General features: G+C 36.8%; 2 protein-coding genes across 2 annotated transcripts; both read right to left on the reverse strand.

Moving 5' to 3' along the window:
* Window positions 1-16,157: 16,157 nt before the first annotated feature.
* Window positions 16,158-69,929, reverse strand: LOC123511109 (basic salivary proline-rich protein 2-like). Its single transcript, XM_045266731.1, has 3 exons — window positions 69,848-69,929; window positions 16,399-17,363; window positions 16,158-16,247 (listed from the first exon to the last, which is right to left on the reverse strand). Exons 1-3 carry the CDS (start codon window positions 69,927-69,929, stop codon window positions 16,158-16,160), a joined length of 1,137 nt encoding a protein of 378 aa, XP_045122666.1.
* A 24,246-nt stretch (window positions 69,930-94,175) lies between these two features.
* On the reverse strand, window positions 94,176-112,156 carry LOC123511110 (E3 ubiquitin-protein ligase UHRF1-like). The gene is made up of 5 exons (XM_045266732.1): window positions 112,142-112,156; window positions 98,128-98,262; window positions 97,800-97,943; window positions 97,631-97,675; window positions 94,176-94,421 (listed from the first exon to the last, which is right to left on the reverse strand). The coding sequence occupies exons 1-5, from the start codon at window positions 112,154-112,156 to the stop codon at window positions 94,176-94,178; spliced, it is 585 nt and encodes a 194-aa protein (XP_045122667.1).
* Between the last annotated feature and the right edge of the window lie 32,023 nt (window positions 112,157-144,179).

A 144,179-nucleotide genomic window follows, 5' to 3' on the forward strand; every position in this document is an offset into this window, starting at 1 on the left:
GAGAAACCAAAGTAAAAGTATCAAAAACGTGTTATTTTAGTAGTTTCCAGTTTTTTTTCACCAAAACAAAGAAATGCAGGCAAAAGACACTATTTGTTTAAAGAACTGAAATATGTCAAAAATGGGTTATTTGATGAACCAAAACACAGAAATACAGGCAAAACACTATATTTGTTAAAACGTCTTATTTATGTGTTTTATGAAAGAAAACTAACTCGATTTTAAATTTTGTATATTCAAGTCATTTTACATTGGTATGCTTCAAAAGCATAAAATTGATGAAAACAAGCCAATATAGGGAAACCAAAGTAAAAGTAATTTTCAGCTTATTTTGCACAAAAACACAAAAATGCAGGCGAAACACACTATTTGTTTAAGGCAAAAAATGGATTATTTTGGTGTTTTCCAGCATTTTATCCACCAAAATAAAGAAATGCAAGCAAAACACTATGGTTGCTAAAACGTCTTACTTATGTGTTTTTATGCTGTTTTATGAAAAAAAAAGTTAACTCCATTGAAAATTTTGTATATTAAAGTCATTTTATATTGTTATGCTTCAAAACGATAAAATTGATGAAAACAAAACAAGCGAATATAGAGAAACCAAGGTAAAATTTACAAAAACCAGGTTTTTTAGTAGTTTTCAGGTTTTTATGCACTAAAACACAGATATGCAAGCAAAACATACCATTTGTTTAAGGAAGGGAAATATATTTTGTTATTTTCCAGCATTTCATGCACCAAAACAAAGAAATACAGGCAAAACACTATATTTGTTAAAACGTCTTAATTTATGTGTTTATAAGCTGTTTTATGAGAGAAAACTGTCTCGATTTAAAATTTTGTATATGCAAATAATTTTACAGTAGTATGCTTTAAAACGATAAATTTGATGAAAACAAGCTAATATAGAGAAACCAAAGTAAAAGTAACAAAAACGTGTTATTTAAGTAGTTTTCAGCTTATTTTGCATCAATACACAAAAATGCAGGCAAAACACGCCATTTGTTTAAGGAACTGAAATGTCAAAAAAGGGTTATTTTGTTGTTTTCCAGCATTTTATGCACCAAAACACAGAAATGCGTGGAAAACACTATATTTGTTAAAACGTATTATTTGTGTTTTTAAGGTATTTTTTGAAAGAACACTATGTCGATTTTAAATTTTGTATATTCAAGTCATGTTTCATTGTTATGCTTCAAAACGATAAAATTGATGAAAACAAGCCAATATAGAGAAACCAAAGTAAAAGTAACAAAAACGTGTTATTTTAGTAGTTTTCAGCTTATTTTGCACCAAAACACAGAAATGCATGCAAAACACTCTATTTGTTTAAGGTACTGAAATAAGGCAAAAAATGGGTTATTTTGGTATTTTCCAGCATATTACCCAACAAAACATAGATATGCAAGCAAAACACTATGGTTGCTAAAACGACTTACTTATGTGTTATTTATGATATTTTATGAAAAATGTTACCTCGATTGAAAATTTTGTATATTCAAGTCATTTGACATTATTATGCTTCAAAACGATAATATTGATGAAAACAAGCCAATATAGAGAAACCAAAGTAAAAGTACCAAAAATGTATTTTTTTTTTAGTAGTTTAGTAGAAATGCATGTAAAACACACCATTTGTTTAAGGAACTGAAATATGTCAAAAATGGGCTATTTTATTGTTATCTAGCATTTAATGCACGAAAACACAGAAATGTATGCAAAACACTATATTAAATTTTGTTAAAACGTATTATTTATGTGTTTTTAAGGTGTTTTTGAAAGAAAACTATGTCGTTTGAAAATTTTGTATATTCAAGTAATTTTTCTTTGTTATGCTTCAAAATTATAAAATTCATGAAAACAAGCCAATATAGAGAAAGCAAAGTAAAAGTAACAAAAACGTGTAATTTTAGTAGTTTTATTTTGCACCAAAACACAGAAAAATAGGCAAATCACACTATTTATTTAAGGAACTGAAATATGTCAAAAAATGGGTTATTTTGGTGTTTCCCAGAAATTTATCCAAAACATAGAAATGCAAGCAAAACACTATGGTTGCTAAAACGTCTTACTTATGTGTTTTCATGATGTTTTATGAAAAAAGTTAACTCGATTGAAAACGATAAAATTGATGAAAACAAGCCAAAGTCAAAGTAACAGTAACAAAAGTTTCTTTTTTTTTTTTTTAGTTTTCAGGTTTATTTGCACCAAAATACAGAAATGCAGGTAAAAAATACTATTTGTTTAATTAACTGATATATAGCACAAAACGGGTTATTTTGGTGTTTTCCAGCATTTTATGCACCAAAATTCAGAGATGCAGGCAAAACACTGTATTTGTTAAAACGTTTTATTTATGGTTTTTTTTTTTAAGGTGTTTTATGAAATAAAACCATCTCGATTTAAAATTTTGTATATTCAAGTCATTTTACGTTGTTACGCTTGTCCTGGTGTGGTTGAAAAAGAAACACGGGGGTCTGTTCCCGGTGTTTATTGTGATATACAAGGCTTACTGTAGCTTGGAAGCTTGGTAGTGGGCGTGATGAGGCTTGTTGCCGGGCTGCCGATGAAACTTGGTAGCCGGTAGCGGCCGTGGTGAGGCTTGTGGCGAGTGGCCGCGATGAGAATTACAGTCTAGATAACTGGAGTCTTACAGTGTAGAGGTAGACTGGCGGTGCTGGACAGGATAACCAGTCAGACAAAGAGGCAAGCGGGATTGCCAAGCAGAGCGCGAGTCTCTATCCCAAAGCTGTGTTGGGACCAGACTGCGTGCGGCGCGTGCGTTGTCTGCGTAACACTACCCCACGGTCGTAATATAAAAAGGGTAAACATTACCGCGCATCAAAGTAGTACCCATCATATTGCTCGACCACGCTAACGAAGGTGTCCTCACCGAGCACTCTAGTCAATACATAAACACTTCAAATGACAATAATGATAATAAGATATCTTATACAATGCAAAGAGAAAATAAACATCACATAAGTGTTGGAAAAATTAAGAAAATATAGTTAGCTTGCAGATAAACAGCAATAACATGATATTGTAAGTATAACACGGCTAAATAAATTAATTTGATGCAATTTCAAAAGTAAGACACATTATTAATCAAAGATTTACACAGTTATGGTAATGACTAGTAAATATAACATACAAAATTTTGTGTAAAGACATAGAAATGTTACATGATCATGTATAATTAAATCACTGAAACATAAGGAACAATGTTACATACATATGTGTAAAAATGTGTTACATATGGTGAATAAAATGTATATGTCAAATGTATTGTTTCTTACATATAATACATATGATAATTGTTTATATATATATATATATATATATATATATATATATATATATATATATATATATATATATATATATATATATATATATATATATATATATATATATATATATATATATATATATATATATATATATATATATATATATATATATATATATATATATATATATATAGTATAATTGAGCATAAGTGAAAATCATGAAATGATGAAAATGTAAACAAAAAACAGTAAACGAACACCAACTACAAATATCATAAATCACCTACATACCACGAATTACAGATAACAATGCGTAACAGAAGAGGTGCTGCTAAAACAAATGCAATGAATGTGACATTAATATTAAAGTTACATACATAGGTATAATAAATATAAGTGACACTAGCAAAAAAAGAATATTATGTAGGTAGGGAGAATGCCAAAATGTTATGGTAAATTTAGTGATAAAAAAGTAAATTGGAATGTAAAAAAAAATAAGACTGCAAATGGAACCCCCCATTAAACACACGATATACCCTAGGGGCCACGCGTGTGTGTTAAAGCTTGAGAAGCATGAATATGTCTTCTGATAAATCAAGAAATTTACAGTCAAAAAGAAATATTACCTACATTACATTAATCCCTCCCCATGTGTCATCTGGGGACAGCACATAAGAATATAATATAATATAATGCAATATATATAACATAATATAAGAGGTACACTTCACACACCTGTACGTGTCCGCAAATTGTAAGAACATGAGGGTACAACAGGTGAAGATTCAGAAGTGTATGTTGTGGAAGACTGTGTAGTCTGTACAGGCATGTGTGTAGAAGTAGAAGAAGAAGGTGACAGTGGAACATTACTCTTCTTCAGACGATCAACATGTACTATCTCTGAAATATTAGATTCTGGGTCAAGAATTTTAAATTTGTTGCCATGCAAACGTTCAACTATACGGTAAGGACCTGTAAATTTTGGATTAAGCTTTGATTGACGCTCAGGAGTAGATTTATACACAATGTCATTAACTTTAACAGTGACAGGTGTAGCGCTCATGTGTTGACGCTGGATCATTTCAGTACGAGACGCTTGAAGATTACGTCGTACAGACTCATGAATAATTTGAAAAGCTTTTAGTTGATTTTTTGCATAATCATCTAAAGAGTAAACAGGTATACGAGGCTGAAGCAATAAATCATATGGCAAACGTTTCTCTGATCCATAAATGATATAATGAGGTGTTTTCCTGTGGAAGCATTAATTGATCCATTAATAGAAGCAGCAACATGTGGAAGCCAATCCTGCCAGGAATCATTAAGTTGACTTACTACATGGCGAAGGACACCTAGAATTTTTTTTGTTAGCTCGTTACACTATACCATTAGAGGCTGGATGCTGTACAGAAACAAAAGTCTGTGTTATGTTATACTGTTTACAAATATTTTGCAAAATTTCATTTTTGAATTCTGTCCGATTATCGCTGAGCAAAACAGTTGGTGTAGTATATGGACATAAAAGATGTGTTACTAAAGCATGGGCAACAGCATTAGAAGACTTGTTCTGCAAAGGAGCTAACACTAGAAAGCGGCTGAAGTAATCTACACAGACAAGGACATAAGAAGAACCTTGCCGACTGCATGGTAGCTGCAATAAGTCAATAACGACAGTCTCAAAAGGACCTGGTGGTGTAGGGTACTCTAGAATAGGCGCTGTACTAGTGTTACCTTTGTGCTGTGCGCAAGAAACACATTGATATACATGAGTAGTTATGTCTAGACGCATTTTTGGCCAATAATATTTGAGACGAGCCATAACAAGAGTTTTTTTTGTCTCTACCTGGATGACCTGCTTGTGGCGTGTCATGAACAAAATGCAAGACTATAGGGACAAGAGATTCTGGAATGACAATTTGTTTTACATCACGGTCGTAGACTTGTACTGTATGCGTGAGAATATCATTATGAATATCAAATTCTTTTAATGCAATAGGTAATTTAGGCAAATTTGTTTCATCACCAGATTTTAGTGTGTAGATGACTTTACTCCAAATGGGATCATTACGTTGAGCTAACGTTAAGTCCTGGTGAGAAAAATTTTGAACTTGTGTTACTACGGCAATAGCAATGTTACGTGAAAGAGATTCTGCAACTAGATTAGCACGTCCAGGGAGATACTTAATCTCTGCTTGAAACTGCTCAACTGTTAGGAACCATCTAGCGAGTCGACCTGTAAGGTTCTTTCCTGAGAAAAGTTGAGTTACAGCAGAATGATCAGTATAGACAGTGACTGGATAGTTGTAAATAATATCACGAAAATGTTTGAGAGCCCACACTACAGCGAGTGCTTCCATGTGAGTTACAGAATAGTGAGACTCTGTTGTGTTAAGAACACGACTAGCAAAAGCAATTACATGTGGATGTTGACCTTTAACTTGTTGCATCAAGACAGCTCCTAAGGCAATTAATGACGAGTCGCTGCAAATCGTGAACGGCAAGGAATAATCTGGAAATGCTAGAACAGGAGGCTGTGTTAAAAAGTCTTAAGTTGATCAAAGCTTTGCTGTTGTTCTAAAGTCCATTGAAAAGGTACATCTTTCTTTTTAAGCTTGTTTAAAGGATGAGCAATGGATGCAAAGTTCTTAATGAATGCACGGTAGTAACCTGCAAGACCTAAAAATGAACTGACTTGTGCTGTTGTACTAGGCACTGGAAAGTTTTGAATAGCTTTAATCTTATTTGAGGTTGTATGAATTCCTTGGCAATCCACAACATGTACCAAAAATTCAATGCGGGATCTAGAAAAATGACATTTAGGCAAATTGAGCTTAAGGCCAGCTGTTGTGAATTTTTGAAAGATTTGAGATAATTTCTGCAAGTGTGTCAGTATCTTTAGAGACGAGAATAAGATCATCCATGTATACAAATAAACCATTACCAATGAGACCATGGAACATAAAATTTACTAGTCTTTGGCAAGTTAGAGGAGAATTTCGTAAACCCATTGGACAGCGTAACCATTCATAGTGGCCTGTAGGACTAGAGAAAGCTGTTACTGGACGACTTTCTTCTGATAATGGAATTTGCCAAAATGCTGATTTAATATCAAGGGTTGAAAATACTGTATTTCCACTGCCAATGTTTTGTAAAAGCCCAGAAAGTACTGGTAAAGGATAGTGATCTGGTTCTGTGACTGTGTTAACTTTTCTAAAGTCAATGACAACACGATAAGAGTTGTCTTTTTTCTTTACTAGTAGTAAAGGTGAGTTCCGAGGAGAATAAGACTCCTGTATAATGCCTTCGTGTAGCATGCTTTGGACTAACTCATCAGCAATTTGTCGCTGTGAATGAGGTAACCTATATGACTGCACGTACACTGGATGTGTGTCAGGTTTTAGCTCAATGTGGTGCTGGACTCTATTTGTAACACTAAGAGGTTCACCAGGAAGAGCAAAAGCTTCCCTGTGGGTCACAAGTAAGTTAATAAGACTACACTTCATATCAGTAAAATCCATAACTTGTACTTGAGGCTCAAGCTGAGAAGCAATATCTTCAGAACTTTGAGTAGAGGGCTGTGAAGATACAGCTGCTACACATGTCGTGGAATCCTGCAATGAAGCTGCATCAATAACTGTAACTGAACACAAGTGAACTCCATCTCTAAGGGTGATAGAAGAGCCAGTAAGATTTGTAACTAAAGCAGATGTAACATTATCCTTGCGTATAGACGACAAGGTACCTTCTACTGCTAGACGCTTCACTTTTGAAGTGTCAGCATGCGATATGTTACGGCCCGCCCGTAACATACTCCACTACCATCACCTCCTCCGCTTGCCACCTCGTTCGCCACCTCTCCACCTCCCCTTCCACGTCACCGTCTCATGAACCATCCACGCCACCGTCTCATGAACCCTCCATGTCACCATCTCATGAAGCCGGCTACTTTCCCGAAGTTGGATTCACGCGGCCCCATTCGACTCAAGCGGAAGTGTTATGCGAGTTTCCTGACTTCTGGAAGTCAGTGGAGGTCCAGGCCTCAACCAGTGAACACAACGCCTCTTGGACTACCGTGGGATCTACCTCACCCAGCACTTCACCACTGCGACACCTCATAAGTATCACTTCCCCTCGTCCGTTTTTTCCCCATTGCCTCCATTTAGGATTAGTATTATTGTTAGGTATTAAGTTGGGTTCTTTGTTATGTTTATTTATGTGTTATATGTATATGTGTACGTCATTTTCATGTGTTTCATGTTATATCTCTATGTGTATGTCAGTTTCATTATTGGGTTATTAAAATAGCTTTTTAAGTGCCCCCTTTGCACTTCCTCACCAGTTGAACCTGCAGTGTTTTTTCTTATTGTTATTAATAGTTCACCGGCTGCCCGATGCCAATCTTACCCGTTTAACCGGTGAACGTAACAATTGGCGACCGTGACAGGACCATTATAACCCTTATTCAGTGTTCCATTTTTCCAGTGACTTTTTTTCTGTGATTACATTATATTTTTTTGTGTTTCTGTGGTGTGAATTTGATGGGGGTTTTTTCTCTGACTTACTCTGCGTGTGGTTTGAATTTACCTATGTGCGATCAAATGGCTCCCTTTGGGTTAAAAGTGCTACGTGACTTTCATTGATATCACAGCATTCGCGGTCTTAGATCTAATTTTCAATCTGTGGAACACCACCTCTCCTCTACTAAACCTCATCTTCTTTTCTTCACCCAAACACAGCTGTCCGAGGCAACTGACAGTAGCCCCTTCTCTGTTCCCTCCTACTTTCTCTATTCTCATTTTCATTCCAAAGCTGGATGTTGCGTCTACGTACGCAACGACTTAACTTGCTCTCGTGCCCACGCTCTTGAGTCTTCCGAATTTTCCACCATCTGGCTACTACTTAACAGTCACTCTCAAACTAAATTAATTTGTGCTGTTTATCTCTCCCCTAACTCTTCTGACTATAGTAATTTCTTCGACTATTTAACTTCTAAAGTGGAGCACATTCTGTCCCTCTACCCTTTCGCTGAGATTTCCATTCTTGGAGATTTCAATGTTCACCACCAGCTTTGGCTTTCCTCTCCCTTCACTGACCACCCTGGTGAACTAGCCTTCAACTTTGCTATCCTCCATGACCTAGAGCAACTGATGCAACACCCTACTCGTATTCCTGACCATCTTGGAGACACGCCCAACATTCTTGATCTCTTCCTCACCTCTAACCCTTCTGCTTATGCTGTCACCCTTTCATCTCCGTTGGGCTCCTCTGATCACAATCTCATTTCTGTATCTTGTCCTATTTTTCCAATCTCTCCGCAAGATCCCCCAAAGCGAAGATGCTTCTGGCGTTTTGCCTCTGCCAGTTGGGGGGACCTGAGGAGGTATTATGCTGATTTTCCCTGGAATGATTATTACTTCCGTGTCAGAGACCCATCTCTTTGTGCTGAACGCATAACAGAGGTGTTAGTATCTGGCATGGAGGCGTACATTCCTCATTCTTTTTCTCAACCTAAACCTTCTAAACCTTGGTTTAACTCAGCCTGTTCTCGTGCTATACATGATAGAGAGGTTGCCCACAAAAGGTACTAATTAAGCCTTCCATCTCCTGAATCTCATGCACTTTATATCTCTGCCCGGAATCATGCCAAGTCTGTTCTTCAACTTGCCAAACACTATTTCATAAATAGGAAATGTCAAAATCTTTCAAACTCAAACTCTCCTCGTGACTTCTGGCATCTAGCCAAAATCATCTCAAATAACTTCACTTCTTCATCTTTCCCTCCTTTATTTCATCCTGATGGCACCACTGCCATCTCTTCTGTCTCTAAAGCTGAACTCTTTTCTCAAACCTTTGCTCACAACTCCACCTTGGATGATTCTGGGCTTGTCCCTCCCTCCCCTCCTCCCTCTCACTATTTCATATCTACAATCAAAATTCTTCGTAATGATGTTTTCCATGCCCTTGCTGGCCTAAACCCTCGGAAGGCTTATTGACCTGATGGGGTCCCTCCTATTGTTCTTAAAAACTGTGCTTCTGTACTTGCACCTTGCCTGGCGAAACTCTTCCAACTTTGTCTATCAACTTCTACCTTTCCTTCCTGCTGGAAGTTCGCCTACATTCAGCCTGTTCCTAAAAAGGGCGACCGTTCTAACCCCTCAAACTACAGTCCTATAGCTTTAATCTCTTGCTTGTCTAAAGTTTTTGAATCTATCCTGAATAGGAAGATTCTCAAACATCGGTCACTTCACAATCTTCTGTATGATCGCCAGTATGGCTTCCGTCAAGGTCGCTCTACTGGTGATCTGGCTTTCCTACTGAGTCTTGGTCATCCTCTTTTAGAGATTTCGGTGAAACTTTTGCTGTTGCGTTAGACATATCAAAAGCTTTTGATAGAGTCTGGCATAAAGCTTTGATTTCAAAACTGCCCTCCTACGGCTTCTATTCTTCTCTCTGCAACTTTATCTCAAGTTTCCTTTCCAACCGCTCTATTGCTGTTGTGGTAGACGGCTACTGTTCTTCTCCTAAACCTATTAATAGTGGTGTTCCTCAGGGTTCTGTCCTGTTACCCACTCTCTTTCTATTATTCATTAATGACCTTCTTAACCAAACTTTTTGCCCTATCCACGCCTACGCTGATGATACCACCCTACATCTTTCCACGTTCTTTCAGAGACGTCCACGGAACGCCTGACTTCCGATCTTTCTAAAATCTAGTAGTTTTTAATGCCTCAAAAACTCAATTCCTCCATCTATCAACTCGACACAACCTTCCAGACAACTATCCCCTCTTCTTCAATGACACTCAACTGTCTCCCTCTTCCACAATGAATATCCTCGGTCTGTCCTTTGCTCATAATCTTAACTGGAAACTTCACATCTCATCTCTTGCTAAAACAGCTTCTATGAAATTAGGTGTTCTGAGGCGTCTCCGACAGTTTTTCTCGCCCCTCCAACTGCTTACTCTGTAAAAGGGCCTTATCCATCCCTGTATGGAGTAATCTTCGCATGTTTGGGGGTGTTCCAGTCACACAGATTTGCTTGATAGGGTAGAATCGAAAGCTCTTCATCTCATCAACTCCCCTTCTCTGACTAACTGTCTTCATTCTCTTTCTCACCGCCGTAATGTTGCATCCCTTTCTATATTTTATCGCTATTTTCATGGTAGCTGTTCTACTGATCTTGCTAACTGCATGCCTCCCCTCCTCCTGCGGCCACGCTGCACAAGGCTTTCTTCTTCCTCTCATCCCTATTCTGTCCAACTCTCTAATGCAAGAGTTAACCAGTACGCTCAATCATTCATCCCTTTCACTGGTAAACTCTGGAACTCCCTCCCTGCATCTGTATTTCCGAATTCCTACAACTTGTCTTCTTTTAAGAGGGAGGTATCGAGGCATTTGCACCCCTAATTCTGGCTGATGGTTTTGGCACTTTGTGAACTCTTTGGAGACCCAGCGCTCACTCCTCATCTTCTCAAGTCTCGTAACTAGAGTAATCCGGATCCCTTTTAATGCCGTAATTATCTAGTTTATCCCCAATTAGTGATTGTACTCATAAGTGTTTACTTAAGTATAATCTAGGTAATTTCAAAGGTTGCCTTTATTATCCCTCTGCCAAGTTCCTCACTTAAGTAATTCACTTATAATTTTTTTGTTGTTGTTTGCTTAACATCTACTTCTGTATCATATTTAATATGGCTTCCGCTCAGTTCAACGTTGAAGATTTTTGTGCTGACCCTTCTCTGGAACAACTTAAAGATGCTAACATAAAAAAAGACCAATGGAAAGCCATCGCTAAACATTTTGATGTTCCCATCATGTCTCAGATGACTAAAGAGGTCGGAAAGAGTGTAGTTGTTGAACATCTAGTGCAAGAAGGTCAATTGCTAAGAAATGCCATAGAAGAGTTAACTCCCATGTCAGCAGTCTCTACGAGGACTATAATACACAGTCCCCAGGAAAAACAGGATAAGAATAGGAAAAGTCAGTGGTAAATTGAGAAGCTTAGACTAGAATACCGAATGCAAGAAAAACAAATGCAACTACAGGCAGAAAAAGAAGAGAAAGAGATGCAACTACAGGCAAAAAGAGAGGAGAGAGAACTACAGGCAAAAAAAAGAAGAGAGAGAATTTCAGTTACAACTTAAAAGGCAGGAGAAAGAGTTAGAAATTCAGGAGTGAACCCTACGAAATGAAGCTAAGTTTAGAAGGGAAGAAATAGATTTAAAGAAAAAAATTGGCAAGCTTTAATCCTGCTATAGCTGCTCCTCTAGTTCCCCCTTCTGATGAATCTGATGTTTGACGGGTCATTTCTCGCCTTTGAGAGCATTATTGCTAATAGGAATAAATGGCCCAAGGATCAGTGGGTGTCTCTCCTTGTCCCCAAGCTAGTAGGAAAATCTTTCAGGGTATACAACGGCCTTAGTGACGGATACAGACAACAGTTCCGAAAGTATATGAAACCAGACTCTCACACCGATGTTGAATTTGCTAGTGAGAAACTAAGACAATTTAAGAAATGGTTAGCCGCCCTTAACATTACCACCTTTTCGGAGTTGCTCAATCTAATGGTCCTGGAAGAATGGAAGAACAAGATGCCCTTTAATATTCTGAGACATGTGGAAGAACGGGGAGAGAGTGAGCTTATGTCTGCCGCTAAAGTGGCTGATGCCTTTGCTTTGTTGATGGGATCCCTGGGTTGTAGAGGTCGTGGTTCACCATCTAATGTTAGGTCCTCCTTTGGGAAAGGTTTTAGGGGCGCGGGTGGTAAGCCGACCGGATTCTCGCCAAATGCGTATAATTCCCACTGGTGTACATACTATAAGAAACCAGGTCACATGATCCAAAAATGTAGACACCCAAATTGCAAGGCCTCTCAACGTCAACCTCCTTTTGTGGCCCCTAAACCTAACACCTTTGAGAACAAGAAACCAGTGGCCCTAGCTAACCCTGTCAACTCTCCTCTAGAACTTTATGACTCATACACGTATCAAGGTAAAGTGTCCCTGACTGATGATAAAGACAAGGCAATATATGTCAAGGTTCTGCGTGATACAGGTGCTGCCCAATCCATCTTAAGGGAAGATGTCATCCCTAACATCAAACAGGCTTTCACTGGGGAGAAGGTGATCCTTACAGGTCTCGAATCACAGCTTTCCTATCCCTTGGCTAACATTACCTTACAGTGCCTCTTCATTTCAGGAGAGGTTGAGGTAGCCATTAAACCTGGTGAACTGCCAGTACCGGGGGTAAATCTTGTACTGGGTAACGATCTTGCGGGTAACTTGGCTGTTCCAAACTTAATTGTTCTTGAGTCCTCCTTAAAAGAAAGTCCCACTAAGACCCTGGACGAAACCTCCCCTCACTACTTCCCAATGTGTGCAGTCACCAGGTCTCAGTCCAAGTCCCCTGCCCCTTCACCACCTCCTCCACCAATGACTGCCTCTACTGACAACTTGTACAATATCATCATTTCAAAGGAGAATTTGATTAATGCTCAGGAACAGGATCTCACTTTGGCTAAGATCAGACATGTTGCCAGTGAGACAAAGGATATGTCTAAATTGCCTTGTTTTTATTATCAAGAAGGAGTCCTGATGCGTGCCTACAGACCTCCTGAACTGAAACAGCTAGGCACCTGGTCAGAAACACATCAAGTTGTCATCCCCTTGTCTGTAAGACCAGCCATTATAGAACTAGCTCATGATGGATTGTCAGGTCATCTAGGCATCCAAAAAACCTACAAGAAGGCTCTTCAACATTTTTTTTTTGGCCAGGAATGAAAAAAAATGTATCACACTATGTAAAAACATGTCATATATGTCAAATTGTGGGTAAGCCTAACGAACGCCTTGTGCCAGCTCCTCTGACGCCTATTCCAGTTCAGACGGAGCCCTTCGAAAAGATCGTTCTGGACTGCGTAGGGCCCTTACCCAAAACCAAACGAGGGAATCAGTATTTGTTAACCCTCATGGATCCCACTACCAGGTACCCTGAAGCATTCCCTCTTAAAAACATCACATCAAAGACCATTCTTAAACATCTAACTACATTTTTCACCTCGTAGGAATTCCAAAACAAATTCAGTCTGACAAGGGTAGCAATTTCACTTGCAATTTTTTCCAACAGATAGTGAATGAGCTATCAAACATCGACCATGTAACCTCCCTGGCTACCACCCCAATCCCAATGCTGTCTGGAGCGGTTTCACCAAACATTAAAATCCATGAAGTATTGCTTGGAGCATCAAGGAGACTAGAATGGAAGTATCTCTTTTCTTTTCGCATTAAGAGAATCTCCAAGATTCTTTAGGTTACTCCCCTTTTGAATTACTCTATGGTAGACAGATCAGGGGGCCTCTCAAAATATTAAAGGATCAATGGTTTACTCAAAATACTCCTTCAAGCCCCAGTGTGTCTGACTACATCAGTAACCTTAAGAATAAAATCAGTGAAGTCAGATCTTTTGCTAAATCAAACTTCCTCAAATCTCAAACTAAAATGCAACAAAATTCTCTTCCCAAATCTGTCATGAGAAGTTTCAAACCAGGAGACAAGGTTTTACTTTTCTCCCACTCCAGGCAATGCTCTTCACAGTAAGTTCATGGGACCTTATGTTGTGGCTCAAAAACTAAGTCCATTAAACTATGTGGTCCACACTCCTGACCGTCGTAAGGATTCCCAACTAGTTCATATTAATCTAATGAAACCTTACCACTCCAGAGAACCAGAGGACGACTTGTCTCGCACTGTACCTGTATGTCTGGTAAGGAAGGAGTCTGGTCCTGTGCCCCCCGAGGAAGAGTCCGACATCGAATTCCTCTTCTCATCACCTAAAGGACGCCCCTCAAACAGCCAAATCATGTCCAACCTTGATGAGGTGTTTCTTTCCTTAACACATTCACAACAGTCTGATCTTAAAAAGTTATTGCTAGACTTTTCTGAAATCACAGGTGACCTTCCAGGGCTTTGTACTACTATCCAACATGATATAACGTTAATATCTAATGACATCAAGCCTATAAGACAACCAGCCTATCGCATTTCACCCATTTAAAGAGACTTGATGAAAAAAGAGGTAGACTATCTGCTCTGTCATCACCTTGCAGAACCTAGTATATCCCCTTGGGCTTCTCCCTGCCTGTTAACATCTAAGCCAGATGGTAGTAGTCGATTTTGCACCGACTACAGGAAATTAAATAAAGTGACGGTACCAGACTCCTACCCATTGCCCTTGATAGAGGACCTTATAGATAGCATAGGAGTAGCCAAATTTGTAACCACCATAGATTTACTTAAGGGTTACTACCAGATTTTCCTCTTGGAGGAGGCCCGAATAATATCTGCCATCATCACCCCCTTCGGGCTATACCAATACACAGTGATGCCCTTCGGCTTGTCTAATGCTCCCGCCACCTTCCAGAGGGCTATAAATTACATCACCCAGGACTTGGAGGGAACATCTGTCTATCTGGACGATCTGGTTGTGACTTCGGACGACTGGGTGACACATCTGACTCGTCTCCGGAGGCTGATGGGTCGGTTGCAGGAAGCCGGTCTTACGATCAACCTGGCCAAGTCCACCTTCGGGAAGTCCACGGAGGTCTACCTGGGACATGTGGTGGGGACATGTGGTGGGGAACGGCAAGGTTCGCCCCAAGAGAGCAAACACGGAGGCCATCCTTGGCTTCCCTGTCCCTACCACCAGGACAGCTCTCATGAGGTTCTTGGGGATGGCTGGTTTCTACAGACGGTTCTGTAGGAACTTCTCCACCCTGGCCGCCCCCCTGACAGACCTTATCAGCACTTCCGTCCCCTTCCACTGGACCCTGACCTGCGACCAAGCCTTCCAACATCTTAAGGCGTTCCTCTCCTCGGAGCCAGTGGTCTGGACGCCAGATCACTCCCGTCCCTTCCATCTACAAGTGGACGCGAGTGGAGTTGGAGTGAGTGCTGTCCTCCTACAAGCGGACCCCACAAGCGGCATCCTCCATCCCATCACCTATCACTCCGCCAAGCTGAAGAAACACCAACTCAATTACTCCACCATCGAGAAGGAAACTCTGGCACTCGTCCTGGCGCTCCAACGTTTTAAGTGTTACCTTCATCCTGGCCCTCAAACTACGAAGGTCTTCACCGATCACAACCCTTTGGCCTTTCTTCATGCCATGAAGAACCGAAACCAACGTACACTTAGGTGGGCCTTTTTAACTCAACCCTTCAACTTAGAAGTCCACCATATCAAGGGGGTGGACAACATCATCGCTGACGCCTTATCAAGATCTCCCATCTCACCTCCTTCATGAGCCCATTAGAGAGGTCTTAGGGGGGAGAAAATGTTACGGCCCGCCCGTAACATACTCACTCCACTACCCTCACCTCCTCCGCTTGCTACCTCGTTCGCCACCTCTCCACCTCCCCTCCACGTCACCGTCTCATGAAGCCCCGCTACTGTCCCGAAGTTGGATTCATGCGGCCCCAATCGACTCAAGCAGAAGTGTTAAGCGAGCTCCCTGATTTTTGGAAATCAGTCGAGGTCAAGGCCTCAACCAGTGAACACAACGCCTCTTGGAATACCATGAGATCCACATCACCCAGCACTTCACCACTGCGACACCTCGTAAGTATCACTTCCCCTCGTCCCGTTTTTTCCACATTGCCTCCATATAGGATTAGTATTATTGTTAGGTATTGTTAAGTTGGGTTCTTTATTGTTATATGTATTTGTGTGTTATATCTATATGTGTATGGCAGTCCAGGGGCTTAGGTGAGTTCTTCTTAACGCCCTTCAGGAGGTTGTTAAAGGGAGCCAGAAGAGCGGCGGCCTGGGGGATGAACCGGTGGTAGTAGTTAATCATTCCCAGGAATTACCTGAGTTTCCTGACGGTCGTGGGGCGCGGGAAATCCTCAATGGCTGCCACCTTCTGGGGGAGGGGCTCCAGGCCTTCCACACTCACCTTGTGGCCCAGAAAGTCCACGGACGGGCTTGGAGTTTGAGGCCATGATCCTGAAGGCGACTAAGCACCAGCCGCAGGTGAACTGCATGCTGCTGAGGCGAGGAGGAACGCGACGAGAATGTCATCAATGTAAACGACGACGAAGTCCAACCCTCTCAGGACCCTGTTCATGAACGGCTGGAAGGTCTGGGCGACGTTGCGAAGACCGAAGACCGAAGTATCTTTCAGGGCGGGTCATGGCGTTAAGGGCCCTGTAATCCCCGCACGCCCGCCATTCTCCATCCTGGGCCTTGGGCACCATGTGAAGTGGCGACGCCCAGTTGCTGTCAGACGGGCGTACAATGCCTTCTTCCAGCATGAGGTCAAACTCCTTGCGCGCAGCGTGAAGACGTTCCGGGGGCAGCGGCCGGGGCGACCGAAGCACGGAGGACCAGCCGTCACGATGGAGTGCTGTACCCCGTGTTGGACCCGAGATAGGGCGGACTGTAGGGATGTAAGGAGGGGAAATTCCTAGAGGAGGGACTCGAACTGCATCACTTGGCGGAGGGTGGTGAGGGACGGCGTCGGCTGCACGCAGGGCTCTGCGTGGATAATGTTGGCCGAGGGGTGGTGCAGGAGGCATCTGCGGCGTGGATCCACCTGGAGGTCGTGAGCAGCGAGAAAATCCATCCCCAGGATTGCCTGCTCCACGTCCACCACCACAAATGCCCATGGGAAACGGCTGCCGGGCAGGAGTGGGCTGACGGGGCACTGACGGCGGGACCGAGGCAAAGCCCTCCGTGGGCTGCGGAGGAGCGGGCGGCCAGTAGGGGTGCCTGGCGCCGACCGAAGGCTGCGAAGGAGCGCGCCCAGCCGAGACTCGCAGATGAGTGGGCGGCGCGGAGGCCCGGCGAAAAGTAGACTGCAGACGTGATGATGGAGGGAGGCCTTCACCGAAGCAAGGCAGGCCTCGGTGGAGCTGGTCACTGCAGCCAGGGGTGGGTTGCGGCGAGCCCCAGCGGTCACCGCCGCCTGTTGCTGGAGGACGTGGAGAGAGAGAGATTCCGCTGGTGCGGTTGGCTGGTCCGTCGGGGCTGCGGCACTGACGGCGCACAGGCAGGCCGGGGCGGGGGTCTGCTGGGGGGGGGGGATGACCGTTACTGCCGTTTATTATGTACAGACAAGCGAGCGGAGATGAGTTGAGCGGTGTGTGTCACGGAGTTTCGGTGCTGAATGACTCCGCTGAATACCTGGGCAGTGACCTCCCATCGTCCAGCAGGGGTCAGGTCACTGCACCTGGCCCGGCTTAGCGGGGGATCGGCGTGATGCGTGCAATCCCCAGGCCGTGACCTCGCCTAACCCAGCCTTTCTCAGGTAGTTCTACACCCGGGGCGGAGTAACGGCGTAACAGCATGGTGGTAGTAGTAGTGGTGGTGGTGGTAGTAGTAATAGTAGTAGTAGTAGTAGTAGTAATAGTATTAGTAGTGGGGTTCACTACAGAGGAAAAACACACTATTTGTTTAAGAAACTGAAATATGTCAAAAAAGGGTTATTTTGGTGTTTCCAGCATTTTATGCACCAAAACTTAGAAATACTACAATGTTAATGTTACAACGTCTCATTTATGTGTGTTTTGGTAGTATTTCTTTGTTTTGGTGCAAGAAGGCTGAAAACTACTAAAATAACATGTTTTTGTTAATTTTACTTAGATTTCTCTATAATGCCTTTTAATCATAAATTTTATCGTTATGAAATAAAACAATGTAAAATGATGAGTAGGCAAAAAAAAATTTTTTAAACACCTTAAAAACACATAAATAATACGTTTCTAACAAATATCGTGGTTTCTTTGATTTTTCTGACTTTTGGTGCATAAAACGCTGGAATAGTAAAAAACAATCCATTTTTGACATATTTCAATGCCTTAGACAAATAATGTGTTTAGCCTGCATTTCAGAGTTTTCGTGCATAAAACGTTGGAATATACCAAAATAATCCATTTTTGACACATTGCAGTTCTTTAGACAAATAATGTGTTTTACCTGCAATTTTGAGTTTTGTTGCATAAAACATTTGAATACACCAAAATATTCCATTTTTGACATATTTCAGTTCCTTAGACAAATAGTTTGTTTTGCCTGCATTTCTGTGTTTTGGTGCAAAAAAAGCTGAAATCTACTGAAATAAAAACGTTTTTGTTAATTTTACTTTGGTTTTCTATACTAGCTTGTTTTTATTAATATAATCGTTATGAAGCAAAATAATGTAAAATAATGATTAAGAAAAATTTTCATCGAGACACATAAATAAGAAATTTTTACAAATAAACTGTTTTACCAGCATTTTTAAGTTTTAGTGCATAAAAAGCTGGAATACCCCAAAATAACCCACTTGTAACATATTTCAGTTCCTTACACTAATAGTGTGTTTTGATAGATTTTCTGTGTTATGATGCAAAAAAGCTGAAAACTACTAAAATAACACGTTTTTGTTGATTTTACTTTGGTTTCTATAATATATTATCTTGTTTCCATCAATTTTATCGTTTTTGAAATAAAACCATGTAAAATGACGAATAAGCAAAATTTTTAATGGATATAGTTTTTTTTTCATAAAACACCTTAAAAACACATAAATAAGACGTTTTAACAAATATAGTGTTTTGCCTGCATTTCTGAGTTTTGGTGTATAAAACGCTGGAATACACCAAAATAACGCATTTTTGACATATTTCATTCCTTTAGACAAATAGTGTGTTTTGGTACCTTTTTTGTGTTTTGGTGCAAAAAAGCTGAAATCTTCTAAAATAACACGTTTTTGTTAATATTACTTTGGTTTCTTTGTACTATCTTGTTTTCATAAACTTTATCGTTTTGTATCAGTACAATGTAAAATGAAGAATAAGCAAAATTTTCATTCGAGATAGTTTTTTTTTCATAAAACACCTTAAAAACATTAAATAAGACTTAAAAAATATAGTGTATTGCCTGCATTTCTGAGTTTTGGTGCATAAAACGCTGGAATACTCCAAAATATCCCATTTTTGACACATTTCAGTTCATTAGAAAAATAGTGTGTTTTGCTTGCATTTTTGTTGATATTACTTTGGTTTATTTGTACTATCTTGTTTTCATCAACTTTATCGTTTTGGATCAATACAATGTAAAATGACGAGTAAGCAAAATTTTCATTTGAGAAAGTTTTTTTTTTTTTTTTATAAAACACCTTAAAAACACTAAATAAGACTTAACAAATATAGTGTTTTGCCTGCATTTTTGGGTTTTGATGCATAAAACGCTGGAATACTCCAAAATATCCCATTTTTTTTTATATATTCAAGTACCTTAGACAAGAACTGTGTTTTGCCTATATTTTAAAGTTTTGGTGCATAAAACGCTAAAATACACCAATATAACCCTTTTTTGACACTTTTTATTTCCTTAGACAAATTGTGTGTTTTGCCTGCACTTCTGAGTTTTGTTGCATAAAAAAACTGGAATACACTAAAATAACCCCCTTTTTTTTTTACATATTTCATTTCCTTACACAAATAGTGTGTTTTACGTCAGTTTCTGTGTTTTGGTGCAAAAGAAGCTGAAAATTACTAAAATAACACGTTTTGTTACTTTTACTTTGGTTTTTCTATATTGGCTTGTTTTTATCAAATATATGTATATATATAAATGTATGTATATATATATATATATATATATATATATATATATATATATATATATATATATATATATATATATATATATATATATATATATATATATATATATATATATATATATATATATATATATATATATATATATATATATATATATATATATATATATATATATATATATATATATATATATATATATATATGTATGTATATAAATGTAATGGACTTTAATAAACGAAATTTGCAATCGAGATAGATATTTTTTTCATAAAACACCTTAAAAACACATAAATAAGACTTTTTTTTGTGCATAAAACGTTGGAATATACCAAAATAACGTATTTTTCACATATATCATTTCCTTAGAAAAATATTATGTTTTGCCTGCAATTCAGAGTTTTGGTGCTTAATAAAACGCTGGAATACACCAAAATAACCCATTTTTGACACATTTTATTTCTTTAGGCAAATCGTATTTTTTTTCATGCAATTCTAAGTTTTATTGCATAAAACGCTGGAATGCACCAAAATAACCCATTTATGAAATATTTCAGTTCCATACACAAATAGTGTGTTTTGCCTGCATTTCTGCGTTTTGGTGCAAAAATCATGAAAACTACTATAATAACACGTTTTTGTTATTTTTACTGTAGTTTCTTTATAATGGCTTGTTTTTATCAATTATATTGTTTTGAGGCAAAACAAGTTAAATTAATTGAAAAAAAAATTTCAATGGAGTTGTTTTTTTATAAAACACCTTAGAAACACATAAATAACACGTTTTTAAGAATATAGTGTTTTGCCTGCGTTTCTAAGTTTTGGTGTTAGTGCATAAAACGCTGGAATACACCAAAATAACCCATTTTTGACATTATTCAATTCATGAAACAAATAGTGTATTTTACCTGCATTTAAGAGTTTTGATGCATAAAACGCTGGAATACACAAAAATAAACCATTTGTAACATATCAGTTAATTCGAAAAATAGTGTGTTTTGCCTCCATTTCAGAGATTTGGTGCATAAAACGCTGGAAACCTCTAAAATAAACAACTTGTGACATATTTCAGTTCCTTAGAAAAATAGTGTAATTTACTTGCATTCCAGAGTTTTGGTGCTTAAAACGCTGGAATACACGAAAATAATCCATTTTAGACACAATTTAGTTCCTTAGACAAATAATGTGTTTTTCCTGCAATTCAAGTTTTGTTGAATAAAACTCTAGAATACACCAAAATAACCAATATTTGACATATTTCAGTTCCTTCGACAAATAGTGTGTTTTGCTTGCATTTCCGATTGTTGGTGCATAAAACGCTGGATTACACTGAAGTAACCGATTTTTTACATATTTCAGGTCCTTAAACAAATAGTGAGTTTTGCCTGCATTTATGTGTTTTGGTGCATAAAAAACTGAAAACTACTAAATTAACATATTTCTGTTACTTGTACTTTGGTTTTTCTATATTGGCTTGTTTTCAACAATTATATCGTTTCGAAGAAAAATGTAAAATGACTTGAATAAACAAAATTTCTAATCGAAACAGTTTATTTTTTCATAAAACACCTTTAAAATACACAATTAAGACGTTTTTACAAATATAAAGTTTTGCCTGCATTTCTGAGTTTTGGTGCATAAAACGCTGGAATACTAAAAAATAACCCATTTTCTGCATATTTCTTTTCCTGAAACAACTAGTGTTTTTTGCCAGCATTTCAGAGTTTTGGTGCATATAACACTAGAACACATAAAAATAACCCATTTTTGACACATTTTAGTTCCTTAGGCAAATAGTGTGTTTTGCCTGCAATTCTGAGCTTTGTTGCATAAAACGCTGGAATACATTAATATAACCAATTTTTTACATATTTCATTTCTTATGACAAATAGAGTGATTTGCCTGCATTTTTGTGTTTTGGTGCAAAAAAAGCTGAAAACTACTAAAATAACATGTTTTTGTTGCTTTTAATTTGGTTTCTCTATTTTGGCTTGTTTTTATCAATTATATCGTTTTGAAGCAAAAATATGTAAAATGACTTGAATTAACAAAATATTCAATAAAGATAGTTTTTTTTCATAAAAAACACATAAATAAGACGTTTTAACAAATAAAGTGTTTTGCATGCATTTCTAATATTTGGTGCATAAAACTCTGGAATACACCAAAATACCGCATTTTTGACATATATCATTTCCTTAGAAAAATAGTGTGTTTTGCCTGCATTTCAGAGTTTTGTTGCATAAAACGGTGAAATAAACTAAATTAAACCATTTTTGACACATTTTACGCGTAGTTCCTTAGAGAAATAGTGTGTTTTGCCTGCAATTCTGAATTTTGTTGCATAAAACGCTGGAATGCACCAAAATTACCAATTTTTTTTACATATTACAGTTCCATAGGCAAATAGTGTGTTTTGCCTGCATTTCTGTGTTTTGGTGCAAAAACCTGAAAACTACTTAAATAACACGTTTTTGTTACCTTTACTTTGGTTTCTCTATATTAGCTTGTTTTTATATAAACAATTATATCGTTTTGAAGCAAAATAAGTTAATTTACTTGAATAATGAACTTTTTCAATTGAGATGGGTTTATTTTCATAAAACACCTTAAAAATACATAAATAAGACATTTAAAAAAAAATACAGTGTTGTGCCTGCATTTTTAAGTTTTGGTGCATAAAACGCTAGAATACACGAAAATAACGTATTTTTGACATTATTCAGTTCCTTAATTAAACAAACACGTTTTCCCTGTATTTCAGAGTTTTGGTGCATAAAACGCTAGAATACACCATAATAAGCCATTTGTAACACATTTTAGCTCCTTTGACAAATAGTATGTTTTACCTGCATTTCAGAGATTTGGTGAATAGAACTCTTGAACACTCCAAAATAAACTATTTATGACATATTTCAATTCCTTAGACAAATAGTGTTTTGCCTGCATTTCAGACATTTGGTGCAAAAAACGCTGGAATACACCAAAGTAATCCATTTTTGGCACATTTTAGTTCCTTAGACAAATAGTATGTTTTGCTGGCAATTCTGAGTTTTGTTGCATAAAACGCTAGAATACACCAAAATTTCCCATTTTTGACATATTTTAGTTTCTGAGACAAATAGTGTGTTTTGGTAGCATTACTGTTTTTTGGTGCAAAATAGCTTAAAAACTACAATTTGTTTTTTTAATTTTACTTTGGTTTCTCTATATTACCTTGTTTCCATCAATTTTATCGTTTTGAAGGAAAACAATGTAAAAAGACGAATAAGCAAAATTTTCACTCGACATTAAAAAAAAAAAAAAAAAACTTAAAAATACGTCAATATAAGGATCTAACAAATAAGGTATTTTGGCTGTATTTCTAAGTTTTGGTGCATAAAACGCTGAAGTACACTAAATTAATGCATTTTTTACATATTTCAGTTCCTTACAAAAATAGTATGTTTTGCCTACATTTCAGAGTCTTAGTGCATAAAACGCTGGAATACTAAAAAAATAACCCATTTTTGACATATTTCAGTTCCTTAGAGAACTAGTGTGTTTCGCCTGCTTTTTAGAGTTTTGGTGCATAAAACGCTTGAATACACCAAAATAACCGATTTTTGACATATTTAAGTTCCTTAGACAAATAGTGTGTTTTGCTTGCATTTCTGTTTTTGTTAAAAAAAAATCTGAAAATTACTAAAATAACACGTTTTCGGTACTTTTTTTTGTTTTCTCTATATTGGCTTGTTTTTTATCAATTGTATCGTTTTGAGGCTAAACAATGTAATGCACTTCAATAAAAAAAAAAATTTATATCGAAAGTTTTTTTTCATAAAACACCTTAAAAACACATAAATAAGATGTTTTAACAAATATAGTGTTTTGCCTTCATAAAACGCTGAAATACACCAAAATATCGCATTATTGACATATTTCAGTTCCTTAGGCAAATAGTGTGTTTTGGTAACATTTCTTAGTTTTTGGGGAAATAAGCTGAAAACGTACTAAAATAACACGTATTTGTTTATTCTACTTTGGTTTTTCTCTACTAGCTTGTTTTCATAAATTTTATCGTTCTGAAGCAATACAATATAAACTGACGAATAAGTAAAATTTTGAATTTAGATTGTTTTTTTTCATAAAACACCTTAAAAACATTTACTTTGGTTTCTCTATACTAGCTTTTTTTTCATGAATTTTATCGTTTTAAAGCAATACAATGTAAAATGACGAATAAGGAAAATTTTCAATCGAGATAGTTATTTTTAAAACACACATTAAAAAACATAAATAAGTCGTTTTAACAAATATGCATTTTTGAGTTTTGGTGTATAAAACGTTGGATTACACAAAAATAATTTATCTTTGTCACATTTTAGTTCCTAAGACAAAAAGTGTGTTTTGCTTGCAATTTTGAGTTTAGTTGCATAAACCGCTGGAATACACTTAAATAACAAATTTTTACATATTTCAGTTCCTTAGACACATTGTGTGTTTTGCCTGCATTTTTTGTGTTTTGCTGCAAAAAAAACTGAAAATTAGTAAAATAACATGTTTTTGTTATTGTTATCTTGGTTTCTCTATATTGGCTTGTTTTTATTAATTATATCGTTTTGAGGCAAAACAATGTAATGGACTTCAATAAGCAAAATTTTCAATGGAGATAGTTTTTTTTTTTCATAAAACACCTTAAAAACACATAAAAAAGACGTTTTTACAAATATAGTGTTTTGCCTCTATTTATAAGTTTAGGTGCATAAAATGCTGGAATACACCAAAATAACACACTTATGACATATTTAAGTTCCTTAGACAAATATTGTGTTTTGGTAGCATTTCTGTGTTTTGGTGCAAAAACCTTCTAAAATAACACGTTTTTGCTAATTTTACTTTGGTTTATCCATATTACCTTACTTCCATCAATTTTATCGTTTTGAAATACAACAATGTAAAAAGAAGAATAAGCAAAATATTCAATTGAGATAGTTTTTTATTTTCATAAAACACCTTAAAAACAAATAAATAAGACGTTTTAACAATTATAGTGTTTTGCCTGCATTTCTGAGTTTTGCTGCATAAAATGCTGGAATACACCAACATTTTTGACATATTTCTGTTCTTTAGACAAATAGTGTGTTTTGGTACCATTTCTGTGTTTTGGTGCAAAAAAGCTGAAAACTACTAAAATAACACGTTTTTGTTAATTTTACTTTGATTTCTTTATACCAGTTTTTTTTCTATCAATTCTATCGTTTTGAAGCAATATAATGTAAAATAACGAATGAGCAAAATTTTCAATCGAGATGTTTTTTTTTCATAAAACACTTTAAAGACACAAAAATAAGACGTTTTAAAAAAATATAGTGTTTTGCCTGCATAAAACGCTGGAATACTCCAAAATAAGCTATTTTTGACATATTTCAATTCCTTAGATAACTAGTGTGTTTTGCCTGCATTTCAGAATTTTGTGCAAAAAAAATGAAAACTACTAAAATAAACGTTTTTGTTACTTTTACTTTGTTTTTTTCTATATTGGCTTGTTTTTAAGAATATAGTGATTTGCCTGCATTTCTAAGTTTTGGTGCATAAAACGCTAGAATACACCAAAATAACGCATTTTTTACATTATTCAATTCCTTAAACTGTGTTTTGCCTGCATTTCAGAGTTTTGTTGCATAAAACGATGGAATACACCAAAATAACGCATTTTTTGACATTATTCAGATCCTTAAACGAATAGTGTGTTTTGCGTGCATTTCAGAGTTTTTGTGCATGAAACGATGGAATACTCTAAAGTAATTATTTTTTTGACATTTCAGTTCCTCAGATAAATAGCATGTTTCGTCTGCATTTCAGAGTTTTGATGCATAAAACGCTGGAATACACCAAAATAGCCCGTTTTTGACACATTTTATTTCCTTGGACAAATAGTTTGTTTTGCCTGCAATTTTGAGTTTTGTTGCATAAAACGGTGGAATACACCAAAATAATCCATTTTTCACATATTTCGGTTCCTTCGAAAAATAGTGTGTTTTCCCTGCTTTTCAAAGTTTTGGTGCATAAAACGCTGGAATACATCAAAATAACTGATTTGTTTTTACATATTTTTGGTCCTTCGACAAATTGTGTGTTTTGCGTGCATTTCTGTGTTTTGTAGAAAAAAAAAGCTGAAATCTACTAATTTAACACGTTTTTCTTACTTTTACTTTGGTTTCTCTATATTGGCTTGTTTTCATTCATTATATCGTTTTGAAGCATAATATAAAATGACTTGAAAAAACGAAATTTTCAATCGAGATAGTTATTTTTTTCTAAAACACCTTCAAAACACACAAATAAGACGTTTTAACAAATATAATGTTTTGACTGTATTTCTGAGTTTTGGTGCATAAACGCTGGACTTCTCCAAATAACCTATTTTTTTACATATTTCTGTTCCTTAGGCAACTAGTGTGTTTTGCCTGCATTTTAGAGTTTTGGTGCATATATCGCTAGAATATACTAAAATAACCTTAAAAACACAGTGTTTTCCCTGCATTTCTAAGTTTTTATGCAAAAAACGCTTAAATACACCAAAATAACCCATTTTTTACACATTTTAGTTCCTTAGACAAATAGTATGTTTTGCCTGCAATTCTGAGTTTTGTTTTCCCTGCATATCTGTATTTAGGTGCAAAACACCTAAAAACTACTAAAATAATACATTTTTGGTACTTTTACTTTGGTTTCTCTATATTGGCTTGTTTTAACAATTATATCGTTTTGAAGCAAAAGAAAATAAATTACTTGAATAAACAAAATATTCAAAGGAGATGGGTTTTTTTCATAAAACACCTTAAAAACACATAAATAAAGACGCTTTTAAAAAGATAGTGATTTGCCTGCATTTCTAAGTTTTCGTGCATAAAACGCAATACACGAAAATAATGCATTTTTTTATATTATTCAGTTCCTTAAACAAATATGGTGTTTTGCCTGCATTTCAGAGTTTTGGTGCATAAAACGCTGGAATACACCAGAGTAATAAATTTTTGACATATATTAGTTCCTTAGACAAATAGTGTGTTTTCCCTGCAATTATGAGTGCTGTTGCATAAAACGCTGGAATACACCAAAATAACCGATTTTTGACATATTTTATGCCCATAGACAAATAGTGTGTTTTGCCTGCATTTCTGTGTTTTGCTGAAAAAAAAGCTGAAAACAACTAAATTAACACGTTCTTGTTACTTTTACTTTGGTTTCTCTATATTGGCTTGTTTTCATCAATTATATCGTTTTGAAATAAAATGTAAAATGACGTGAATAAACAAAATTTTCCGGCGATAGTCTTTTTTTCATAAAACACTTTCAAACAGACAAATAAGACGTTTTAACATATATAATGTTTTCCCTGCATTTTTTAGTTTAGGTGAATAAAACGCTGAAATACTCCAAAAAAAAAAAAAAAAACATTTTTTTTACATATATCTGTTCCTTAGACAACTAGTGTATTTTGCCTGCGTTTCAGAGTTTTTGTTCATATAACACTGGAATATACCAAAATAACCCTTTTTTCACACATTTTAGTTCCTTCAGCATATAGTGTGTTTTGCCTGCAATTCTAAGTTTTATTGCATAAGACGCTGGAATACTCTATAATAACCCATTTTTGACATATTTCAGTTTTTTCGACAAATAGTGTTATTTGACTGCTTTTCTGTGTTTTGGTGCAAAAAAAACTGAAAACTACTAATATTACACGTTTTTGTTGCTTTTACTTTGGTTTCTCTATATTGGCTTGTTTTTATCAATTATATCGTTTTGAAGCAACATAATGTAAAATAATTTGAATAAACAAATTTTAACTCAAGATATTTTTTTTTCATAAAAAAAAACATTAAAAACACATAAATAAGACGTTTTTACAAATATAGTGTTTTGCCTGCATTTTTAAGTTTTCGTGCATAAAACGCTTCAATACACCAAAATAACCCATTTTTTACATATATCAGTTCTTTAGACAAATAGTGTGTTTTGGTAGCATTTTTGTGTTTTGGTGCAAAAAAGTTGAAAACTACAAAATAACACGTTTTTGTTAATTTTACTTTGGATTCTCTATATTACCTTGTTTCCATCATTTTTTTCGTGTTGAAAAAAAACTAAAATTATGAATAAGCAAAATTTTCAATCGATATAGTTTTTTTTTTCATAAAACACCTTAAAAACACATAAATAAGATGTTCTAACTAATACAGTGTTTTACCTGCATTTCTGAGTTTTTGTGCAAAAAACGCTGAAATTCACCAAAATAACGCATTTTTGACATATTTCAGTTCCTTGGGCAAATAGTGTGTTTTGGTAGCATTTCTGAGTTTTGGAGGAAAAAAGCTGAAAACCACTAAAATAACACGTTTTAGTTAATTTTACTTTGATTTCTCTATATTACCTTGTTTTCATAAATTTTAACGTTATGAAGGACAACAATATAAAACACCTTAAAAACACATAAATAAGACTTTTTAACAAATATAGTAATTTGCCTGCATTTCTGAGTTTTGGTGCATAAAACGCTGAAATACTCCGAAATAACCCATTTTTGACATATTTCAGTTCCTTAGAAAAATAGTGTGTTGTGCCTGCATTTCAGAATAATTGTGGTTCATGAAACGCTGGAATACTCCCAAATAACCCATTTTTTACATACTTCAGTTCCATAGACAAGTAGGGTGTTCTGCCTGTATTTCAGAGTTTTTGTGCATAAAACGCTGAAATACACCAAAATAACCCATTTATGACACATCTTAGTTCCTTAGACAAAAAGTGTTTCTTTTCTGCAATGCTTAGTTTTCTTGCATAAAACGCTGGAATACACTAAAGTAACCCACTTTTTACATATTTCTGTTAATTAGACAAATAGTGTTTTTTGCTTGCACTTGAGTGTTTTGGTGCAAAAAAAGCTGAAAATTACTAAAATAACACGTTTTTGTTACTTTTTCTTTGGTTTCACTATATTGGCTTGTTTTTATCAATTATATTATTTTGAGGAAAACTTCATTAAAGAAATTTTTCAATCGAAATAGTTTTTTTTTCATAAAACACCTTAAAAACACATAAATAAGAGGTTTTTACAAATATAATGTTTTGCCTGCATTTCTAAGTTTTCGTGTTTTAAATTGATTTTTAAGTTTTGGTGCGTAAAACGCTTGAATACACCAAAATAACACTATTTTTGACATATTTCAGTTTCTTAGACAAATAGTGTGTTTTGGTAGCATTTCTGTGTTTTGGTGCAAAAAAGCTGAAAACTTCTAAAATAACACGTTATTCTTAATATTACTTTGGTTTCTTTATATTATAATATCTTGTTTCCATCAATTTTATCGGTTTGAAATAAAACAATGTAAAAGGACGAATAAGCAAAATTTTCAATTGAGAAATTTTTTTTTCATAAAACACCTTAAAAACACATAAATAAAACGTTTTAACAAACATAGGGTTTTTTGCCAGCATTTCTAAGTTTGGGTACATTAAACGCTGGAATACACCAAAATAACGCATTTTTGACATATATCAGTTCTTTAGAAAAATAGTGTGTTTTGCCTGCATTTTAGAGTTTTGGTGCATAAAAAGCTGGAATACACCAAAATAACCCATTTTTGGCACATTTTAGTTCCTTAGGCGTATAGTGATTTTTTCCTGCAATTCTGAGTTTTGTTACATAAAACGCTGAAATACACCAATATAACGCATTTTTGACATATTTCAGTTTCATAGACAAATAGTGTGTTTTGCCTGCATTTCTGTGTTTTGGTGCAAATAACCTGAAAACTACTAAAATAACATGTTTTTATTACTTTTACTTTGGGTGGTCTATATTGGCTTGTTTATATCAATTATATCGCTTTGAATCAATACAATTTAGATTAGTTAAATAAAAAAAATGTGAGATTTGTTTTTTATAAAACACCTTCAAAAAACATATATAAGACATTTTTAAAAATTTAGTGCATTTCTAAGTTTTGGTGCATAAAACGCTGGAATACCCCAAAAATAACGCATTTTTTACATTATTCACTTCCTTAAACAAATAAGGAGTTTTGCCTGCATTTGAGGGTTTTGGTGCATAAAACACTTGAATACACCAAAATAAACCATTTGTAACACATTTTAGTTCCTTCGACAAATAGTGTGTTTTCCCTGCATTTCAGAGTTTTGGTCCATAAAACGCTTGAACCCTCCTAAATACGTAAACTATTTTTGACATATTTTTGTTCTTTAGACAAATAGTGTGTTTTGCCTGTATTTCAAAATTTTTGTGCATAAAACGCTGGAATACACCAAAATAACCCATTTATGACACATTTTAGTTCCTTAGACAAATAGTGTGTTTTCCCTGCAATTTTGAGTTTTGTTGTATAAAACGCTGGAATTCACCAAAATAACCCATTTTTGACATATATCAGTTCCTTCGACAAATAGTGTTTTTTGTCTGCATCTCATAGTTTTGGTGCATAAAACGCTGGAATACACCAAAATAACCGATTTTTTCCATATTTCAAGTCCTTAAACAAATAGTGTGTTTTGCCTGCATTTCTGTGTTTTGGTTGAAAAAAACCTAAAAACTACTAAATTAACACGTTTTTGTTACTTCTACTTTGGTTTCTCTATATGGGCTTGTTTTCAGCATTTATATGGTTTGGAAGAAAAATGTAAAAGAACTTAAATAAACAGAATTTTTAATCGATAGTTTTTTTTTTTATAAAACACCTTAAAAACACACAAATAAAACGTTTTAACTAATATAATGTTTTGCATACTTTTCTGAGTTTTGGTGCATAAAATGCTGGAATACTCCAAAATAACCTGGTTTTTTTTTTATATATATATTTCTGTTCCTTAGACAACTAGTATGTTTTTCCTGCATTTCAGAGTTTTGGTGCATATAACGCTGGAATTCACCAAAATAACCCATTTTTGGCATATTTTAGTTCCTTAGGAAAATATTGTCATTTGCTTGCAATTTTGTGTTTTGTTGCATAAATCGCTGGAATACACTAAAATACCCCATTTTCGACATATTTACGTTCTTTTGACAAATAGTGTGATTTGCCTGTATTTTTGTGTTTTGATGCAGAAAAAATAACACGTTTTTCTTACTTTTACTTTGGTTTTCTATATTGGCTTGTTTTTATCAATAATATCGTTTTCAAACAAACCAATGTAAAATGACTTGAATAAACAAAATTTTTAATCAAATTTTTTTCATAAAACACCTTAAAAACACATAAATAAGACGTTTCTACAAATATAATGTTTTGTCTGCAATTCTAAATTTTCGTGCATAAAACACTTAAATACACCAAAATAACCCATTTTTGACATATTTCAGTTTCTTAGATAAATTCTGGGGCCGCTTTGGGGTCCGAGGGGTCTCCAAGCGCACGGGTTCGAATCCTGTCCACGGTCTGAGTGTAGGTTGGGCTTCCTCACTCGGGATAACGGTTTCTTAGCGGGTGGGCTTTGAGATAGGAGGTATACCAAAAAGTATCCCCATTAGCCCATAAATCCCCGTGAAAAGCCCGCATGGTATAAATGAAAAAATAAAGAATAATGTGTTTTGGTAGCATTTCTGTGTTTTGGTGCAAAAAAAGATTAAAACTACTAAAATTACACGTTATTGTTAATTTTACTATGGATTCTCTATATTACCATAACATAACACAAATAATAGGATAACAAAGGGCAACCAGGGCCCATCTAGGTTATCCTGTATCAGTCGCACAGCGACCTCATCATCAGTACTTAAAGATACACTTACAAGTAAACAATACATTGTATAATAATTCTAAATATTTGGCCCATTAACAGGGCTAAGTCCTGCAGCGAATTCCTCTACAATCTGTGATCCACATACATGGGGATCATGTCTTGTTTAACTATAGTAAATTTCTTATAAAAACTATCATGCAGCGCTATACATAACTAACTATAAATCTAATAAATTTAAGTGCTTATCTAATCTGTTTTTAAACATTGTCAAACTAGTGATATTTACAACCCTCTCTGGCAATGCATTCCAGAAGTCTACCCTATGACAAAAGAAATATTTTCTTATATTTAACCTGCAGCCTTGCTTTCTAATCTTCCTGCCATGATTTCTAGTCCTACTTCCATCCTCTAAGGTACAGAAAGATCTCACATCTATATAGTTTGTATCTGAGAAAATTTTAAATAACTCTATCATATCCCCTCTTATACATCTCCTCTCAAATGAAAATATGTTTAATTCATTTAATCTATCTCGATTCTACAGGCGCTTTAATGCTGGCATCATCCTAGTTGCTCTTCTCTGAACTGTTTCTAACATATTGATATCCTGCCTATAATGGGGTGACCAGGCCTGTATGCAATACTCTAAATGGGGCCTAACATAGGAATTATATAAGCTACGCACCACTTCCTTACTTTTATAACTAACATTTCTATTTATAAAACCCAGGATCCTATTTGCCCTATTTCTTGCTTCTAAACATTGCTTTGAAAATTTCATCAATTTTATCGTTTTGAAATAAAACAATGTAAAATGACGAATAAGCAAAATTTTAAATCGAGATTATTTTTTTTTTCATAAAACACGTTAAAACACATAAAAAAGATGTTTTCACAAATATATTGTTTTACCTTCATTTCTGAATTGTGGTGCAAAAAACGTTGGAATACTTCAAAACATCCCATTTTTGACATATTTCAGTTCCTTAGAAAAATAGTGTGTTTTGCCTGCATTTCAGAGTTTTGGTGCATAAAACGCTGGAATACACCAAAATAACCCATTTTTTACCCATTTTAATTCCTCACACAAAAAGTGTGTTTTGCCTGCAATTCTGAGTTTTGTTGCATAAAACGCTGGAATACACTAAAATAACCCATTTTTTTTTTTTTTTACATATTTCAGTTAATTAGACAAATACTGTGTTTAACCGGTATTTCTGTGTTTTGGTGCAAAAAAAGCTGAAAATTACTAAAATAACACGTTTTTGTTATTTTTTCTTTGGTTTCTCTATATTCCCTTGTTTTTTTTTTTTTTTTTTTATCAATAACATCGTTTTGAGGCAAAATAATGTAATGGACTTCAATAAACAAAATTTTCATCGAGATATTGTTTTGTTTTCATAAAACATCTTAAAAACACATAAATAAGATGTTTTAACAAATATTGTGTTAGGCCTGCATTTTTTAGTTTTGGTGCATAAAACACTAGAATACTCCAAATTAACCCATTTTTGACATAATTATTTTACTTCCTTAAAAATATAATGTGTTTTGCCTGCATTCCATAGTTTTAGTGCATAAAAACGCAGGAATACTCCAAAATAACCCATTTTTAACATGTTTCAGTTCCTTAGACAATTAGAGTGTTTTGGCTGCCTTTCAGAGTTTTGTTGCATAAAACTTTAGAATACACTAAAATAACCACTTTTCTTTTTACATATTTCAGATCGTTACACAAATATTGTGTTTTGCCTGCATTTTTTGTGTTTTGGTTTAAAAAAAAGCTGAAAATTACTAAATAATACGTTTTAGTGAATTTTACTTTGGTTCCTCTACATTGGCTTGTTTTTATCAATTATATCGTTTTTTTTTTCGTTTTTTCATAAAACACCTCAAAAACACCAATAAGTCGTTTTTACAAATATAGTGTTTTGCCTGCACGTCTAAGTTTTGGTTCATAAAACGCTGAAATACACTAAAATAAACCATTTCCAACACATTTTAGTTTATTGGACAAATAATGTGTTTTCCCTGTATTTCAGAGTTTTGGTGCATAAGACGCTGGAATACTCCAAAATAAACCATTTTTGACATATTTCACTTCCTTAGACAAATAGTGTGTTTTGCCTGCATTTCAAAGTTTGCCTGCAATTCTGAATTTTGTTGCATAAAACGCTGGAATACACCAAAATAACCCATTTTTTACATATATCAGTTCCTTTCAAAAAAATTTTTTTTTGCCTGCATTTCACAGTTTTGGTGCATAAAACGCTGGAATACACCAAAATAACAGATTTTGTTTATATATATATATATATATATATATATATATATATATATATATATATATATATATATATATATATATATATATATATATATATATATATATATATATATATATATATATATATATATATATATATATATATATATATATATATATATATATATATATATATATATATATATATATATATATATATATATATATATATATATATATATATATATATATATATATATATATATATATATATATATATATATATATATATATATATATATATATATATATATATATATATATATATATATATATATATATATATATATATATATATATATCAGGTCTTTAAACAAATAGTGTGTTTTGCCTGCATTTTTGTGTTTTGGTGCAAAAACACTGAAAACTACTAAATCAACACGTTTTAGTTACTTCTACTTTGGTTTCTCTATATTGGCTTGTTTTCATCAATTATATCGTTTTGAATAAAAATGTAAAATGACTTGAATACACAAAATTTTCAATCGATAGTTTTTTTTTTCATAAAACAACTTAAAAAAGCACCATTAAAATGTTTTAACAAATATAATGTTTTGCATGGATTTCTGAGTTTTGGTGCATAAAACGCTGGAAAACTCCAAAATAACCCATATTTTACATATTTTTTTCCTTAGGCAACTAGTGTGTTTTCCCTGCATTTCAGAATTTTGGTACATATAACGCTGGAATACACCAATATAACCCATTTTTTATACATTTCAGTTCCTTAGGCAAATAGTGTCTTTTGCCTGCAAGTTTCAGTTTCTTTGCATAAAACGTTGGAATTCACTAAAATAACCAATTATTGACAAATTTAAGTTCTTTTGACAAATCGTGTGATTTGCCTGCATTTCTCTGTGTTAATAATAAAAAAAAGCTGAAAACTACTAAAATAACACGTTTATGTTAGTTTTACTTTGGTTTCTCTATATAGGCTTGTTTTTATCAATTACATCGTTTTGAAGTAAAACAATGTAAAATGACATGAATAAACAAAATTTTTAATCAACATAGTTCTATTTTTCATAAAACACCTTAAAAACACATAAATAATACGTTTTTACAAATATAGTGTTTTGCCTGGATTTCTAAGTTTTCGTGTATAAAACGCTTAAATACACCAAAATAACCCATTTTTGACATATTTCAGTTTCTTACACAAACAGTGTGTTTTTGTAGCTTTTCACTGTTTTGGTGCAAAAAACCTGAAAACTACTAAAATAACACGTTTTTTTTCATTTTACTGTGGTTTCTCTATATTACCTTGTTTCCATCAATTTTATCGTTTTGAAATAAAACAATGTAAAATGACGAATAAGGAAAATTTTCAATCGGGATAGATTTTTTTTTCATAAAACACCCTAAAAACACATAAATAAAATATTTTAACAAATATAATGTTTTAACTGCATTTTTTAAGTTTTGGTGCATAAAACGCTGAAACAAACCAAACTAACGCATCTTTGACATATTTCACTTTCTTTGGCAAATAGTGCGTTTTGCCTGCATTTCAGAATTGTGGTGCATCAAACGCTGGAACACTCCCAAATAACCCATTTTGGATATATTTAAGTTCCTTAGACAAGTAGGGTAATTTCTCTGTTCTTCAGAATTTTGGTGCATGAAACGCTGGAATGCACTAAAATAACCCATTTTTGACACATTTTAGTTCCTTAAACAAAAAGTGTTTTTTTTTCTCCAATTCTGAGTTTTGTTGCATAAAACGCTGCAATACACTAAAATAACCCACTTTTTACATATTTCAGTTAATTACACAAATAATGTTTTTTGCTTGCACTTCTGTGTTTTAGTGAAAAAAAAAAAACTGAAAATTACCAAAATAACACGATTTTGTTACTTTTTCTTTGGTTTCTCTATATTGGCTTGTTTTTATCAATTATATTATTTTAAGGAAAACAATGTAATGGACGTCAATAAACCAAAATTTCAATCGAAATAGTTTTTTTTCATAAAACACCTTAAAAACACATAAATAAGACGTTTTTACAAATATAGTGTTTTTACTTCATTTCTAAGTTTTGGTGCGTAAAACGCTGGAATACACCAAAATAACCCACTTTTGACATATTTCAGTTCTTTAGACAAATAGTGTGTTTTGGTACCATTTCCGTGTTTTGGTGCAAAAAAGCTGAAAACTACTAAAATAACACGTTATTGTTAATTTTACTTTGGTTTCTGTATAATATCTTGTTTCCATCAATTTTATCGTTTTGAAATAAAACAATATAAAATTACGAGTAAGAAACATTTTTAATCGATATGGTTTTCTTTCATATAACACCTTTAAAAACACATAAATAAGACGTTTTAACAAATAAAGTGTTTTGCCAGCTTTTCAAAGTTTTGGTGCATTAAAAGCTGGAATACACCAAAATAACGCATTTTTGACATATCAGTTCCTTAGAAAAATAGTGTGTTTTGCCTGTATTTTGGAGTTTTGTTGCATAACACGCTGGAATACACCAAAATAACCCATTTTTGGGCCAATTATTTCTCTAGGCATATAGTGTTTTTTGCCTGCAATTCTGAGTTTTGTTGCATAAAACGCTGGAATGCACCAAAATAACCCATTTTTGACATATCTTAGTTCCATAGACAAATAGTGTGTTTTGCCTGCATTTCTGTGTTTTGGTGCAAAAAACCTGAAAACTACTAAAATAACACGTTTTTGTTACTTTTACTTTGGTTTCACTACATTGGCTTCTTTATATCAATTAAATCGTTTTGAAGCAATACAATTCAAATCACTTAAGTAAACATAATTTTCAATCAAGATGTTGTTTTTCATAAAACACCTTCAAAAACATAAATAAGACATTTTTTTAGAATATAGTGTTTTGCCTGCATTTCAGGGTTTTGGTGCATAAAAATCTTGAATACACCAAAATAAATCATTTGTAACACATTTCAGTTCCTTTGACAAATAGTGTCTTTTTACTGCATTTCAGAGTTTTGGTGCATAAAACGCTGAAATACTTCCAAATAAACTATTTTTGACATATGTTTGTTCCTTAAACAAATAGTGTGTTTTGACTGCATTTCAAAGTTTTGGTGTATAAAACGCTGGAATACACCAAAATAACACATTTTTGACATATGTGAGTTCCTTCCACAAATAGTGTGTCATCTCTGTATTTCAGTTTTGGTGCATAAAACGCTGAAATACACTAAAATATCCGATTTTTTTACATACTAAAGGTCCTTAAACAAATAGTGTTTTGTGTTTTGGTGCAAAAAAAAACTGAAAACTACTAAATTAACACGTTTTTGTTACTTTTACCTTGGTTTTTCTATATTGGCTTGTTTTCAGCAATTATATGGTTTGGAAGAAAAATGTAAAATAATTTTAAAAAACAAAATTTTCAATCGAGTTTTAAACAAACCGTTTTAACAAATAAAATGTTTTGCATACTTTTCTGAGTTTTGGTGCATGAAATGCTGGAATACTCCATAATAACCCGTTTTTTACTTATTTCTGTTCCTCAGACAAATAGTATGTTTTGCCTGCATTTCAGAGTTTTGGTGCATATAACGCTTGAATACACCAAAATAACCCATTTATGGGAGCATTTAGTTCCTTAGGCAAATAGTGTGTTTTGCCTGCAATTCTGAATTATGTTGCTTAAGACGCTGGAATACACTCAAATAACCCCTTATATATATATATATATATATATATATATATATATATATATATATATATATATATATATATATATATATATATATATATATATATATATATATATATATATATATATATATATATATATATATATATATATATATATATATATATATATATATATATATATATATATATATATATATATATATATATATATATATATATATATATATATATATATATATATATATATATATATATATATATATATATATATATATATATATAGTTCTTTGTCAAATAGTGTGATTTGCCTGTATTTCTTTGTTTTGGGGCAAAAAATATGAAAACTACTAATATAACACGTTTTTGTTACTTTTACTTAGGTTTCTCTATATTGGCTTAATTTGATTTATTATATCGTTTTGAAGGAAAACAATAAAATATGACGAATAAAAAAATTTTCACTAGTTTTTTTTCATAAAACACCTTAAAACGCTTATATACACCAAAATAACCCATTTTTGACATATTTCAGTTCCTTAGACAAATAGTGTGTTTTTGTAGCATTTCACTGTTTTGGTGCAAAAAACCTGAAAACTACTAAAATAACACGTTTTTGTTAATTTAATTTGTTTTTTTCTTTATTACCTTGTTTCCATCAATTTTATCGTTTTGAAATAAAACAATATAAAATCTTTTTGAAGGAAAACAGTATAAAATGACGAATAACCAAAATTTTCAATCGAGATAGATTTGTATTCATAAAACACCTTAGAAACACTTAAATAAAATATTTTAACAAATATAGTGTTTTAACTGCATTTTTAAGTTTTGGTGCATAAAACGCTGGTACACATCAAATTAACGCTTTTTTGACATATTTCAGTTTTCTTGGCAAATAGTGTGTTTTGGTAGCATTTCTGAGTTTGGATGCAAAAAACATGAAAACTTCTAAAATAACATGTTTTTGTTAATTTTACTTTGGTTTCTCTATTTAACATTGCTTCCATCAATTTTATCGTTCTGAAACAATATAATGTAAAATGACGAATAAGCAGAATTTTAAATCGATATTGTTTTTTTTTTTTAAACACCTTAAAAAAACAAAAATAAGACGTTTTGGTGCATAAAACGCTGAATACTCCAAAATAACCCATTTTTGACATATATCAGTTCCTTAAAAAAATAATGTGTTTTGTCTGGATTTCAGAGTTTTGGTGTATAAATCGCTGGGATACACCAAAACAACTTTTTTATTTTTTATACATTTTAGTTCCTTAGACAAATATTGTATTTTGCCTGCAATTCTAAGTTTTGCTGCATAAAACGCTTAAATACAGTAAAATAACTCATTTTTTATATATTTCAGTTCTTTTCAGAAATAGTGTGATTTGCCTGCATTTCTGTGTTTTGGTGGAAAAAAAAGGAGAAAACTTCTAAAATAACACGTTTTTGTTACATTTACTTTGGTTTCTCTATATTGGTTTGTTTTTATCAATTATATCGTTTTTAAGCAAAATTATGAAAAATGACGAATGCAAAAAATTTCCAATGAAGATAGTTTTTTTTTCATAAAACACATTAAAAACACATAAAAAAGACGTTTTTACAAATATAGTGTTTTGCCTGCATTTCTAAGTTTTCTTGTATAAAACGCATGAATACACCAAAATAACCCTTTTTTGACATTTTTCAGTTCCTTAGACAAATAATGTGTTTTGGTAGCATTTATGTGTTTTGGTACAAAAAAGCTGAAAACTACTAAATTGATACTTTTTTTTCTTAATTTTACATTGGTTTCTCTATATTACCTTGTTTTCATCAATTTTATCGTTCTGCAGTAATACAATGTAAAATCACGAATAAGCAAAATTTTAAATCGATATCTTTCTTTCATAAAACACCTTAAAAACACATAAATAAGATGTTTTAACAAATATATTGTATTGCTTACATTTCTGAATTTTGGTGCATAAAACGCTGGAATACTCCAAAATAACCCATTTTTAACATATAGCAGTTAAATAGAAAAAGAGAGCGTTTTGCCTCATTTCAGAGTTTTGATGCATAAAACGCTGCAATACACCAAAATAACATATTTCAGTTCCTTAGACAAATATTATGTTTGGTAGTATTTCTGTGTTTTGGTGCAAAAAAAATGAAAATACTAAAATAACGCGTTTTTGTTAATTTTACTTTTGTTTCTCTATAATACCTTGTTTCCATCAATTTTAACGTTTTGAAGGAAAACAATATAAAATGACGAATAAACAAAATTTCCAATTGAGATAGATTTTTTTTTTCATAAAACACCTTAAAAACACATGGATAAGACGTTTTAACGAATATAGTGTTTTGCCTGCATTTCTGAGTTTGGGTGCATAAAACGCTGGAATATACCAAAATAACGCATTTTTTTACATTTTTCATTTCCATAGACAAATTGTGTGTTTTGGTACCATTTTTATGTTTTTGGTGCAAAAAACTAAAAATTATTATAATAAAAAGTTTTTGTTAATTTTACTAGCTTGTTTTCATCAATTCTATCGTGTTGAAGCAACACAATGTAAATTGACGAATAAGTAAAAATTTCAATCTAGATAGTTTTTTTTTCATAAAATACCTTAAAACACTTAAATAAGACGTTTTAAAAAATATAGTGTTTTGCCTGCATTTCTAAGTTTCTGCATAAAATGTTGGAATACTCCAAAATAACCCATTTCTGACATATTTCAGTTCCATATACAAGTGGTGTGTTTTCCCTGCATTTTAGAGTTTTGGTGCATATAACGCTGGAATAAACCAAAATAACCCATTTTTGACACATTTTAGTTTCTTAGATATACAACGTGTTTTGCCTGTAATTCTGAGTTTTGTTCAATAAAACGCTGGAATACACTAAAATAACCCATTTTTTACATATTTCAGTTCCTTAGACAAATAGTATGTTTTACCTGCATTTCTGTGTTTTGATGCAAAAAATGATGAAAATTACTAAAAATAACACGTTTTTGTTACTTTTACTTTGGTTTCTCTATATTGGGTTGTTTATATCAATTATATTGTTTTGAGGCAAAGCAATGTAATCGACTTCAATAAAAAAAAAATTTGAATCGAGATAGTTTTTTTTTTCATAAAACACTTTAAAATCACATTAATAAGACGCTTTTATAGTGTTTTGCCTGCATTTCAAAGTTTTGGTGCAAAGAACGCTGGAATAAAACAAAATAACCCACTTTTGACATATTATAGTTCCTTACACAAATAGTGTGTTTTGGTAGCATTTCAGTGTTTTAGTGCAAAAAACCTGAAAACTAATAAAATAACACGTTTTTGTTAATTTTAATTTGATTTCTCTATATTACCTTGTTACCATCAATATTATCTTTTTGAAGGAAAACAATATAAAATGAAGAATAACCAAAATTTTCAATCGAGGTAGATTTTTTTTTTCATAAAACACCTTAAAAACACTTAAATAAGACGTTTTTAACAAATACAGTGTTTTCCCTGCTTTTCTGAGTTTTGGTGTATAAAACACTGAAATACACAAAATAACGCATTTTTTACATATATGTGTTCCTTAGAAAAATAGTGTGTTTTGCCTGCATTTCAGAGTTTTGGTGCATAAAACGCTGAAATACACCAAAACAACCCATTTTTGACACATTTTAGCTCCTTAGGCAAATAGTGTGGTTTACCTGGAATTTTGCGTTTTGTTGCATAAAAGGCTGAAATGCATCAAAATAACCCATTTTTGACATATTTGAGTTCCATAGACAAATAGTAAGTTTTACGTGTCTTTCTGTGTTTTGGTGCAAAAAACTAGAAAATTACTAAAATAACACGCTTTTTTTACTTTTACTTTGGTTTCTCTATATTTGCTTGTTTATATCAATTGTATCGTTTTGAAGCAAAACATGTTAAATTACTTATATAAACAAAATTTTCAATAGAGATGGGTTTTTTCATAAAACAGCTTATAAACACATAAATAACATGTTTTGAAAAATATACTTTTTTACCTGCATTTCTAAGTTTTGGTGCATAAAATGCTGGAATACACCAAAATAACGCATTTCTCAAATTATTCAATTCCTTAAACAATAAGTGTTTTTTGCTTGCATTTCAGAGTTTTGGTGCATAAAACGCAGGAATAAACTATAATAATCCATTTGTAACACATTTTTGTTCCTTCGACAAATAGTTTATTTTGCCTGCCTTTTAGAGTTTTTGTTCATAAAACGCTAGAATACAACAAAATTTGTAATTTCATTTTGTTTTTTTCTATATTACCTGGTTTCCATCAATTTTATGGTTTTGAATTAAAAACTGTAAAATGACGAATAAGCAATATTTTCAATCGAGAAAGTTTTTTTTTTTTATAAAACACCATAAAACACTCCAATAAAAACCGGAAATACACCAAAATAACGCATTTTTGACATATTTTAGTTTCTTAAACAAAAAGTGCGTTTTGCCTGCAATTCTGAGTTTTGTTGCATAAAACGCTGGAATACACTAAAATAACCCATTTTTTACACATATTAATTCCTTAGATAAATAGTGTTTTTTGCCTACATTTCTGTGTTTTGGTGGAAAAAAAGATGAAAATTACTAAAATACCACGTTTTTTGGTACGTATACTTTGGTTTCTCTATATTGGCTTGTTGTTATCAATTAAATCGTTTTGAGGCAAAACAATGTAATGGACTTCAATAAACAAAATTTTCAATAAAGATATTTTGTTTTGGTGCAAAAAAGCTGAAAACTAGTAAAATAACACGTTTTTGTTAATTTTAATTTGGTTTCTCTGTATTATCTTGTTTCCATCAATATTATCGTTTTGAAGGAACACAATATAAAATGACGAATAAGCAAAATTATGAATTAATATAGATTGTTTTTCATAAAACACAAACACATAAATAAGACGTTATAACAAATATAGTGTTTTGCCTGCACTTGTAAGATTGGTGCATAAAACGCTGGAATACACCAAAATAACCGACTTTTTACATATTTAAGGTCCTAAGACAAATAGTGTGTTTTGCCTGCATTTCTGTATTTTGGTGCAAAAAAAGCTGAAAACTACTAATTTAACACGTTTTTGTTACTTCTACTTTGGTTTCTTTATATAGGCTTGTTTTCAATAACTATATCCTTTTGAAGCAAAATAAAAAATGAATTGAATAAACAAAATTTTCAATCGAGATAGTTTTTTTTTAATAAAACACCTTAAAAACACAAATAAGACGTTCTGAGTTATAGTGTATAAAATGCTGGAATACTCCAAAATAACCCTTTTTTTTTTTTTTTTTTACATATTTCTGTTCCTTAGACAACTAGTTTGTTTTTTCTGCATTTCAAAGATTTGGTACATATAACGCTGAAATACACCAAAATAACCCATTTTTTACACATTTTAGTTCCATAGGCAAATAGTGTGTTTTGCCTGCAATTCTGAGTTTTATTGCATAAGAGGCTGGAATACACTAAAATAACCTATTATTGACATATTTCTGTTCTTTTGACAAATAGTGTGATTTGCCTGCATTTATGTGTTTTGGTGCAAAAAAAGCAGAAAACTACTAAAATAACACGTTTTTGTTATATTTACTTTGTTTTTTTTTATGAAATATATCGTTTTGAAGCAAAATATTTTAATTTTCCATTTCATAAAATACCATAAAAAGATATAAATAAGAAATTTTACAAATATATTTGCATCCATTTCTCAGTTTTGGTGCATAAAACACTGAAAACCCCCAAAATAACGCAGTTTTTGACATATTTCAGTTCCTTAGGCAAATTGTGTGTTTTGGTAGCATATCTGAGTTTTAGTGCAATAAAGCTGATGACTGCTAAAACAACACGATTTTGTTAATTTTACTTTGGTTTCTCTATAACAGCTTGTTTTCATCAATTTTATCGTTCTGAAACAATACAATGTAAAATGACGAATAGGCAAAATTTCAAATCTAGATTTTTTTTTTTTCATAAAACACCTTAAAGACAAATAAATAAGACGTTTTAACAAATATAGTGTTTTGCCTGCATTTCCGAGTTTTGGTGCATAAAACGCTGGAACACTCCAAAATACCCCATTTTTAACATATATCAGTTCCTTAGAAAAATAGTGTATTTTGCCTACATTTCAGAGTATTCGTGCATAAAACCCTGGAATACACCAAAATAACCCTTTTTTTTTATACATTTTAGATTCTTAGACAAATAGTGTGTTTTGCCTGCAATTCTGAGTTTTGTTACATAAAACGCTGGAATTCACCAAAAAAACCCCATTTTTAACATATTTAATTTCATTAGACAAATAGTGTGTTTTAGTAGTATTTTTGTGTTTTGGTGCAAAAAATCTGAAACCTACTAAAATTTCACGTTTTTGTTAATTTTACTTTGGTTTCTCTATATTCAATCAATTTTATCGTCTTGAAAAAAAATAATATAAATTGATGAGTAAGGAATATTTTCAATCGAGATTTTTCATAAAACTCTTTAAATAAACACAAATAAGACATTTTAACAAATATAGTCTTTTGCCTGCATTTCTGAGTTTTGGTACATAAAACGCTGAAATACACCTAAATAACGCATTTTTTGCATATTTCAGTTTCTTAGACAGATAGTGTGTTTTGGTACCATTTATGTGTTTTGGTGCAAAAAAAAAAATTAAAACTACTAAAATAACACGTTTATTTTATTTTACTTTGATTTCTCTATACTAACTTATTTTCATCAATTTTATCGTTTTCAAACAATATAATGTAAAATAACGAATAAGCAAAATTTTCAATCGATATAGTTTTTTATCATAAAACACCTTAAAAAGACATAAATAAGACGTTTTAACAAATGTGTTTTGTCTGTATTTTTGAGTTTTGATACATAAAACGCTTAAATACTCCAAAATAACCCATTTTTGTCATATTTCAGTTCCATAGAAAAATAGTGTGCCTTACCTGAATTTCAGAGTTTTGGTGCATAAAACGCTGGAATACTCCAAAATAACCCGTTTTTGACATATTTCAGTTTCTTACACAAGTAGTGTGTTTTGCCTGCACTTCAAAGTTTTTGTGCATAAAACGCTGCAAGACACCAAAATAACCCATTTTTGACACATTTTAGTTCCTTAAACAAAAAGTGTGTTTTCCCTGGAATTCTGAGTTTTGTTTAAAAAAAAACACTGGAATACACTAAATTAAGACTTTTTTTTTTTTTTTTACATATTACAGTTCCTTTGAGAAATAGTGTTTTTCCTGCATTTCTGTGTTTTGGTGCAAAAAAAGTGCTGAAAATGACTAAAATAACACGTCTTTCTTACTTTTACTTTGGTTTCCCTATATTCGCTTATTTTCATCAATTATATCGATTTGAGGTAAAACAATGGAATGGACTTCAATAAACAAATTTTTCAATAATTTTGTTTTTATAAAACTTCAAAAACATAAATAAAACGGGTTTTTTTTTACAAATATAGTATTTTGCCTATATTTGTAGGTTTTCGTGCATAAAACGCTGGAATACACCACTGTTGATATATTTCAGTTTCTTAGACAAATAGTGTGTTTTGGTAGCATTTTTGTGTTTCTGTGCAAAAAAGGTGAAATGTATTAAAATAACACGTTTTTGCTAATTTTACTGTTTTTTTTTCTATATTACCTTGTTTCCATCAATTATATCGTTTTGAAATGCAACAATGTAAAATGACGAATAAGTAAATTTTTAATCGATAGTTTTTTTCATAAAACACCTAAAAAACACATAAAAATAAGACGTTTTTACAAATATATTGTTTTGCCTCCATTTCTAAGTTTTGGTGCATAAAACACTGGAATACACCAAAATAACACTCTTTTGACATATTTCAGTTCCTTAGACAAAAAGTGTGTTTTGATAGCATTTCTGAGTTTTAGTGCAAAAAAGCTGAAAACTACTAAAATAACGTTTTTTTTATATATTTAACATAGATTTTTCTAAATTCGCTTCTTTTTATCAATTTTATCGTTCTGAAGGAACACAATGTAAAATGAAGCAGAAAAAAATTTTTAAATAAGATTTTTTTTTCATAAAACTCCTTAAAAACACATAAATAAGATTTTTTTAAACAAATATAGTTTTTTGACTGCATTTTTTAGTTTTGGTGCATAAAACGCTGGAATACTCCAAAATAACACATTTTTGACATATATCAACTCCTTAGAAAAATAGTGTGTTTTGCCTGAATTTCAGAGGTATGGTGCATAAAACGTTCTGAAGGAACACAATGTAAAATGACGCAGAAAAAAATTTTTAAATAAGATTTTTTTTTCATAAAACTCCTTAAAAACACATAAATAAGATTTTTTTTAAACAAATATAGTTTATTGACTGCATTTTTGAGTTTTGGTGCATAAAACGCTGGAATACTCCAAAATAACACATTTTTGACATATATCAGCTCCTTAGAAAAATAGTGTGTTTTGCCTGAATTTCAGAGGTATGGTGCATAAAACGCTGGAATACACAAAAAATAACCCATTTCTGACACAATTTAGTTCCTTTGACAAATAGTATGTTCTCTCTGTAATTCTGAGTTTTGTTGCATAAAACGCGGTAATACACTAAAATAACCGATTCTTTACATATTTCTGGTCCTTACACAAATATTGTGTTTTGCCTGCATTTCTGTGTTTTGCTGCCAAAAAAACGTATAAAACGCTGGAATTCTCCAAAATAACACATTTTTTTACATATTTCTGTTCCTTAGACAACTAGTGTGTTTTGCCTGCATTTCAGAGCTTTTGTGAATATAAAGCTAGAATACACCAAAATAACCTATTTTTGACACATTTTAGTTCCTGAGGCAAATAGTGTGTTTTGCCTGCAATGTTTAGTTTTGTTGCATAAAACGCTGGAATACACTAAAATAACCCTTTTTTTTTATTTCAGTTCTTTTGACAAATAGTGTTATTTGTCTGCATTTCTGTGTTTTGGTGCATAAAACATTGAAAACTACTAAAATAACACGTTTTTGTTACTTTTACTTTGGTTGCTCTATATGTGCTTGTTTATATAGTTTAGAGGCAAAACAATGTAAAATTACTTGAAAAAAAAATTCAATCAAGATAGTATTTTTTGATAAAACACCTTAAAAACACAAATATGACGTTTTTACAAATATAGTGTTTTGACTGCATATTTAAGTTTTCTTGTATAAAACGCTTAAATACACCAAAATATCCGGGTTTTTTTTTACATATTTCAGTTCCTTAGACAAATAGTGTGTATTAGTAGCATTTCTGTGTTTTTTTTTTTTCAAAAAAAGCTGAAAACTACAAAAATAACATATTTTTGTTAATTTTATTCGGTTTCTCTATATTTACTTGTATCAATCAATTTTATAGTTTTGTAATAAAATAATGTAAAATGACGAAGAGTCTAAATTTTCAATCAAAACACATAAATATGGTATTTTAACAAATATAGTGTTTTGCCTGCATTTTTAAGTTTTAATCGTTAAAATGCTGGAATACACAAAAATAACGCATGTTTGACATATAACAGTTCCTTAGGCAAATAGTTTGTTTTGGTAGCATATCTGAGTTTTTGTGCAAAAAAAGTTAAAAAAAATTAAACTTAACAAAATTTTTTAAATTTTTCTTTGGTTTCTCTATAATAGCTTGTTTTCATCAATTTTATCGTTTTGAAGCAATACAATAAAATGACGAATAAGCAAAATTTTAAATCGAGATTTTTTTTTTTCATAAAACACCTTAAAATCACATAAATAAGAAGTTTTAACTAATATTTCTGAGTTTTGGTGCATAAAACGCTGGAATACTCCAAAATAACCCATTTTTGACATTTATCAGTTCTTTAGAAAAATAGTGTGTTTTGCCTGGATTTCAGAGTTTTGATGCAGAGAACTCTGAAATACACCAAAATAACCCATTTTTGACACATTTTTATTCCTTAGACAAGAATTGTGTTTTACATGCAATTCCGAGTTCTATTGCATAAAACGCTGGAATACACCAAAATAATCCATATTTGACATCTTTTAGTTCCTTAGACAAATTGTGTGTTTGGTAGCATTTATGTGTTTTGGTCCAGCTGAAATCTACTAAAATAACACGTTTTGTTAATTTTACTTTGGTTTCTCCATATTACCTTCTTTCCATCAATTTCATCGTTTTGAAATACAATAATGTAAAATGACGAAGAAGCAAAGTTTTTAATCGAGATTTTTTTTCATAAAACATCTAAAAAACACATAAATACGACGTTTTAATGAATATAGTGTTTTGTCTGCATTTCTAAGTTTTGGTGCGTAAAATGCTCTAATACATAATAATAATCCACTTTTGACATATTTCAGATCCTTAGACAATATTGAGTTTTGGTATCATTTCAGTTTTTTTTTTTTTTGCAAAAAAGGTAAAAACAACTAAAATAACTCGTTTTTATTAATTTTACTTTAATTTCTTTATATTACCTTGTTTTCATCAATTTTATCGTTATGAAATAGCAAAAATGTAAAATGACGTATAAGCAAAATTTTTAATCAAAACAGTTTTTTTTCATAAAACACCTTAAAAACATATAAGATGTTTTAACAAATATAGTTTTATGCCTGCATTTTTTAGTTTTGGTTTATAAAAAGCTGGAACACAACAAAATAACGCATTTTTTACATATCAGTTTCTTAAAAAAATAGTGTGTTATGCCTGCATTTTAGAGTTTTGGTGCATAAAACGCTGGAATACACTAAAATATCCTATTTTTGACATATTTTAGTTCCTTAAGCAAATAGTGTTTTTTGCCTGCAATTCTAAGTTTTATTGCATAAAACTTAGGAATGCACCAAAATACCCAATTTTTTATATATTTTAGTTCCATAGAAAAATAGTGTGTTTTGCCTGCATTTTTGTGTTTTGGTGCAAATAACATGAAATCTACAATAATGACACGTTTTAGTTACTTTTACTTTGGTTTCTCTATAATAGCTTTTTTTTTTTTATCAATTATATCGTTTTGAAACAAAACAAGTTAAATTACATGAATAAACAAAATTTTCAATGGAGAAACACATAATTAACACGTTTTTAAAAATATAGTGTTTTGTTTGCGTTTCTAAGTTTTGGTGCATAAAATGCTGGATTGCACAAAAATATCACATTTTTGACATTATTCAATTCCTTAAACAAATAGTTTATTTTGCCTGCATTTCAGAGTTTTGGTACATAAAACGCTGGAATACTCGAAAATAAACCATTTTTGACATATTTCTTTTCCTTAGACAACTAGTGTGTTTTGCCTGCATTTCAGAGTTTTGGTGCACAAAACGCTGGAATACACCAAAATAATCAATTTTTGACATATTTCAGTACCTTATAAAAATAGTGTGCTTGGGTAGCATTTATGTCTTTGGTGGAAAAAAAAAACTGAAAACTACTAAAATAACACGTTTTTGTTAATTTTATTTTGGTTCTCTAGAGATATTACCTTGTTTCCATCAATTTTATCGTTTTGAAGGGAAACAATATAAAATGACGAATAAGCAAAATTTTCAATCGATAGATTTTTTTTCATAAATCACCTTAAAAACACATAAATAAGACGTTTTTAACAAATATGATGTTTTGCCTGCATTTCTGAATTTTGGTCCATAAAACGCTGGAATACACCAAAATAACGCATTTTTGACATATTTCAGTTCATTATACAAATAGTGTGTTCTGGTATCATTTTTGTGTTATGGTGCAAAAAAGCTGAAAATACTAAAATAACACATTTTTTAAAATTTTATTTTAGTTACTCTATACGAGCTTATTTTTATCAATTATATCGTTTTGAGGTTAAACAATGTAATGGATTTGAATAAGTAAATTTTTTAATCGATAGTTTTTTTTTTTTTTAAACGCCTTAAAAACACATAAAAAAAGACGATTTTACAAATATAATGTTTTGCCTCCATTTCTAAGTTTTGGTGCATAAAACGCTGGAATACACGAAAATAACCCTCTTTTGACATATTTCAGTTCCTTATACAAATAATGTGTTTTGGTAGTATTTCTATGTTTTTGAGCAAAAAAGTTGAAAACTACTAAAATAACACGTTTTTCCTAATTTTACTTTGGTTTCTCCATATTACCTTCTTTCCATCAATTTCATCGTTTTGAAATACAACAATGTAAAATGACGAATAAGCAAAGTTTTTAATCGTTTTTTTTTTTCATAAAAACATCTTAAAAACACATAAATAAGACGTTTTAACAAATATAATGTTTTGCTTGTATTTCTGAGTTTTGGTATATAAAACGCTGGAATAAATCAAAATAACGCATTTTTTACATATTTCATTTCCTTAGACAAATAGTGTGTTTTGTTACCATTTCTGTGTTTTAGTGCAAAAAAAGCTGAAGACTGCTATAATAACAAATTTTTTTTAATTTTACTTTGGTTTCTCTATGCTAGCTTGTTTTCATCAATGTTATCGTTTTAAAGCAATATAATGTAAAATCACGAATAAGATAAATTTTCAATCAAGATAAAAAAAATTTTCATAAAAAATCTTATTAACACATGAATAAGATGTTTTAACAAATAGAGAGTTCTTTAGACAACTAGTGTGGTTTGCCTGTATTTCAGAGTTTTGGTGCATAAAACGCTGGAATACACCAAAATAACCAATGTTTGACACATTTTAGATCCTTAGACAAAAAGTTTGTTCTGTCTGAAATTCTGATTTTTGTTTCATAAAATGCTTGAATACACTAAAATAACCGATTTTCTACATATTTTAGTTCTTTAGACAAATAGTGAGTTTTGTATGCCTTTCTGTGCTTTGGTGCAAAAAAAGCTGAAAATTACTAAAATTTTGTTACTTTAACTTTGGTTTCTCTATATTTGCTTATTTTTTATCAATTATATCATTTGAGGCAAAACAATGTAATGGACTTCAATAAACAAAATTTTCAATCGAGTTTTTTTTTCATAAAACAACTTAAAAACATATAAATAAGACGTTTTTACAAATAAAGGGTTTTACCTGCGTTTTTAAGTTTTGGTGCATAAAAAGCTGGAATACACCAAAATAACCTACTTTTGATATATTTCAATTCCCTAGACTAATAATGTGTTTTGCTGGCATTCTGTGTTTTGCTGCAAAAAAAGCTGAAAACTACTAATATAAGACATTTTTGTTAACGTGTTAATGTAAAATGACGAATTAGCAAAATTTTTAATGGATAGTTTTTTTTTTTCATAAAACACCTTAAAAATACATAAATAAGACTTTTTAACAAATATAGTGTTTTGCCTGCATTTCTGAGTTTTGGTGTATAATAACGCATTTTTGACATATATCAGTTTTTTTTTTAGACAAAAAGTGTGTATTGGTACCTTTTCTGTGTTTTGGTGCAAAAAAGCTGAACACTACTAAAATAACACGTTTTTCTTAGTATCACATTTCTTTTTTTTTTTTAATATCTTGTTTTTCATCAACTTTATCGTTTTGAAGCAATACCATGTAAAATGACGAATAAGCAAAATTTTCATTCGAGATAGTTTTTTTTTTATATATATATATAAAACACCTTAAAAACACAAATAAGACGTTTTCTCAAATATAATGTTTTGCCTACATTTTTATGTTTTTGTGCATAAAACGCTAGACTACACCTAAATAAAACTTTTGAAATATTTCAGTTCCTTAGACAAATAGCGTGTTTAGTTAGCATTTCTGTGTTTGGGTGCCTATAAGCTAAAAACTACTAAAATAACACGTTTTTGCAAATTTTACTTTGGTTTTAAAATACAAGAATGTAAAATGACGAATAAGCAAAATTTTTTTCATAAAAGATCTTAAAAAAACAAATAAGACGTTTTAACAAATATAGTGTTTTGCCTCTCAGTTTTGGTGCATAAAATGCTGGAATACACCAAAATAACGCATTTTTGACACATTTTAGTTCCTTAGATAAATAGTGTTTTTCCTGCAATTCTGAGTTTTGTTGCAAAAAACGCTAGAATCAACAAAATAACCTATTTTTGACATATTTCAGTTCGATAGGCAAATAGTGTGATTTGCCTGCATTTTTGTGTTTTAGTGCAAAAAACCTGAAAACTACTAAAATAACACGTTTTTGTTACCTTTACTTTGGTTTATATTTGGTTTATATCGGTCTATATTGGCATAAAACGGTGGAATACACTATCATAAACCATTTGGAACAAATTTTAGTTCCTTCGACAAATAGTGTGTATTCTCATCATTTCAGAGGTTTGGTGCATAGAACGCTTGAATACTCCAAAATAAACCATTTATGACATATTTCATTCCCTTAGACAAGTAGTGTTTTGCCGGCATTTCAGACTTTTGGTGCATAAAACGCTGGAATACACCAAAGTAATCCATTTTTGACATATTTCAGTTCCTTAGACAAATAGTGTGTTTTGCCGGCAATTCTGAGTTTTGTTGTATAAAACGCTTGGGTATAACAAAATAACCATTTTTTGACATATTTCAGTTCCTTAGAAAAATAGTGTGTTTTAGTAGCATTTCTTTGTTTTGATGCAAAAAAGCTTAAAAACTACAAAAATATTTTTTTCTAATTTTCTTTGGTTTCTCTATATTACCTTGTTTCCATCAATTTTATCGTTTTGAAGGAAAACAAGGTAAAAAGACGAATAAGAAAAAATTGCAATCAAGATAGATTTTTTTCATAAAACACCTTAAAATACATAAATATAACGTTTTAACAAATATAGTATTTTGCCTACATTTCTGAGTTATGGTGCATAAAACGCTGAAGTACACCAAAATAACGCATTTTTGACATATTTCAGGTCCTTAGAAAAATAGTGTGTTTTGCCTGCATTTCAGAGTGTTAGTGCATAAAACGCTGGAATACTCCAAAATAACCCATTTTTGACATATTTCAGTTCCTTAGACAACTAGTGTGTTTTGCCTGTATTTCAGAGTTTTAGTGCATAAAACGCTTGAATACAGCAAAATAACTGATTTTTGACATATTTCATTCCTTAGACAAACAGTGTGTTTTGCTTGCATTACTGTGTTTTGGTGCAAAAAAGTCTGAAAATTACTAAAATGACACCTTTTTTTTTTCTTTTTTTCTTTGGTTTCTCTATATTGACTTGTTTTTATCAATTGTATCGTTTTGAGGCAAAACAATGTAATGCATTTCAATAAACAAAATTTTCAATCGAAAGTTTTTTTCATAAAACACCTTAGAAACACATACATGAGACGTTTTTTTTTTAAAAATAGTGTTTTGCCTGCATTTATAAGTTTTAGTATGTAAAACGCTGCAATACCCAAAATAACCTACTTTTGATATACTTTAGTTCCTTAGGCAATAGTGAGTTTTGGTAGCATTTCTGTTTTTATGCAAAAAAAGCTTAAAAAACTACTAAAATAACCCGTTTTTGTTAATTTTACTTAGGTTTCTCTATATTACCTTGTTTTCATCAAATTTATCGTTATTAAATAAAACAATATAAAATGACGATTAAGCAAAATTTTTAAGCGAGATAATTTTTTTCATAAAACACCTTAAAAACACACATATAAGATGTTTAAACAAATATTGTGTTTTCCCTGCATTTCTGAGTTTTTTTTGCATAAAACGCTGGAATGCACCAAAATAACCCATTTTTAACATATTTCAGTTCCATAGATAAATAGTGTGTTTTGCTTGCATTTCTGTGTTGTGGTGCAAAAAACATGAAAAAACTAATAAAAAACGTTTTTTTTTTTTTTTTTTTTTGCTTTGGTTTCTTTATAATGGCTTGTATTTATCAATTATATCGTTTTGAGGAAAAAACAAGTTAAATTACTTGAATAAAAAAAAATTCAATGGAGATGGGTTATTTTCATAAAACACCTTGGAAAACACATAAATAGCATGTTTTTAAGAATATAGTATTTTGCCTGCTTTTCCAAGTTTTGATGCATAAAACGCTGGAATACATTAAAATAACACATTTTTGACATTATTCAATTAATTAAACAAATAATGTATTTTGCCTGCATTTCAGAGTTTTGGTGCATAAAACGCTGGAATAAACCTAAATAAACCATTTGTAACACATTTTAGTTCCTTCGATAAATATTTTGTTTTGTTTGCATTTTAAAGTTTTGGTGCATAAAACGAAGGATTACTTCAAAATAAACCATTTTTGAAATATTTCAATTCTTTAGACAAATAATGTATTTTGCCTGCATTTCAGAGTTTTGAGCCTAAAACGCTGGAATACACTAAAATAACCCATTTTTGACACATTTTAGTTCCTTAGACAAATAGTGTGTTTTTTAACATATTTCAGTTCCTTCAACAAATAGTGTGTTTTGCCTGCATTTCAGATTGTTGGTGTATAAAACGCTAGATTACACTGAAGTAACGATTTTTTTACATATTTCATGTCTTTAGACAAATAGTGAGTTTTGCCTGCATTTTTGTGTTTTGGTGCATAAAAAACTGAAAACTACTAAATTAACACATTTTTGTTACTTCTACTTTGGTTTCTTTATATTGGCTTATTTTCAACAATTGTATCGTTTCGAAGAAAAATGTAAAATTAACCTGAATAAACAAAATTTCTAATCGATAGCTTTTTTTTCATAAAACACCTTAAAAATACACAAGTAAGACGATTTTACATACATAATGTTTTGCCTGCATTTCTGAGTTTTGGTACATAAAACGATGGAACACTCCAAAATAACCCATTTTTACATATTTCTTTTCCTTAGACAAATAGTGTGTTTTGCCAGCATTTTATAGTTTTGGTGCATATAACGCTAGAATACACAAAAATAACCCATTTTTGATACATTTTAGTTCCTTAGGCAATTAGTGTGTTTTGCCTGCAATACTGAGTTTTGTTGCATAAAACGCTGGAATACACTAAAATAACCCATTAAAAACTACTAAATTAACACGTTTTTGTTACTTTTAATTTGTTTTCTCTATTTTAGCTTGTTTTTATCAATTATATCGTTTTGAAGCAAAACAATGTAAAATGACATGAATAAACAAATATTTCAATAAAGATAGTTTTTTTATTTATTCCTAAAATACCTTAAAAACACATAAATAAGACGTTTTAACAAATATAGTTTTGCCTACATTTCTGAATTTTGGTGCATAAAACGCTGGAATACACCAAAATAACCCATTTTTGACATATTTCAGTTCCTTAGACAAATATTGTGATTTGGTAGTATTTATGCGTTTGGTGCAAAAAAGCTGAAAACTACTAAAATAACGTTTTTTTTAATTTTATTTTACTTTGGTTTCTCTAGAAATATTACCTTGTTTCCATCAATTTTATTGTTTTGAAAAAAAAAATATATATAAAATGACATATCGAGATTTTTTTTCATAAAACACCTTAAAACACATAAATAATATGTTTTAACAAATATAGCGTTTTGCTTGCATTTTTGAGTTTTGGTGCATAAAATGCTGGAATACACCAAAATAACGCATTTTTGACACATTTTAGTTCCTTAGACAAATAGTGTGTTTTGGTACAATTTTTGTTTTTTGGTGCAAAAAAGCTGAAAACTACTAAAATAACACGTTTTTGTTCATTTTAATTTGGTTTCTCTATACTAGCTTTTTTCATGAATTTTATTGTTTTAAAGCAATATAATGTAAAATTACGAATAAGCAAAATTTTCAATCATAAAACACATTAAAAAAACAAAAATTAGTCGTTTCAACAAATATGCATTTTGGAGTTTTGGTGCATAAAACGCTGTATTACACAAAAATAACCCATTTTTGACACATTTTAGTTCCTTAGACAAAAAGTGTGTTTTGCTTGCAATTCTAAGTTTTATTGCATAAAACGCTGGAATACACTAAAATAACAAATTTTTACATATTTGAGTTCTTTAGACACATAGTGTGTTTTGCCTGCATTTTTTGTGTTTTCCTGCAAAAAAAGCTGAAAATTACTAAAATAACACGTTTTTGTTAATTTTACTTTGGTTTCTCTATATTGGCTTGTTTGTATCAATTATATTATTTTCAGGCAAAACAATTTAATGGATTTCAATAAGCAAAATTTTCAATCGAGATAGATTTTTTTTATAAAACACCTTAAAAACACATAAAAAAGTGGGGTTTTTTTACAAATATGGTGTTTTAAGTTTAGGTGCATAAAACACTGGAATACACCAAAATAACACACTTTTGACATATTTCAGTTCCTTAAAGAAATATTGTTTTTTGGTAGCATTTTTGTCTTTTGCTGCAAAACAACTGAAAACTAATAAAATAACACGTTTTTGTTCATTTTACTTTGGTTTCTCTATACTACCTTGTTTCCATCAATTTTGTCGTTTTGAAGGAAAACAATATAAAAAGAAAAGTAAGCAAAATTTTTTTCATAAAATACCTTAAAAGCACATGAATAAGTCGTTTTTATCAAATATAGTGTTTTGCTTTCATTTCTGAGTTTTGGTGCATAAAACGCTGGAATACACCGAAATAACGAATTTTTGACATATACCAGTTCCTTAGAAAAATAGTGTGTTTAGCTTGCATTTCAGAGTTTCGGTGCATAACACGCTGAAATACACCAAAATAACCAATTTTTTAAACTATTTTGTTCCCTAGGCAAATAGTGTATTTTGCCTGCAATTCTGAGGGGTTTTTTTTATAAAACGCTGGATTACAAAAAAAAATAGCCCATTTTTTACATATTTAAGTTCTTTAGACAAATAGTGTGTTTTGCCTGCTTTTTTGTGTTTTGGGGCAAAAAACCTCAAAAACCACTAAAATAACACGTTTTTTGTTACTTCTACTTTGGTATCTCTATATTAGCTTGTTTTTATTAATTATATCGCTTTGAAGGAAAACAAGTTAAATTACTTGAATAAGCAAAATTTTCAATCGAGATGGGTTTTTTTCATAAAACACCTTAAAAACAAAACTAAGACGATATAAAAATATAATGTTTTGCCTACATTTCTAAGTTTTGGTGGATAAATCGCTGGAATACACCAAAATAACGCATTTTTAACATTATTCAGTTCCGTAAACAAATAGTGTGTTTCGCATGCATTTCAGAGTTTTAGAGCATAAAACGCTGGAATACACCAAAATAAACCATTTTTAACACATTTTAGTTCCTTTGACAATTAGTGTGTTTTCCCTGCATTTCAGAGTTTTGGTGCCTAAAACGCTGGAATACTAAAAAATAAACCATTTTTTGACATATTTCAGTTCCTTAGACAAATAGTGTTTTGCCTGCATTTCAAAGTTTTGGTGTATACAACGCTAGAATGCACAAAAATAACCCATTTTTGACACATTTTAGTGCCTTAGACAAATAGTGTGTTTTGCCTGCAATTCTGAGTTTTGTCACATAAAACGCTTGATTACACCAAAATAACCCATTTTTGACATATTTCATTTCCTTCGACAAATAGTGTGTTTTGCCTGCATTTCAGATTTTTGGTGCATAAAACGCTGGAATACATCAATATAACCGATTTTTTTACATATTTCAGATCCTTAAACAAATAGTGTGTTTTCCCTGCATTTCTGTGTTTTGTTGCAAAAAAACGTGGAAACTACTAAATTAACATATTTTTGTTACTTCTACTTTGATTTCTCTATATTGGCTTTTTTTCATCAAGTATATGGTTTAGAAGAAAAGAAATGTAAAATGACGAATAAAGAAAATTTTCAATTGAGTTTTTTTTCATAAAACACTTTAAAAATATACAAATAAAACGTTTTAACAAATATAATGTTTTGCATGCTTTTCTGAGTTTTGGTGCATAAAACGCTGGAAGACTCCAAAATATCCCTTTTTTTTTTTACATATTTCTGTTCTTTAGACAACTACAGTGTTTTGCCTGCATTTCAGAGTTTTGATGCGTATAACGCTGGAATACACCAAAATAACCCATTTTTGACATATTTTTGTTCCTTTGGCAAATAGTGTATTTTGCCTGCATTTTTGTGTTTTGGTGCAAAAAACTACTACTACAACTAAAATAACACATTTTTGTTACTTTTAGTTTGGTTTCTATATATTGGCCTGTTTTTATCAATTATATCGTTTTGAAGCAAAACAATGTAAAGAGATTTATATAAACAAAATTTTCAATCAAGATAGTTCTTTTTTTCATAAAATACCTTAAAAACACATAAATAAGACGTTTTTACAAATATAGTGTTTTGCCTGCATTTCTAAGTTTTCGTGCATAAAACGCTTGATTACTCCAAAATAATCCATTTTTGACATATTTCAGTTCCATTGACAAATAGTGTGTTTTGGTAGCATTTTTTGTGTTTTGGTGCAAAAGAGCTGAAAACTACTAAAATAACTAATTTTCGTTAATTTTACTATGGATTCTCTATATTACCTTGTGTCGCTCATTTTTATCGTTTTGAAATAAAATAATGTAAAATGAAGAATAATCAAAATTTTCAATCGATAAAGTTTTTTTCATAAAACACCTTAAAAACACATAAATAAAATGTTTCCACAAATATAGTGTTTTACCTGCATTTCTGAGTTGTGGTGCATAAAACGCTGAATAAACTAAAATAACGCATTTTTGACATATTTCAATTCCTTTGGCAAATAGTGTGCTTTGGTAGCATTTCTGAGTTTTGGTGCAAAAAAGCTGAAAACTACTAAAATAACAAGTTTTTCTTGATTTTACTTTGGTTTCTCTATATTACTTTATTTCCATCAATTTTATCGTTTTGAAAGAAAACAATATAAAATGACGAATAAGCAAAATTTTGAATCGAGATAAATTTTTTTTCATAAAACACCTTAAAAACACATAAATAAGACGTTTTAACAAATATAGTGTTTTGCCTTCATTTCTGACTTTGGTGCATAAAACTCTGCAATACTCCAAAATTACGCATTTTTTACATATTTCAGTCCCCTTGAAAAATAGTGTGTTTTGCCTGCATTTCAGTTTTTTTCATAAAACACCTTAAAAACACATAAATAAAATGTTTCCACAAATATAGTGTTTTACCTGCATTTCTGAGTTGTGGTGCATAAAACGCTGAATAAACTAAAATAACGCATTTTTGACATATTTCAATTCCTTTGGCAAATAGTGTGCTTTGGTAGCATTTCTGAGTTTTGGTGCAAAAAAGCTGAAAACTACTAAAATAACAAGTTTTTCTTGATTTTACTTTGGTTTCTCTATATTACTTTATTTCCATCAATTTTATCGTTTTGAAAGAAAACAATATAAAATGACGAATAAGCAAAATTTTGAATCGATAAATTTTTTTTCATAAAACACCTTAAAAACACATAAATAAGACGTTTTAACAAATATAGTGTTTTGCCTTCATTTCTGACTTTGGTGCATAAAACTCTGCAATACTCCAAAATTACGCATTTTTTACATATTTCAGTCCCCTTGAAAAATAGTGTTTTGCCTGCATTTCAGAGTTTTGGTGCATAAAACGCTGGAATAATTCAAAATAAGCCATTTTTGACATATTTCAGTTCCTAAGACAAGTAGTGTGTTTTGCCAGTATTTCAGAGTTTTGGTGCATAAAACGATGGAATACACCAAAATAACCCATTTTTGACTCATATTAGTTCATTAGACAAAAAGTGTGTTTTTTCTGCAATTCTGAGCTTTGTTCCATAAAACGCTGGAATTCACTAAAATAACCCATTTTTGACATATTTCAATTCTCTTGACAAATAGTGTGACTTGCCTGGCTTTCTGTGTATTGGTGTAAAATAAGCAGAAAACTACTAATATAACACGTTTTCGTTACGTTTACTTTGGTTTCCCTATATTGGCTTGATTTTATCAATTATATCGTTTTGAAGCAAAACAATGTAGATGACATGATTGGTTAAAATTTCAATCAAGATCGTTTTTTATAAAAATAAAAAAAAACAAACTTTAAAACATAAATAAGACGTTTTTACAAATATAGTGTTTTCATGCATAAAACGCTTAAATACACCAAAATAACCCATTTTTGACATATTTCAGTTCCTTAGACAAATAGTGTGTTTTGGAAGCATTTCTGTGTTTTGGTGTAAAAAAGCAGAAAACTATTAAAATAACACGTTTTTGTTAATTTTACTTTGGTTTGTCTATATTACCTTGTTTCTATCAATTTTATCATTATGAAATAAAAGAATGTAAAATGACGAATGACCAAAATTTTCAGTCGAAAATTTTTTTTTCATAAAACAGCTTAAAAACACATAAATAAGAAGTTTTAACAAATATTGTGTTTTGCCTGCAGTTCTGAGTTTTGGTGAATAAAACGCTGGAATACTTCAAAGTAACCCATTTTTTACATATTTCAGTTTCCTAAAAAAATAGAGTGTTTTGCCTGCATTTCTGAGTTTTGGTGCATAAAACGCTGGAATACTCCATAATAACCCATTTTTGACATATTACAGTTCCTTAGGGAAATAGTGTGTTTTGGGAGCATTTCTGAGTTTTGGTGCAAAAAAGCGGAAAACTACAAAAATAACACGTTTTTGTTAATTTTATTTTGGTTTCTCTATATTACCTTGTTTTCATCAATTTTATCGTTTTGATCCAATAGTAAAATGACGAATTAGCAAAATTTTAAATCGACTTTTTTTTTTTCTTTTTTTATGAAACACCTTAAAAATACAGAAGGAATGTGATTTAATAAATATAGTGTTTTGCCTGCATTCCTGTTTTTTGGTACATAAAACTCTGGAATACACCAAAATAACGCATTTTTTACATATATCAGTTCCTTAGGCAAATTGTGTGTTTTGGTAGCATTTCTGAGTTTTGGTGCAAAAAAGCTGAAAACCACTTAAATAACACGTTTTTGGTAATTTTACTTTGGGTACTCTATGCTAGCTTGTTTTCATGAATTTTATCGTTCTGAAGCAATACAATATAAAAATGACGATTAAGCAAAATTTGAAATTGAGATTGTTTTTTTTTCATAAAACACTTTGAAAACACATAAATAAAACGCTGGAATACTCCAAAGTAACACATTTTTTACATATTTCAGTTCCTTAGAAAAATAGTGTGTTTTGCCTGCATTTCTGAGTTTTGGTGCATAAAACGCTGGAATACCCCAAAATAACCCATTTTTTACATATATCATTTCATTAGAAAAATAGTGTGTTTTGCCTGGATTTCAGAGTTTTGCTCTATAGAATTCTGGAATACACGAAAATAACCCATTTCTGACACATTTTAGTTATTTAGACAAATATTGTTTTTTACCTGGAATACACCAAAATAACCCATTTTTTTTACATATTTCAGTTCCTTAGAAAAATAGTGTGTTTTGGTAGCATTTCTGTGTTTTGGTGCAAAAAAGCTAAAATTTACTAAAATAACACGTTTTTGTTAATTTTACTTTGGTTTCTTTATATTACCTTGTCTCCATCAATTTTTTCGTTTTGATATAAAACAATGTAAAATGACGAATAAGCAAAATTTTAAATCGAGATAGTTTTCTTTTTTCATAAAACACTTTAAAAGCACATAAATAAGTCGTTTTAACAAATATAATGTTTTGCCTGCTTTTCTGAGTTTTGGTGCATAAAACGGTGGAATACACCAAAATAACGAATTTTTGACATATACCAGTTCCTTAGAAAAATTGTATTTAGCTTGCATTTCAGTGTTTTGGTGCATAAAACGCTGGAATACACCAAAATAACTCATTTTGACACATTTTAATTCCCTAGGCAAATAGTGTATTTTGACTGCAATTCTGAGTCTTTTTGCATAAAACGCTGGAATACACCAAAATAACCCATTTTTGACATATTTCAGTTACTTAGACAAATCGTGTGTTTTGCCTGCATTTTTGTGTTTTGGTGCAAAAAACCTGAAAACTACTAAAATAACACGTTTTTGTTACTTTTACTTTGGATTTCTATATTGGCTTGTTTTTATCAATTATATCGTTTCGAAGGAAAACAAGTTAACCCCTTCAATACGGTGACGCCTATGTAGGCGTCATGAAATCCCAGAAGCATATACGGTGACGCCTACGTAGGCGTCATATTTCTTTTATGAGATTTCTTCAGTTCAGTTGTCCCGTATAGTGTGTTCGTTACCAATTACACACGCCGTATGCTCTCTTTGAAATCCTAGTGCTTCTCCCACCATCCTTGTCTTCACCAATCACTAAAGATAAGCTACATGCCTCCAGCCTTGTGTCTAAAATTACCCAATGTCATAGACTGTTCCCATCTCTCTCTCTCTCTCTCTCTCTCTCTCTCTCTCTCTCTCTCTCTCTCTCCCATCTCCCTTCCCTCTATCCCCCTCTCCCTCTCGAAAGATAAGTTACATGCCTTGTAACATTCGTGAAAACACACACACACACACACACACACACACACACACACACACACACACACACACACAGATTGGGAGGAGATGTTACAAATCAGAGAAGTGCAAAAAAAATATGAGATTTTTATGAAATATTATAAAGAAGTATAAACCGAGAGAGGAAGGAAGAAAGGATTGGTTTAATGCAACTTGTGTTAAGGCTAAGGAAAAGAGAGATGTGGCTTGGAAAAGATGGAAAAAGAGCAGGAATATACTAAATAAGGAGAATTATAGAGTGGCGAGAAATGAGTATGTGAGGGTAAGGAGGGAGGAAGAAAGAAAATTTGAAAAAGATATTGTAGACAAGAGTAAGGAACATCCAAAATTGTTTTACAGGTTCATAAATGGTAAACTTAAAAAGAGAGAGTCCATTGAAAGATTAAAAGGAGAGCAAGGGATAGTAGATGACCCTAAGAATATAGCGGAATTGCTAAATAATAGGTTTCAGCAAGTATTTACTGAAGAAACAATGTTTGTAAAGCCTCAGAATGTACAAGGAAATGTGCACATGGATGACATTAAGATACCTAAAAAGAGTTATACAAAATGTTGGAGGAACTTAAAGATGATAAAGCAATGGGACCAGATGAAGTTTCAGGAAAATTATTGGAGTGTAGAGAAGAATTGATTGATCCATTAAATGATATTATAAGGTGTTCATTAGAAACAGGGGAAGTACCAGTAGAGTGGAAGAGAGCTGAAGTGGTGCCCATTTATAAGGGAGGCAGTAAGGAAGAGCCTCTTAACTATAGACCTGTGTCTCTAACAAGTGTGGTCGGTAAGATTTGTGAGAGGGTGATAAAGAAATATTGGATACGGTTCCTGGAAGATCATAAGTTATTATCGGATCATCAATTTGGCTTTAGGAAAGGGAGGTCATGTGTAACAAATCTACTGAGCTTTTATTCAAGAGTGGTTGACAAAATACAAGAGAGAGAGGGATGGATGGACTGTGTATATTTGGATTTAAAGAAAGCTTTTGACAAGGTACCTCACTTGAGACTGCTATGGAAATTAGAGATTTATGGAGGACTGAAAGGAAAAGTATTTAAGTGAATGGAAAACTACTTGAGATGGAGGGAGATGAGAACGTTAATAAGGGATGCAAAGTCGGACTGGTTGGTGGTGGAGAGTGGAGTCCCACTAGGCTCAGTGCTGGCACCAATACTTTTCCTTGTATATATTAATGACATGCCAGAGGGGGTAAACAGTTATATCAATTTGTTTGCGGATGATGCGAAGTTGTGTAGGTGTGTGAAGAGTGAAGAAGATTGTGAAATTTTACAGGCAGATCTGGATAAGATTTGAGAGTGGAGCAAGAGGTGGCAAATGGAATTTAATCTGAGCAAAAGTCATGTGATGGAGATGGGGAAGAGTGGAAGACGGCCAAGAGGGTCATATAAGATGGGTGAAGAAGTAGTGTTGAAAAAGGTGGAAAAGGAAAAGGATTTGGGAGTGATAATACAAGACCATGGGCAGTTTGAGGCTCATATTGATAAGATGTTTGGAGAAACGTATAATTTGATAAAAAATATTGGATTAGCCTTCCATTATATGGATAAAGATATGATGAAGAAATTAATTAGTACGGTAATTAGACCAAGATTGGAATATGCTGGAGTGGTTTGGTCCCCTTATAAAAAGAAGCATATAAGGAAGTTGGAGAGATTGCAGAGAATGGCAACAAAAATGGTTCCGGAATTGGCAGAAATGACCTATGAAGAGAAATTAAAAGAAATGAATTTGCTTACCTTGGAACAAAGAAGAGAAAGAGGAGATTTAATACAGGTTTATACACTGTTGAACGGACTGGATGAAGTGGATAATGAGCAAATGATGTTGAGAGAGGAAAACTTAAATAGAACTACAAGATCGCATAATAAAAAGATAGCCAAGGGAATATGCTTGAAGGATGTGAAGAAATATAGTTTCCCACAAAGATGTGTGGAGGTGTGGAATGGTTTGAGTGAGGAGGTGGTGTCAGCGAGGAGTGTGCATAGTTTTAAAGGAAAGTTGGATGTGTGTAGATATGGAGACGGGGCCACACGAGTATGATACCCAGGCCCTGTAAAATTACAACTAGGTGAATACAACTAGGTGAATACACTCACACACACACACACACACACACACACACACACACACACACACACACACACACACACACACACACACACACAAAAACAACAAATTTTCTAATCTCTCTCTCTCTCTCTCTCTCTCTCTCTCTCTCTCTCTCTCTCTCTCTCTCTCCTTCGTTTCCTCTCCTTTCCTCCCTCCCCTCTTCCTCTCGAAAGATAAGCTACATGCGTCCCACTTGTGTCTAAAATATTAACAAATGTCACTCTCTCTCTCTCTCTCTCTCTCTCTCTCTCTCTCTCTCTCTCTCTCTCTCTCTCTCTCTCTCTCTCTCTCTCTCTCTCTCTCTCTCTCTCTCTCTTTTTCTCCAAAGAGAGAAGCGTCCACTTTCCTCTTCGAAGGCGATATAGTGACTAAAAAATAGCAGCATAATACACAAAGACGACAAGTATGACAAGCTTGCACGAGTTTCCTGCGCTCGGGCGCGCGGCACTACCACCCGTATATCATACAGGCGGGCTTTTTTAACATCCGGCGCGAAGGGGTTAAATTACTTGAATAAACAAAATTTTCAATCGAGATGGGTTTTTTTCATAAAACACCTTAAAAACACAAAAATAAGACGATATATATAGTGTTTTGCCTGCAGTTGTAAGTTTTGGTGTATAGAACGCTGGAATATACCAAAATACAGCATTTTTTACATTAATCAGTTCCTTAAACAAATAGTGTGTTTTGCCTGCATTTCAGAGTTTTGGTGCATAAAACTCTGGAATACAGGAAACTAACCCATTTGTAACACATTTTAGTTCCTTCAACAAGTATTGTGTTTTGCCTGCATTTCAGAGTTTTGGTGCATAAAACCCTGGAATACTCCAAAATAAACCATTTTTGACATATTTCATTTCCCTTCGTCCTGTTTTATTTCACATTGCCTCCATATAGGATTAGTATTATTGTTAGGTATTAAGTTGAGTTCTTTATTGTTGCATTTATTTCTGTGATATATATATATATATATATATATATATATATATATATATATATATATATATATATATATATATATATATATATATATATATATGTATATATGTGTGTGTGTGTGAGTGTATGTCAGTTTCATGTGTTTCATGTTATATCTATATGTGTATGTCAGTTTCATTGTTATTGGGTTGATAAATAGCTTCTTAAGTGCACCCTTTGCATATTCTCACCAGTTGAACCTGCAGTGTTTGGTTTATTTATTGTTATTGTTCACCGGCTCCCCGATGCCAATCTTACCCATTTAACCGGTGAACGTAACAATTGGTGACCGTGACAGGATCTTTATAACCCTTGTTCTGTATTCCATTTTTCCAGTGACTTTTTTTTCTGTGATTACATTATTTTTTCTTGTGTGTTTCTGTGGTGTTGTGACTTTGATGTGTTTTTTTTCTGTGACTTACTCTGCGTGTGGTTTAAATTTACATTTGTGCGATCAAGTGGCTCCTTTTGGGTTAAAAGTGCTTTGTGACTTTCATTGGTATCGCATAGCAGTGGTAGAGCAGGAAACCAGGTAGAAAGGCGTGTTCACCGATAGCACTTATTTCTATTTTTTGCACATAGGCAGGTGTGTAATAAGTGTTATCCAAGTGTTGGGATCATCATATGTTCATGCGAACCCTCAATCCCCTCACTTCGCGGATCATTTTTCTCGCTAGTTAGAATCGGCCATTTTAACTAGTCTCTCAGACTAATCCGCCTCCTTATCAATAACAAGTCTCAGTACAATTCGCTCCTCACTCTCAAGTCTCGTAACTAGAGTAATCCGGATCCCTCTTAATGCCGTAACTCTCTAGTTTACCCTCATTAGTGATTGTACTCATAAGTGTTTACTTAAGTATAATCTAGGTAATTTCAAGGTTACCTTTATTATCACTCTGCCAAGTTCCTCACTTAAGTAATTCGCTTATCATTTTTGTTGTTGTGGTTTAACATCTATTTAATATGGCTTCCGCTCAGTTTAACGTTGAAGATTTTGTGCTGACCCTTCTCTGGAACAACTTAAAGGTGCTAATATAAAAAAGGACCAATGGAAAGCTATCGCTAAACATTTTGATGTTCCCATCACGTCTCAGATGACTAAAGAGGTCATTAAGAATGTAGTTGTTGAACATCTAGTGCAAGAAGGTCAGTTGCTAGGAAATGCCATAGAAGAGTTAACTCCCATGTCAGCCTCTACGAGGACTATAATACACAGTCCCCAGGAAGAATAGGATAAGAGTAGGATAAGTCAGTGGGAAATTGAGAAGCTTAAACTAGAATACCGGATGCATGAAAAACAAATGCAACTACAGGCAGAAAAAGAAGCGAAAGAAATGCAACTACAGGCAGAAAAAGAAGATAAAGATAAAGAGAGAGAATTACGGGAAAGACAAATGCAACTACAGGAAAAACAAATGCAACTACAGGTAGAAAAGGAAGAGAGAGAATTTAATTTACAACTTAAAAGGCAGGAGAAAGAGTCAGAAATTCAGGAGGTAGCCCTACGAAATGACGCTAAGTTTAGAGGGGAAGAAATAGATATAAAGAAAAAGTTAGCAAGCTTTAATCCCGCTACAGCTGCTCCGCTAGTTCTCCCTTTTGATGAATCTGATGTTGACGGGTCATTTCGCGATTTTGAGAGCATTGCTAATAGGAATAAATGGCCCAAGGATCAGTGGGTGTCTCTCCTTGTCCCTAAGCTAGTAGGAAAAGCTTATAGGGTATACAACGGCCTTAGTGATGAGGTAGAATATGAGAATATGAAGAGATCAAAGGTAACATTCTAGACGCCTACTCTATTACTTCTGATGGATACAGACAACAGTTTCGAAAGTATGTAAAACCAGACTCTCACACCTATGTTGAATTTGCTAGTGAGAAACTAAGACAATTTAAGAAATGGTTAGCCGCCCTTAACATTACCACCTTTTCGGAGTTGCTCAATCTAATGGTCCTGGAAGAATGGAAGAACAAGTTACCCTTTAATATTCTGAGGCATGTGGAAGAACGGGGAGAGAGTGATCTTATGTCTGCCGCTAAAGTGGCTGATGCGTTTGCTTTGTTGATGGGATCCCTGGGTAGTAGAGGTCGTGGTTCACTATCTAATGTTAGGTCCTCCTTTGGGGAAGGTTTTGGGGCGCGGGTGGTAAGCCAACCGGATTCTCGCCAAATGCATATAATTCCCCCTGGTGTACATACTGTAAGAAGCCAGGTCACACGATCCAAAAATGTAGACACCCAAATTGCAAGGCCTCTCAACGTCAACTTTCTTTTGTGGCCCCTAAACCTAACACATTTGAGAACAAGAAACCAGTGGCCCTAGCTAACCCTGTCAACTCTCCTCTAGAACTTTATGACTCGTACATGTATCAAGGTAAAGTGTCCCTGACTGATGGTAAAGACAAGGCAATAAATATCAAGGTTCTGCGTGATACAGGTGCTGCCCAATCCATCTTAAGGGAAGATGTCATCCCTAACATCAAACAGGCTTTCACTGGGGAGAAGGTGATCCTTACAGGTCTCGAATCACAGCTCTCCTATCCCTTGGCTAAAATTAGCTTACAGTGCCCTTTCATTTCCATTTCAGGAGAGGTTGTGGTAGCCATTAAACCTGGTGAACTGCCAGTACCGGGGGTACATTTTGTACTGGGTAATGATTATTTTACTACCATCTGCTCGTTTAATGAACACCAAATTCGTTTTAACAAAATTTTATCCAGGTAATGTTTACCAAGTTTGAAAGCCCCACCGTATCACGCAAGCAGACAGGCTTTTCAATACACCATCGCCTCTCATGAACAACACGCGCACCACTCACTCCCCCAGTTCAAAACAATACCAGTGTCAGCAGCAGCTCGTCTTCCCTTACTCAACATGCCACCAAAACTCCCTGCAATGTCGCCTAGCATTGCTAAGAAGACCAGGAAGTCTCTTACTCTCGAAGTGAAGCTGGATATTATTCAGACATGAGAGGCGAGAAAACTAATAGCATTGCTCGCCACCATGACTTGACTCCATCTAATATCTCTATTATTTTCAAGTCAGCAGACTCTATTAAGAAGACCGGTGAGACCACATCTTCCTTGCAAGCTAAAAGAACCACCTGAACTCGTGACTGCAATGGATAAAATGGAAAGCCTTGTGGAAATGTAGTCCATAAGTTTTGTATGCGGTACAATGATGTGCCCATTGTTTACATTTCACAGGTTGTCGGTTAGCGTCTTCCCCGTTCCAATCTCTCTCCCTTCATTAATTTAAGATCATCATTATAAAGTTACATACATACATTAGTGCACATTATAATGCCTTACATTAAACTGCCTAAATGTTTAACTTCATAATTTTTACTTTCATTAAACCTTTCACTGTACTATGATGCACTCTCGCTTTGTTTACTCTCAATGGACGTTCAAGTCAGGTCAAACTTGTTGTGATTTGTTTGCTTAACAAAAATTTGCTTAACGAACAGGTTTTTAGGAACGTACCCGTTCGTTAAGCAGGGTTTACCTATATACATATATATATATATATATATATATATATATATATATATATATATATATATATATATATATAAAAAGTCCTCGTTATACGGTATATATGCGTTCCTGAAAACCTTACTGCATATCAAATTTACCGTATACCGAACCCATTATAATATGTAATAGGAAATGCGTTCCAGCACGTCAAAAGTCACCCCTACAGAAATGAAAATACATGAAAATAATCATTGAAAAAAAAAAGTAAAGTACTACGCAAAAGAAGTAAACAAAATGTTTTTATTTACCTTTCAATCGCCATGTATTCTATTAGATGATGTCCTTCCCGAGGCTAAGGGACAGTAGGAATTCCAGCCCTTACTCATCTTCCGCCGAGTGGGCAGACAAGGACAAGACGTCGTCGTCTGCACTGTCAGAAGATGTAGAACTGTAACAGGATCGGCATGTTTCAATGGCTTAAAGAAAGAGGATATTGAGGAAGGACCAGCTGTAGCAGGGTCAGCAGGTGTGATAGGGAGGACATATCTGACTGACTTGAAGAACGAGTAGATGGAGGACTGTTTAGTTTTTCTTGTTTTTTCATCATAGATTTCTTGATAAATCTTGACACTTTTCTCTACATCATGAGCCACTTTGCTACTCCTGCCAGGATTTGGGTCACGTTCCTTCAGAGTTTCCGGAGCTTTTTCGATACCACCGAGACATTCTCTAAGAGTTTTGTTGTCAAGGCCACGCACAGGTTCTTCCTCGTCTCCCTCTTCTGCCTCCTGTGATGCCTTGTCTAGCTCTATAAGTTCATCATTTGAGAGAGATTCAGCATGGCTTTCCAAAAGACCTTGAATATCATCATCATCAACTTCATCAAAGCCATATGGCACAGATTTACTATGTCATTTCTGATCACACCGATGTCGTCTTCAGCGAAGCCTGGGAAGTCATGCGCGCATTCTGGCCATACTTTATTCCATGCCAATTTCACTTCACGATCTTTAAAACTGACGTCACCACTGCATTCAATGAGATACCCGCGGCACCAGTCCCACTTCAGTCCGCTGCTAGTCCTCGCTCAGTCTAGACCTCAGCCGCTCTTCCTCTGCTGCTTCTTCCTGTCTCGACAAGTGGCCTTGCTCCCCGGTCTGCTATTCGTCCTTCTTTGCTAAGCTGACCTACGATGTGTTGTCTGTCTCCTGGTTACTGCTTGTTCCTGATCATCTTTGAGTTGACTGTTGCTGACCGTCTTCTCTAAGGAGTTGACTGGTGTTCTTTCGGTTTTCTCCAAGGAGTTGACTGCTGACTGCTGTTGTAACTTCTGTCATCGCTAAGGAGTGACGATCGTTTGCCCCGCCCCCCCTACACTACATGTCTGCGCGGGACTCATCAATTGGCCCTTCCAGGCGTACTTCCTCCTCGTCCTCTTCTTCTTCAAGTAAGAAACGGCCCCGGAATGAGGACGACAACCGTGATGAGGATTCCAGTACCAAGAAGGACAGGCAGGCTACCGGCGGCGGGCAACAGATGAGTGGGTGCACTTCACCGCCTTCAGTTGCGGACCCGAGTAATGTCAACAGTGCAACAGCTGACCGGCCCGGCTTGGCCACGACCGAGCAATTGGATCACCTTGGTGCTGTTATCAGTGGTTTGATCACCAGACTTGAGAACCCTGGCATAAGTGTCCCACAGGGAGTGCTCTCTGACTTTAGTGGTTTTCACGACTTATCTGCCTCGGAGACAGATGAGGTGCCTGCGCAGTGTCCGCCAGACCCCATGGAGGATCTTGACACGTTCGGCGCCGTTTCCCTGCCCGACCTCGACTCAGCTAGGGACAGTGACTCTGACTTTCTCAAGGCCCTTGATGACCTCTCCCACCACTTTCACGGTGAAGAAGAAAAGGGGAACCCTCTCTCTGCTCGTCTAGCTGCCATTCTCAATGTGAGCTTGCGACGACGACCTACGTCTGAAGGGATACGTAACACTTACTCCAAGATTAAGCTGCCCAGTAATGTCCCTAACCTCACGGTTCCTGTGACTAACCCTGCCATCTCCAAGGCCTTGAGTGTCGGTGGGAAGCTTATTGAAGCTAAGCTTTCACATACCAACAGCTTACTCTCCAAGGCTACAAGGCTATGGTGCCTATTGCAGTGTGCATCAGTGACATTGGAGAGAAGAGAGGCAAGCCTGTCAGCAGCTACCTAGATGGGCTGAACAACTCTCTTCGCCTGTTGACTTCAGCTGTTAACTACCTCAACCGCTTGAGGAAGGAAGTGGCGTGCATCCGTGTGGGGGACTCTGCACTAGCAGAACTGTGCAAGTGGGATTGCGAGGTTGGGGAATCTAATCTCTTCCCTTTTTACTTCTCCAAGCGCTGTGAAGATATTCACAAGACAAGGTTAGGTTAGGTTAGGTTAGGTTTGAAGGGGCCGCCGTGGTACAGTGGATCCGTGCGTGCTTTGGGGTCCGAGGGGTCTCCAAGCGCACGGGTTCGAATCCTGTCTACGGTCTGAGTGTAGGTTGGGCTTCCTCACTCGGGGCAACGGTTTCCTAGCGAGTGGGCTTTGAAATAGGAGGTACCCTTAATAAGTATCCCCTTTAGCCCATAAATTCCCGTGAAAAGCCCACATGGTATAAAAAAAAAAAAAAAGACAAGACAGCTCTGGCGACCCACCTCGCGCCCTTTTCGGACTGCGGGACCGAAGAAGGTGGTGCCGAACAAATTCCCTCCAAGTAGACCTACCTATCCACCACCAGCACGAGCCAGGACCAGCAAGCCTTTTTTAGGCCAGAGACGCCCCCAGGGGATGGGGGCACATGTGCGAAAAAACCAGCAGTAACAGTGCCATTGGTGAGTGCAGCTGTTTTATCCTTAGTTAATACCCCCCATAACTTTATGGGCGGAAAAATTTTTTCAGCTAAACAACAATGGCTAACTTTATCTAAGGATAAGTGGTTGTTTGATGTCGTCCATGGCAGGGTTGGTGAACTCACTGACTTACCTTCTCAGTCCACATTGCCCAGACCCCTTATCTTGTCTTCTGCTGACCGTCTTGCGTTGGCCAGTGCTGTGGTTACTTTACTTAGTCAGAAAGTAGTGGAATCTTGTGATCCTTCTGATGACCAGAGTTTTTTCTCAAATGTTTTCCCTACTTTGAAGAAGGACGGTACAGCTAGGATTATCCTTAATCTTAAAGAACTTAACGACTTCGTCTACCATGTACACTTCAAAATGGATACTCTCAATGATGTGATCCCTTTGATTCAACCTAACAGTTTTTTTTCTGTACCATTGACCTTAAAGATGCCTATTTTTCAATTTATGTTAACCCTGATGAAAGAAAATGGCTTAGGTTTTTGTGGAGGGGTAAGGCCTTTCAGTTTACTTGCCTCCCTCAAGGCTTGAAGTCTGCCCCCATACATTTACAAAATTATTAAAACCTGCTTTGTGTCATCTCAGGAGGCTTGGTATTCCTGTTATTTGTTGCATTGATGACTGCCTTTTTATTGTTAACTCTGTTGAGGAATTAACTACCAATGTCATGTATGCTATGCAATTTTTTGACTCTTTGGGACTCACTATTAATGTGGACAAATACTGTTTAGTTCCTTCCTATGAGATAGAGTTCCTTGGGGTCTTTCTGAACTATAGGGACATGATTGCTACTCTGCCCTGTTGTAGGAAGGAGCAGATTAAGGTACAAGGCTGGTCCTTATTACGGAGTGAAGTCACTTTGACTGATCTGGCCTCTTTCATTGGACTAGCTGTGGCCTCTGATCCTGCAGTTGATCTGGCCCCTATCAGGTATAAGTATTTAGAAATAGAAAAGAATAGGGAACTTCATCGGTCCCATGGCAACTAGCAAGCAAAAATTTCATTGGACAGTCATGCCAGTCTTAATCAGTTGGTGGATACATAATATCGATAGTCAGTCCAGGTCATTGCACGTCTCATCCACATGTTGAACTTTTTGCCGATTCTTGCGTAACTGGTTGGGGGGCAACTTTGAGGAACACCACAACAGGCGGTCACTGGGCTCAGGAGGAGCTCAATCACATAAACGTCTTAGAATTGAAAGCTATCTTAGTGGGCCTCCAATCTCTGTGTAAGGACTTCCAACAGACTCATGTTCGCATTCGGTCTGACAATACCACTACAGTCTCTTGTTTAGACAGACATGGAAGCACGAAGCTTGACCTGAATTTCTTAATAGAGGAGATTTTTTCTTGGGCAGAATCACGTGGTATTATGTCCTGGTGTGGTTGAAGAAGAAACACTGGGGGTCTTTCCCTGCGTTTATTTGTAAGATACAAAAGCGTACTGAAGCTTGGAGACATTGGTAGTGAGTAGACTTGAGGTGGCTTGTAGAAGTTGCCAGCAGCTAGAGTGAGATTTGCAGTCGGTAGCGAGCAGAATGAGGCTTGTAGCAAGTGTGATGATGTAGAATTACAGTCTAGACAACTGGAGTCTGACTGTAGACTGTAGACTGTAGAGGCAGACTGGTTGTGCAGGACAGGATAACCAATCAGACAAAGAAGGCAAGCGGATTGCCAGGCGGAATGTGATCGTGAGTCTCTTCCGAATCTGTGTTAGGACCAGACTGAGTGCGTGGCGTCCCGTGGGGTGATGCGTAACAATACCCACGGTCGCAGTACACAGGGTAGCCATTACATTACATTACTCCGCTTTAACAAGTAGTCTGTCTATCATATTGTTCGACCACGCTAATGAAGGTGTCCTCACCGAGCACTCTAGTCAATACATAAGCATTTAAAAAAACAATAATAATAATAATAAGACATGTTATACAATGCAAAAAGCAAAATAAATATCACATAAGTGTGAAAACAATTAAGAAAATATAGTTAGTTTGCAAATTAATAGAAATAACATGATATTGTAAGTATAACATGGCTAAATATATTAATTTGATGCAATTTCAAAAGTAAGATGCATTATTGATAAAAAATTTACACAATTATGGTAATGACTAGTAAATATAACATACAAAATTTTGTATAAAGACATAGAAATGTTACATGATCATGCATAAGTAAATCACTGAAACATAAGGAACAATGTTACATACATATGTGTAAAAATGTGTTACATATGGTGAATAAAATGTATGTCATAAGCATTGTCTCTTACATATAATACATGTAATAATTGTGGAGTGGGCCGGTTAGCTGTTTTTTCCTCACAGGTGGAAAGTTGCTCAATAGATAATAGAGAGAGGCAACAGATAGTTAAAATGCGTGTGGAAGCCCCATTAGCTTTACTGGTGCAAACATACAAAATTTTGTATAAAGACATAGAAATGTTACATGATCATGCATAAGTAAATCACTGAAACATAAGGAACAATGTTACATACATATGTGTAAAAATGTGTTACATATGGTGAATAAAATGTATGTCATAAGCATTGTCTCTTACATATAATACATGTAATAATTGTGGAGTGGGCCGGTTAGCTGTTTTTTCCTCACAGGTGGAAAGTTGCTCAATAGATAATAGAGAGAGGCAACAGATAGTTAAAATGCGTGTGGAAGCCCCATTAGCTTTACTGGTGCAAACGGTAGTGGAGAAGGAAGTAACCTGGGCACAATTTAAGCAATATCTTACAAAGGAGCTCACGGACCAGAATGAGGAAAGGTTATTTGATTCTCTGAATGATTTAAAATATTTGGTGGAAGACGACCCCATCGAATTTATGACAAGGTTGAAATGTAAACTAGCTTTGGTTACCGTAAGGACCGATGCTGATGACGTGCCGTCTCAGGACAGGTTGATAAAGAACAAACTGATAAAAGGAATGCCGAGAGACTGCAGGGAAAGACTAGAACTGTACCTTGACGAAAAAGTATCGTTAACCAGGTTTCTGACCAAATTAAATACTGAAAGACTGGTGGTAATGACTCGGAAAGAGAGTAGTGTACGAGCGGTTAGCCCGGCCCCAGCCCACCTACCGACTGCCCGCGACTCACCCCTGACCATCGCTAAAATAAGTGAAGCCATCGGGCCAGAAAATGATTGTGTGCCCACAAACCAAATCCGGTGGGAAAAGCTCAAAGTAATTATCGACTCGTGAGACTGGTCACATCTAGAGAAAGAACAAGAGCTTAGTTTATTTCAACTCATTCAGAAACATCAAAAATTATTTATCGTACATCCTGGCGAATTAGGACTAATACAAGCAGATCCAGCCCACATTCAGGTAGACGACCCAACACCCTGTCGTACACCACTCTATCGATACCCAGAGAAAGCGAGAGAAACTATTCAGCAGATTCTACATGATTTAGAAGGTAAGGGAATAATTGAGAATTCCACAGCCGCATGGTTATCTCCGATAGTATTAGTAAATAAGCCTAATGGAGAAAAAAGACTCTGCCTTGACTATCGAAAAGTAAACAAACAACTAACCATGGATATTCATCCTTTACCCAAACTTGACGAGCTAGTAGAAAGTGTGTCAGGCAATGATTATTACGCCACCTTAGATATGCGTGAAGCGTATTATCAGGTAGCACTGGACTCGGCGAGTAGAGATCTCACGACGTTCAGTGACGGTGTCTCGCTTTATAGGTTTAGACGCTTACCTTTTGGGTTAAGTTGTTCCCCAGCGATATTTGCCCGACAAATGAACCACGCATTAGCTCCCTTACTTAAAGAAAACTGGGTTAAGAATTACCTGGATGATTTAATTGTTTATGCTACAGATTATACCACCTTAATCCACAGATTGGATAGATTATTCAGCCACTTAGCGTCTGTAGGGATTAAACTCAATTTATCCAAGTGTAGCATTGGGCAGAGACAAGTAAAGTTCCTCGGGCACATTGTATCAAAAGAAGGCTATAAACCAGACCCAAGTAATGTGGAGGCCGTAAAACAGATGAAACCTCCAACTAACGTGAAAGAGACCCGTAGGTTTATAGGAATGGTGTCGTTCTATCGAAGACACATTGAAAACTGCTCCAAGATACTGGCCCCATTAACCGAGCTCACAAAGAAAGGAACGCCGTTCTATTGGACAGGTGAATGCCAGAAAGCTTTTGAAATGCTGAAGGAGAAACTAATACACTCTCCAGTACTAGGAAAAGCCGATCTCAATCGAGAGTTTGTCCTCGAGACGGATAGTAGTGCCACACATGTAGGGGCAGTGTTGATGCAGTATCATGGGAAAGAACCAAATGTCATAGGATATTTTTCGAAGAAGCTTAGACCAGTGGAAACTCGATATTCAACAACAGATCAGGAAGCGTTAGCTGTAGTACTAGCCTGTAGAAAATTTCACCATTATCTATGGGGTGTCCGAGTTTTAATTCGAACTGACCATCAACCACTAGTCTCAGTTTTTCGCCAACGAACAAAATCTCCACGTATGAACAGATGGATTCTGGAGATGCGTGATTTTCAGTTTAAAATAGAATACAAAGCAGGCAGGAAGAATGTAGTGGCCAACCAACTGAGTCAGGTAGTAAATGTGGTAGGTCAAGATTCATTTCTAGGTTTGACCACCGATGAATATCAAGCTCAGATAGCAGAACCTAGATGGAGAGAGATGAAGGAATATTTAGAAGGAGGAAGAATACCACGTGCCAGATACTCCCCTGTCATTTTGAATCAGTTTATTGTTCACGATGGAGTGTTATATTACTCCAAACAAAAGAAAGATGGAACCATCCTATATTTATTGGTTATACCCCAGACACTAAAGAAACACGCTATTGTATTGGCCCATTGAAAAGAGTCTGGACATTTAGGACAACTAAAACCATGTTAAAAGCTGAAGAATATTTTTACTGGCCAAATCAAAGATCAGACATAAAGAAATTTATCAGAGAATGTATAATTTGTCAACAATGTAAAACTGCACCAGCTTTACAAAAGACATACCAGGAATTGCCTCCTGTAAATCAACCTTTGGAAAGAATTAGTATCGATATTACTGAAATGACTCCAGCCAGAGGAGGTTATAAGTACGTATTAACCATCATAGATCACTTTTCAAGATTTGTAAAGTTGGTGAAGTTACGGTCCAGACACGCTGAGGAGGTAGTTAGGGTTATTAAGAGTTACTTGGGAGACTATGGGGTACCGAAGGTACTCTTAGCTGACAATGCGTGCGAGTTCCGCTCACAATTGTTGACAGAACTCTGTCGTACGCATGGGATAGAGATGGTGTTTTCCACCCCATACCATCCATGTGGGAACTCTATCACCGAACGGTTACATCGAACCATGAAGTCAGTGCTAGCGTCTCTCGGGAAAGGACAACCGCACAGGTGGTCCGAGTGCCTCACGCAGTGTCAGCAGATCCTTAATGCGGCCGTACACGAGACCACTGGCGAACAGCCCTATTTCCTTTTCTTCCGGCGCCATGCTCCTCGCTATGTGGGAACTACTTTGCCCCAGGTGGACAATGAAATAGAAATTAATACAGCCTTGGAGGCAGTGAGACAATCATCCCGTGCAAATAGCAGGAAGTGGTTAGCTAGAGCGAACATTGGCTGGAAGGACCAACGAGTCGAGGTAGATGATTTGGTGTGGATAAAAAGGGAACAGTTTGGTTCGTCAGCTGATAGAAAACTTGGTCTCAAGTGGATTGGACCGTATAAGGTTAAAAAGGTGAATTTAGAGTGTCATATGAAGTGGAAAATGTGTTCAATGGCAAAATACTCCATAGAGCAGCTGACCGAGTGAGAAAATATGTAACCGATGAAGGGTACGTGGTAGACAATGAAGAAATTGTAGTGCCTTCCGATGAGGAGGAAGAAGACAATGAGATAGAGGAGCCCAGACCGACTCGTGAGAGACGGCCAGTAAGGAGATTTATAGAAGAATACTAAGTGTATAGACCCCTAGGGACATTGGAATCTTGTGACTGCCCTATACTTCTTTTGCAGCTACATCAGACCCGCTGCTGGGGAAGGAGACCGCCACTGTTGGGGGTGGCTGGAATGTTCAGGAGGAGGGGCCTCCTGAATCCAGTCCCCACAGAATAAGGCCTTGGAGAGGACTACGTCGGCCTCTACTCCGCCCCTGTACGCCTGGACTGATGGGAAGTGGGTGGCGCAACACCAACTGGGAGGTCAGGTCCTGCCGGACCGGTAGAGACGTCAAGGTCTCGCACTAAGTGGGAAATTGTAGAGTGTGAAATGTTGAAACGAAGGGCAGTAATACCACAGATACCCTGGACACTGTATATAGCTCTAAATGGTTATGTGTGCTCACGGTGGTGTATCGCGATTACGTGGATTGTTATGTGTGTTACTTTTTTGTTGTTGTAAAAGAGAAGACGAGGATTTGTTTTCCCTGAGGAAAAAGCCATGTACCGAGTAGCAGTACTGGAGTGAGATTATTACCCACTATTAGGGTATTTATTTAGTCCAAATCCTCATCTTCCCTATCATATGTGTAGCTAGGAATTCTTATATAGGGAGTCCCTGTAGGGGGAGAAGGGAGATGACGTATGGCTGCGTGCGCAGTCATCATGGCTGCCGCCTTATAAGGTGAGGAGCGTGGTGGCGTCGCTTTGCAGTGCTTGGGTACTGGCGTGGATGGTGGTGACAAGAAGAATGTTATCATATGTGTGTGTTCGCTGAAGACACTGTATTGCTCCCAGCGAGTCTGTGTGTATTAGGACGTCTCCGTTGCGTAAGCGTGCATCTTCTATCGCCTTCCAGATGGCGACCAGCTCTGTCTGGAGCGTCGAGGAGTGGTCTGGAAGGCGGAAGATGCCAGTCCCTGTGCTGTGGACGAAAGCTGCAGCAGCTCTATGGGTGTTGGGATCAACGGAGCCGTCCGTGAAGTACACCTCCTTGTTCCCGCCATCCACGGCGTGGAGTGCCTGCTGGGCCTGGGCTGCTAGGGCGTCGGCGGTGAGGGACGACTTGTTGGCAGTGAGTTTGGTGACAGAGAAGTTGTAGCCGGATGCCTCCCATGAGGAAGGGGGTGCATACTCGGGGTGCTGGGCGTCTGAGGCTCTGGAGGCGAGTGTAGTTTGCAGTTGGAGGGTTTTGACGCCCTGCGCAGACGTGCTAGCCCAGTTTTTCTTTGAGAAGAGGTCTTCATCGTGGGCGAGGCTCTGGCGTAGTCTTCTGGCTGCTGACTCGAACTTGGGGAGAACGAGCATTTTTGCTAGAAGCGCTACGTTTAGAGCATGGACGCGATGGGCAAGGAGTGGCAGGTCAGCCTCAACTCTCATGTTGACGAGCTTTGCCCACCTCGGAGCTCCCAACATGACGCGAAGTGCCTGATTTTGCAACTTCTCGAGCTTCTCCATCGCCCACGGTGAGATGGTGGCTAGTAGCGGGGCAGCATAGTCCACGAGTGATCTGATCGCCTGGACGTAGAAAAGCCTCAGCACTCGGAAGTTGGCGCCGCCCTCTATTGCAGTGATGGCTCTCAAGGTCTTCAGCCTGGCCTGTGCTCTCTCCTGTATGGATGTGACATGCTGATTGAAGGCAAGACTGCTGTCAATCCAAATTCCTAGGTAGAAGTGGCTGGTCGTCCAGTCAAGGGTGTGGTGCTGGACTCGGAGGGGTACTGGGGGCGCCCTGCCATTGACGTACATGGCCTTCGACTTGGCAAAGTTGATTTTCAGCCCCAGGGAGTCACATTTCTTCGCCACTGTGGTGATGATGTTTTGGGCTTTCTTCAGGTGGTTCGGCCCTGTTGTTATCACTGCGATGTCATGTCGTCAGCGTAGCATAGAATCTTAGACCCTGTTGATAGCGGCAGTGAGATAAGTTCCTCCATTAGCGTGTTGAAGAGGTATGGGCTTAGGATACTCCCTTGGGGTGTGCCGTTGTCGAGAGTCTTGTAGTCGGTGAGACGCCCCAGGAAGCGAACTCGCGCTTTGCGGCCAGTGAGGAAGTCCTGCACCCATGCCAGCAACTTCCCCGCCACTCCCTTCCTGGCGAGGGCCGTTAGGATCGGTCTTGCAGGGGTACGACAAGGCTGACGCAGCAGCGAAGGACGCCCTCTTGCTCCCCACCATAACGTGCCATGTCGTGCCATCCCGGGCACAAATCAGCAACACATCCAAGAAGATTTGTAGACAGCATTGCCATCAGGCAGTTGCACGCCATGTTGCTGAAGGGTCGCCGAGCGCATCATGGTACACAACAGCTACACATAACACTACACCACCCGACAGCACACTGCCACGACACACACACACACGCCTCAACAGATTAAGACTCGGCTACCAATGCCTAGCCGAACTCAACAACACACTGTCACTCCCCTGTGAACACTGCAACACACCAACACACGCACCACTTAGACACTACATTGAAGACTGCCCACACACAGCACAGTTCCTGAACAGACAGACACATGATGCACCTCACATCCTCCAGCAAACACACGCCAACGACCTCATACAGCTGGTCAATGTGTACCGGCCACCCAGATAAATGACCATGTTTTTTTTTTTTTTCTTCCACCATAGACCAGCCTCTTTATCCGTTGCGACAGGGTGTATCTGACACTTCCTATATGGGGGTAAGTCAGACTCCCCCGAGCACAGGATAAGAGGCTGAACACTAATATCGCGTAAAGATATCAGAGAATGCAGCCTCTATAACCCACCAAGGGTGTATCTGACACTCCGCTATATGCGGATCAGTCAGACTCCCTTGGTGGCGAGAGACTAGCATTCCTCGACCTACGATGAACACTTGTGGGCCGCCTTTAGGCTGAAGGCCCGCACCACTCGGTAGAGTGGTAATCTCACCAACCAACCAACCAACCAACCAGGTGGCGTCGCCCTCAGAACATCACCCCGCTCTCGTCTCGAGGTACACTCTCCAACATTCTCCAGGAAGAGCTGCAATACGCCACGTGGTCTGATAAGAGCAACTCATGAGATAATCACTATATTTACAGCACCGTTCCTGTGGAACCTTCTGCCACTTCCAGCACAGCAGGCCCAACCAGGCAGAGACAGAGAGAGAGAGAAGCAGGACGCCGTGAGGGACGGGCCGCCATTTTTACCTCTCGGGACGCCACCACACGCACCCTCACGCCCTCTCATCTACAGCTGAGTTACCCACGGTTTCCCCCCCCCATAGGTCTCCCATCTTATAGGTAGGCTAGGTAGGAAGTTACATGACTGTGATGAGTTGTTATTGAATTAAAGGGTCTATTTTGTTAAGCTTGGTGTGTTCATCCCTCCCCCTTGGATTCGTTACATCTTTCTTTTCTTCCCTTACTCGGCCTAAGCTTCACTTAGGCCCAGTACCAGAGACTGAGCCTCACGAAGGTTCAGTAAATATATATAATGTAATTGAGCATAAATGAAAATCATGAAATGATGAAAATGTTAAAAAAAAAAAATAAAAAAAAAAAACAGCAAACAAACACTCAACTATAAATATCATAAATCACCTACATACCACGAGTTGAGTAACTAATTCAACTCGGATAGAGCAGATAACAATGCATAACAGAAGAGGTGCTGCTAAAACAAAATGTAATGAATGTGATATTAATGTCAAAGTTACATACATAGGTACATATAATAAATACAAGTGACACTAGCAAAAAAAATATTATGTAGGTAGGGAGAATGCAAAAATGTTACTGTAAATTTAGTAATAAAAAAGTAAAATGGGATGTAAAAAAAATAAGACTGCAAATGGGACCCCCTCATTAAACACACGATATACCCTAGGGGCCACGCTTGTGTGTTAAGGCCTGAGAAGCATGAATATGTCTTCTGATAAATCAAGAAATTTACAGTCAAAAAGAAAATATTACCTACATTACATTAATCACTCCCCATGTGTCATCTGGAGACAGCGCATAAAAATATAATATAATATAATGCAATAGAACATAATATAATATAACATGATATAATATAGGAGGTATACTTCACACACCTGTACGTGTTCGCAAATTGTAAGGACATGAAGGTACAACAGGTGAAGATTCAGAAATGTATGTTGTACAGGCATGTGTGTAGAAGTAGAAGAAGAAGGTGACAGTAGAACATTAAGCTTCTTCAGACAATCAACATGTACTATCTCTGAAATATTAGATTCTGAGTCAAGAATTTTAAATTTGTTGCCGTGCATATGTTCAACTATACTATAAGGACCTGTAAATCATGGATTAAGCTTTGATTGACGCTCAGGAGTAGATTTATAGACAATGTCATTGACTTTAAGAGTTACAGGTGTAGCACTCATGTGTTGACACTGGATCATTTCAGTACGAGACGCTTGAAGATTACGTCGTACAGACTCATGAATAATTTGAAAAGCTTGTAGTTGATTTTTAGCATAATCCTCTAGAGAGTAAACAGGTATACGAGGCTGAAGCAATAGATCATAGGACAAACGTTTCTCAGAGCCATAAATTATATAATGTGGTGTTTTTCCTGTGGAAGCATTAATTGATCCATTAATAGAAGCTGCAACATGTGGAAGCCAATCCTGCCAGGAATCATGAAGTTGACTTACTACATGGCAAAGGACATCTAGAATTTTTTTATTAGCACGTTCCACTATACCATTTGAAGCTGGATGCTGTACAAAAACCAAAGTTTGTGTTATGTTATATTGTTTACAAATATTTTGCAAAATTTCATTTTTAAATTCTGTCCCATTATCACTGAGCAAAACAGTTTGGTGTAGTATATGGACATAAGAGATGTGTTACTAAAGTGTGGGCAACAGCATTAGAAGACTTGTTTTGCAAAGGAGCTAACACTACAAAGCGGCTGAAGTAATCTACACAGACAAGGACATAATATAGTTGCGTTTACACGATCGAACTATGTTCGACGGACAAAATCGTTACCATATCACAGGAGAAGCAGGATGACGTCATAAGCGGTGAAACGATGGAAGCGGATCTGGCAACAAGCAGTGGTACCAGATGAGGGTGTTTACCACCGTTTCGAATCTGCTCACAGGGCATAGACCGGTGGACAATGTTCGAAGGTGATGTCCGAAGGTGATGTCCGTTGGTAATTCAGGCATTTAATTCAGACAGTGTGTGACGTTTCGATGCTGCGAACACGGACAGTGTCCGGTACACCACTTGGTGCTCGCTTCTGACGTCATCAGCGAGCCTTTTCGCTTTCCACTGCTAGTTGGTAACAATTATGTCCGTCGAACATTGTTCGATCGTGTGAACGTTTAAGAGGAACCTTGCTGACTGCATGGTAGCTGCAATAAGTCAATAGCGACGGTCTGAAAAGGACCTGCTGGAGTAAGTTACTCTAGAATAGGCGCTGTATTAGTGTTACCTTTGTGCTATGCGCATGAAACACATTGAGATACGTGAGTAGTTATATCAAGACGCGTTTTTGGTCAATAATATTTGAGGTGAGCCATAGCAAGAGTTTTGTCTCTACCTGGATGACCTGCTTGTGGCACGTCATGAACAAAATGCAAGACTGTGGGGACAAGAGATTCTGGAATGACAATTTGTTGTACTTCACGGTCGTAGACTTGTACTGTACGCGTGAGAATGTCATTATGAATATCAAATTCTTTTAATGGAATAAGTAATTTAGGCAAATTTGATTCATCACCAGATTCTAGTGCATAAATGACTTTACTCCAAATAGGATCATTACGTTGAGCTAACGTTAAGTCCTGGTGAGAAAAATTATGAACTTGTGTCACTGCAGCAATAGCTACGTTACGTGAAAGAGCATCTGCAACTAGATTAGCACGTCCAGGTAAATACTTTATCTCTGCTTGAAACTGCTCAACTGTTAACCCCTTCGCGCCGGATGTTAAAAAAGCCCGCCTGTATGATATACGGGTGGTAGTGCCGCGCGCCCGAGCGCGGAAAACTCGTGCAAGCTTGTCATACTTGTCGTCTTTGTGTATTATGCTGCTATTTTTTAGTCACTATATCGCCTTCGAAGAGGAAAGTGGACGCTTCTCTCTTCGGAGAAAAGAGAGAGAGAGAGAGAGAGAGAGAGAGAGAGAGAGAGAGAGAGAGAGAGAGAGAGAGATTTGCTAATATTTTAGACACAAGCGGGACGCATGTAGCTCATCTTTCGAGAGGAAGAGGGGGAGGGAGGGAAGGAAGAGGGAAACGAAGGGAGGAGAGAGAGAGAGAGAGAGAGAGAGAGAGAGAGAGAGAGAGAGAGAGAGATTAGAAAATTTGTTTTTGTATTTGTGTGTGTGTGTGTGTGTAATTCACTGTTTGATCTGCTGCAGTCTCTGACGAGACAGCCCTACGGAACGAGCTCAGAGCTCATTATTTCCGATCTTCGGATAGGCCTGAGACCAGGCACACACCACACACCGGGACAAGGTCACAACTCCTCAATTTACATCCCGTACCTACTCACTGCTAGGTGAACAGGGGCTACACGTGAAAGGAGACACACCCAAATATCTCCACCCGGCCGGGGAATCGAACCCCGGTCCTCTGGCTTGTGAAGCCAGCGCTCTAACCACTGAGCTACCAGGCCGTGTGTGTGTGTGTGTGTGTGTGTGTGTGTGTTTTTTTTCACGAATGCTATAAGGCGGGACGCATGTAACTTATCTTTCGAGAGGGAGAGGGGGAGGGAGGGAAGGGAGATGGGAGAGGAGAGAGAGAGAGAGAGAGAGAGAGAGAGAGAGAGAGAGAGAGAGAGAGAGAGAGATGGGAACAGTTTATGCCATTGGGTAATTTTAGACACAAGGCGGGACGCATGTAGCTTATCTTTAGTGATTGGTGGAGACAAGGATGGTGGGAGGAGCACTAGGATTTCAAGGACAGCATATGGCGTGTGTAGTTGGTATCCAACACACTATACGGGACAACTGAACTGAAGAAAACTCAGAAAAGAAATATGACGCCTACATAGGCGTCACCGTATTTGCTACTGGGGCTTCATGACGCCTACATAGGCTTCACCGTATTGAAGGGGTTAAGAACCATCTGGTGAGTCGACCTGTAAGGTTCTTTCTTGAGAAAAGTTGAGTTACAGCAGAATGATCAGTATAGACAGTGACTGGATAGTTGTAAATGATATCACGGAAATGTTTGAGAGCCCACACTACAGCGAGTGCTTCCATGTGAGTTACAGAATAGTGTGACTCTGCTTTGTTAAGAACACGACTAGCAAAAGCAATTACATGTGGATGTTGATCTTTAACTTGTTGCATCAAGACAGCTCCTATGGCAGAAGATGACGAGTCTGTGCAAATTGTGAACGGTAAGGTGTAATCTGGAAATGCTAGAACAGGAGGCTGTGTTAAAAAGTCTTAAGTTGATCAAAGCTTTGCTGTTGTTCTAAAGTCCATTGAAAAGGTACATTTTTCTTTTTAAGTTTGTTTAACCCCTTCAATACGGTGACGCCTATGTAGGCGTCATGAAGCCCCAGTAGCAAATACGGTGACGCCTACGTAGACGTCATATTTCTTTTCTGAGCTTTCTTCAGTTCAGTTGTCCCGTATAGTGTGTTGGATACCAACTACACACGCCGTATGCTGTCCTTGAAATCCTAGTGCTCCTCCCACCATCCTTGTCTCCACCAATCACTACAGATAAGCTACATGCGTCCCGCCTTGTGTCTAAAATTACCCAATGGCATACACTGTTCCCATCTCTCTCTCTCTCTCCATTCCCTCCCTCCCTCCCCATCTCCCTTCCCTCCCTCCCCCTCTCCCTCTCGAAAGATATGTTACATGCGTCCCGCCTTGTAACATTCGTGAAAACACACACATACACACACACACACAAACACACACTTGTCTGTACATTTTCAGTGTAATTTTTTACATTGCCTAACTAATAAACCGTTTATTATTATTATTATTATTACACACACCCGGTAGCTCAGTGGTTAGAGCGCTGGCTTCACAAGCCAGAGGACCGGGGTTCGATTCCCCGGCCGGGTGGAGATATTTGGGTGTGTCTCCTTACACGTGTAGCCCTTGTTTACCTAGCAGTGAGTAGGTATGGGATGTAAATCGAGGAGGTGTGACCTTGTTGTCCCGGTGTGTGGTGTGTGCCTGGTCTCAGGCCTATCCGAAGATCGGAAATAATGAGCTCTGAGCTCGTTCCGTAGGGTAACGTCTGGCTGTCTCGTTAGAGACTGCAGCAGATCAAACAGTGAAACACACACACTCATACACACACACACACACAAATACAAAAACAACAAATTTTCTAATCTCTCTCTGTCTCTCTCTCTCTCTCTCTCTCTCCTCCCTTCGTTTTTCTCTCCCTTCCCTCCCTCCCCCTCTTCCTCTCGAAAGATAAGCTACATGCGTCCCGCTTGTGTCTAAAATATTAGCAAATGTCACACTCTCTCTTTTTCTCCGAAGAGAGAAGCGTCCACTTTCCTCTTCAAAGGCGATATAGTGACTAAAAAATAGCAGCATAATACACAAAGACGACAAGTATGACAAGCATGCACGAATTTCCTGCGCTCGGGCGCGTGGCACTACCACCCGTATATCATACAGGCGGGCATTTTTAACATCCGGCGCGAAGGGGTTAAAGGATGAGCAATAGATGCAAAGTTTTTAATAAATGCACGGTAGTAACCTGCAAGACCTAGAAATGAAGTGACTTGTGCTGTAGTTCTAGGCACTGGAAAGTTTTGAATAGCTTTAACTTTATCTGAAGTTCTATGAATTCCTTGACAATCCACAACATGTCCCAAAAATTCAATGCGGGATCTAAAAAATTGACATTTAGGCAAATTGAGCTTAAGGCCAGCTGTTGTGAATTTTTGAAAAACTTGAGATAATTTCTGCAAGTGAGTGCCAGTATCTTTAGAGACGAGAATAAGAATCCATGTATACAAATAAACTGTTACCAATGAGACCATGGAACATAGAATTTACTAGTCTTTGGCAAGTTAAAGGAGAATTTCGCAAACCCATTGGACAGCGTAACCATTCATAGTGGCCTGTAGGAGTAGAGAAAGCTGTTACAGGACGACTTTCTTCTGATAATGGAATTTGCCAAAATGCTGATTTAATATCAAGAGTTGAAAATACTGTATTTCCACTGCCAATGTTCTGTAAAAGCTCAGAAAGTACTGGTAAAGGATAATGATCAGGTTCCATGACTGTGTTAACTTTTCTGAAGTCAATGACAACACGGTAAGAGTTGTCTTTTTTCTTTACTAGTAGTAAAGGTGAGTTCCAAGGAGAATAAGACTCCTGTATAATGCCTTCTTGAAGCATGTTCTGGACTAACTCATCAGCAATCTGTCGCTGTGAATGAGGTAACCTATAAATAAGATTGCACGTACATTGGACGTGTGTCAGGTTTTAACTCAATGTGGTGCTGGACTCTATTTGTAACACCAAGAGGGTCACCAGGAAGAGCAAAAGCTTCCCTGTGGATCACAAGTAAGTTAACAAGACTACATTTCATATCAGGAAAATCCATAACTTGTACATGAGGCTCAAGCTCAAGCAATATCTTCAGGACTTTGAGTAAAAGACTGTGAAGATACAGCTGCTACAAATGTCGTGGAATCCTGCAATGAAGTTGCATCAATAACTGTAACTGAACTCAAGTGAACTCCATCTCTAAGGGTGATAGAAGAACCAGTAAGATTTGTAACTAAAGCAGAAGTAACGTTATTCTTGCGTGTAGACAACAAGGTACTTTTTACTGCTTGACGCTTCACTTTTGAAGTGTCAGGGTGCGATAACACAAAGGAACCTACAGGTGCATCCTTGACACGCACTGATATAAAGCGAGCACTTGTAGGGCCCACATACTGATCACCAATAACAACAGCTGCACTCATTTTAGGTACAGATACAGAACACTTTGAGTCAATTGCATTAGCAGCTGGAACAGTTAGGTGCCTCGTCACAAGAGACTCGTTGACTCTTGGGAGAGGTGACTCTTCAAAGTGTACACGTTTTGTGGTGACATTTGAAATAGATTTAGGGTTAGATGTAGCATAAAAAAAAGTTCATCCTTATAAGAAAGTGCCTGATGTTTAGGATGAAGAGAAATATCATTTTCTGCAAGTGCATCAAAGCCTAAAAGAGCATCTCACTGCAAGGAAAAATTAGAAATTATGTGAAATTTTGCAAGAAAGGTCGAGTCATGAGGGTGAAAAGAAATAGGTAAGAGAACACTTCCTATAATGTGTAATGGAGAACCTTCAACACCTTTGAAAACGCGTTGACATTGTTGAAAAGAAAGCTTATATAACTGAAACAGTTTGAGATATGCACTTTCTGTGATTAGGCTAACATCCGCACCTGAGTCCATACAGACAGAGAATGGCGTGCTGTATGTGTAACATTGAAAATTTTGACGGTGAGAAACAGAAGCTGTTAAGGAAGGAACACATAGTGACGCTGTGTTAGATTGTGTAGCTAGTCCTTCGCTTTGTGAAAGGCAGCCTGCTGAAAATTTGACTGTTGCGTGACAGTTTGTTGCTTTTGAAGTCTGAGTATAGTTCTACATTCTTCAGTACGATGTGCACAATTGCCGTGGATCATACAATAGTATGGTGGAGGCAACAACGCTGTTTTAGTGGTATCAGTGTGACTACCATGTGACCAGGACCTATAACTCTGTGGTTTCCGGTCTCAAGACAACTGCCTGGAACGAGTGTCATGGTCACTGTGTGATGTTGACTTCATTGATGAAGCTGTGTTGCTATACTGAGCATTAGTTTTCTCGTGACACTGTTTTTGAAAACAACGTTGTATTGTGTGTCCAGTTTTATGACAATGCTGGTATATAACAGGGTTAGTTTTCTGTTTTACTGATTCTTTAGGTGTGACACCAGAACTAGAAGTAGTGTCAGAAGTAGTTGCAACGTAGGCTGGACGTTGACTACGCAGTTTAACTGCTAATTTGATGGAAAAATCCAAAAGACTTTCACCTTTTGTATACTGATACTGGAGGGTAGATGCAATGTGACGTTCCTCTGGATTTAGCAATTGTATGTAATATTGAAATTCCATGATAAGACGAAAAGATTCCTCATCTAGAGTACCATTTTGAAACCAGGAAGAGGCTTTGAGAGAAGAAACAGCTTGGTTAGCTAACTGTGCAGAACGAGCCTGTGCTCTGCGGTAATCTGAGTTTCCAAAATTATGTAACATTCTTTCTGCAGCATCAAAAACCCCATTGAAAATTGTCTGTCGGCTAAGCAACACGAAAATTTTTAAAAAAGTTTAATTTAATCTGATCATAATCATAGTTTAGAACTTTAGGATTAAATGCAGTAGCAGTCATAAGGTCACCAGCCAATGATCCAGAGACAAGATGAGAATGTACAAAAATAATTTTATCAGCTCCTGAATGAATTTGAGAATTACTAAGAACATCTTCACATAGTTGTAAAAATTGAGCAGGAGAATATGTGTCAATATCTTCTCCATTGAATTTTTGAATAGAAGAGTCATGTTGTAGAAGTTTAATAGCTGGAGATGCTACAGATGTAAGAGGTAGTGTAGCATTTGTAGTGGATGTAGTCACAGTAGTGAAATTATTATTATTATTATTATTATTAGTAGTAGTAGTAGTAGTAGTAGTAGTAGTTGTTGTTGTTGTTGTAGTAGCAACAGGGTCAGACATTGTGACAATTTGTCGATAATAAGATTTACCACTGCGTAAAAACATACACAAAAATGTTATATATATATATATATATATATATATATATATATATATATATATATATATATATATATATATATATATAGTTACCACTCCAAAAGAGAAATTGTGTTGGACCCCGTACAGGTGTGCTGTGTGCGTGTACACGTACATAAACAGACGATAACTTGAGTCACAGACAGGTTAGACAATCACTCAACATACAGGTCTGCTAAGCGCTCACTCTGTGAAAGTGAATATTAGTATAATAGTACTTCACAGGAACATAAGTGTATCAGGAGAAAAATAAAATAAGATGAAATTATACTAAGTACACTTTTCACAATATTCAAGATATAATAATGATAATTTACACTATAAAATTAACAAAGTGCTGTACTAATTACGTTAATATAATTATAAATAAGAATGTAATGAAATAATTATGAAAAGTTGACAAGCAAAATGATTATAGTAAGTGCACAATAAAAGAAAATATGAATATAGGAGTTACCCCAAAAATTTGAATAAAAGAAAACTGCGTGTCTGAGGAAAATCACGTAAAATAAATAAATAGATGATATATGCACACGTAAATAAAGAAATCACAGCATATAATGTACAATAAAACATCAAAACATGCACAATAGTGTAATAGTAATCAGCACAGACAAAAAAAAAAAAAAGTGTAAATGTGTACTCACTGAAAAAAAAAGTGTGTGTACACTTGCAAAGAAATCAGTATTTGGTACCTCAACCAATATAATAAATATGGCGTCTGTCCAGAGCCAATCAGGAAGCTCTTGTGCCATAGGCGACCAATCATAACACTTGGCCTCACTGGGGACCAATATGGCGCGCTTTTTTATGCGGGAACACCACTCACTGCTACACAAAAATATCCATAAAAAAATAATCACTGTAGTTATAAAGTTTTACTCACGACAAGTGATACTTATAAAGTAGCAGATATGTATTGAGTGGTCCTCAGCTCCACTAAAATCCTTGGGGCTGTAGAAACAGGTCAGGGATGGTAGGCTGGGGGCAAGCAGGAAGGCATCACCTCACTATCACTAGGCTGCATGTGGCGGTGATCATGGGCTGTGGACGACACACCAGCTGCCACCATCAATATGTCCCGGTGTGGTTGAAGAAGAAACACTGGGGGTCTTTCCCTGTGTTTATTTGTAAGATACAAAAGCGTACTGAAGCTTGGAGACATTGGTAGCGAGTAGACTTGAGGAGGCTTGTAGAAGTTGCCGGCAGCTAGAGTGAGACTTGTAGTCGGTAGCGAGCAGAATGAGGCTTGTAGCAAGCGTGATGATGTAGAATTACAGTCTAGACAACTGGAGTCTGACTGTAGACTGTAGAGTGTAGAGGTAGACTGGCTGTGCCGGACAGGATAACCAGTCAATACCCACGGTCGCAGTACACAGGGTAGCCATTACATTACATTACTCCGCTTTAACAAGTAGTCTGTCTATCATAATTACCTTAACAGCGGAACACGTCCAAGGCATTCATAATGTTAGAGCAGATCGAGTACAGAATAAAAAATATTGACACTGAATGGATGCTAAATCCTAATATCTTTAAGAGGCTGTGTCAGTGCTTCGGAACGCCAGATATTGACCTGTTTGCTTCCCGAATCAATGCCCAAGTTAAGACTTACGTGTCCTGGAAACCTGACCCCGGTGCTGCTGGTATTAATGCTTTCATCCTCAGCTGGACCAACAAATCCTCATATGCCTTCCCTCCTTTCAGTATTATTGCCCGAGTACTGAAAAAGATCCAGGAGGACGGTGCGATGTTGCTTGCGATTCTGCCCCTCTGGCCAACACAAGCATGGTTTCCATGAGCTCTCCAACTGCTGATTCAGCCTCCGCTCCTCCTACCTCACCATGCCCTGACCCTGCCACAAGACCCCACTCTCAGGCATCCTCAGTCACACAAACTGAAATTAACTGCGATGATGATGTCAGGCAATCTTTCACTAACAGAGGCCTTTCGCCACAGGTTGCACAATTTCTCCTTGGCTCATGGAGACAAGGCATAAAGTTACAATATGGGCCACATATCGCGAGATGGGTGTCTCTTTTGTGTCAGGCGGGAAGTCAATCCTTTTCAACCACCTACAAATTTTTTGTTAGATTATCTATTGCAGGAGTTTAAGAAGGAGGAGGGTAGAAGCTATAGTTCGATGAACACCATTCGCTCTGCCATATTGCCTTTATTGATGATACGCCCGCAGGAACTCACCCCCTAGTTAGCAGATTCATGAGAGCTATGTTCCAAAAGAGACCTTCCTTCCTGCGATACCAAACCACTTGGGATCTAGACTTGGTGCTTAATTACATAAAAAGCCTTGGTTCAAATGAAGATTTATCTCTCATTATGTTGACTGGAAAATTAACTATGTTGATGCTTTTAGTGTCAGGCCAGCGTGGTCAAGTGCTACATCTACTCGATGTCAGAAATATGATAAATTCAGACTCTCGAGTGTCTTTCCAGATAGATGATCCTCTAAAAACATCACGGCCAGGAAATCATGTCGCAATTGTCCTTTGCAGCTTATGTTCCAGCCAAACTTTAATGTGTTCACACGACAATCCTGCATTACTTGCATAGAACTCAAGATGTAAGGGGACACATTACTAAACTGTTCCTGACCACTAAACCACCCATCAAGGTAGCATCTAGAGATACTTTGAGATGCTGGACTAAGGAGTTCATGGGAGCAGCTGGTATTAATCTTTCACTTTTTTCACCACACTACCACCAGGGCGGCATCATCCAGCAAGGCAACATTGAAATTGCCCCTCTCTACCATTCTGACTGCTGTGGGCTGGTCCAGAGATTCCACATTTGCAAGATTTTACAACAAGTCCATAGCTGCGAGTTGGCAGTTTGCCTTTGCTATTTTGTCATAATTTCATTCTGTTGTACCACGACTTAAGCTCCATGCTGGAGCTTTTTTATTTTTGTCCACTTATCTTTTGGGTTGTGTACTCACTTTGGTGTTAATTTTCATTGGATTGTACTCCACACATGGCTATCAATTTTGGACACTGTTAAATATACATGGTGTGTTGGGTGTTGTCACAAATACAAGGTGTATTGGGTATTGGAGGTTGTTAAATATGTGATGTATTGGGTATCGGACGTTATGCTTTTATTTTTCCTGCTTGATGAACTTCTTGGGGTTCTTATAGGTTTAAGGAAGCACTCTAAAACTCTCATTGAATGCTGTGGTGATGTCAGTTTTAAAGATCGTGAAATGAAATTGGTAGATTAAACAAATACTTACCAAGTGTGATGTTTGATTGTAATTTCACGAACATTTAAAACTGCGTCACTGAGGCATTAAATGCCCTCTCTGCCGCTCTTCTCCTTTGCCCGGTGACAACCTGGTTCTGGCTGCTTCCTCAAACCTACTCTCTGAAGACTGAAGCAGGGCTGGTGCCGCGGGTATCTCATTTAATGCCTCAGTGGCGCAGTTTTAAATGTTCATGAAATTACGATCAAACATCACACTTGGTAAGTATTCGTTTAATCTACCAAGTTCATGGTAGACGTCTTCACTTCGTCCCAAGATGACGTGATGTTATCTAAGGCGTGCTTAATGTTATACGACTTCCACCATTCACTGATAGTGGGTTTGCCAGGCCCATCTGTGCCCTTTATCAGTTGCTGCATGGTTTGCCTCTTGTAGTAGGTTTTTACTGTTTCCCATGATTATTATGAATATATTTGTGCTTACAATAGACCCTTTAATATTCCATTTATTCATCTAATTAGTAATGCATGTAAGTAATATGTAATGCAGTTAAAAAAAGGGGGGGAGGGGAAGAGATAATAGGCTCCAAGGGTGGTCTAGTTAAAGTCAGTACTGTTAATGACATGCCAAGTTCATGGTAGATGTCTTCGCTTCGTCCCAAGATGACTTCATGTTATCTAAGGCGTGCTTGATGTTATACGACTTCCACCATTCACTGATAGTGGGCTTGCCAGGCCCATCTGTGCCCTTTATCAGTTGCTGCATGGTTCACCGCTGGTAGTAGTTTTTAAGTGTTTGCCATGATTATGAATATATTTGTGCTTACATTAAACCCTTTAATATTCCATTTATTCATCTAATTAGTAATGCATGTAAGTAATATGTAATCCAGTTAAAAGAAGGGGGGGATGGGAAGAAATAATAGGCTCCAAGGATGGTTAAGTTAAAGTCAATACTGTGAGTGGTTGGGAGGTGTGGCGTGGATGACGTCATCACCCCTAGTCCCCCGCGCTGGGCCCTCTTGGATGACATGAGCAGATACCATATCTGTGAATTTTTCTTACCGTATATCGAATCGAGGGTAGTAATTTCCAAATACCATAAATGTGAATTTACCATATATACATATATATATATAAGAAAAATCACAAATTTTGCCAATCCTGTAAGGATGGAATGTTTTGATAAGGAGAAGAGAAGGCTGTTCTGCCAGTCATTCCTCTGAATGATGCTTCTCAACAATGGACATCAAAAGTATACATAAATCTTTTACCATGGTCATCCTAAGGGGAAGGATGTTTACAGGAAAATGCATCAGATACAAAGAAATGAATAATATCAATTAGCCAGTCTTTATTTGTGAAAGCTAATACATGTTGAGCACCTATTCATTACAAAATAATAGTAGTAACTTCTATAGTATAAACACATGTGTCACATAAGTACATCAGTTAATGTTCATTTGATATGATTTCTGAAATAGAAATATATAGTATCCATATTCATTCATTGTGACCTACAGTGTAATGTGCAGGTTACTGTTCTTTATGTCCACTTGCATAAATATATCATTTAAGCTAAAAACAAGGTATTTATTGAATATAACTATGAAAAACATCCACTGTACAGTGATAGAATCTACTTCAAGTATCTAGCAAATATGCCCTTCCAGAATTGTTTTAATGAACCTCCATTGGTGACTCAAAATACATCTACAACCATAAGATTAGTTCAGCGTGAAGCATCATATCCAGGGAAGAGTGCCAAGAGGCACTTGCTAAGAGGCTTGTTGACTTCCAATTTGTGATCCTTTCCAAGGTCATGCCTGCAGGCTGGGCAGGTAAATACCTTAGCCTTGAAGGAGCGCTGAAGGCATGTCTTGCATACATTATGAGCACACTCAGTAGTCACAGGCTGGAACACCAATTCTTGACAGCAAACACACAAAAATTTGTCTTGCACACTGCTCAGAAAGTGCTGCAAAATATAAAAGAAAGTCAAAGAAATAAATCTGAGGAAAACTGAAACATATCTTAAGAGAATATTATGATTACTTATATGGAAGTATATTAAAATTTAATAGAATTTTTAAAATATTTCATTTCATGAGAATGAAAAAAGTTAGAGATCAGATATCAGGCAAAAGATTAGACAATAAGATAAAATTGCACTAATGCAGATGCTAAGCTAAGGAAGCATCATACTGCACAAGTGATGTAACAAATGAAAGAACAATTAATGGAGGAAAGATATAAAGAAAAAAACATGAGGATTTGATTTCAGGATAAATTTTGAATGGAGTACTGTATTTAACGGCACATTGGATGCACCTTTTAAAAAAAATTTTGGCTGAAAATATCACTTTGCATCTAATATGTGAAGTTGAGACCTCCTGTAGGCTAATCTTCTCCCTGATGCTCACTAGGCTAGTTCAGGATCAATACTTTTACATACCCTAACTGCATACATCTTTATTTTATTGCTGATATTATTATCATTACCAGTATTATCATTTCAAAAATAAGTAACCATAAAAATGAAAGCAACCTAACCTGTGAGGCTAAGAGTCATGTTTATAAATATCAGCCAATCTGGAATCCTGACTTAATACCATCTGATGGTGAAGAGTAACACCAGGCTCATGATCATAACAAAATAAATCAACACCCTCACCATTATGGCAGCAGGAGGAAAACAAGACCAAACTGCACAATTTTCTACAAACTACAAGTGGTAGATTATCCCAAGGAGAACATTAATAGAGCAGCAGCAAGGGCTTTTTGGGTAAAAAACAAAGGAAGAAATCTTATGTGTCTGGTGAAAGCAAGAAGACCAACTGAAGAGTGCAAGGAAAAGTAAACATAACATTCATTCCCCAGCCCCACATTTACCAGAACTTGAGGATGACATAAAAACATGAGCAGTAAATGAGAGAAATTCAGGGAGAAGTTTTTCCATAAAAATGATAATTCATGAGGTCAGGAAAACTTAAAACTCTTTTCCTGAAAATGGCCTGGTGAAATAAGGGGTGCATCTTATATGCCTGTGCATCCTACATGCTGCCAAATACAGTAATAAGTAAATGAAGCAACACATATCCCCTGGTGTATAATTCCCATTGACAATATAGTAAAAATCTGAAAAGTTGAACTCCAAAACTTCAGAATTTTTCTTGCTAATCAATCAATATCGGGATCACTAAAAACTAAAAAAAAAAAAAAAATAAATAAAAAAAAAATAAAATAAATAATAAACAATAAATAAATAATAAAGTAAAATAAATAAAAAATAACAAAATATAAAACAAAAAAGAACTAAGGCTATGTCAACACCATGCACATGTTTGTTCAGTGGTGCTGATTTGAGTATTTGATTGTACACACTATTACTCCAATGGTTTCTCATACTTCCATACTGCATCCATTGATAGTTTGTAGAGGCATATATCTCCCATGCACATATATTACTATGACAGTAATGAGTCTTCTCATATCCACCTCCTCTCCTCTCTCCCTCTCCTTAAACATACTTCTCATTCTCATAATTTTTGCTCATCTCTTCTCTCCTATGCTTTTTTATGCATCCACATTCATACATAGATTATACACTAATATAGCTATCCTGAATTCTTATCCATATAAAAACATGCTTATAGTAAGGAAAAAGCACGAAAAATATGATATTTTTCTCCTGACTCAAGGCCTCCATTTCCAAAACATGAGTAAAAGTCTTACCTTTTTTTTCCTTGTTTCTTCTCACTCACTGACCATTTTCAATGTCAGACGCTGGCTGCTAAAATCATAATTTATTACTCAAACTGTGGCTGACAGTGTATCATTCATCAAAACAAATGCCAATGCAGAAGCTGGGTGTGAGTGCATGTGTGTATTTATCTAGTTGTATATCATTACAGAGTTTGAGCGGACTCATAGTGACATATCTACTTTTATCCAACTTTTCCTTTAATATACCCACATTTTCTGTTGTTACAATCTTTTCACTCAAACCGTTCCAGATATCCAACATCCTATATGGAAAAGTAAACTATCTAATATTCCTAAAACACTGATTTTTCATAATCTTGGAGTGTCCTTTCATCCATTTATCTCCATCTTCTGTCAGTCATACCAGGTCTTGTCTGTGTACCTTTTCCATACAGTTTACTATCTTATAAATCTCCTCCCTCCCTTCTATCTTTCAAAGTTGGTATATTCCCATTTCCTTCAATACTACTTCATAGGTAAGATCCTTCATCTCTGGCATCATCTTTATAGCTGTCCTTTAAATTCTGTCTAATTTCTTGATATCATTTTGCATATGTGGAGACCACACCACTGATGCATATTCAAGTCTGGGTTTTATCATAGTGGTTATGATTTATTCTATCATACACTCATCCATGCAATTAAACATCACCTTCATATCTGTTAAGAGTCTTATTATGTTGAAGTAAATAACCCGTTTATGTGCCTTTCTCACTGCCCAAGGCTTTCTTCTTCCTCTCATCCCTATTCTGTCCAACCCTCAAATACAAGTGTTAACTGGTATTCTCAATCATTCATACCTTTCTCTGGTAAACTCTGGAACTCCCTGCCTGCTTCTGTATCTCCATCTTACTACAACATGACTTCTTTAATAGGAAGGTTTCAAGAGATTTGTCCCTCTCTTTTGGATAATTCTTTACCAATTTTTTAGGGAACTTACATTTCAAGTGGGCCTTTTTTTTTTCTTTAAATCTTTTGTTCCCCTTGGCTAGTTTCTCTCTTGCATAAAAAAGAAAAAAAAAAGGGGGGGGGGAGGAAGTGCTGAGAAGGACAAGGAGAAGCCATCCAAACGCCATTGGTAACAACACACAACCTTGGAGCGTAGGTGTTAACACAATGAAGGTTGAAAATGGAATGACAGGCATGGCAGAGAAGGTGTACTGGTGGGGAAGATGGGGGGCAGATGAGTGGGGTTGCACAGTTACCATGTGTGCTGCACCCTTCACTGAGGGCTTTAAATTCTGGCATTTCAACCTCAGAAATAAGTAGATGGACCCTAGTCCTACTTATATGAGATAGGTAGGTGTGACAAATCAAGTATAGTATAGCTGTAATGGATGCCACAGCAATATTCCTTTTTTCAATAAGATATAAGTCATGATAAAGGGGTTACCATACTTAAGGATACTGAATGAAACTTACCACAGTGTGACAACACTCTGTATATGTGGTTGTAACTCTTAGGTACTATGGCAGGTTATAAGTATAAACTTTATATAAACCTTAGAGCATAATTACTTACACAAAAGAGGAATAGTACCTTAGACTGATGTAGTTGAGGTTCACCAAGAAAAATTGTCATTTTACTCACCACTTGGCCTTCAGGAAGTTTTGTCTTACATTCATCCCACATTCGGCAGTTTTGGTTGTCTTTTCCTATTAAGGCCTCAATCTCCTTCCCAATGCTGTATCCAAGCGCCTTCCTCTTCTTTACTGGTTCATTCTTATCCTCTTCCTAGCATCAAAATACAACATTAGGATACAAAATACTGCTACATTTCCAAGACTAGAATTAAAAGTAAAAAGCAATAGTGCTGAACTCTGGAACTCCCTTCTTGTTTCTGTATTTCCATCTTCCTATGACCTGAACTTATTTAAGAAGGAGGTTTCAAGACATTTATCCCATTCTTTTGGCTAACTCTCTTGAACCTGCTCGAGGACTGGCATCTAAGTGGGCCTTTTTTGTTTATAGTCAAACCACACTCTGGAGTCACTTTAGGTGGGGCCGGAAAAGGGGACTTCCCGGCTACAGCGTTGCCAAATCTCTCCCAGTACTAGGGCAATTAAAAAGGATTAGAGATCACATGACCCTTTTAAGCCTACACCACCCCACCACCACCCACCTATCTCTCTCTCTCTGCATGATTTTGTAGAAAAGGGTAAAGAAAACTCTCAAAAAACTTTCTATACGTTATATATAAGTTCTTTCTCTCGGCTGTGTATTGGTCCACCACGATTCGTGACGCTTCCTTCCATCTTGCTGGGTGGGTGGCCAGGTGATGAGTGAATGACCCTGATCCACCTTAATCCCCGACCCCTGACCTGCCTGCCTTCCCTTCCCAGACCTACCTGACAACCCAGCAAAATAGCGTTGCCACGCGTCGTGTTATTTATGTATGTATACTAATTGCTATTATGTATATTACAATACTACAGTGCATTCATAACACTACAAACCCTTACTGAATCTAAAAAAGCATTTAATGGGAAATAAAACATAAGAATAATTAGTAAATAGGTGACGAATGACACAAAGTGATATATGTTGGGGTTGATTTGGCATAGTGGCGAGCCGGGGATTTACCGCAGCGTCCACACCCAGTGACTCCAAAGCGTGGTTTGACTATAGTGGTTTCTGTTGCCCTTAACCAGACTTCATCTCTTACATAAAAAAGAAAAAAATAGAAAAAACACTGCATGCAATCAGTATTTTTTTTTATTCAACTCTGCATATTCAGTAAAATATCTAGTTTTATTAGCAGAGGAATTAGTTACAGGGTTTATCAACTGAGGTAAAAAAAAATAAGAGCAGTGTCCCACATGAATAAAACTTTGGCGTTAACATTTTAGGAATATTCCTCCCAAATCTACATTTTTATGTTAGTGTTTTTTTTTTTTTTTTTTTTTTTACGGTAAGGCCCATAGCGCCTGTAGGCACACTTGAAGAGTGTATTGGAAGCGCTGTTCAGCTTCCGCCCATTAGTGGTGCAGGCAATTTTATTTATAGGGTATTGATCAATAACAAATATAATTAACCTTTTTATATCTGCACTGCAATGTGCACCTTTATCATATCACTTTTTATACACCAGTCACCTATAACATTTTCATTTGTTATAATTCATCTGTTAGTCACCCTCTAAACTTAATTTCTCTATTCACTACCACTGATATTTCTGAAATAAATCTCAGTTGCATAAACTTCTTTTGTAGTTCAATATAAAGCTGTTAAATGATTCCTTATTATATGAATGAAGGACATCAGATATCCATACATGTGTGTGAGAGAGAGAGAGAGAGAGAGAGAGAGAGAGAGAGAGAGAGAGAGAGAGAGAGAGAGAGAGAGAGAGAGAGAGAGAGAGAGAGAGAGAGAGAGAGAGAGAGAGAGAGAGAGAGAGAGAGAGAAATATTATAACAAAAACACTCATTTGCTAAAGCACTGTATCAAACACAGATTGTAATGAAACTGGACACTCAAAGAGCAATCAAACACAGATTGTAATGAAACTGGACACTCAAAGGGCAAGAGGACATTAATTGCATCCAGTCATGCAAAACATCCACCTATGTATGAGGTACATCTTGCATATAAATGGGGGTTCCATTCAACATTCCTTCTCAACTCCTTTCCTCTACCAGACAGTCTTGAGCTGGTCTCTTTTTTTTGCAATGTTACATCTCTTGCTATTTCCTACCACTGTTTTCAAACTTCTTTTCTCATCTTGCTAAATCTATGCCTCCTCTCCTCCAATGTCCTGAGAGTACAAAGTTCATTAGTTTCTCTTCCCCTATCTGTCTACCTATAATGTAAAAGTCAACCTGTACACTTAAGCCTCTGCTATTGCACCTTCCGCTATCGTTTTAATACCATTGCACAAACATAAAAAGCTGTACATATGACTATATTGCACATGAAATTACTGCAATCACACGCCTGTCATTCAAAAACTCAAGGGTTATAATATCACCTATTAATAAAAAAATTTTGTTTTTATTTTATTAAGTAACAGTTCTTCACTTATTTCCCCAATCTACTCATCCACCTTAGCTCCTAATCATCCACAATGAGGTACCGTATTTGACGGTATATAGGACACACCTTTCTCCAGTACTTTTACGTAATCTAACTGCATGCATCATTATCTTATTGCTGGTATTATTATCACAACCAGTATTATTACTTTTAAAAAAGAACTATTGTAAAAAATCAAAGCAATATAACCTGTGAGGCTGTGACTTATGTTTATAAATATCAGCTGATTGGCACTCTGATTCGATGCCATCTCACAGTGAAGAGTAACAGCTAGTTCATAATTATAACAAAACACAACCACCTCACCATTATGGTAGCAGGAGGTTAAAGTTTGGTAGCAGGAGGCTAAAGTTTGAGCAATACATTCTCTTATAAACTAAAAGTGGTACATTAAGCCAAGGAACATGTCCTTTTTGGGCCACCACCTATGGAAAAAAAATAAATAATAAGTATCTGGCGACAGCAAGGAGACCAAAAAAGGTGCACAAGAAAAGATAATTGCTTGCTTGTGTAATGTGTTGCTAAATTGCTTTCAACAGTATACAGTCAAATCTTGATTAAGGGGATCGTCCGGTGGCCATGGTATCGAAAAATCTGAAAAATATCAAAAATCCCCAAAACACCACCAAAGCAGCCCCAAACATATGGCAACAGAATGATGGAGTATTTTGGGGAAATACGCTAAAATATGTGGGGTATTTAAACTTTAAAGGGCCCCTGCCACGCCCACCGCAGCTCGAGGCTTCCCCCCTTCCAACTCTCTGTACCATAAAATATGATATTAAGCATAGAAAAAGCCACAGAAAGTGGTTTCTTTGGTAAGGAAAGGTGGGCGCTGGCAACTTAGTACTATGGCATACACAGGAACACACCCTCTCCCCTTCTATTTCAGTGTCCATGTGACTGCGATGGGAGGAGGATCTATTGAGTATCTCGCCTGTTATTTTACGCCTTGCAAGCCACAATCCAGCCTATTTTACCTGCCTTTTTTTGCCTTACAATATCTAAACAAACGGTCCAAGTGGAAATTACAAGTTGTACTGACCATGCATGGATGGGGGACACCCTCGCCTTCGAGTGACTAATAACTACAATCATTGTAGGGGCGGCCAGGTGCCATATGAGTCGTACAGAATATTCTAAACATGCCTAAAAAGGATATATGATGCACATGGTGGTGTATGAGCACGAAATATCCAACCCAAATAAATGTACAGGGTCATAGAGGACGAAAATGACATGTCTGGGGTTTTTTACCTTTTTCTCAATTTCCATTTTTTATCATTCAAATCGAATTTTCTCCCACATTTCTCAACGGATTTTTAATTTTGAGGTATCATTTTGAAGCTCAATGAAGCTGCTACACTTCCATCTCCTAGAATTTGGAATCTTTTTTTTAAGTGCCGCAATATAATTTTATTTAAAAAAAATTGAAAAAAAATAAAAATTTATAATGGCCATCAAAATCCAAAAATCTAAATTCTATGAGGTGAAAAATTTTGATATACAACATACTTCATATCCGTACTGGCAAAATTGAAATATGTCCTCTAGTGACAAAGTTTATAGAAAAAATATATTTTTTTTTAAAATTGATTTTTTATTTTTCATGCAGTTATTTATGGGTCAATTCGCTTGTAGCTACTAAACTAACATCATGTAATAAACATCCATCAGCGAAAAAAAAAAAAATTACCCAAGTACCTCTTTATTTTCGATTTTTCAAAAACCTCACTGGACGGTCCCCTTAATGTGAGTTTGAATAACGACTTGATATTTAAGGAGATACTATTAAATGACATGATTTATTCAAGTTAACAGACGTTAATTTGATTTGACGACATCCATGATGCTTCTGGTAGAAACCACATTGGGCTCAGATCCAAGAAACTTAACAATGAGCAGAGCAACTTCCGGCCATGAAATGGTATTCAAGAACACATAGGGAGACATTGTTGCTATAGTAATGAGGTTGCTAGCAGATTAAATGTAAAACCATCTCCCAAGGAGATGCTACTGTTTCTTATATACATTAATGTTCACAAAACAACATTTCTATTTACTTTTTACAAGTTATACCACTAAGAAAGGATTGTTTTGCAATGCAAAGTGAAATCTTGTATGGAACACGAAAAATAAAACAGCAGACAAAGAGGCATTTTTCAGCAGCGGCAACTTCTTCCTCTTCTTGTAACCCTCTTTACCTTGTTGTGTGTTGCTTTCACCACAATATTTGTGTTTCCACCCCTTTATTGCCTACTATAATGGATATCATACCTTTGTATTCATATACGATCATACCTTGACTCAGTGGCACTGATTGATAATTCAGAGACACTCCATTCCTTCTCATGAGATGAAAAATAGAACAAGGAACAAAGTGAAAATCAGAATGGACGAGGATGAGGAGTGTTTTTACCCTAAGCGGCAGAGTGGAACTTGCTAAAAATTATATCTCAGGCTTCAGACTGGAGGATGACCGTAAGAACAGAGAGAGCTTATTGAGGAGGAGGGTCATACACCTGGAAGACCTAGTGAAACACCTGATGGCTAGGCTAAAACCGTGGAAAAGGACAATGAGATCATGAAGGCAAACACTGAAGTGTTGAAGAAAAACTATGATGACCTGGAGAACAGTTTGTGCTAGTGAAAAGAAAATGGAAGATAATGAAGATCAAGTGAGGAAAATAAGTCAAAAGCAAAATCTTTGGAAGATGGACCAGGATTAGCATAAGGTTAGTCTTAAAAAAGATAATAGAAGAAAGGAAAGGGAACAGGAGGTTGCCAAAATGGTAGTAATGATAATTAAGGAAAAGGAAAAATATTTTAGGGATACTGTGGAAAAAAAAAAAGTACGTTGTTATCTTTGGGTTAAAGGGAAAAAAGCTATGCCAATTAGACATGAAAGAGAAGAATATGAGAAAAAGCAGGCTGAGATAGTAGTGATGGAGATGAAGGATGATGAAGGGGAAGGCTAGAGATTGAATGAAGAAATTGAATAAGTCTATAGACTGGGGAAATATGAGGGAAAAACATGTCTGTTAAAAATTAGAATAAGATCGTAAGCAAGCGCTGAAGAAATCCTGGCAGGGTCATGGAAGCTGGCAAGGAAAGAAACGTATGGTTGAGATGCAATCTAAATGAAGAGGAAAAAGCTACACTCAGGCAGCTATGGGAAGCAGCCAAAGAAAAAAAAAAAAAAAACTTAAACAGACAGCAGAGGAGAGGACGAGCTACTACTGGAAGGTCAAAGATGTGAGACTGAGGAAGTGGTACACAAGGAGGGAGAACAAAAGGAAAATAAGTATCACTGCAGAAGAGAAAGAGTATTAAAAGTCATAAATACAAATGCAAATGGTATTCTAATGGCAAAATAGAGTTGAATGATTATTTAAGAGAAAACAAGCCTGACATCGTGGGATTAACTGAGACCAAATTGTATGGAGGATTTGAAGCATTGGATATTGAGGAAAATAGCTACAGTATATGGAAGGTAAAGAGAAACAAAAAAGGGAGGAGCAGAGATGTTACTTGTAGAGAAAGATTAAATAACTTATGGAGAAGGGAGTGCTGAACTGCTGAAAGCAGGAGTAAGAATTCAAGGAGAAAGAAAAACGGACTTTGCCGTTGTTTATGTCCCACCCAAAACAAACTCATGGGGAAATGAAGAATACGAGAACATGCTTAATGATACCAGAAAATGTTTCCAGAGACTAATTGAAAAGAGTAATAAAAACATTACAGTGATGGGTGACTTCAATTGCAGGAAATAGTTTGGGAAGACCTGAACACTGAGGGAGGAGAAACATCTTGGGGACATATACTATTGCTTCTAGCAGTGGATAATATCCTAACTCACTGGGTGAAGGAGAGCACTAGATATAGAGCAAATGAAGAACCATCACAATTGGACTTAGTAGTATTTACTAAAGAACCAGATACTCGATAACTTGGAATATAAGAATCCAGTTGGTAAAAGTAAGATGTATTACTTGAATACAGGCTGAAAGAAGGAATGGAAGAAATTAAGAACAAAGACTATAAAAATAGAAGATACAATTACAATAAAACTAACTCTGCAGAATTACGGAAATACTTTGAACAAGCAGTTATTATTATTTTATATATCGGAGAAAACTGAAGATGAGTCGAGTATTTCAATGGACAAGTATATTGAAGGAAAAATTAAACATGTGCCAATCAAGAAAATAGACAAGCCTATAAATAAGGAGTGGTTTAACAGAAGATGTGAGATAGCAAGGATGGAGAGAGAAAAAGTCTGGAACACATGGAGAAGAAATAGAAGACAAAATCATTGGTTAGACTACTGTACACCCAAAAAAGAAACGAGTGCATCAAGATTTGGAGAATGGAACAGAAAACTATGAAAAGGTTATAGTGAAGAGGTGTAAGGACCAGCCAAAATTGTTTTACATATCTATAAAAGGCAAGTTGAAAAACAAAGGAGAAATAAGCAAACTGAAATACAATAATGAAACATACAAAGACCCAGAAGATATGGCTGGAGTGATGAACAACTGCTCCCAGTAAGTCTTCACCAGAAAAAGCGACTTCCAATGTCAAACCCCAGTGGAATTAATTGATGGTGTTTGTAAATACAAGTGTCAGTAGAAGAAGTAAAGAAAGTAATGGAAGAACAAGATGTAACGAAAGCCTCAGGTCAAACATCAAACTGTATTGTAAAGAAATGCAGTGACCAGTTAGCAGATAAAGTCCACATCATTATGAGTTCCTTAACAGAGGGTAAAGTACCAACAGACCAGAAAAGAGCAGATTTTGCACCCATATTCAATGGGAGAAATAAGGAGGATCCATTAAACTACAGACCAGTGTCATTGACCAGTGTACATAATAGCAAAAATAAGTGAAAGGATAATAAAGAAAAAATGAATGTAATATTTGGAGGAGAAAGGTATGTTGACACATAGACAGTATGGATTCAGAAGAGGAGGATCATATGTCACAAATTTAGTAAGCTTCTAGTCTAGAGTGATTGACATGGTGGAAGAAAGGGATAGCTGGGTGGACTGCATCAACTTAAATCTAAAGAAGGCATTTGACAAAAGGTTACTGTGGAAACTTGAACAAAATGGAAGACTAAAGGGAGGACTTCTGAAATGGTTGACTTTCTAAGACATAAATGGGAACAATTATTATCAGAGATAAAAAATTGGCCTCCTGGAAAAGAGTCTTGAGTGGAGTTCCACAGGGGCTGGTATTACCACCAATAATGTTTGCAGTGTATGTGAATAATATACCAGAAAGTATAGACAGTTGCATCAGTTTGTTTGCAGATGACACTAAATTAATGAGGAGGGTGAATAGAAAAGAAGATTGTGAGGCACTACAACAAGACTTGGATAAAATAGCAGAATGGTCACTCACATGGGAAATGGAATTAATACAAAAATGTGCAGTGTATTAGAATTTGGAATGAATAAAAAAAAATGCTCAAGAGTTTACTCAATGGGGAATGAAGAAATTAAAAAGAAGTCTGAAGAAAAGAACAAGGAGTAACCATTGTGGATAACTTGTCAGAAAAGCACATAAATAGAATTACAGGAAAAGCCTATGAACTTTTGAGAAATATAAAGATGGCATTCACTTGCATAGACAAAGATATGATAAAAAAAAAACTGATAACGACTCTAAAACACCCAAAATTAGAATATGCAGCTACAGTATGGTCACCGAACAAAAAGAAACACATTAGAAAACTAGAAAGAATATAGAGGGCAGCAACAAAACTTCCCCCAAGTTTAAGTGAATAGTCATATGAAGAAAGGCTATAAATACTAGGTCTTACAACAACACAAGTGAAGGGAAAGAGGAGATCTAATAGCAGTGTACAGAGCAATGAATGGACATAAAAATTAGATAGAGAAGAGTTACTAATCTGGGACACTAGTGACACAAGAGGACATAGAAAGAAATTAAGAAAGGACAACTGCAGGAGAAATATCAAGAAGTTCAGCTTTCCATAAAGATGTGTAGAGGTGTGGGATGATCAAGAACAATCAGTAAGTTCAAAGAAATGTTGGATTTTCATAGATATGGAGATGGGACAGCACAAGCATAGCTCTTTTCCTGTATGTTACAACTAGGTAAATACACAACAAGGTACAGAGGGTCACAAGAAGAAACAGCCATCGCCAAAAAAAATGCCTCCTCATCTCCTGCTTTGTTTTCTGTGTTCCATGCAAGATTTCACTTTGTGCATCACAAAACAATCCTTTCTTGGTGGTATGCCTTGTAAAAGCTAATAGAAAAGTTACTTAAGTATAGTGCTAAACTTGATAATTGCAAAACTTGCAGCACTGATAACATTGAAAAATGCTTATTCATTCTGACCTTTTAAGAAGCTGACTTCCCCCATTCCCCCACTCAAACTTTACATAATTATACCAAGATAAAGCAGTCAGACATCATGTTTATTACAGAAACTAAACTTAATGAAGCAGCAGAAAAAAAAAAAAAAAAAAATGGAGATGGAAACTATAATGTGTGGTTAAGATCTAGGAATAGTAAGAAAGGAGGAGCAATGATGTTACTGACCAAGAAGAGTATAACAGTGGAAAATATAGAAATGGGCAAAGTTAAGGTAGAAGAAATTAGAATTAGGACAAGGAAAGGGAGAGGGATAAAGAGATTTTGCAGTACCATCAAAAACAAATACGTGGAATCAAGATTATTATAAAGAAAAATTGAGAGATAAGGGAAATTGTTTTGAGAAAATGTTAGCAGAGAGTGGATATGTAACACAATGGGTGACTTTAACTGCAAAGAAGTATGCAAGGAAAAGTGGACCACACAAGGAGGAGAAGAGTCATGGGGATATACATTACTAAACTTAATAATGATTAATACTATGACCCACTGGAATGAAGAAAATATAAGAGTTAGAGGGAATGAAGAGGTATCTTGTTTACACAGGAAACTGACATCACTGAAGAAATAAATTATCAGTGCCTACTAGGTAAAAATGACCCCTTATTAATTGAATTTAGTCTGGCAAGTGCCTCAACAGAGTTTAGGAATGAATTTCACAAGAATGATAGATACATTTATAGAAAGGCAGATTTCACAAAGTTGAGAGAATACTTTGCAGAAGTTGAGTGGAACCAATTGTACACAGCAAATAATATTCAGGGAAAGTAAGATATATCTATGAATACTTATAGTGAAGGGATCAGCAGATATATTCCTAAAATCAAAATCAGTGAGATGAAGAAGAAAGAAGACTAGTATAGTACCTCACAAGATACAAATTAGCAAAAAGGAGAAAATGAAGTAGCATGGAATAGATGGAGAAAAAGAGGGACATAAGAATAGGAAAGAATTTAAGGCAGTAAGAAATTAATATCTCTGAATCCTAAGAGAAGAACAAAGGAACTACGAGAAAGATATACTGTATTTTACAGCTTACAAGACACACTTTTTTTCCTAAAAAATACTAGTGCGTCTTTCAAAATGAATGTTGTATTGTAAAGCAAGACCCAGCCTCAAGTGAGCTTTGACACTTGACCGATAACGACCTGGATTTGTATGTTGAGTCATTACAATATGATGTTAGCTTAACTACTATTTCATTAAGCCTTTTATATGATGTAAAGTCAGTACTTAGCTGTTACAAGTACAGTAAAGTCCCGGGTTACGTCGGTCTCGAGTTACGTCAAACTCGTAGTTACGTCAGTCCACTATAAGGCAATTTAAGATTAAAAAAATTGAAAATTTATAAATCGTAAAGTCCGGGATTTATTGTTATTGTTGGTGGTTGCCCGCCACACTGCCCGCCTCACGCTTTAATACAATAACACCCTGCCTCAGTTCCACCACACCATCACCCCTGGCAAGAGTGTTATCCTACTTCTGTGTTTACTGACTCAAGTTCTTAGTATCTTGCTCAATGGCACCAAAGAGAAAACTTCTTAGTGACAGCAGTGATGCTAAGAAAAGGAAAACCATTATGCTACAAGAAAAGAGGACATAATTAAAAGACATGAGAAGGGAGGCAGCAGCTGTGTGTGAGGGAGGGAAGAAAATGGGAAGCCCGTTACCATGATAACGGGGAGGTTGACGACCTTGAGGGCTCGCACACCCATCACAACAATAACAACTCCGGAGCCTTCGCCTGGGCCACACGACACTCGCAGCTGACTTGCACCGTCTGCTGATCCCTATTGCCCTTTTCTATTGCATTTCCTGCCCCGCCGCCCACGCTTCTACTCCCACCACACTGCACTACGCTCCCAGCTGTCCCCCATGGGCATCACAACATTCGACCTGCCCATCCTCCTGGCAGCCTCAGGCGTCCACCCCTCTCGGCAACCTGCAGTCCTTCGCGTTCGTGGCCCTAATCAACAACAAAAACAAACTTGTGTTTCATATTCCTACATACTTGTAAATAATATAACAATATAACCTTTAACTTACCTGAATGACAATAAACAATGATTGGTTGAACACTCCATAATATGCTTTGAAATGTACGGAAACTCGAGTTATGTACAAAATCGACTTACGTCATGTTTCAGGAACGTAACTCTGACGTAAACTGAGACCTTACTGTATTTTCAATACCATAATCCTTCCTGCAGCCTACTCGCATGCGGAGAAAACGGGCCGTTCCCTCGTCTCATAGCAACACACACATACACACGAACACACACACATGCCAGGTGCCTTTATACCTTTATTAATAGAACATCCAAATGGCTTACTCATTCAATCAAGAGTCAAAACTCCACTCGTGAATTATATTTACATAGATAAAGCCTATAAAGCACAATTGCAAAAGAATATAAATATGAACTGCAGCACTGACACGTTCGGTTTCAGCAATCGGACAAGTGATTATGCAATACAAACAATATGTCCAATATGTGCCGTTGCCCGCTACTAAAACAAGAAGAGATGGACTGCTTCACTTTGTGTACGTATTTACCTATGGTGTTTTTATTTACATAGTTGTAAATAAATAAGTGCTGAAACAATAGTGTCTTGCAGACACCTTGCTTCTTATACTTTTGTGTTTAGTGGTCGGGTATATGGTGACTTTTTTTTTCCTTAGAAATTTCTTTCAAAATCCAGGTTCCATCCTTACGGGCAGCAGATGCATGGATACAAGGATGAACAACGGCAGTCTTCCTTTCGACTGATTTAGATGCAAAAAACTCCTGAGGCCGGGGACGCTCCATGCCCGGCGATAAATTAAGTAAGTCAGCATTTTGAAGCTGGAAGGCTTCAATATTTTGTGACAGAATGGAGCAAACTAACCAATGATTCTCATATTTTGGACATTGTTGCACATTGTCATCTTAACATTAACGTTGATGATATTAGTCCATTATTTAGTGAAAATATTGAATATAATTTTAATGAGGAAGAGAAGGGCATTATTTGCCAAGAAATATCTCAACTGTTAGAGCTTAAAGTCATCAAGGAAACCCAAAGGTTAGAGGGGCAAATTCCTTCTCCTATTTTCTTGCTTAAGAAAAAAGATGGTGGTGTTAGGATGATTCTCAATCTAGAGAAGCTTAATGCACACATTCCCTATCAGCATTTCAAAATGGAAAATTTTGAACAAGCCATCAGGTTGGTTAACCCGTAAACTGCGGCATTCACATTCAGAGGGTGTCTCCTGGTGCGGCTAAATCAGCGAACGATTGACTTTCACTGAAAGATATATACTTTATAAAGATGTGTCACAGATACTTCATTTCACAATTCTGTAACTCAAAATTTACTGTAGCTACCATATTTCTAAGTATTTTTCGCCACAAAAATGGATTTCTGGCAGGATCTGGAGGCATTGTGGAGAGCGGGATGGGAGGGGGGTGGTAGGGGGAGGAGGCAGGGAGGATACACACAGACCGCTTATTGCCACTGTTCGTCGACGGACAGTGTTTTCAACGCTCGAATGTTCTCTCTCTCTCTCTCTCTCTCTCTCTCTCTCTCTCTCTCTCTCTCTCTCTCTTGCTTGCTTCAAGAGAAATAAATGATAAAACAAAAGTATTTTATTTCTATAATGGCAATTTCCGTATAAGTAATATTCTTTCCATTATTCTGACACTAATATTTTGAATCGCAAATGAAGTAAATGGCATCAAAGTATATTGAGTAAACAACATACATATGGAATGGATAAATTGGTCAAGTAAAATGCATATGCACTGGTTATTGTTCTAGCCCCTATTGTTTTACAATTTTTTTTCTCTCTCTCTCTCTCTCTCTCTCTCTCTCTCTCTCTCTCTCTCTCTCTCTCTCTCTCTCTCTCTCTCTCTCTCTCACACTTTGTTCAAAATAAATAAGTGAAACTAAAATACTACTCTTTGCTTGGTTCACAATAAATAAAGTAACGAAATATTAGTTCCGTGTAAGCCACAATAACATACATATCATACTATATATCTGTGTGTGTGTGTGTGTGTGTGTGTGTGTGTGTGAGAGAGAGAGAGAGAGAGAGAGAGAGAGAGAGAGAGAGAGAGAGAGAGAGAGAGAGAGAGAGAGAGAGAGAGAGAGAGAGAGAGAGAGAGAGAGAGAGAGAGAGAGAGAGAGAGAGAGAGAGAGAGCGACGATGAGTCATGTCTCATGACGCGCATGATGCGGGCCGGGCCGACACGCCTGACAGTGTTACAAACGTCTAGTGAAGATGGTCTTGTTTCCATAATCTTATTCGCTTTATCTCTTTTCTATTGTACAAAACAACTTCTATACTACTACATTATAGCTTCCTCTTACCATACATGAGACTCAATCTCTAATATCTATGAAAGGAATGCAATGTCGACTAAATAAAATAAAAACATAGTGTTTCATTGTTTTCCTTTATAAATATGATATAAATAACCAAATTCTTATTAGAAGGATATAAATTACTAAAAGAAAGGTTATTAGAACACAAAAAAATAATTTCAAAGAAATACGAATCACGGGAACTTTATGGTGCCTGTTTAAAAAGAGCGCTTCCAGAAGGCGTACAGCAGTTTGCCGCCAAGCCACCCAGAAGGCGTACAGCAGTTTTCGGGTTAACAAAGGTGATTACATGGCATCCGTAGATCTCAGATCTTATGATCTCAAAATAGCTAAGGAGCAACAGCATTTTCTGTGCTTCAAATGGCAGGGGAGAATTTATCAGTTTACCTGTCTCCCTAATGGGATTGCTGAAGGTCCCCGCTTGTTCACCAAATTAATGAAACCGGTCTATGCAAAACTGAGGGAGATGGGTCATGTCATCACTAGTTTTATCAATGACACTCTTATTACTCACAGCACCTTCAGTGGTTGTTTTGAAAGTATAAATGCCACAGTACAAATGCTCAGAAGGCTAGGTTTCTGTACTAATGAGAGTAAATCTATTTTAATACCCACCACACATTTGGAATATCTGAGTAATGTCACTGACTGAATCAATGATGGTTACATTACCTGAACGAAGGAAATGTAAACTTATTCACAGCTGTGAGGAATTATATAGTTGTGGTAGAGCTCGAATCAGGGATGTGGCCAGAGTAATAGGTTTGCTATTTGCTGCCATTCCTGCTGTTGAGATGGGTAAACTTCATTATAGGAAATTAGAATCTGCAAAGATCTCAGCACTGAGAAAAGTGAAAGGAAACTTTAATAAATGGATGGCCATCACTGATGACATGAAAATTGATATATTTTGGTGGTTGAACAATATTACACTACAAAATAGAAGAATCTTTCGGAGTGGCACAGAATTAGATCTGCATACTGATGCCTCGAACTCAGGTTGAGGGGGCTATCTGAATGAAAAACAGATTAATGGAAGGTGGACCTTTCTAGAATCAGATTTACATATTAATGCCAAAGAACTTAAAGCCATATTTTTGGCATTGCAATCATTTTCAACTTACATCAAAGGCAAACATATTCGGGTGTTTTGTGATAACGTGACAGCTGTTCACTATGTCAATGAAATGGGTGGCACAAGATCTGCTGTGTAATGACATTAGTTTACAAATTCGGAATTGGTGTGAAAAGAATGAGGCTTGGATTACGTGTTCTCATGTGCCGGGTGCAGTTAACCTCTAGGCTGACGCTGCATCCAGGAAGTTCAATGATAGGCATGAATGGAAATTAAATGAGGACATCTTTCAAGAACTTTGCAAACAATCTGGGTTTCCAAGTACTGACCTTTTTGCTTCCAGACTCAACAAACAGGTGCCTCGCTTTTGTTCGTGGCAACCTGACCCAGAAGCTAAATTTTTTTATGCCTTTTCAATTAATCGGTCACAGTTTGAGTTAATTTACGCTTTTCCACCATTTGCTTTGATCGCTAGATGCCTTAAAAAAATCCGGGCGGAGCTGGCACGACGTTGGATGATTGTGCCACTGTGGCCATCCCAACCATGGATGGGTGTGTTAATCAAGATGCTCATCAGGGAGCCATTCCTGATACCGAGACGGGGGAATGTATTGCGTCAGCCATCGACACTGGAGGAACACCCCATCATGACCCACATAAGGCTGATGGCCTGCCTCTTGTCAAGGGACACTTGCGAGAACATACAGTATCTTCGGCAGGCACAGACATCATCATGGCCTCATGGAGACCCGCAACCGCAAAGCAGTATCGACCGCACATTACTAGATGGCTACAGTTTTGTGGTAGGAAATGAATCAATCCTGTTAATCCCACTGTAGTTGATATTGTAAATTTTTTGTCTGATACCTTCCATAGAGGTGTAGGTTATGATTCTGTTAATACAGCCAGAGGGGGTCTTTCTTTGGGAATTGTAGTGGATGGTTATCGAGCTGGTATCCATCCACTTGTTAACAGGTTACTAAAGGGAATTTTTAACTTAAGGCCACCTTTACCCAGATTTGCAGAGACCTGGGATGTCCAGCCAGTGCTCCAGCACCTGAGAACCATGGATCCATTAAACTCTCTTTCATTAAAGGACTTAACATTTAAACTTGTCATGTTAATGGCACTTACACAAGCTGCTCGGATGCAAATGTTGCATCTATTGTTGTTGAGTGGCATACAAATTAAGAAGGAATCTATTTCAGTTTTGTTAACAGGAAACATTAAACAATGTAGGCCTGCCTTCAATGTAAGATTTGTTACTTTCCATGCATACTGAAGGGATAGTATGCTTTGTGTGTGTGAAACATTGAAGTTTTATATCGCGCAGACTGAGCGACTACGTAGCGTTGAGAATGGTAGTGAAAGCCTACTTATTAGCTTTGTCAAGCACCACAAGAAAGTGTCAAAAGACACCATTGCCCGTTGGATCAGGTCGGTCCTTCACTTATCTGGCATAGACACAGCTAAATATTCGGCTGGGAATGTTCGGTCTGCTGCGGCATCCAAAGCCAAGGCCATGAATGTGTCCATTATGCACATCATGGCGAAGGCTGGGTGGTCAAGAGAGGCCACCTTTGCTAAATATTATGACAAAGAAATTGTCTCAGGTCATGATACTTTTCAGGAAGCTGTTCTAATGTAGGTTAGAATGTGACAAAATGCAGAATAAATTTCTATGTTTATCAAATTTGGCAAATTTCTATTTTTAGTTTACTTTATTGTTTAAACTCCCTGTTAGTTACGAACCCACATGGATTCAAAATCTCATGTGAATGCTCGCTTCGGCAGAAAAGTGATTCCTAATGTAAAATTAATGAAGATGCTTCAAATTTTACGAAGCAAATCACGTCTGCCGATGGAGAGCTTTCACATGCCCTCCACTCCCTCCCTACACTGCAATGTCCTCTGAACTTCCCATGTATGACTGGTAAATTCTAGCGCTTATTTTTTCATGTGGGTGTCGTACTCTTTAAAGTCTGGTGGGTGCAGCAGCGAGGTGTGTCTCATGTGAAAGCTCTCCTTCGGCACACGTGATTCGCTTCGTAAAATTTGAAGCACATTTCAACTAACCTATGGTAGGCCTTATGTACTTCATTAATGTTCGGTATTCTCCAAGGGAGAACCACGGCTCACTTACCTACGGTAGGACTCTGAGCCAAAAAAACTTCCAAGGCCAGGGACACAGCAATCCCTGGTAATAATACATTAAAGTCCTAAATTTGCTGCAGACAGACTAAGCAATTCTTTGCATGAATGGCATACGATCACACATGACTCTCATATTTTTAACATCGATGCTCATTGCCACTTGACCTTTGATGTAAACTAACGTTACACCTTTATTTTTTGAGAGTGAAGAGTATGATTTTAAAGAGGAAGATAAATTTCTCATTGATCAGGAAATTACAAAATTGTTAATCTCTTGCTCATAAGCAGGAAGATCAAATAGTCTCTCTGATATTTTTAAGGAAAAAAAGAATGGTGAGTTTAAGATGATAATCAACCTGGAAAAGTTAAATAAACATACAGTGGTACCTCGACATATGATTTTAATTCGTTCTGTGACGATCGTTGTATGTCAAAAAAAAATTGTAAATCAAATAAATTTTTCCCATAGAAATTAATGGAAATACAATTCATTCGTTTTTGTGATATGAATTTACTCCCCACCCAAAAAAAAAAAAATAAATAAATAACATGCTTTAAATACCAACCAAATATAGATTTAATATAAGATAAACACATTGTTTACTGTATGCATGATATAAATTAACTATATTGCTCAAAATAACAACTTAATCTGCAAAACTCAGAACACATCGATAGACGTTCATCACACAAGGCACGGGGCACGTCAATAGACATTTAGGCTTTTTACGGTTATATTTTGGCTATTTTCTTCCCGTTTTCTTTGCTTGTGAGCTGGCAACACTCATCAGGAGTAAACACATGCTCTACGTCACTGTGTCATCAACAATAAATGGTAGGAGCGATCAACAGTGATTTCATTGTGTCTGATTCTGCCACCTCTCCTGCACGCCTTACTTCTATACCTTGGGTCTCTCGCCATGTTACGGAGAGACGACTTTTGAATGAGAGTGATATCAGAACGAGAGAGAGAGAGAGAGAGAGAGAGAGAGAGAGAGAGAGAGAGAGAGAGAGAGAGAGAGAGAGAGAGAGAGAGAGAGAGAGAGAGAGAGAGAGAGAGAGAGAGAGAGGGGGGGTGAAGGAGAGGATAGAAGGGGCCCCTTTCTTGCGCTCTAACCAAGGCTGCTGAACCCGATCGGACGCAAGGCCACGTAAACCGATGTTACTACCTCATTCAACCTGTGATATTTTGGTAATCATGACATCTAGAAACTTCTGGTTCTTTGCATTGCAAAGAGGAAGAGTTGCTTGTGGGCAGGCGTAAACATATGCTCTACGTCACTGTGTCACCAATGATAGAGGGTGGGAGCGAGTGATTTCACTGTTTGATTCTGCCACCTCTCCCGCAAGCCTTACTTCTGTACCTCAGGTCTCTCACCATGTTACAGGGAGACAACTTTTGAATGAGAGTGGTATCAGAACAGGCAACAGCAGGAGAGAGAGAGAGAGAGAGAGAGAGAGAGAGAGAGAGAGAGAGAGAGAGAGAGAGAGAGAGAGAGAGAGAGAGAGAGAGAGAGAGAGAGAGAGAGAGAGAGAGAGAGAGAGAGAGAGAGAGAGAGAGAGAGAGACGGGGGGGTGGAGGTAGGGAAGGATACAAAGGGCTCGTTTTCTCTGGCTCTAGCCAAGGCCGCTGAACCTGATCGGACACAAGGCCACATAAACCGATGATACTACCTCATTCAACCTGTGATATTTTGGTAACCATGACATCTAGAGATTTCTGATTTTTTGCATTGCAAAGAGGAAGAGTTGATTGTGGGCAGAAAACCATTTGTACTCACTTGTTTATTGAATTTCTAAATGTAATCAGTATGTGAATACAGGAAATTTTGTGTGTTCACAAAACTTAAGAAAAAATACACACTGCCGAGGAACACAGATACATACATGCACAAAGGATGAACAACGATACACAACGCGGGTTTAATGTTAGGGTGGATGCGGGTAGCCCAGCGATCATAGCGCCACCTACCGATGGTTAATCGTATCTTAAAAATATCGCCATATATCAAGGTGTGAATTATATAAAAATTTTCATTGTACAGTAATCATCCGCGTATCCGGATCACCACTATCTGGAATTTGCTACTATACGGAGCTGGCCCAAAGTATATTCAAGCCTACCGCGTGAGCGATCCCTCGATCCTGCTAGGCAGCACAGCACTTACTCGGCATCACAATAACACTTTTCCGTCGTCTTCAATGATTTTACTGTTCGGTCAATTCTTTCCGTCGTCTTCAGCCAGACGGAACACACCGTTTTCCTCTAGCGTCAAATCTTAGCCAAATTAAGATCTACAGTTTCTAGCCAAAATTTTTACTGTAAGTCCTCGTTATACGGTACATATGCGTTCCTGAAAACCTTACCGCATATCGAATTTACCGTATACCGAACTCATTATAACATGTAATATTAGGGAAAGTGTTCCAGTATGTCAAAAGTCACCCCTACAGAAATTAAAATCCATGGAAATAATCATAAAAAAAAAGTCAAGTACTGCGAAAAAAAAATAAACAAAAAATGTTTTTATTTACCTTTCAATCGCCATGTATTCTATCAGATGATGTCCTTCCCGAGGCTAAGGGACAGTAGGAATTTCAGCCCTTACTCATCTTCTGCTGAGTGGGCAGACAAGGATAAGACGTCGTCTGCACTGACGGAAGCAGATGTGGAAGGACCAGCTGTAGCAGGGTCGGCACGTTTCAATGATTTGAAGAAAGAGGATATTAAGGAAGGGCCAGCTGTAGCAGGGTCGGCAGGTGTGATAGGGACGACATGTCTGACTGGCTTGAAGAACGAGTAGATGGAGGACTTAAGTTTTTTATGTTTTTTCATCATAGATTTCTTGATAAATCTTGACACTTTTCTCTATGTCATGAGCCACTTTGCTACTCCTGGCATGATTTGGGTCATGTTCCTTCAGGGTTTCCAGAGCTTTTTTCAATACCACCGAGACATTCTCTAAGAGTTTTGATGTCCATGCCACGCACAGGTTCTTCTTCCTCGTCTCCCTCTTTTTCTGCCTCCTGTGATGCCTTGTCTAGCTCTATAAGTTCATCATTTGAGAGAGATTCAGCATGGCTTTCCAAAAGATCTTGAACATCATCATCATCAACTTCATCGAACCCAGCCCTATGGCACAGATTTACTAGGTCATTTCTGATCGAACCAATGTCGTCTTCAGCGAAGCCTGGGAAGTCATGCGCGCATTCTGGCCATACTTTATTCCATGCCAAGTTCATGGTAGACGTCTTCACTTCGTCCCAAGATGACTTAATGTTATCTAAGGCGTGCTTGATGTTATATGACTTCCACCATTCACTGATAGTGGGTTTGCCCAGCCAATCTGTGCCCTTTATCAGTTGCTGCATGGTTCGCCGCTGGTAGTAGGCTTTTAGTGTTTGCCATGGTTATTAAGAAAATATTTGTGCTTACAATAGACCCTTTAGTGTTCCATTTATTCATCTAATTAGTAATGCATGTAAGTAATATGTAATACAGTTAAAAAAAGGCAGGGGGAAGGGGAAGAGATAATAGGCTCCAAGGGTGGTCAAATTCAAATCAGTACTGAGAGTGGCACGCCAAGTTCATGGTAGATATCTTTACTTCATCCCAAGATGACTTGATGTTATCTAAGGCGTGCTTGATGTTATACAACTTCCAACATTCACTGACAGTTGGCTTGCCAGGCCCATCTGTGCCCTTTATCAGTTGCTGCATGGTTCACCGCTGGTAGTAGGCTTTTAGTGTTTGCCATGATTATTATGAATGTATTTGTGCTTAAGGTAGGTTTACACTTACGGCGTTTTGTGTCACGGTGTGTCACGGCGACACACCATGACCACGCCGCGGCCGAAAGGTCTATTTTTTGGCATCGCCGTGACACTGTGCGCGACACACTGTGACACAGTGGCACGGCGAGGTCATGGAGTGTCACAGCGTATCACGGCGGGGTGGAGCAGCAAGCCATGGTTGATGTTGCGGTGAAGCAAGGTGAGGGCGCGGTGGGGCACTCACACACCTGTGTCACCTGTGACACCTCGTGACATGACTATGTCACCTCGTGCCAAAGCGTACATATCTTGACATATCGTAACAATTGGTAGCATGGGGTATATATAGAGTTCACGGGTTGGTACTGTAGGCATTTTTCGACTGACACCCATCATGGACAGAGCTAGAGAAGACGTCAGGACCAGCCTGTTCGTGATAATTACCGCTATGTGGCTGATCAACAGAAGGAGACGCAGACATCTACAGCATCAGCAAGACCAAGTCGAAGAGTGAAAAGGATGTGGTGTCGGCAATGGCTGTGCAGGAGACAGATGTTTGGAGAGTACAAACAACTACTACAGGAGTTGCACATAGAAGACCACAAGGGCTACAAAAATTACCTCAGGATCGAACCAAGATTGTTTAGAGAGATGGTCGACTGAGTTACGCCAGTACTAGCCAAGATGGAAACTAAAATGAGGGCCCCACTACCTGTTGGTTTGAAGTTGGCAGTCACCCTGCGATACCTGGCAAGGGGAAACTCGTACGCAAGTTTGATGTACAATTTTCGAGTCTCAAAAAGCACCATCTGCCTGTTCATACGGAAAGTGTGCCAGGCCCTGATCGACGCATATGGAGATGAATGTCTGAAGTGCCCCAAAACTTCGGACGAGTGGATGAATGTCGCTCAGGGCTTCGCAAAAAATGGAACTACTTCAACTGTGTAGGTGCATTGGACGGCAAGCACGTCGCAATGAGGAAGCCCAACATTGCTGGCTCCCTATTTTTCAAATACAAGAAGTTTCACAGCATTGTGTTGATGGCCCTAGCTGATTCAAACTACAAGTTCCTGTACGTGGATGTCGGAGCAGAGGAAGGTGCTGGCGACAGAGAAACGTGGCAGAAATGCATGCAATGCATGCAATGCATGACGCCATCAACAAGAACTACATCACATTCCCTGACAACACACCACTTCCCAATGATACAACTCCAATCCCGTACCATATTGTAGGGGATGATGCGTTCGCCCTCAAGCCATTCCTGATGAAACCATACTCCCACCAATCACAAGTTTATGAAGAGAGGATCTTCAGCTACAGGTTGTCCCGTGTCCGTCGTGTGGTGGAAAACACCTTCGGTCTCCTCCAGATGCGCTTCAGAGTGTTTGGCACCACCATGCAACAAAGGCCATCAGTGGTGAAGCTCATCACAATGTGTGGTTGTGTGTTGCACAACTTCATCCTCGACCGCTACTCGTATGCACTTGGCGATGTGGACAGGGAAGATGGCAACTACAACCTGATCCCTGGCGTGTGGAGGGAGAAAGAAAATCTGATGGTGGGCTTGATGAACAGGAGGGGATCCAACTACACCAAAAGAGCAAAGGCCATCAGGGATTATCTCTCCCATTATTACACATCGCACGCCGGCCAAGTCTCATGGCAAGATCGAGTGGTGTATCCAAGGGGAAGACCTACAGTATAAACAAACTCTGTAAACTTTCATGAATAAATAATTTTGTTTGTACCTGCTTGTATTATATTCCCATACATGTAGTTTTATAATGATTGATTTGAATGTTGAATGCGAATGAAGAAAATTAAAAAAGCAATGAAAGAGAAATAAAATAGAATTTAACTTAAAACATAATATATGAACATTGGAAATAAAACTATGTGTTAATAAAAAAATATGATATATATTATGAAGTATAAACTATGGTGAGATTATAAAAATGTAAAATATGATATGAGCAATGGAAATAAATCAGCATTTAGGAAATCCCAGGTACCGTGACCCACCGTAACCAGTAATGTCCCAGTGAGGCGCGCACACTGCGTACACACTGTGTCGCACCATGGCAGTCACCGCAGCCACGCCGTGACTGCCGTGTCAAGTTGCAACCAGGCGACACTTGACGCGGTGTGTCACAGCGTCTGTCACGGCACCGCTACACGCGTCATGGTGACTGCCACAGCGACGTGCCACCGTGCCATGCCATGACACAAAATCAAAATGTTTAGAATTTTGGCACGGCGCCACGACCATTTGGAGTGGTTATCACGGTCATTGACGCAGCGTATACACAGTGTGGGCTTGGTGTTGCCGCGGCGAGCCACGGTGTGTCGCTGTGACACACCGTGACACAAAATGCCGTAAGTGTAAACCTACCTTTACAATAGACCCTTTAATATTCCATTTATTCATCTTATTAGTAATGCATGTAAGAACATATATAAAAAAAATTGTATGTTACGGCGATCGTATGTCAAAGTACCACTGTATTGCTTATAAGCATTTCAAAATGGAAAATATTTTGCAAGCAGTGAGACTTGTAAACACGGGACTTCATGGTTTCTGTGGACCTTCACTACACTTACTATTCAATTAAGATAGCATAGGAACAACAGAAGTATGTTTGTTTTAAGTGGCATGAGAAATTTTTTTATTTCACCTGTATGGCCAATGAAATTTCAGAAGGTCTGTGTCTTTTCAAAAAACTAATGAACCCAGTCTTTGCTACTCTGCGAGAATTCAGCTACATCATTACCAGCCATATTGATGACACTCTCATTTGCAGCAGTTCACTGATTGTTATGACCAAATTGTATTTGTGATACTTTGCATTAGTTAAGGAAGCTCGGTTTCCGTATCAATGGGGAAAAATCTTTTCTAATGCCCACTAAACATAAAGACTATCTGGGAAATGTTAGTGACTTGCAGAATATGACCATCACCTTACCAGAATGCAGAACCGAGAAAATTTTGCACAGTTGTACTCTGTTGTTGCAGAAAAAGAGAGAGAAAATCAGGGAAGTGGTCAAAGTTATTGGTCTGATGGTTGCTGCAATTCCTGTTGTGGACATGGGTAACTCCTTTTATAGAAAGCTGAAAACTGCAAAAATTGCTAATTTACAAAACAAATCTGGCAACTTTGACAAATGGATGCCAATCACAGATGACATGAAAATGGACCACAGGTGGTGGGTCAAACAAGTTACCGTGCAGGACAGAAAAATTTTCTGCAAGTTGCCTGACAATGAGTTGTACACTGATGCTTTGGACTTGGGCTGGGGTAGTTGCTTCAGTTCTTAGACTATAGGTGGCAGATGATTCAGGGATGAGCTTCAACTTCACACCAATGCCTGGGAGCTCAAAGCCATTTTCCTTCCTTGAAATCTTTTGCACGTGAGCTCAGAGGAAAGCACATCAAAGTGTTCTGTGATAACACCATTGCCATTACTTATGTTAAAGAAATGGGGGGCATGAAATCTTTGATTTGCAATGAGATCTGCACTGAGACTTGGAATTAGTGTTTAGATAGAAATGCTTGGATTACTTGCTCTCATATACCTGGCAAAGACAACTTCATTTCAGACAAATCATCTTGCACATTTAATGACAACATGAATGGAGGCCAAATGAAAAATTTTTCATGGATATCTGCAAACTTTTTGGGACTCCAGGCATTGAATTTGTCTCTTGATTCAATGAACAGGTAGACTGGTATTGCTCTTAGAAACCTGACCCAGAGGCCAAATTTTTCTATGCATTTTCTATCAAATGGGTGCAATTTGAGCTAACTTACATCTATCCCCCATTTGCCCTTTCTCCAGATGTCTGCAGAAGCTATGAAAGGAACAGGCAAAAGGTTGGCTGGCCGTCCCAACCATAGATGGGGGCACTACTCAAGTTGCTTAAAGAACCCCAGCTCATCACGAAGACAAGGAATGTACTCATTCTCCCACTTGCAACAGAAGATCACTCCATCATGAGACACACCAAGTTAATGGCTTGTCTTCTATCTGGGAAAACCTGTGAAAACGAGGCATTTCGGCTGTGGGGTACGGACATCATCATGGCCTCTTGGAAGCCTAGGATCTAAAAGCAGTACAATACACATGTAAGCAGATGGACCCAATTTTGCTAAAGGTGGGACATTAATCCCCTTAATCCCTCTGTCAGCCATATAATTCATTTTCTATCAGAAACCTTTCACAGAGGAGTTGGATATACTGCGTCAACACTGTAAAGGGGACTCTTTCTTCATTTGGGATAGTGGTGGATAGCTGCAGGGCAGGCAACCCCCCCCTAGTCAACAGACTGCTTAGAAGAGTATTCAACCTGAGGCCATCATCACCAAGGTACAGTAAGTCCTCCTTATACGGTACTTCGTTATCTGGTAAATTCACAGTTACTGTGTTTGGTAATTTTTTTTTTTTTTTTTTTTTTTTCGGTAAGGCCTATAGCGCCTGTAGGCACACCTGAAGAGTGAATGGGAAGCGCTGTTCAGCTTCCGCCCATTAGTGGCGTAGGCAATTTTATTTATAGTGGTACCCATATTAGGGCCAATATCACCGCCCAAAGCTCATCGTGAGTGTAACCACCTAGAACCTGGGTATCATGGTGACATGTATGTAACTTTAAACCACTCGACAAATGGCAAAGTGTTTTAAGGTTGTACGTGGTGGGATTCGAACCTATGCGTGGACGTCTGCCCGATCCCACGCTCACCACCTTATCCACTATGCCACCGCCTCCCTACCCTCAATTCTATTTATGGTAAGAAAAATTCACAGATACGGTATCTGCTCATGTGTTGTTAAACCGTACCATAGCGCCACCATGCCGCGCGCCCACCACAAAAATCAGCTGGCAGTCTCTTCCTGCATTTCCCACTGAACACAAGTGAAATCCTTATGGTGTGTTTTTGTGGATATTCTGAATAAGGGCTGAAATCCCTACTGTTCCTTAGCCTTGGGAGGGACATCATCTGATAGAGTATGTGGTGATTGAAAGGTAAATAAAAGTATTTTTTGTTTATTTCTTTTGCACAGTACTTTATATTTTCTATATAACTATTTTCATGTATTTTCATGTCTGAAGGGATGACTTTCAATGTGCTGGAACACATCCCCTATTATTACATGTTATAATGGGTTAGGTACACGGTAATTACGATTTGCAGTAAGGTTTTCAGGAACGCATATGTACCATATAACAAGGTCCTACTGTATACATTAATACTCTGCTTAATGAACAGGATAGGGGGTGTCAAAGCTGTTCGTATAGCGAAAATTCCTTAAGTGGACGTAATTTTCCCATAGGAAATAATAGAAATAAGGGGGATGCGTTCTGGGCTGGTCCCCAACATACCACATGGGGTTAAAAAAAATTATATATATACATTTGGCAGCATATTGGGCCCCCGGTGTACCACTACTTTCATGATGTCATATGAGTCACTGGAAGTTAGAGGAGCTTAGTATAAATTCTCTCATTCTCGCATTTATGTTCACAAAACATTTCTATTAACTTTTTACAAGCCTTGCCCCCAAGAAAAGATTGTTTTGTAATGCATAAGTGAAATTTTATGTGGAATACCTAAAAATAAAGCAGAGATAAGATGAGCCACAGACGAAGCGGGAGACTCTTGGCGACTCAGCCGCTTCTTTTTCTTCTTGTGACCCTTTTAGCCTGCGTGTTGTCTTTCCCCATGATATTTGTTTCCACTCCTCTATTGCCTGCTATAATGGATATCATATCTACGTATTCATATACGCTCATGCCACAAGGATAACCTTAACTCCGTGGCACTGAGTGATAGTGAATTATTAATGAAATACCGCGGTATTTCATTAGTAATTCACTATCACTCAGTGCCACGGAGTCAAGGTTATCCTCGTGGCATGAGCGTATATGAATACTAAGATATGATATCCATTATAGCAGGCAATATAGGAGTGGAAACAAACATCATGATGAAAGTAACACACAAGCAAAAGGGTCACAAGAAGAAGTGGTCGAGTGGCCGCGAGTCTCCCGCTTCGTCTGTGGCTCATCTCATCACTGCTTTATTTTTGAGTATTCCATGTAAGCTTTCACTTTAAGCATTACAAAATTATTCTTTCTTGGGGGCAAGGTTTATAAAAAGCTAACAGAAATGTTGTTTTGTGAACATAAATGCATATATAAGACAGTAACATCACCTGGAGAGGTGGTGTTCCCAGCAACCTCAGAACAACCTGATAGCAACCTTGTCACCGTCCCTCCAAGCGTTCATGGATGCCATTTCGCTACAAGAGGTTGCTCTGACGTTGTTAAAGAATCTTGGATCCAGCTCCAGGAGCACTAGAGATAGAGGCCAGCCAATCACAGCGAAACTATCATGTTCGGTCCCTCACCCAGCAAATTCAAACCCAGAAAATCTGTAGATTTTATCAAAAATAATAATTTCGGTGTTCATTAGAGATCATGTTGCGTGTAACAGGTTATTCTTTCAATGGGATGCTTTAAAAAATATATTTTGATTAGGCGATATCTGAGTAATATGTTGCACGGTTACCTGTCACTTGTTTCACCTGAGCTTTTACAAAACAAGGGGAAAACGAAGAGATATATACATATTAGAGGGAGAAAGATGAAACAAAACATGAGATGTAAAGAGTTGAGTGTGAATTATTTAAGGTTTTCTACATCACAATATGTATATCGTAAAGTAGTCAATGGAGTAACGATAACTGATTGTCAAGGGCATAAATATTACGGATATGCGGCAAAATTCATAAAGGTAGACGAATTTATTGTCGTCATGTGAAGGGAAACTTATCATATATAAGAGACGTGATATATAAGGATAAATTTTTTTTTTCAAACGAGTGTCAACTGTCAGAGGAAAATAGCAAAGGATGTAAGCATGTATTGTGGTTTATAGCAGGAAAATATGAAGTACTGAGTAAGACGATTTTAATTGCCCCATAGTGATAGAGATGAATAAAAAAATGTGTAACTTGTATCATGTTTAGGAGTTCGTCGGATTATAGATGAAAGAATATTGAAGGTTCTGATGAAAGATATGGAACAAAAAGTGAGTGTCAAGTAAAAGAAGGGATATTGTGTGTAGTTGATGCGAGGAAATTTTTCTGTGAGAATAGAATATGAGGAAGAAGATATAGAATGAGGTAATGGCAGAAGCACAGTAGAAAGGTGATTGAGATATATATCACTGCGGTTAAGGTTTGAGGCAATATCAATATCAGAAGTATAGAAATAAAGAAGAAATATGCCTGATATATGAGGTAAGGATTAAATTGGGATATCTATGTAAAGTTAATAGAGGAAATAACTGGAGAGTGTTAATACTGAAGAGAATCAAGAGCAGAGAAAGACATTTTGTTAGTTACATATTGATCATACGTGTATTGTGAGCCTCTTAGGCCGCTGTCACATAGAACTATACGGTATATGGTATACGGTACTTGCTATTCGGTATACACTATACGCTATACTCTATATGGGCACGGCTGGTCACATAGAGGGTGCACGCGTATACTACTTACAGTCTTTTGGGTGCCATCAACATGGATTCTTCAGAAGAAGAAGATTTGGCTCTTCTTTTACTGATGGAGGCTGAGGAGACACATGAGAAGAAAAGAAGGGCATGGGTATGACAGCACTTCCAAATGAGACCTAAGTTGGGGGAGCTCCACACCACATTTCAGAACCTGATCGATCACCATGATGAGAAGGTGTTTTTCAACTACATGTGTATGTCATACAACAGCTACAAAATGTTGAAAAACCTAATTTTACCCCACCTCAGTCCCATTGGATCAAACTGGAGGAAACCGATATCAGGAGAAGAAAAGCTGGTTTTGATCATCAGGTGAGTGAAACAACTATCAATTGAGGGGGGGTGGGAGCACAAGATTGGCATATCCCACATTACATAATTTTTAGCCCGCATATCACACATTATAACTTGTGTCACCATCCCCAGTATGTGAATACAAAATCGACCAAACTCCATTTCTTGGCCAAATTGAGTTAAATGTGGTAAATTGTAACTGATACATGTAAAATTTTTGTGTAAATGTGTATATACACTCACAATATCATCATTATCCACATCACACACACACATGCATGCCCACACACAAGCTCAAACATAGAATCAACAAAGGTTCGCATAAAAGAAAAAAAACACTAGCTAAGTTGTGATGCTACATAGAAGAAACAATGTTTTATCAATATAGACACATTAGTACAAAGTTGATATTCTCCTTATGATTATAAAATTAACTACACTTCAAAGTAACTGGAATTTTATGGTAGCAAAAAATAAACATACCTACATGATATTTTGGTGCAGTATTGTGCATCATGATCAAATATATTGTTATTAAAAAAAAAAACAGGTATCCGGTGCACAAAAATCGAACATGCTCGATTCTCCCTATACTATACTATACGCAGCTATACGGCATTTTGTATAGTGCCCTCCTATGTGATGCGCTCTTAGGCATCTTCCCCTGTTCGATTCCAGCAATACGCGTGCCCTCGAAAAACGTGCACCGTAAACCGTATAGTATAGCTCTATGTGACAGCGGCCTTAGAATAAATAATGGAAGGTATATCAAAATATTTAAGGAGAAAAAGAAATGGTGAGTTGTGAGTCAATTTTTTGAAATGATGGCAGGATATAAAGATGAATTAATGTATAAATATATTATGTTGAGTTGAGGATGCTACCACGTGCTGGGTAGTAGTTGAGTTGAGTAGGTAACACTGTTGTAACAGTGCTAGTTCATGCAATTTGAAGGTTGCTGGCTAGATCCTAGTTCACCTTACAGTTTCTTTTCTCACCACCCTAAGGTTACTTGCCTCACCTCATTTCTTTTCTCTCTCAGTGGGTTAATTGAATATAAAGTAGTGGAGTTTTTAAGTCATAAGGTGAGGAAAGAAGCAAAATATATATTGAATGTTCAAGTACATGTGTAAGGCAAAGCCAGCCTTCAATTGTTCACTTAAGAAGACGATGTTTGTTGTAAGGTCATGTTGGATAATATATTAGTGCCCGAAGTTATAAGTACAAGAAATTATATGTGAGTTGTAGTATATGTAGCTAACTGATTAAGGCCTTAGTCAGTTCATAAAGATAGAGACGATATGGATAACATCAGTAAATGCAAGAATAAGAAGTAAATTAATGTCATTATGATACTATTGTGGCTGCTACAGAGACGATATGAATAACATCAGTAAATGCAAGAATAAGAAGTGATTTACAGTAAGTGTGTTCTGATGTGGTTATAAGTATTGAGAACAACTAGGTTGAAATATAAAAAGAGTGCTTTCGAGATGTTATACATATTAGCAAATATGCAAATATAAGTAGCTACGGAAGGGCAGTAAGTTGGCAAATGTTATTGACGTTGATACGATAATATCGTTGAATCAGTAATATCGTTGAATGTGAGATTTGATATTTGGCAACATGAGGTATATTTATGTCAAGAAGAATATAATATGTGGGTTGTAATATTGTGTGTGAGTAATGTTAAGGAAGGAAAATATTGGGAGGAATTAGATACATATCTATACTGCGTGAGGGAATAGGTGTGCGGAGAATATATATCTAGGAAGAAAGGGATGAGGATTGATATTAGATTAGAAAATATATATTGATATTTGTTAAGAGGTAATTAATAATGAGATGAGGAACATACATATCAGGGGAAACAATGTGAGCATTGAGTAAAGGAAAATATATATCTAGGAAGAAAACGAAGTGGGGATAGATATATAGGTTAGAAAAAAAAATGTTAATATTTGTTATAAGGTAATTCATATTGAGTGAGGAAAATATATATATCAAGGTAAATAATATGAGGACTGAGTCAGAATTCATATGTTAGGAAGGAAAACATATAATATTGCATTGATAATTGTTGACAAGACCATCATAAATCAGCTTGATATATGAAAAGGAATTAAAATTCATGAGGTTAAGATCTTATATATAGGTAGACGTAAAAAATTATATTGCAGAGCCATAAGGATGTCATTCCTGGAACTACACTAATAATGTTAACATCAGAGTAAATATGATATACATGTGTAGTAAGGAAACAAGTGTAAGCATAAAGGTTGATATTGAGTGAGGTAAAGACAAAGTAAGCACATGATATTAAGACATTAGAGTTATGAATTAATAATGCGAAGAAAGACGCGTCAGACATATCATTCCTTGTGTGTACATTGAATCTTGTACCTAGCAACACTTGAACACTTCGTGCCAACCTAGGGGCATAAGGCGTGTACAAGTGGTTGTGATCAACTAGGTGACAAGTTGTTTTTCTCTGGCCAGAAGTAAATATTAATACAGGCAACCCCCGTTTAACGAAGGTTCACACAATGAAATTTCGCTACAACGAAGGTTTCATTTTACTACCATCTGCTCATCTAACGAATACCAAACTCGCTTTAACAAAGTTTTATCCAGGTAATTTTTTCCAAGTTTGAAAGCCCTGCCGTATCACGCAAGCCGACAAGCTTTTGAATACATTAGCAGCCGCAAATCTAAGGCCTGCCTCAGGAGAAATCCTGGGACACCTGTAGCATCAAGATCAAGATCAAGTTAAGGTGTCTCTACATAATTTGGAGGGATATATGGCGATCTGGAAGATTTATAGGGATTAGGATAAATGTATAGTAATGAGTGTTAATGAGTGCCTTTATCTGTGATTTTGACGATATATGTGAAATAAAGGGTATATCTATGGGATTGATAATAGATACAATGTGGGATGTCGTAATTAACACATAACACAGGACATTTGGTTACAAGTCTGAGTTGAGCTATTGTGATATCGTAGGAAATCATCAGTGGTTTCAGTAGCTTTCACTTGATTATATAACATTTTAAGGAAAGATTTAAAGTTAATGCAAGGATTGTAAAGGTAAACAGTTAACGACGATAATGAGGAAAGAAGAGTTATTGATGAGGTATCAAGCGAAAAATATATTGAAGGACATTACTCCCCATCTTATCGTTAGCTATATGGTAAGGCTTGAAGGTGAAACAAGACAAGAATATATTAAAGAAATGCGATATGGATGTTGAATATCAAGATGGACATTTTACAATATGATGTAGTTAGGAAAACACTGATATGAAAGGAGTACAAGTCGAAACTAAATAATGAAGTAAATATTAATGTTTAACCTGTGGAATACATGGTGTGTTTCTTGTCTGTGTGCTGGTGATGATACAGAACGGTAATGGTTGAGTATTTTAACAGAAAGCTAATATTTTTTTTTTCAGTATTTTGACAAAGAGCAATAACTTTGGTTATGATTTTCCGAGTATAGTGCGTATATTACATATAAAGATAAATATCTTTGACTTAAGGTGAGAAATAACAGCGTATTCCTTACACGGCAACTCAGAATCAGATTTATTTCTTGGTGTGGTAATATTTTCACAAGTGATGGATTTTCCAGTGTTTCAAGTGCTTATATCAACATATTACGTGGATCTGAGAGCAGCTACTTCTTATTGCAAGATTAATGCAATCTATATATCAGTACTTCTGAATCCATTGCGTCAGTTCATTTTCGACATCGTGATATTAGTGCATGCTTACGGGATGTAATAATTTTTTTTGTGTTTTCTGTTATCTTGTATGAGACGTCACCTTTATCTGAGATAATGAGATAGTCATTCCTCCATATTTATGTATACACTTAGAAGTTTCACCATATAATATGCTTTTAATAGTGATGTATTATGACTGCATTGCATACTTGAGTTCCAACTTACTTCTTTTGAGAAATTCTGACGACACCTGAACGATGTCTACAGATGCTCTCCCTTGATTGTTTCTGTATATTGTAAGATGTTGATATCTATCCTCTGAATGATATTGATAGTTTGGGATAATGAGCTTATTTCTTTTTACAATCTATGATATGATATACATTCCTCCTAGTTATGGACATATATATGCATAATACTTTGATAAAATGTTGACATATCTTCCCTGAATAACATTGGTATAATTTGAGATTGTGAGTTGATTTTATATGATTACTGCTGTATCTATACTACCTAATGATATGTTTTCCTCCTAGTTATAGAGTCATATCAACGTAAAGAGTATCAACTGCATTGCCATATCTATTCCATTACTTTGCTTAGTGTGATGACATATCTTTTCCACTACTGGTGAATAACATGATCTCTCCCTGACCATATATATTAAATTATACTCTCTCTGCAAATCCTTTTTGTGAATATTGAGGTGCAGACGCATTTTTCTAATATATGCCTTCTTAGCAGACAGTATTGGACTCATTGCCCTACATTCCTACGTATATAACATAGCTGGCTGGAGGACAGGAGTCTGGCAGGTGCTAACATGCTTCATGGGTGGGGGAAAGTACCGCTATCAGGTGCACGGTCGCCCAAGCCCTCATCGTTTCCTACGGGAGGCATGCACACCCTGCCCAACCGCCCACCCTTCACTACCCTGAATGCGCGAGATGCGCATTCTGAGGGAGGGTGTATGTCAGATACCCACATCATAATTGAAATATGAGAAATATGAAGAAACAAGAAATAAAGAAACATGAGCGTATGATAGTTTGCCAGTATGCAGTGTGTAGCCGAATCCAGCCATAAAAGAGATTAGGAAGGGCAGGAAGGTCAAAAGGAAACAGTTAATGACCCAGGCCAGTTGACCCAGGGCAGCCCGGACAATTATATATAGCCCAGGTCAGGTAAACATTCTGTGGTGTTGTTGTTGTTCTTGGATGTTGTTGATACCACACGTGGAGTTCACGTGAGCTTGTACTTGATTGGTGAATGGTACATTCTGAGGGGCGTGTTGTGTGGGTCAAGACACGCCCCCATAAGTTCCTGAAGGGAAATTGTAGAGGATTGGGGCAGAGAGAGACGAGAGAGGGAGTAGACAGGACAACCGCAGCTCTAAGCGGGCCACCCTCGGCTGGATAGCTAAGGGTGGCAGGAAAGTTTTGTACTTCATATAACCAGTAAGTGGAACTATAAGTTGCAATGCAGTCTTTTGAGGTAAATTAGAATGGAGGAGGAATCATGATAGGAGGTTTAGGTATTATGTGGTATTTATCTTATTATGGTTTATGTGTTTGTACTTTGGTTCATACGGACATCATTAAATACTTGCGTTTTCATTTATAAGTAAAGGATTTTTGTATACGGCATGTGTGTTGCTCTGACGAATAAGTATATAACATATTAACTTGTGTGTATTTGTGTACGAAGTTAATATGGTTCCATGAATGGGTACCAAGAGAAAGAGATTACTTGTGGGAAGTCACTTGTGTGGAAATATCAATATTTGTCATTATATTTCGGTGGTGGTATGTTGTCATTTTCGTGAACAGAGTCAGGTAACTATATGTGTATGATAATATATTTGGTGGTACGTCACGTTAGTTGCTTGCATTCATGTACTAAGTAAAGGTCATTTTTATATACAAGTAGCTAGGAAAAAGGGGTAATATTGTACGTACTACATATGAGATTTACTGATAAATAAAGCACGGTGTTCAGATATTGTAATACATTATGAAGATATAGTGGACGATGTTGAGGTGGAATCCGTTCCGATGTGAGAATATGTGCGAGATTAAAGTAATTCTTAAGGATGTTTGTAAGGGAAATTGTGGTAATTGCAGTGGAGAAGACAAAAGAAGGAGTTGTGATTATTAATTGTCAGCGCCGTATTGAACATCTTATGTATAGATATTATTTTTGTTAATTAAAGATAGAAAAAACCTTTGACTATTTATAGCCAGTAGCTAGAGAATTGGTGCAACGTCATGCAACAGCTCGGATCACGACAAGGTGACACTGAGACACTGGACTGCAATGCACAGGTGATGGATACATTATCTGCTGAAGCCAGGAAGGCAGACTTTCGCTTGCATGAGGTTGGCAAGGACATTACTAAGGTCGCCACGATTGTTGTGAAGTCCCTTACGGTCTTGGATAAGGTAGCTCATGATGACAACCTTCCTGTGGTTGCTCAAGAGGTAGCCAAGCTTAATGGGGCCTTAGCTTTACTGGGTAATGCACATTATTGGAATAACTTGACACGGCACCATGTCATCAAGAGAGACATTAATCCCAAGTATTCATATTTATGTTCAGATAAGGCACCCATGACTGGACTCCTTTTTGGGAATGACCTTTCTCAAACCACCAGGCAAATTGAAGAGGCGGACAGACTGAAGAGCAAGTTCATCAGCAAGAAACGTTCTACTTTTTGGACATCCAACACTGGCAGATTTAGTGGAGGTCGCCAAAGGGGCTTTTTTGGCAAGGCCCCCTCACGTGGTTTCTCCTCAAAATTCCAACCATACGACTCGCACAGGTCAACTGTCAGAGGGGATCCCAGGATGGATGGATGGATGGATTTTAAATAAGGCGCCGCAACAGCTAAGTTCATATGGCGCCGCTTCAATAATTTAAAATGTCAGAGTAGTTAAAAAAAAATAACTAAAAACAGTTAAAAACAATACAGTAGTTAAAAACTAAAAAAAAAAAAAAAAAGACAATAAAACTAAATAAAATATTAAAATATATATAATAAAATAAGAATAAAGTTCAAAGCTTTGGGAGAAGGCCAGCTTCTCCCAAAAACCTAAAAACATCATGGCCCTGGGCCAGACACTCTGGTCCAAGGACCTTTGAGATATAATAGACACCGCTATCTCTACCGCGACAGCGGTAGAGGTAGCGGTGTTGTAACTCAATCAAACTAGGGCACTCTACCAACAGGTGCCACACGGTGAGCGGCACCAAGCAGTCATCACAGTAAGGTTGAGGGTCCCTGGTCAGGAGGTACCTTTGTGTTAGGTACGTGTGACCTATACGAAGTCGTGCCAATAAAGTCTGTGCACGGCGATCCCGGACATGGGTGTATGTCCACAGAGGGAGTGTGGAAGTAGTGATCTCTCCCATTTTCAAGCTTGCGACCCCCGTTAGCCATCTTCTCTGCCAAATTGTTGCAACCGCCACACGAATTAGATGAAATACATCTCGAAACGGAACAGGGGCAGGAGATGGAGCGCGACTTGCTGCCTCTTAAGCGAGGTGATCTGCGTGTTCATTCCCTGGAACACCTACGTGACCAGGGACCCAACAAAACCCAACACGATATTCTCGTTGGGTAAGAAGATATAGCCACTCCAGGGCTGATAAAACCAAAGGGTTAAAGGATATAGTGCAAGAGAGAGAGAAGTAAGAGCACTGCGACAGTCACTAAAAATTGTAAAGGATGAAACCGGGAAAGTAAAAATTATTTGTAAAGCTAGGACTATGGCAGACAGCTCCGCAGTAAAGATGGATGCCACCAAAGGAAGGCTGCCACACCAATAAAAAGAAGGGAAAACCACACTAAACCCAACGCCTGCATCGGATTTGGAACCATCAGTAAAAACAGGAATATCATTAGAATGGATAAAAAAGTGTTCTAAAAACTGTGTGTGGGACAGAGCTGGCAGAAAATCCTTCTTGCCATCCATGGCAGGAGGGCATAATGAGATAACAGGAAGCTGCCAATAACCAACTCGGAAAGAGTACACAGGAGTGGGGTCGATAGATAAATCCGCCATGAGATTTGCAACTCAATGGCTAAAAGGTTTAGGGAGACCAGGTCGAGTGACATACACCTGCGAACGAAAGTCCCGCAATATTGACAGACAAGGGACAGTATCAGGAAGGCGGTGGGTGTGAAACCAACACCGAGCATCAAAGACTGACGCCGAAGGTCGAGCGGCCAGAATCCAGCATCCACTAATAGACTAGGTATTGGAGATGTCTGAAATGCAACCGTCGCCAAGTGGACCCCAGCATGATGCACGTTGTCAAGCACACGTAGCCGTGCATCTGTTGCGGATGGGCAGATCTCACAGCCGTATTCCAGCTTTGGAAGTACAGGCAACCCCCGTTTAACGAAGGTTCACACAACAAAATTTTGCTACAACGAAGATTTCATTTTACTACCATCTGCTCGTTTAACGAACACCAAACTCGCTTTAACGAAGTTTTATCCAGGTAATTTTTTTCCAAATTTGAAAACCCCACCATATCACGCAAGCTGACAGGCTTTTGAATACACCAGGAGCTGCTGGTACTAAGGCCTGCCTCAGGAAAAATCCTGGGACACCTATTGAATAAAGATCAAGATCAAGATCAAGCCTCTCGTGGACAACACGCGCAACACTCACTCCCCATTCAAAACATAACAGCCTCAGCAGCAGCTTGTCTTCCCTAGCTCAACTTACCACCAAAACGCCCTGCAACTGGCCTAGTGTTCGTAAGAAGACCAGGAAGTCTCTTACTCTCCAAATGAAGCTAGATATTATTCAGACATGAGAGAGGCCAGAAAACTATAGCAGTGCTTGCCACCATCTTGACTCCATATTATACTGTCTCTATTTTTAAGTCAGCAGACTCTATTAAGGAGGCTGGTGAGACCGTATCTTCCTTGCAAGCTAAAAGAACCACCTGAACTCTTGACTCTACAATGGATAAAATGGAAAGCCTTGTGGAAATGTGGTACATAAGTTTTGTATGCAGTACAATGATGCGCACTTTGTTTACATTCCACAGGTTGCCGGTTAGTGTCTTTCCCGTTTCACTCTCCCTCCCTTCATAAAGTTAAGATCATCAACATTATAAAGTTACACACATACATACATTAGTGTACATTATAATGACTTAAATTAAACTACCTAAATGTTTAACTTCATAATTCTTACTTTCATTAAACCTTTTACTGTACTATGATGCACTCTCGCTTTGCTTACTCTCAATGGAAGTTCAAATCAGGGGTCAAACTTGTTATAATCAGTTCGCTTAATGAAGTTTCGCTTAACAAAGTGTTTTTTAGGAACATAACCCCTTCGTTATACGGGGGTTGCCTGTATAAGCGTACGGTGCAGAAGCAGCAAAGTGTCCCTGTCCGCACCCCAAGAGGTGTGACTTAAAACCCGAAGAAGGGATAGTGCCGTCCTGCAAGATGCTTTAAGAGAACGGAAATGGGGAACCCAAGTAAGACGGATGTCAAAAAATAGGCCAAGATATTGAGTGGCCTCCACACATGAGATGTGTCTATTGGCTAAATATAAATCGGTATCTGGATAGACGCCACGATTACGACAAAAAAGCATGGATACGGTCTTTGAGGTGGAAAAACGAAAACCATTTATGTTGGCCCAACTGGACACCTGATTGATTGCCAATTGGAGCTTTCGCTCAATCAGTGACATCCTAGCAGCACCAAAAGAAATACATAAATCATCAACATATAAGGAGTTGTGAACACCATCTGGTAGAGTATCTATAACACCATTTATGGCGACTGCAAATAGAGTAACACTAAGAATACTTCCCTGTGGGACGCCATCACTTAGAGCAATAGCCTCGAAGAGAACACTCCCCACTCGAACCCGTAAAAGACGTCTAGATAAAAACTGCTGGATAAAAATCGGAAGGTGGCCATGGAGACCAAAATTAAACAAGGAACGTAAAATCCCATGACACCAAGCTGTGTCGTAGGCCTTCTCCAGGTCAAAAAAGACTGTTACTTGATGGTGGTGATTAGCGAAGGCTTCACAAATAGAAGACTCTAGGGATATAAGAGCATCAGTAGTAGACCTCATTTTTCGGAAACCATACTGTACAGATGACAAGTAGTTCCCCCTCTCCAAGTACCACATAAGTCTTACATTTACCATCTTTTCCAACACTTAACAAATACAGGATGTCAAAGATATAGGACAGTAGTTTGTAGCCTGAAGATTATCTTTCCCAGGCTTCGGAAATGGGAGAACCACTGCAACAGCCCAAGAAGATGGAAAGTCACCGGTATGCCAAATCATATTATAAAGATTTAATAAAAGTTAAAAGCACTGTCAGACATGTGGCGCAAGAAGGCATAAGGAATATCATCTGGGCCAGGAGAAGAGTCGTGACACTGGGACAAAGCAGTCCGCAACTCGGAGGTAGAGAAGGGGGCATTATAAGACTCCCGTCCAGTGGAAGAAAAATTTTGCCGAGAGATTCCATTCTCTGATGGTGACGTGCGCCCGGGGCTGCAGGATCCTTCTGGGAAACACTGGCAAAGTGCTCCGCGAAGAGGTCGGCGACAATCCTAGGGTCTGCCACCATTCACCCAGCAGACAACAAAACTGGTGGGAGAGGAGCAGGGGATCCCAGGCGCTCCTACCCAAGTGTCGCTTCGACTTCAAAAAACTTGCGAGGCCGGGGTCAACACAACCCCCAGCGTTAACTCAGGTGAGCCAGCACTTTGAGGCTGGTCAAATCCACAAGTTTGTACATGAATGGCATAAGTTAACGAATAACCAGTTCATTTTGGACATTGTCCTCCACTGTCATTTTGATATAAATGAGGATAACATTGGCCATTTATTTACTGAGGATATTCAATTCAATATGTATTTAGTGAGGAGGAGACTCTGCTCATGCATCAGGAAGTTAATAAGTTGTTAGAATTGAAGGCCATCAAAGAAATGCAGTGTCGGATTCATCAAATTCTTTCTCCAGTCTTCCTGAGACAGAATAAAACAGGGGGCTATAGGTTGGTGTTAAATTTAGAAAAATTGAACAAGCATATTGCATATAAGTACTTTAAGATGGAGAATTTTGAGCAAGCAATTTAGTTAATTAGTCAAGGTGATTTTATGGCCTCCATTGATCTTAAGAAGGCATATTATTCAATTAGAAAAGCTGAGGAACACCAAAAATATTTATGTTTCAGGTAGTCAGGTAATATTTACCAATTCACATGTCTGCCTAACGGTGTTTCAGAGGGGCCTAGGATATTTACAAATCTGATAAAACCTGTTTTCTCCACACTGAGGAAGATGGGTCACACCATCACCAGTTATCTTGATGACACGCTTATGTGTAGCAGTTCTCCATCTGGTTGTTATACATACATAAATGACACCATTCACTTATTGCAAAAACTTGGTTTCTGCGTAAATGTGGAGAAGTCGGCACTGGTTCCGACCACTTGCATAAAGTATTTAGGAAATGTCATAGATTCTGTAGCCATGACTGTTACCCTGCCTGAATGTAGGAGAGTTAAGATCTTTCACCAATGCTCTCTTTTGGTCACCAAACACAAAGCAAAAATCAGAGCTATTGCTAGAGTGATAGGCCTCCTGGTTGCGGCAACCTCTGCAATTGAGCTGGGGAAGCTTCATTATAAACGTATTGAACGGGCAAAGATCGAGGCTTTAGAAACAACATTTGGAGATTTTGAAGGGTGGATGCCCATTACTGATGAGATTAGGAAAGACTTAACCTGGTGGATTACAGAACTGGAGACTCAGGACAGGAAGATATTCAGAAAGGCACCAGAGATTGAGATGTTTACAGATGCATCGAATCTAGGTTGGGCAGGTTGCCTCAGTGGCCATGTTACTAATGGCAGATGGGGTCCCGAGGAGATAGATTTGCACATTAATGCCCGTGAACTACTGGCCATCTTATTCACTTTGAAAGCTTTTACACATTTACTTAGTAGTTTATACATTAAGGTCATGTGTGACAACACTACAGCAATTAATTATGTGAATGAGATGGGTGGTGTTAGATCTGTAATTTGTGATGTCATTTCTATTAATATATGGGACTGGAGTGTCAAGCATGATGCCTGGATTACAGCTTCTCATATACCTGGCAAGTGCAATATATTGGCGGATTCTGCGTCCCGTTCCTTTAATACAGACACGAGTGGCAATTGAATGTCTTTGGAACTCCTAGTATAGACCTATTTGCATCCCGCTTAAACAAGCAAGTGGAGTGGTTCTGTTCCTGGACACCAGACCCAGAGGTAGCCTTTGCAGACGCATTTACAATTCGTTGGACAGACTTCGACCTAGTTTACCTATTTCCTCCATTCTCTCTAATCCCTAGATGTCTACAGAAATTCAGGGTGGAAGGAGCCAGAGGGTGGATTGTTGTGCCACTGTGGCCCTCACAACCTTGGATGGGAGTGCTCCTTCGGTTACTGGTGGACGACCCTTGTGTCATAAGGAAGAGAAAGAATGTGCTCCTACACCCATCATCACAGGAGGAGCATCCAATAATGACGCACACCAGATTGATGGCTTGTCGACTGTCAGGACACTACTTGGAGCACGAGGAGTATCTGATGAGGGTACGGCAATCATCATGGCATCATGGAAACCTGGGACTGAGACACAATACTGAACTCACATCACACGATGGTCACAATTTTGTAGTAGAGGGAACATTAATCCCCTTACTCCCTCTGTTGCTGACATCTTAAATTTTTTGTCCCATGTTTTTCACAGAGGTGTGGGCTATCAAAGTGTTAACACAGCGAGGGGGGGCTCTCTCGGCCCTAAGCATTGTAGTGGAAGGATGCTGGGCAGGGAACCACATTCTAGTCAATAGGTTTCTGCAAGGTGTTTTCAACTTACGTCCTTCTACACCCAGGTATGCAGCTACCTGGGATGCGAGAGTGGTTTTGCAGAGGATGAGGGCCATGGACCTGCTGCATGACCTCAATTTGAAGGAGCTGTCCCTCAAGCTGGTGATGTTGATGGCATTGACATTAGCTGCCAGAGTTCAGACACTACACTTGTTAATGCTAAAGAACATTGTTTTAGGTGAAGATTCAGTGGATGTTTGACTTGGGGGTAACATTAAACAATGTAGGCCAATGTTTAATGTTCAGACAGTTCGATTTACTGCTTATGACCAAGATGGGCGATTGTGTGTGCTTAAGACTTTGAAAGAATACATTAAGAGGACTGACGAGCTCCGTACAGGATCGGGGAATGTAGATGGGAAGCTTCTCATCAGTTACGTCAAGCCACATAGGAGTATTTCTAAGGACACAATGGCTCGGTGGCTAAAGACAATGTTAGCCAAGTGTGGTATTGATAAAAAAAGGTTCATGGCGGGCAGTGTTAGACCTGCCTCGGCATCCATGGCACAGACACAGACGGTGCCCATTGCCACTATCATGGCCAAAGCCGGTTGGATGCAGGAGGCCACGTTCGCTAGGCATTATAATAAACATATTATCAGTGACAAAGACTGTTTTCAAGAGGCAGTGCTGGGGTCTGTGTAGTTCATGTTTCTTGTATGTATGAAGTTGGGCATTTCTTGGTTTCACTCTTGTTCAACAAGGGTACTGTATGTTGTATAATGAAGCAGGGGTCCTGGTTTTAGTGGATTTCATTATACCTGTTATAATGTTGTGTTTTTTTAAAAAATTACTACCTGGATACAACACCCACATGACTTTAAAATCTCATGTGGAAGCGCCCTCTAGCAGAATTAGTGGTTTGCCGAAGTAAAATTACTGAAGACTTACCGTAGGTCAGTTGAAATGTGCTTCGGATTTTGCAAGGCAAACCACCTCTGCTAGATGAGAGCTTTCACATGCCCACCTCTCCCCCACCTTTTTTCTTTTTATAATGTGCTTCGGATTTTGCGAGGCAAACCACCTCTGCTAGATGGGAGCTTTCACATGCTCACCTCTCCTCCACCTTTTTTCTTTTTATAATGAGTTGATTCTTGAAGTTCCATATGACATTCGTCAGACCAGTTTACTTGGGCGGAACTGCTTCATGTGGGTGGTTGTATTCTTTACAGACTGACAGTGTGGTGAAGCGCAGCACATCTCATGTGAAAGCTCCCATCTAGCAGGGGTGGTTTGCCTCGCAACATCCAAAGCACATTTCAACTGACCTACAGTAAGTCTCATGTACTTCAGTAATTAGGTGACAACATCAAACAATGCCGACCAAAATGTAACATTTAAGTTGTGAAATTTTGTGCTTTTACCAAAGACACAAGGTTATGTGTATGTGAAATTCTTAATACATACTTTGAAAAGACAGAACAGTTAAGGACAGTTAGGCAAGAAGATGGACAACTTTTCATCAGCTTTGTTAAGCCACACAAACTGGTATCAAAGGACAGTGTCACAAGATGGGTTAGAGCGATGCTGGTTTTGTTTGGGTTGAACACTACAGAGTACACAGCAGGCAGCATATGACCACCATCAGCATCAAAAGTGAAGGCAGTCCCAGTGGCTCACATTATGGCAAAAGTTGGTTGGCCACAGGAAACCAGATTTGCCAGACATTATGACAAGATAATTGCTTCTGATATGGATGATTTTCAAGAGGCAGTGATAGGTTAAGTTTGGCTGCAGGTTGTCAATTCTTTGTTGGGAATAGTAATACAATGAAAGACCTCTTGTTTCTGAAGTTTTCTAACCTCTATTAGTTTAGGATATATCATGACAACACTGACTGTTTTGAATTTACAAACACTTATCAAGGTATGACATCCACATGGCTTTAAAACCTCAGGGGGAAGAAATCTTCAGCAGACAAATGATTTGCTGATGTAAAATTGACAAAGTACATGAGGCTTACCAGAGGTCAGTTGAAATGTGCTCAAGATTTTACGAAGCAAATCATGTCTGCTTGAAGCTAGCTTTCACATGCACTCCTTGCCCACCCTTTGTTCCATTGTATGGGATAAGTGGGGGGTCTCATTTTCATGTGGGTTGTTGAATGCTTCAAAGTCTGACATGTGTGGCAGCACAGTGTTATCTCATATGAAAGCTAGGTTCAAGCAGACATAATTTGCTTTGTAAGATTTTAAGCACATTTCAACTGACCTCCGGTAAGTCTAACGTACTCTGTCAATTATGTCTCCCAAGGGTTTTAGGTGTTAAGTGACTTAAAACCATAATTGAAAAGAAAATTTGAGAAAAAAGCTAGTGTTATGAGTGTTTGTGAGGAGTGTGGTGTCGTAAAATAAACACATTAGTAAATAAAAATATAAGCTGGTAGAATATTCTGCCAGATATTATGGATTCATCAAATAAAAGCAGTAAAGGTGTATCAGGGAAAAACATAACAAGTGGAAAAGATGCTGCACTACATGCTACTGCTATGAAGTGATATGTGAAGCAGTGATCAGTGGCATTCAATGTCTGTAGCATTGAAATCCATGCAGCAGGTAGGAAGCTGGTACAGAAATTGACATAGAGTATTTCAGGGGGAACACTGAGTGTCTGTGGTGATTCTGCAATCAACACAGACTTTTTAATGATACTGTGCAGGGTGAAATTAGCAAAGCAGACACAGCCAGTATCACATGACACAGCTGATTGTTGTGGTAGTATACTTACTGTATTTCATGTTTATAAGTTTTTTTTGTGTGTGTGCTCAGCTATTACTGTTAAGTTAGTTTTAGTGATAGGTTAACTTAAATTAAGTTTGTTCTGGTTTAGTTGGGCAGGGAAACCAAAGTAGACAAAATTTCTGTTCCCCAAAAGTCAAGGGAGATTAACGACCATATTTGGCAAATGAATGACTAATTTGTATTATCCAGACTTTTTCATTATCAGGACCTGTGCCTGCACCATTTAGTCTGGAAAAACAAGTGTCAAGTGTACATGAAAATTTGTTACATGAGGGACTTTGTTTTCTTTTTCCCTCACATTTTCCATGCATCTCATCAATAGTCAATATGATCTATGTAGGCATGTGAACACACACACACATAAATTATAAATTGATCATGGGCAGGATCCCCCAAAGCGAAGGTGCCTCTGGCATTTTGTCTCTGAAGAGGTATTATGCTGATTTTCCCTGGAATGATTATTGCTTCCGTGTCAGAGACCCATCTCTTTGTGCTGAACGCATAACAGAGGTGTTAGTATCTGGCATGGAGGCATACATTCTTTTTCTCAACCTAAACCTTCTAAACCTTGGTTTAACTCAGCCTGTTCTCGTGTTATACATGATAGAGAGGTTGCCCACAAAAGGTACTTGAGCCTTCCATCTCCTGAATCCCATGCACCTTATATCTCTGCCCAGAATCATGCCATGTCTGTTCTTCAAATTGCCAAACACTCTTTCATAAATAGGAAATGTCAAAATCTTTCAAACTCAAACTCTCCTCGTGACTTCTGGCATCTAGCCTCTCCTCGTGACTTCTGGCATCTAGCCAAAAACATCTCAAATAACTTCACTTCTTCATCTTTCCCTCCTTTATTTCAACCTGATGGCACCACTGTCATCTCTTCTGTCTCTAAAGCTGAACTCTTTTCTCAAACCTTTGCTCACAACTCCACCTTGGACGATTCTGGGCTTGTCCCTCCCTCTCCTCCTCCCTCTGACTATTTCATGTCTACAATCAAAATTCTTTGTAATGATGTTTTCCATGCCCTCGCTCGCCTAAACCCTTGGAAGGCATATAGACCTGATCGGGTCCCTCTTATTGTTCTCAAAAACTGTGCTTCTGTGCTTGCACCTTGCCTGGCCAAACTCTTCCAACTTTGTTTATCAACCTCTACCTTTCCTAACTGCTGGAAGTTCGCCTACATTCAGCCTGTTCCTAAAAAGGGTGACTGTTCTAACCCCTCAAACTACCATCCTATAGCTTTAATCTCTTGCTAGTCTAAAGTTTTTGAATCTATCCTGAATAGGAAGATTCTCAAACATCTGTCACTTCACAATCTTCTGTCTGATCGCCAGTATGGCTTCCGTCAAGGTCGCTCTACTGGTGATCTTCTGGCTTTCCTTACTGAGTCTTGGTCATCCTCTTTTAGAGATTTCAGTGAAACTTTTGCTGTTGCATTAGACATATCAAAAGCTTTTGATAGAGTCTGGCACAAAGCTTTGATTTCAAAACTGCCCTCCTACGGCTTCTATCCTTCTCTCTGCAACTTCATCTCAAGTTTCCTTTCCGACCGCTCTATTGCTGCTGTGGTAGACGGCTACTGTTCTTCTCCTAAACCTATTAATAGTGGTGTTCCTCAGGGTTCTGTCCTGTCACCCACTCTCTTTCTATTATTCATTAATGACCTTCTTAACCAAATTTCTTGGCCTATCCACTCCTATGCTGGTGATACCACCCTACATCTTTTCACGTTCTTTCAGAGACATCCAACCCTTCAGGAAATCAACAGATCATGCGGGGACACCACGGAACGCCTGACTTCCAAACTTTCTAAGATTTACGATTGGGGCAGAGAAAATCTAGTAGTTTTCAATGCCTCAAAAACTCAATTCCTCCATCTGTTACGGCCTGCCCGTAACATACATTACTACCATCACCTCCTCCGCTTGTTACCTCGTTCGCCACCTCTCCGCCTCCCCTTCCACGTCACCATCTCGTGAACCTTCCACGCCACCGTTTCATGAACCCTCCACGTCACCGTTTCATGAAGCCCCGCTACTGTCCCGAAGTTGGATTCACGCGGCCCCTTTCGACTCAACCGAAAGTGTTGAGCCAGCTCTTGGCTTTCTGAAAAGGCAAGTTGAGATCCAAGCCTCAACCAGTGAACACAACGCCTCTTGGGTCTACCGTGGGATCAACCATCACCCAGCATTTCACCACTGCAACACCGCATAAGTATCACTTCCCCTCGTCCGTGTTTTCAACATTGCCTCCATATAGGATTAGGATTATTGTTAGGTATTAAGTTGGCATTTATTGTTGTATTTATTACTGTGTTATATGTATATCTGTATGTCATTTTCCTGTGTTTCATGTTTCTTGTTATATATGTGTCAATTTCATTATGGGTTATTAAAATAGCTTTTTAAAGTGACCCCCTTTTGCATTTCCTCACCAGTTGAACCTGCAGTGTTTTTTTTTTATTGTTATTGTTCACCGGCTCCCCGATGCCAATCTTACCAGTTTAACCGGTGAACGTAACAATTGGCGACCATGACAGGACTATTATAACCCAATTGGCGACCATGACAGGACTATTATAACCCATGTTCAGTGTTCCATTTTTCCAGTGACTTTTTTTTTCTGTGATTGCTTGTGTTTCTGTGGTGTTGTGACTTTGATGTGTTTTTTTTTCTGTGACTTACTCTGCGTGTGGCTTAAATTTACCTTTGTGCGATCAAGTGGCTCCTTTTGGCTTAAAACGTGCTTCGTGACTTTCATTGGTATCGCATAGCAGTGGTAGAGCAGGAAACCAGGTAGAAAGGCGTGTTCACCGATAGCACTTCTCTCTATTTTTTTGCACATAGGCAGGTGTGTAATAAGTGTTATCCA

The sequence above is a fragment of the Portunus trituberculatus genome, chromosome 31, assembly GCF_017591435.1.
Source record: "Portunus trituberculatus isolate SZX2019 chromosome 31, ASM1759143v1, whole genome shotgun sequence".
In the NCBI taxonomy this organism is placed as follows: domain Eukaryota; kingdom Metazoa; phylum Arthropoda; class Malacostraca; order Decapoda; family Portunidae; genus Portunus; species Portunus trituberculatus.

What these genes read in the sequence shown, in the direction of transcription:
- LOC123511110 (XM_045266732.1), bottom strand. An exon ending in CCTCGAGCAGGTTCAAGAGA is followed by an intron (nt 97,944 to 98,127) that starts GTTAGCCAAAAG and finishes TTTTGATGCTAG; the next exon opens with GAAGAGGATAAGAATGAACC. An exon ending in AACTTCCTGAAGGCCAAGTG is followed by an intron (nt 97,676 to 97,799) that starts GTGAGTAAAATG and finishes AACCTGCCATAG; the next exon opens with TACCTAAGAGTTACAACCAC.
- LOC123511109 (XM_045266731.1), bottom strand. Translation starts at nt 69,929, where the DNA reads ATGACAGAAGTTACAACAGCAGTCAGCAGTCAACTCCTTGGAGAAAAC. An exon ending in TCAACTCCTTAGAGAAGACG is followed by an intron (nt 17,364 to 69,847) that starts GTCAGCAACAGT and finishes CCCCCCCCCCAG; the next exon opens with CAGACCCCCGCCCCGGCCTG. An exon ending in ATGAACAGGGTCCTGAGAGG is followed by an intron (nt 16,248 to 16,398) that starts GTTGGACTTCGT and finishes CTGGGCCACAAG; the next exon opens with GTGAGTGTGGAAGGCCTGGA.